The 129193-nt window shown below is 41.8% G+C and overlaps 10 protein-coding genes and 1 long non-coding RNA gene across 15 annotated transcripts; 3 read left to right on the top strand and 8 right to left on the bottom strand.

Annotated features, from left to right (window-relative positions):
- Positions 1-788: 788 nt before the first annotated feature.
- Positions 789-14856, bottom strand: adar (adenosine deaminase RNA specific). Of its 2 annotated transcripts, XM_069656682.1 has the most exons (17): positions 14784-14856; positions 10626-11478; positions 9736-10223; positions 9320-9636; positions 7923-8118; positions 7444-7640; positions 6923-7058; positions 6551-6789; positions 6248-6404; positions 5666-5834; positions 5389-5482; positions 5157-5273; positions 4862-4989; positions 4554-4736; positions 4319-4431; positions 3721-3848; positions 789-3409 (listed from the first exon to the last, which is right to left on the bottom strand). In XM_069656682.1, exons 2-17 carry the CDS (start codon positions 11347-11349, stop codon positions 3085-3087), a joined length of 3711 nt encoding a protein of 1236 aa, XP_069512783.1. In that variant the 5' UTR covers positions 11350-11478; positions 14784-14856; the 3' UTR covers positions 789-3084. The 2 variants fall into 2 exon arrangements, with proteins under 2 accessions (XP_069512783.1, XP_069512782.1); XM_069656681.1 differs by having other exon boundaries at positions 9736-11478.
- Positions 14857-16526: 1670 nt separating this feature from the next.
- On the top strand, positions 16527-24665 carry LOC138583811 (neuronal acetylcholine receptor subunit alpha-7-like). Its single transcript, XM_069655814.1, has 10 exons — positions 16527-16589; positions 17818-17957; positions 18757-18801; positions 19559-19668; positions 19759-19838; positions 20090-20257; positions 20559-20753; positions 21215-21301; positions 21430-21539; positions 23393-24665. Exons 1-10 carry the CDS (start codon positions 16538-16540, stop codon positions 24257-24259), a joined length of 1854 nt encoding a protein of 617 aa, XP_069511915.1. The 5' UTR covers positions 16527-16537; the 3' UTR covers positions 24260-24665.
- Positions 24666-28322: 3657 nt separating this feature from the next.
- On the bottom strand, positions 28323-41446 carry snx27b (sorting nexin 27b). 2 transcript variants are annotated; one of them, XM_069657060.1, is made up of 13 exons: positions 41023-41446; positions 36916-37147; positions 36534-36726; positions 36393-36457; positions 36200-36304; positions 36015-36093; positions 33869-34032; positions 33687-33776; positions 33043-33192; positions 32171-32299; positions 31233-31292; positions 31086-31148; positions 28323-30971 (listed from the first exon to the last, which is right to left on the bottom strand). In XM_069657060.1, the coding sequence occupies exons 1-13, from the start codon at positions 41352-41354 to the stop codon at positions 30927-30929; spliced, it is 1707 nt and encodes a 568-aa protein (XP_069513161.1). In that variant the 5' UTR covers positions 41355-41446; the 3' UTR covers positions 28323-30926. The 2 variants fall into 2 exon arrangements, with proteins under 2 accessions (XP_069513161.1, XP_069513160.1); XM_069657059.1 differs by having other exon boundaries at positions 31100-31148.
- A 31193-nt stretch (positions 41447-72639) lies between these two features.
- On the top strand, positions 72640-73657 carry LOC138584592 (uncharacterized). The gene is made up of 3 exons (XR_011305449.1): positions 72640-72763; positions 73079-73218; positions 73345-73657. It is a non-coding gene; the product is annotated as an uncharacterized lncRNA (long non-coding RNA).
- Positions 73658-77576: 3919 nt separating this feature from the next.
- On the bottom strand, positions 77577-77987 carry s100w (S100 calcium binding protein W). Its single transcript, XM_069656353.1, has 2 exons — positions 77847-77987; positions 77577-77765 (listed from the first exon to the last, which is right to left on the bottom strand). Exons 1-2 carry the CDS (start codon positions 77985-77987, stop codon positions 77577-77579), a joined length of 330 nt encoding a protein of 109 aa, XP_069512454.1.
- Positions 77988-82801: 4814 nt separating this feature from the next.
- s100a10b (S100 calcium binding protein A10b) lies at positions 82802-84646 on the bottom strand. Its single transcript, XM_069656091.1, has 3 exons — positions 84544-84646; positions 83173-83327; positions 82802-83062 (listed from the first exon to the last, which is right to left on the bottom strand). The coding sequence occupies exons 2-3, from the start codon at positions 83308-83310 to the stop codon at positions 82901-82903; spliced, it is 300 nt and encodes a 99-aa protein (XP_069512192.1). The 5' UTR covers positions 83311-83327; positions 84544-84646; the 3' UTR covers positions 82802-82900.
- A 1093-nt stretch (positions 84647-85739) lies between these two features.
- krtcap2 (keratinocyte associated protein 2) lies at positions 85740-88042 on the bottom strand. 2 transcript variants are annotated; one of them, XR_011305447.1, is made up of 6 exons: positions 87932-88042; positions 86982-87136; positions 86686-86749; positions 86409-86475; positions 86127-86297; positions 85740-85934 (listed from the first exon to the last, which is right to left on the bottom strand). XR_011305447.1 is itself a non-coding variant. In XM_069656859.1 (5 exons), exons 1-5 carry the CDS (start codon positions 87933-87935, stop codon positions 86177-86179), a joined length of 411 nt encoding a protein of 136 aa, XP_069512960.1. In that variant the 5' UTR covers positions 87936-88042; the 3' UTR covers positions 85740-86176. The 2 variants fall into 2 exon arrangements, 1 of the variants encoding a protein (XP_069512960.1); XM_069656859.1 differs by having other exon boundaries at positions 85740-86297.
- A 340-nt stretch (positions 88043-88382) lies between these two features.
- On the bottom strand, positions 88383-90292 carry tmem107l (transmembrane protein 107 like). 2 transcript variants are annotated; one of them, XM_069656921.1, is made up of 5 exons: positions 90160-90292; positions 89968-90035; positions 89786-89886; positions 89149-89245; positions 88383-88834 (listed from the first exon to the last, which is right to left on the bottom strand). In XM_069656921.1, the coding sequence occupies exons 1-5, from the start codon at positions 90244-90246 to the stop codon at positions 88765-88767; spliced, it is 423 nt and encodes a 140-aa protein (XP_069513022.1). In that variant the 5' UTR covers positions 90247-90292; the 3' UTR covers positions 88383-88764. The 2 variants fall into 2 exon arrangements, with proteins under 2 accessions (XP_069513022.1, XP_069513023.1); XM_069656922.1 differs by lacking the exon at positions 89149-89245 and adding an exon at positions 88974-89070.
- An 870-nt stretch (positions 90293-91162) lies between these two features.
- Positions 91163-101877, top strand: trim46a (tripartite motif containing 46a). Its single transcript, XM_069655849.1, has 12 exons — positions 91163-91222; positions 92150-92408; positions 92912-93062; positions 93902-94100; positions 94178-94324; positions 94406-94501; positions 95919-96172; positions 96336-96457; positions 96548-96877; positions 97533-97762; positions 97907-97974; positions 99326-101877. Exons 1-12 carry the CDS (start codon positions 91163-91165, stop codon positions 99759-99761), a joined length of 2352 nt encoding a protein of 783 aa, XP_069511950.1. The 3' UTR covers positions 99762-101877.
- Positions 101878-109925: 8048 nt separating this feature from the next.
- On the bottom strand, positions 109926-114737 carry slc50a1 (solute carrier family 50 member 1). Its single transcript, XM_069655841.1, has 6 exons — positions 114549-114737; positions 114233-114310; positions 114029-114152; positions 113779-113940; positions 110562-110681; positions 109926-110437 (listed from the first exon to the last, which is right to left on the bottom strand). The coding sequence occupies exons 1-6, from the start codon at positions 114614-114616 to the stop codon at positions 110330-110332; spliced, it is 660 nt and encodes a 219-aa protein (XP_069511942.1). The 5' UTR covers positions 114617-114737; the 3' UTR covers positions 109926-110329.
- A 2792-nt stretch (positions 114738-117529) lies between these two features.
- Positions 117530-127878, bottom strand: efna1b (ephrin-A1b). Its single transcript, XM_069655840.1, has 4 exons — positions 127613-127878; positions 119600-119895; positions 119318-119506; positions 117530-119177 (listed from the first exon to the last, which is right to left on the bottom strand). Exons 1-4 carry the CDS (start codon positions 127708-127710, stop codon positions 119056-119058), a joined length of 705 nt encoding a protein of 234 aa, XP_069511941.1. The 5' UTR covers positions 127711-127878; the 3' UTR covers positions 117530-119055.
- Between the last annotated feature and the right edge of the window lie 1315 nt (positions 127879-129193).

Here is a 129193-nt window from a genome sequence, read left to right as displayed (position 1 = left end):
GGTATTTACTGTCTGCAATGGCAATAAAATTGATTAAAATTTAGACTTTACTACACTGATATTAATTTGGACCATAAACCAAAACATGTCCTCAACTTAAATGAGTCTATTGAAGACTTTAGACTTAATTAGACAGACTAAAATGTGTCCAAATTAGGCCTGAAAATGCCTGAAAATGAAGAAAATAGAACAGAATATCTTTAAACTTGTAGAATCATATAAAGTTTAAATGGTTTTTATAAGAGCCTGGATCTGAGGCTGTCCTGTAGCCGCTCTCCACATGCACTCACATTCGCACAGCCTCCAGACCCAAAGGCGAGGACATGTTTCCATCTGCTGATCCTTTGGAGCATTGCAATAGTTCTCTGCAGGTGGTTGGAGAAAATGAAGGAGACAATTCATTGCACAAAGGAGCCCCTGCTGTTAAAATTAGCATCTCAAACTCATTCAAAGCTCCAGCCTAGAGAGTCTGTTTGCTTCTGCGTGAGAGCAAGCAAAGCTTTGTAACATATTTGGAGTCAGAAGTTGAGGCAACGCAGCTCTGATACGATGAAACATTTATATTTTCACTAGTTTTTTTTGCATTTCTCTAATTTGTTGTGTATTTTTGGAGCGATCTGGCTCTATAATTTCCTTCAGGATAATTCTATCTTATCTTAAACATCCCTCCCCCGGCCCCAAAATATCAAAGCTCCTGAATCCATCACACCTGAACCTGCAAGAGGCTGCAGAAGTAAGTAAACAATAAACAGATTAGCAGATATCAGCAGACACGTGTCTCTTCACGGAACATTGCTACTTGTTTAATTTTTTTTTCTCGCTCCAAACGTCATTGGTATAAAACAGCATATTCATTTTGCATTTAATTAAAACAACGTTAGAAAAGCAATTGTAGATGATTTACAAAGTATATACATTAAACTTATACATATACATACACACACAGACGTATATACAGCATTAGAGTCAAACACCCATTTTTGCATACAGCGGGGTCCAAAGGTCTGAGTCCGATACCAAGAGCTGCATGTTTTTGTGACTAAAAACTGCAACCCTAATACGCACACGCATTCTTCTTTTGATGCTCAGTGAGAAACATACGGAGCACACGTTCATAACAATAAGAAATCTCTAAATAAAAGCAACAACTAAAATCTGTTTTGCTTTATCAGCATGTTTTTTATGTGTAATTTAACTTGCAGCTGATGCTGTTAACCCGATAACATATTTGTAAGTCTTTATTAAGGGGCAAACAATAGTGTTCATCACTGCTGAAGGCATTTTAAAGTCCTCAAATAAAACTTGAACTTGAAGAGCTGCAGTAAAAGAGCGAACCAGGCATTGATTTCTACGGAGGAATGAAACCGATTTTCCAGCAGAACAATGGCTCTGTGTGCGCATCAAAGCTCCACCAAACCGTTTGAAGGAGTGCTCACCTATTTGGCTTTTTACTGAAGGTACAAACACAGTGAACACCTGTGAGAGGTAACATTACAGCACATCTGTGACGTGCCTAAAGGAGTGTTTGGATTCCTTTCAAGTTCTAGGACAATCTTGACTGTCTTTCACTCGCTGTATTAAACTAAACAAAAATAAAACAACCTCTATGGAATATTTTTCAGAATGAATTACTCGACTAACCATTTCTGGAAGTGGACTCAGGCTTTTGGACCCCGCTTTGCAACTGTGTGTTCATGTATATGTATATACCCGATGTATATATTGCACCATCCATCTCAATGTAATCAAATCAAAAGCAGCGTACTCGCTCTCCTTGGAAAAACACAACTGCCCTCCCTTAGCAGTCCCCAGGAGCTGGCCATGCGAGAGACCCTAAAAATGCCAATTTCTTATCAAGATGTAAAAAAAAACAGTGTGCAGGCAGGCTGCAGGCAGGACAGTTGAGACTTCCCAGGACTTTCTCGCATGGCCGGCTGCTGATGAACTCATCGACAGAAGTGGGAAAAAAAAAAAGGACACAAATTGAACAACACTCAAGAAGACAACATATTAAAGAAATATTGTGACTCTTAGAGGCCATGACATCAGTAATTGTATACAAAAGCACAAAGCACAGCGAGTTTATGGGACTGATCAAAGGAGCTGCTGACCTGTTCTATGCTAATGGAAACCATGGCAACATGTGGATGAAGGATGTCTGAGGGCGTACAGGAAGTTTAAATCTGACTCAGACAGAGGCCTGACTGAAGGTTTAAGCGTGTACAGGAGCAAAAGCCTTGAACTTGAAAGAATGGATGTTTGGTTGGTCTCTTGTTAAAGTCAGTTTGCATAAATGTTCTTCTTATGTACAGTGAAAGCCTCTTCTGTTGTAATGTAGGCTGGGACTGTGCTACGTCTCGTTTCAAAGTGACATTAACCGAGGGCGAGCAAGCCTCCTGCAGGGCGCGTCCCTCTGCGTCTGCTCGCTGTCCCAACAGCAGCTGCTTGGATTTCCATGCAGGAGAAAATAGAGCAGAAAAAAAACCAAAAAGCACTTGAAGGCAGAGGACTTAAAGTCTAAATGAACCATAAATCACAAATACAAACACTGCTACGAGGTTGAAAGCCAATTAGCAGCACTTGTCAGCTACTCGGGCTCTCGTTGCTAAATTAGACAGCAAACAGTGGTCTGAAGAGGCCGAATCAAATGGGTCCAGAAATGAGTTCACATATGAAGTGGAAGAGGGAGAAAACAATGGCAGCATACGCCGAAAAAACAACACGACATTTTGAAACCAACCCAGTTATAAACAGGATGAAGGAAGCTGACACACACAGTAACTGATTTGCAGCACGTTGATTTACTAATTCCTTTGTCATGTAGTGTTTCATCTTATTCTGTACATCCCCGACAGCTCTCTGTGACCGCGCTTCATCCTTCAGGCTTCGCCCCCGCTTCTGTCCTTTTCCACTCGTGATCTGCAGCCTCTAACCACGTTCCATCAGAGGTCACAGTTCCTGCCACTGACTACACTTTGTTTGATTGTCCTTTTTCCATCAGATCCACACTTTCAATCTGTCCCTGCTTGTGCTTTTTCCCACTGCATATTTTTAGTATTTGTTAATAAAGCATCCCGCAGCGTTCTACGCCTCCTCTTGCTTGTACTCCATTGCGCCTCCGTTTCTACTGCTGCCGTACCCGACAGATAAACTCCCTCCATTGTTCCCAGTTCCCTCTCCCGCCTCGAAGCTCTTCTCCTCCAGCGGCTTGCCGATCCAGGCGCCGTAACCGTGAACGCTGAGAGCTCGGAAGAACTGCTGCTTGGCTAGCTGGAAGGACATGGCCGACATCTTTGCGTGGGAGTACGACGGCAGGGTGAGGAGGTCGGTGCGGCCGCACCGCTGGCACAGAGAGCGGAAGAGGGTGAACAGGTTGGACTTGGACACTCTGGAGACGCTCAGTTTGTTCCTGGAGGGAAGAAATGATTGGGATACACAATGATACAGTGTTCGATCGATGTCACAGTGATCCATAACTCAAACAGAAGAAATATTAAAATCACATTTCAAACTGAGCTGCTGGGTAAATCAATTAAAGTCTCTGCTGAGGCAAAGAACTGTTGTGAGTCTGTGATTGAATTCTACAAAGAGTTTGTTAGCCGCTAGAGAAAGACAAAACTCTGTGACCCCCCTTAAATAATAAGCAGGTAAACAGACAATAACAGAAGATACTAATAAACACTGTGCTGCTATCAGGAGTAAAAGGGTTTAGTTACACACCCGTCCAGTTTGCCTTTGGTCCCGTCCAGCACCTCCACACTGTGCTGGTCTGGAAAGCTCCAGTTCACGCTGGACTCCTTGGTCTTGCCAGTGTGACGGGTGGAGTCGTACACACTCACCCGGCCCACCTGTGGTCCAGCCAGGTGGTGAGGGAGGAGGGGAGGGGAGGAAAAACAGAGCATATTTTGTTCAATCAGGCTAATTTAGCCCCTCGGCGTGAGTCAGCGATTCCGAGCCGAGCGTGCAAAATGAGTTCTGTAATGCTTGTGTCAGTGTGACGTGTCGATTAGGGACGGCAGATAAAACCAATTCCACTGATGTGTAAGTGAAATCAGAGAAAGAGTTAAAACGGCTAAAACAAAAGAACAAGCTGGATTTTGTTTCACTGCCAGCCGTTTCCTTCGCCAAGCGGCGCGACAGTGACCTTACCTGCTTTTTGGTAATTGATGGATGAGCCGAATTAAAGGACGAGCAGTGAAGAAACAGTTGTTCAGGCACTAATAGGAGTGTTGGCAGCTTAATTTATTAATTTAGTGAGATGACCTCAATACTCCTGATTAATGTCTTGATGTCACACTGCCTAAACGTGTGTGGTTACCTCTGGGTGGTTCAGCATGAAGGGAGGAGGGAGACTTTGGGTGAACGCCTCACCGTCTCTGGCCAGCCGACAGCAGACGGCTCGCGTCAGGTGCCCGTGGCTGTACAGATAGCCTGCCGGATCACGACAGCACAGACAGGACGGAGAAAAACTCATTAAAGCAACCGGAAAAATGGGAATTCTTCTAAATTCGCTGATGACTGATTATCTGTTCTGAAGAAGGGGAAAGTTTTACCAAGTGTGATGGACTTCAGGTAGATGGGATGTAGGAAATGGGTGAGCAGCGCCCCCTGCAGACCCAACACGTTCCAGCGCAGGATTTTGTCACTGCAGCTCATGGTTCGCAGCCTCTCCCCGTGCTGGATGCCGTCCCATGTGGGCACAATGGCACTCGACTCCACTGGGATGGTGCCCTCGCCTGGTACAAGCAGCAACACGCAGACAGAGTTCACAAGTCTTTCACACTTGTGCAGGAGGTTCAGTAATTTGCTTTCAAGTGCTGCATATTTACAAAGAGGTGTGTGTGTCAGTGTCGTCTCTCACCGTTTTCCACCTTGGTGCGGAGCTTGCCCTGTTTGTTATTCTCAAACAGAGGCTGGTGGCCCTCGATGTCGTCCCCTGACTCACTGCACGACTTGTCAAACAGAGCACCATCCCCGCAAGGTGCCGTGCTATTGACGCGAGAGAAAGGAGAGACGTGAGGTATTGATATGACCCGCACCTCAATGACAGTTCAGAGGAGAAAGCATCGTATTGATCCAAACATGAAGCATTGATGTATCTGAGTAATGGACAGGAAGAGGAGGACAAGAAGAAAGACAACAGCTGACGCTCTCACCTGATGTAGAGGTGAAAGGTTATGTCAGATTTGATTTGCAGTTTGTTTTTCTCCGCTGGCTCAAATATACTATCTTCTGTGCCGTCGAAGTGCTTGAGCAGCTCGCTGTACAGAAACCTGAGAGGAAATGAAATGATGACTTTTAAATAAAGTCCAGCAGACTGGGTCTGAGAGACGAGGTATTTTTAGAACTGGGAGAGAAACATTGATAAAGTGCGGGATCTATTTCTACCGAACAAATCCTCGTCTGGAGATGATTTCAGCATGGCAATCGTTAACAGTGTCCCCTTTAAGGCTCAGCTCCTCCCCTTTAACACAGCGGTTTCCTGACAGAGAGAAAAAACAAGACAAACACATTCAATGTCAAACATCAAAACAATGCAACGCCTCTCGGTCCTGCAGTGACCTACTTCTGTTCCTCACATCGTGCAGAAATGCAGCAACACACTCCTGTGTTATAACCAGCACGCTTTACTTCAAAGGTTTCATGCTTAAAGTCATTTATATACCAGTTCCCAGGCTGACAACAGTCCCCAGGCCTTCTCCCCTCCGCATGATGATGGTGGCCAGAATCTTGCGTCCCAGAAGGCTGTGCTGGATACGTGTGGTCAGGGCGTTGAAGCGCTGGTGACTCAACATGGCTATCTGGTCGTGCAAAGTGCTGCCACTCACTGGAAGCTAGAGAGAGGGACGTATGGACGACAGGGCAGGCAAAATAGAATTATTGAATATTCAGTGGGATCTGAAATTCTGTGCAAACACAGAAAACTAGCTTAGCAAGGATGTCTCGTAGCCTGAGACTGTGAAATGTTTGCCACCATTTCTTCTAACTGCTACAAAGCTAAATATTCCCAGAGAAAAGAGACAGCTGAATCAGTAAGCTCACCTAAAGTGGTTAGTTACAACACAAAGGCGTTTACTTAAACAGAGCTAATGCTAAATCTTTTAACACAGCTAATGAGGTAAGCAAAATCTCTTGCTATGTCACTGCTGTTTCTCTAATCCCGTTACACACGGCCTTATCCCCATGTTGTGTCAGAGAAAGCTCGTTTGCTGTCGGTGCATGTTCAGGTTTTCAGGAAAGTCAGTACCTCAGCTGGGATAAGCTCCCCGGTGCGCGCGGCCCTCTCAGCCTCTCCAATCAGAACCCGGAGAGCGGCATCTGCTGCTTCCTGTTTTCCCTGCTTCTTGTTTGACGCACAGACTGGAGGGAACCAGCGCCCGCCCAGCTTAGCTTGGTAAGTGAACCTGAGAGAGGCAAGAGAGAGAAAGGTAAAGTCGACAAACAAATGGGAGCATTTTCTGGGCGTGCCAAGTGTTAATAGTAACACATTTATTTAACCAGTGCCTACTTAATATTGTGTGTTTTGCGAATGATTGCACTACCAACATACTTAGGCTCATGTGGTGGCCCAGATTGGCCCACCAGTCGGATCTCAGCAGCAAAGCCGCGGGCTCGAGCATACTCCAGAAGCCCCGACACTGCATTGTTGTTCAGGTGGTTGATGAGGTCCCCGACCCCTGCCTCATGTGCTGCTCGCAACTCGTCTGCGGTTAGAGGGGGCAAAGAGGGGCATGCGGTTCCAGAACCACTGCCGTCGCTATCGCTGGAAGAGCCCAGGGGCAGCTGAGGCTGGAAAAGAGAGAAACAGAGATGTGAATGGCACCGAGCAAACAGAACAGAGGGTATAAAATCCTTTCTTTGTGTCAGAGTGGCCTGTTGTTTCTCTGAAGTGCAAACCTCTTCACCGATTCTCACTCCTCACCTTGTTGAGCTGCAGTCTCCCGTCTGCCATTAATTCTTTTACAGCCTCCTCTGCTGCCAGCTGGCGGGCTGCCTTCTTGCTTGGAGCGGAGGCCTCTGGAAACAAGCTCTCTCCGACCTTCACCCTGTACATGAACCTGAACAGGAAGGGGTTGGAAAGGAGAGTTAGGACGAGAGAGTGTTGCAACTGAGATCAATGGCGAGAACAAACTTTGTCAAGTTAACCTTCAGCGTCCTGGTGAGCCAGACAGATGCTAGCTGCGTTTTCTAAACAAAAATATGTATTGTATGTCCCAGTCTGAGGCCTAAAGGGACTTCAAACAGAAAGAGGGGCACAGAGTGGATGGACAGAGATGGTATTGTATCTCTGTCAGCTGACTTCAGCTCTGGGGATAGATTAACCAGAAATAGCTGATTAACTGCTTTCCTGGGGAGAAAATATACGACCACAAAGAAAGTTGCAGCGTGGGGGAGAACAAAATCCAAAAGGACAGATTCAGAGGGAGGTGAAGCAGCCAGTACCTTGGGTCATGTGGTGGGCCTGCCTGCCCAGTGATGATAAATTCGATGGGGTTCCCGCTGCGCTGGCTGTACTCCATCAGGACAGACACCGGATTCTTCCCACCAGGCAGAGAGCGCGACAGCGGCTGGCGAGGTCCCTCAGTCATCCCCTCCACACTGCCACTCCCACAGATCTCCCCCGTGCCTTCAGCTGGCCCCTGGTAGAGTGGAGGAGACACATTTATTTTTGGTGACAGCATGTTTGAATAAAATAGTTCTTATTTATTCTCAATCTTCACCAATATGTTGGCCTCTCCCACTTAACTTGACTGATTTATATTGACACTTTGCTGTTTACACTCTCTGCTCTGGTGCATTAAATGTAGTGCTTTCTTCTCACGTAAAGAGCAGGAGCAATCTCAGGTGTCTAAAGCAAGACTTAAATCAAATCTTCAGTTGGCTAATTGGGGCTCAGTTCTGCACGTTTAACACAAACTTACACTGGTATCTGGGAGTAGATCCATTACTTGGTCCATACTGGCAGTACTTCCCACGTCCCCCGTGCTCGTCCCTCCTTGCATCTCCCCGATTAGAATGCGCAGAGTGGCTGCAGCAGCATCCTTTTTTGCAACCTTCTTACTGGAAGCTTCTGCGACAGGAAACAGCCTCCCGTTGAGCATCACCTGCATACGAAATCTAACAGAGAGAGAGAAAACATATAGATGAGACAGCGATCTGCCAATACATGAAACATTGAGCAGCTACAATTTTCCCAGACTACTGTGTTGCGTAACAAGCCAAATAAATTAATTCTAAATCAGGAGCATCATAGGTCTTCATTTAGGCAGATCTAGATCTGTAGATCCGCAGGGTGACAAACATGCTTGTGGAACAACCAAGAAAAAATGATGCACATCACATAATGAAATTAGAAGGGCACCCTGACGGCGCAAACTTTAGCAAAGGCTAATCGTCCAGTCTAGCAGAACCACAGTATTCATCTGGATGCATTTCAAACACTGTACATTTTACTTTTTCAATACTATTGTGTCTTCATGAGTTAGATCAGGATATGCTCCAGAATTTAATGGGTTCCTCCTTGGACCATGTTTTACCCTTCCACCAAGTTACATGAAAATGTGCCCAGTTAGGATCAGCTTTACCTGCCATTGGCGGTATTTTTAAATTTACCGGCCATAAAAATGCTGTAAGATATAAAGTGAGAAACATGTACTTCAGTACTGAACTTACAGTAGCACTAGTATAATTTTGAGTAATATACTTTGATTGTGTACTTATTCTAACAGCTGCTCTGTGTAACCTGGTAAATGTCAGGCGTGTATTTCAAGTGTAACGCACGAGAGCCCTGCGCGAGCTACATAACGGAAGCGTGAGCACGGCGATGGTGCTCAGCAAGGGTCAATTAAAGGGTTGCGATACAATTGATCCCCGTCACACACCAGCAGCGTGCAGAGTCGTTGCGAAACGAAACTTTGTCAACAATTTAGACTGTGTTTTGTAGTGATGGGAGCAGCCGCCCCTGGCGTCCGACCTCACTTATTTTAGTCGCCAAATTAGATTTGAACCCGAATTTGGGGAGCGGCGGGTGCTAATTTTGGACCCTGTGTTCAGTATATTACTACAGTCAAAACCTTAAATCTACGTTGAACTGATCTGATTAATTTTTAATAAAAGCAAGTAAACTGATAAACTAAGTTTAACTTAATTAATGTGTTAAAATTATATTGACTAAATGCTGTTTTTAATGTGGATAGTAAAGTTAGTGTTGGCCGTGTTTTTCCAGCATGAATACAAAGACAGACATGACTCATTATTTTCTTTCCCCCCTTGTATCCATTAAAACGTTACATTCAAAAAAATATAACCTGTGACTAACCTCGGGTCGTGAGAGGGTCCTGACTGGTCGAGGAGCAGAAACTCGCAGTTCTGGCCCAGATACTGGGCGTACTCCATGAGGCCGCTGACGGGGTTCTTCAGCCTCACCTCCTGTAATTTGGCCCACAGGTTTTGTGGAGGCGGAGCAGCCAGTGACACGGCTACGGTTCCCACGGCGTTGGCCTGCTCTGCTGCCAGTTTCTCAGCGTCTGTCTCTCTGCGAATGGCGTTGAGGAACTCTGGGATGTCGTCGGTCGCCCACTGACCCTCGCTGGTTTCTTCTTCTTGACATGAGGTAGGTGGCCGGGAGGGTCGTGACTGAAAGGTGAACAGCGGAGATAAAAAGGGTTAATGGCATCAGGGTAGAAGTCCAAGGCTGGTGACCTTAGCTGAAATACAAAGCATAAGTTTACCTACCGCTTCACTATTACTCTGCTCAGGCATCCAGCCCTCTGGAAGCGGCAGTGGCTCCAGGCCTGGTATTGTCTGTGGTGGTGATGATGACAAGATGGACCCTCCTCCCTTCTCATTATCTACTACCATCTGAAGCGCCTCGGCTGGGTTGGTCTGTGCAGCTTTCAGGCTCCTCTCCATCCTCTCTCTTCGGTGATTAGAGAGCTCCCAGGTGGGAGGGTTGACTTCTCTGTTCTTAACGACTTCACCTTGCTTCTCCAGGGCGTAGAGGGTGGGATTGACCTTATTAGCGCTCCTAAGTCCCAGATTCTTGGCTATGACGAGAGCAGTTGCCTTCCTTGAAAGCAGGAGGTGCCGCAGAACCAGCTCCTTCTGGTCCGCCATGATGGGAAGATTCAGATCCTGATCCGGGGAGCTGGCAGTGCCGGGATGCCGTTTCTCCTGGTGCTGACCTTTAGCTCTTGATTGTGATTCTTCAGAGTCGGATGAATCTACAGAGGAGAAGTTAGAACAACTGGATTCTTTGTCAGAGTTGTCTTCTTTGGCTTGTTCCCTATTTTCCGCTGCGTCTGATTTAGGCTCGACCTCGGCTTCAGGTTTTAGACGTTGTTCTGAGCTTACATGCAGATGGGAAGGTGGACTCTGTGCTTTAGAGTTTGAGTGATCTTCCTCACCTCTGAGAGGTTCTCTGTAAAGAGTCCACTCAGGGGGGAGAAGTCCTTGCTTAGAGGCTTTATGTGAGCGCTCCAAAGAGTAGAGACCCTTGTTGACTACCGATTTGGGCAGATGCAGCTTTTTGGCTAAAGATTTTGCAGAAATATTCTCACTTGGATGCAAAGCAGCCAAAGCCCTGTGTACCTGGTCCTGGATGTCAGGAGTGAGAGTGATGTTACCTTTAGTAGAGCTCAGACTCCCCGAGCTGCTGGATGAAGAATGTCTGTCAAACCGTTCTCCTGCTCTGTTGGACCTCTCTCGCTGAAGGGACAAACCCTGGAAATCGTCACAAAGAGAGTCTGTTTGGACGTACCGCTGTCTGTTGGAGTACTTGTTTGGATTTTGGTATCCAGGACCTGGGAAGCCTCGCGGGACTCTTCCACTGGGTGGGTATACAAAACTCTGGTTTGGAATATACCCCCCTCTACCTCTAGGGCTGCTGTTGGGGTTTGGATATCGACTGTAGGTTGATTGGGGCTGGTATGAGAAACCAGGAGCCCTCCCGGGTACCCCTCCACCTCCACGTGGACTAGCTCTGAACTGTGGCGCCTCAGAGCTGTGTCCTCTCAAGAATTCAACCTGTTGGTCCTTAAAGGAATTGGGACCAGGACTGGGACTGTAGTTCGGATTATGCGAGCTGTTGAAAGGCACTGTTACAGGGGCCCCTTTATTGTGGCCTGGTATGGGTGGAGCAGAGGGGATGAGTGAAGGAGCTGGGGGCTGTATGGGACCTATGGGACGCCCAGGGCTGTGATAATAACTCGGATATGGGCTCTGCTGTGGGCCAGGTCTAGGGTAGAGGGAGGCCAGGCCAGGCCTGTTATAATTGTCCTTGGCCTGGAGGTTGGGCGGAGGCTGCCTGTGGTAGTGGTCTTTGGAAGGCCCTCCTCTACCTCTGCTCATAGCGCAGGGGTTGAGCGCTAAGGGGGCCGGTGCAGCTGATTGTGCAGCTCAGTGTGAGTGTACGTCGTCCAGCACAAACCGCAGACCCTGACGGAGGGTCAGGGCAGGTCAATTGCACATTGAGAGCACCTGAAATACAAACAAAAATTAACGTCAGGAAAACTTTAAAAACTGAAATAAATAAGAAGAAGATAACCGAATGGAGGAAACATAAGCGGCAACCAGGAGGGCCAGAGAAACGCTTGTTCTAGCCAATAACACAAGTTCAGCTCCTCTGGCAAGCCTCCAAATTGCTCAAGTGTCCTTGGATAAGTCTTTCTATGTCAGCTACAAGGACACCATTTTTAACTTGATCCCTGCCTTCCTAAAATGCAGGATAATAAATATAGTAGACAATAAATTACCCGACAATGAAAAAATGAAGATGTGTGAAGGATAGGCTCAAACACGCCAACACCGTAAACTTTTCTGTGAATATCTTCAGATTATAACCTGCAAGGATACCGCAGGGTGACATATTGTCCCTCCCAGTCACACTGAAACTTAATCCCGGGGTAAAAGGATGGTGATTAATAATTCAGATCTTCTTGTGACTATTCTGTTTTATTTCTGGCCTTACAAATTATTGCTGGATCTGGATCCATAGCGGAGAGGGAAAGTGAGACACTGGTGCAGACAAAAAGGACAGTTCCAAGGACACGAGAACATTGAAGGGCTGTCCGTCAGTGATGAGCTGGGGACGGACAAGCATGCAAATGCTAGCTGACAGTTCTGACTTTAATGAGAAGGATTTGCAGAGCTGGGTTTATTTCTTTCTATAAAAACAAAACGCATAGAAACATTTAAGAGTCGGAATATAGATCCCAAGCTGCATAGTCCAGAATCCCAATATCCTTCTTTTGTACAACAAACATTGATTCTGCGTCAAGTGTCATATGTGACAACACTCAACAATGTCTATATCAGTGGGACTGAAAACAAGAAGACACCCTATACTGAGTCAGGTTTCAGCCCCTCTGGTCCAGTCAGCATCACTGGTCTGTCACATAGAGCTGAGCAGGCTTTAATGCCGACACGTTAATAGAGAACACCACAGTGTTGGTTCATCATGGTAATGGGGGCGGACAAGGCCGACATCCCAGGGGCCAGACGGGGCCGGAGCTGACTCATCTTGACCCTCATGCAAGGCAACAGTTGACAGCCGAAATGACGTCACTGTGTGTTTTAGAATCTACCGTCATTATGCTGCCGGAACCTGTTCAGACATGCTTATGAAAGACAACCCATCTGACAACTGATGACTAAACTGTTTCCTAACACGTCAAGACACAGCTAAATACTGAAAATGCACAGTTTGATGTTCAAAGTGACTCCTTGTCCAGAAATTAAACCTTGTATATGTTCCAAACTCATGGCACATAAATCCAAACGCAACACACCACGTGTACTTGTAGCACAGGGCACAAAGGACTCACAGAGGGTTTTAGATCTCACCTAGAGTTGCTGAAATGAGAGTGGCAGAGGTGAAATAGATTTGATGGTAAAATGTTGGTGCTCCTGTAGCTTTCATAGACGATTAAAACCGAGACACAAGAAAATTCAAAGTACAAACTTTGAAGACACGAGTCGTACAGTAACCAATTAAAGTAAGCGCGGAGTAGATTGGGGAACTATCCTGCTGTTTAGACTGTGAAACGGCTAAAATGCTTTCCTACGCGCAGGGTCTTCCTCTTTGGATGAGTTAGGTCCTTTTGGCAGCTTCCACAAAAACACCTGAGATGTCGCTCGCTTATAAATGTTGCATGCAGTGCTGTAAACACGCGTCACATAGATGATACACCACAAAAGGTAAGGACAAATTCACAGTATGAGCTGTGGAAGAAAAGGGAAACAGGGTGCAAAAGAGACGGAGTAAGTTTCGTTTTCTATTCTAAAACAAAGTTAGGTTTCCATTATTGGTCACGTGACTCAGAGCACAGCGGCGCAGCGAGGGTAGACTGACTGATGCACTGACATAAATATAGGTCGTGTCTACAAAGTATAAAAAGTAATGAAAAGCTTTTCCACTGCTGCTGTCTTTTGATGTCCATGCTTACCAAGGTCTCTCTGTGACCCTTGCTCAAACCTTCAACGTGCCCGTGTTACTGTGGAGCGACAAGGACATCCTCTCGTGCTGTGTACAGTACACCGCGGCAGAGGAGACGTGCTCAGATCGGATTCTCACATTAAAAATAAAACGGAATGAAGTAGACTGATAGTAATGTAATACATTTTGGGAGATACAAATATCACAGCAAAACGTTAGGATCTTGTATCAGGATCGTGACTCGGTGGGGGGAAAAATAACGTAAGAGTACTATAAGTTAAAGGTCACTATTATATACACGAGTAGCACAGAAACATGATGTCCCTGAAAGAATAGTATCTCCTCCTTTCACACGCGGATCCAACAATAGTGCTGTATTTACTTATTGAAATGTAAAGATACGGCTACATCAAAGTCTAACTTTACATCAGAGTGATTTCTTACCATAAATGTTTCAATCATGGCAAACATTTATGTAGAATGACCGGAATGATAAATTATGTATTTGTTATTTTAATTAAATCAAATTTGAGTTAAATTTCATTCAATCCGTTTAATTCAATTAAAAGTCGATTATATTATCTCTGTGACACACATGTACAAAGATGATTTACAAAATATTGGTTGCATAGCAATAGGATATATAAACAGTCAAATAGTTTTATATTCTGTATCATTGATAAATTCATCTGGACTAAGACTCAAATTCACAATGTGGTAAAAGTTTGACAGGATGTCTGAGCGCCTTAACCAAAATAAAACCGATTATTCCCTCTGAAGTCACCCTTCCTCTTGCAAGTAACATACAGGTGATTTGATGCTTTGAATAAATCTATCTTTGAGTTAAAAAAGATGGATAGACTCTATTACAAATGTCGAAACAAGTAAGATTATTTTAGGAGATTTTGTCACTTGTAGGACAACAGATGAAAGTCCTCGCTGTTTCCCTTTTTTGTTTCGCTTGACGCAGAGTTTGAAAGAGCACAAGAAGCCAACGATTATTCTTTGAAGGTACATCAAGCTATAACTTTAACAGCTACAGGTAAGACGTAATGTTGAATTTCATTAAAACCACTACGACACTGTTTTTTAACTGTCTGGGTGTGTTACAATAATGCCACATTAAAGGGCGAAGTGTGCAGCACACAGCAACCAACTGAACATCGTCCCTCCTTCGGCTAACGGCAGTTAGCCTGCTAGCTCCTCACTGGCAGCAGTACCACCGCACTGGCACTGCACCATTTCCAACTACCGCCTGCAGCACAGCCAATTCCCTGTCTGCCCTCATACTACATTTCATCTAAGCCATAAAAATGATGATGAAAAAATAATAGCTTTCATTGGTTACCTGTACTCGCAGCGCTTCACCTCGGCGAGCTCTTGTTGCTGTGCAATATTTTAATGCAGTGATACAAACAATCAAAGAACTGGTGCGGGAAGAAGTGACGCGATTTGTCTGCGACCAACACAAACAAGCTACACGTCGCATGTTGATGACGCTGATTTATCGGCAAGGTTCAAATATTTTTCTGATGTGCTCTTCGCACGTTGTAGCCTAGCATTATAGGTGAAAGAGCTTTACGGTGCGGCCTTCATTCTGTTAAATTTCACCGTTTTACTGCGATGTGCTTTAACCAAAGTTATACATTTGTGTTGTTGGAAAGAGTTTTTTTTATACCCTAAACAGGTTGTGGGCCATTTAGCGTATTATTATTATTTTTTACCCAAGTACAGATTAAATTAGTTTGTTATATTTTTTACTCTAACAGCAATATTCAATGACAAAAGTTTTACAATCTACAAAACCAACTTTGAAAGGGTAAGTGTTTCTCTGAAGTGTAAATATGTTAATATCCCAAAACAGAAAACAGTAGCCTAACAGAGACCAAGGCCAAGAAGAACGGTGCGTCCCATTATTATTTTAAAGCTAATATGTCTCAAAATAGTTATGTTATCTTGAGAGAACAAGATGTTTCAGGATAACAGGGTAATTCATGACAAGAAACCAACTATTCCTTTCTATCATTTTAGGTGAATTGTACTTGGAAATGGATATTTCAATTTGGAGACCTACATGTTCGGAAAACAACAATATAATTACATTAAATATGAGATTAACGGCTATTTGCATATATAAATTCCCCACTAAACCTTCCATCCCCCTAAAAGATGACCCCCCCCCCCCCCCCCAAAAAATTCAGTTATATATAATATTTCAAATGTATAATAGAACAACATATTATTTTTCTTTTTTTTTTACAATATTTTACAATAGTTAAGAACAAAATGATCCTGAAAGTTGTTGAGCATCACACGATGGGTTCTGCATTTATATTATGAGGGAGGTTTTGCAATTTACCAACATATCCAGTGGGTGTCACCATTTGTCTTTAAATGTACTGAAGCCAGACTCACCAAGCTGAAAGCAAAGCAGCTTCAAACATTACAGGCTGGTGTAAATTAGAGAGCGGCCGACTAATATAAAACTCATGAATGCTGTCGTATGTGTTCAGCTGGTTAAGAAGAGTTACATGTTTCCTTGTAGGTCACTGTTTTTTTCCAGAGGACATTGATTTTTTGCTCTCTATAATTCCTCTTGAATCTTTGAGTTTATTAGACCATGATTACTGCTACTATATTACTCCATAAATTAGATCCATAGATGTCCCCAAATGTCCCTCTATTGATCATCACCAACCAAGAAGGGAGGCAATAACCTGCAACAGTGAGTACGTCCACCGTTCAATGACAGAGGCTGACTGATGTGGTGACAGATAAGTGCATATCAGAAAGTAAGCGGGAACGATCATTGAGCAGAGAAGCATGAAGGGTGACTCCAACACGCAGCGTCTCCCTCTTCAGAGGAGTATTCATTTCACTGCATCTCTCACCCACTCTGTCTCTCCTGCTCTCCCTCTGCCTCCCCTCCTCCTTTTTTCCGTCTCTGCCACTGCTGGTATCACACTCTCTCCACTTGTTTTCTCTTTTCCTCTTCTGAGCCCGATCGCCACCTCTCCCTCCTTTTTTAAAAAATCCTCCCCCTTCTTCTCTCCTTATTTCTCCATCTTCCTCACTTTCACTGTCAGTACAGAGGAATGCAGTATGTGGCAGGCTGTGGCTCTTTGGCTGTTGATACTTTCGACTCTGCTACAGGGTGAGTGACTTTCATTGGTATCAGTGCTCGAACAAGTGTGTGTGTTTTCTGCATGTGCTGAATATACTATGTGTGCTCTTGCATGCTTGTGCAGCTGAGAACTCTGCTCCGAATAACTGTGCACATATTCGCTTAGCGAGGCACAGGGAGCGTCTGTTTCTGTGCAGCCAGATTGAACATTTATTTGAATAATAGGCGACCAAAATATAAAATATATCATATTAACTACAGATAGATGGATAGATGGATATGTACATAGATACATAGATGGATGGACGCGCTGATAGAAAGAGAAAGGTGATTATGAGGCTGCTGGGTAATTTACTATGACTGGACATTAAACTAGGGGCAATTAATCTGAGTTATACCATCTGTAGAGCCATATTGATGATAATTAAGCTCCAGTTAGTGAATATAGATTTGACACTGAGCACTAAGTGCATTAATCATGGACCTTTCTTTCCCTGCATATGATTTATGAAGTTGTTTACACTGTAAAAAGCTGTTTGGCTACAGAGCAGGCTTTCTGCAGCTATTTAAAGTGCACAGTAGTTTTTAAACTCATCCTGTGCGCCTCTTCTACCCACCAATGATAGCTCCCTCCACATCAAAGTGCTTGCCTTGTGCAGAATGAACCAAGAGTGAATCAAAGAAGGAGTTCTCGGGCAAAGAGAGACAGTTGCCCGCTCTCATTGTCGTGAGTGCTGTGTGTGTCTGTCTAGGGTGTTTCAGTGTTTAATGGCCGCACTATTTCCTGCATAGAATGGAACTGACGTCTTTACGGCTGTGGAAGGAGTCCGACTGTCTGCTGGTGATCAATCAGAGACATAATTGATTAGGAGGAGTTGGATCCGCTGCTCTACCCTCTCTCTTCTGTCCTCTTATTGCTCTGTGTTCCCTTTTCTTGTCCTGTGCCATCCCCTCTGCTATATGTGTCTGTGCTCCTCAAAGAGTAACTCCATCTTTAAAACATGACCTTTTCAGATTCCCCTAAAAGCCCACTTTTTGTTTTACCTCCAATGGAGCGTGTCCACTCTCCCTCCATTTCTTTTTCCTTCTCTTGTATTCACCTTGCCTTCAATCTCACACTATCCCTCTGTCTTTGTAATAACACAGTTCTTCTGTTCAGTGCTTTCTCCCTGACACATCTTTGTGTTTGTCACTTCTCCCTTTGATCTTCTGTGATTTGACTTTCCCATGTTGTCATCCCTTCCCCATTCCTCTTCAGTGTCAGTGCAGGGTCCTCACCAGCGCTTTCTGCTCAGGGAGCTGCTGAGAGACTACAACCCCATGGAGAGGCCGGTGGCCAACGACTCCCAGGCTCTCACTGTTCAGTTCTCCTTTACTCTGATGCAGGTCATGGATGTGGTACGCATGGCAGACATGGCTCGTATACATACAATAAAGATGTTAACAGACTGTAGATTTTCTCTGTCATCACCTAAGGTGTTAGTAAGGGATCTTTTTGTCATTCAATTCAAAAAACTTTATTGGCAAGCAAGTTATAATTAGATTTTTGCCAAAGCTAAATATCATATTATTGATTATTTACCTTTCACATAAAGGAACTAAAGAGAAAATCACAAGAAACTGGGCCCCTCCTCCTGGGCTCTTCGTCACCACTCTCTCGTGCGAGAACGTGCCCACCCACAGCATCACGGTTATCTTTGCGCTAGCATGCTTTCCGCCGGTTAGCTTGTCCTACCCTGTTTGAGGCACCTGCCTGTCCAACAGAAAGAAGGCCTTCTCTGCATCGCTCTTCCGCCATGTTCGCCGGTCTGAATGGGGCCCAGTTGCTAATTTGAACCACTCCCACACTCACCTATACGCTGTGATTGGCTCAGGGAACCACAACAGCGCCCCTCCTGAAAACGTCCCGTGTAAAGCAAAACAACAGAATAGATGCAGAGGGAAGGGTCTCACAAGGGTCTGCACACACACTCACCAACACACACGTACAGAGGTCCAAAAGTGATGATTTATATTATATTTTATTTATAAAAGTTTTATTTGATTTTTCTATGAAAATCCTACTTATTATAGCTTTAAACCAGAGAGTAAGCTCATCATTACACAACCAATACCTCTATTGATATGATTATTTCATTATTTTAAATCATTCAATCACCTTCTTCCTCTTCTTCTTCTCTGTTTTGTGTTCTGCCAGGATGAAAAGAACCAGATCATCACCACTAATGCCTGGCTGCAGATGGTGAGTACAGCGATTAACTTTAATAAAGTCATATTGATCTTTGTAGAGCAAAATCTTTTTTTTATGCGGCACATCTTTTGCAAGATCAGCTAAACCGAACCGTCCCAGATGATGAATTTCAGCGTCATGATTATGGACACCTCAGCAGGCTGATATTTGGAGACATTTGGACATCAGTGCAGACTCATTTATCCTTCTGCCAAAACTATGACCTTATTATGAATTTGATAAGAATCTGTGAGGATATGTTTCTCCGTCCAGTTAATCTTATTACAGTATGTGGCTCAAATGTTCAATTTGACCTTAAAGGCTTTACAAGCAGGCTTAGAGATAGGGTAAGGAGCTCAGACATCCTGAGTAAAGCTGCTACTCTTTCGTATCCATCTGATTATGATACCTCCTGGGCGACTCTCTGTGGAGGTTTTCCAGGCGCTGGTTATGGATTATATATCCCACCTGGCCTGGGAATGCCTCTGGATCCCCCAGGAAGAGCTGGAAAATGTTAATAGGGAGATGGACATCTGGGCTAACCTGCTGCCACTGTGACCTGACCCCAGATAAGCAGGGAAAAAATAGATGGATGGATGTCTTTACAACCTTTAGCAATTTGAGACAGACAAAAGATGTAGTTTGTATGGGAAAAAACAATTGTAAAAGTACAAAATAGAAATGAGAATGACAATGTTAGTCATGTGTCTATTAGTGTCTTTATGTTTTTGTACATTTCTAAAACCATGGTTGTTCTTGTGTTTCCCAGCAGTGGTACGACCACTACCTCCAGTGGAACCAGTCCGAGTATCCTGGAGTTAAAAACCTGCGTTTCACTCCCGATCAGGTCTGGACGCCTGACATTTTGCTTTACAACAGGTATGCAGCATAGAAACAAACACACATACACCCAGTGCTGCAGCCGCTGAGCGCTAAACTCTCTCATGTCACTGTGTTACTCTCCTTCAGCGCTCATGATAAGTTCGACGCCACCTTTAAGACCAATGTGCTGGTAAACTCCAGTGGCTTCTGTGAGTATCTGCCTCCAGGTAGGTTTTTAAAAATCAGCATCACGTCCTCCGAGTAAAAACTACCTCTTCAGTCATTCTGCAGACACACAGTTTTACTAATGCTGCAGCAAATTAATCTAAGAATGTTTTCTGCAATCAAATATATTCCTCATCACTTACTTCCAGATGGCTGCGCAAAACAACATCTTTAATCAAATTCCCATTACATCTCGGGATGACTTCACTCCACTTTGATATTCTCTGTTTTTTTTGCCCCTCTGGTTTTCTAGGAATATTCATCAGCACATGTAACGTGGATGTGCGGTGGTTTCCCTTTGACATCCAGCGCTGTGAGCTGAAGTTCGGCTCCTGGACGTTTGACGGCTGGCTGCTGGACATCCAGATGAAGGAGGCAGACTTGTCAGGGTACATGTCCAACGGAGAGTGGGATCTGCTGGGTAAGACGGGTTGTCGAGACCCTGGATGACAGACAGTGTTTGCTTAACAGTGCAGCCAAGCTGTTCTGAATTTGACCAGAGAAGATATATTACATTTTTATAAAGATGTGCAGTAAGTTGGAGTGTGCTTTATAAATGGATGAAACTGAATCTACAGCAGCAATACACTCTAAGCATGGATTTTATACTTCATGCACTCACAGTATAGTTCATGTTGCTACCAAAATATATTTGTAATATACCGTATATTATTGTTTTCTGCGTTATAATGACCCAGTGTCTCTCTCCCCCGTCCCCTCAGAGGTCCCTGGAGGTCGCCATGAAGTTTTCTACGACTGCTGTGCAGAGCCGTACCCCGACATTACCTTTGTGGTGACTTTAAGAAGGAGGACATTATTTTACGCTCTCAATCTCCTCATCCCCTGTGTGCTTCTCTCCTCCATGACCCTGCTGGTCTTCCTGCTCCCTGCCAACTCGGGGGAGAAGATCAGCCTGGGTGAGGAATATTAAGAGGAGAGGAAGAGGGCTGAGGGATGGTGTTACATATCGAAAGGGAGAATATGAGAAAATGGAAAACAGGAGCCGTACGATAAAAGATATTTCTTGCTGCACATTCCTCATGTTTTCCTTCCCGTGTTTCTCTTACAATCTCTCTGTAAATATTACTGGAAAAGTTACAATCAGCAATGCAGTGTTTTTGTCAGGAGGGCGGAGATGGCAGTATGAAGAGACATGAAGAGGACAAAAACAGAACAAGCGAAAGAAAAGATGAGGAAGGCTAAAAAAATCGAACGAGTTTTCCTCTGGGTGTCACAAAGACAAACGATCGAGGCGAGAAGTCAAGTGCGACATACCAAATAATATAACACTCCTCAAAATGTACTTTCTTCTCTTACGGATTCTCTCTTCTGTTCCTCTGCTACCATCCTCTCCCTGGTGTCTTGTGTCTGCCTGCAGGCATCACCGTTCTGCTTTCTCTGACTGTCTTCATGCTGATGGTTGCAGAGATTATGCCGGCCACTTCAGATTCTGTCCCCCTGATAGGTCAGTTTCTTTTACTCTATGCAGATGTGGCTCTACATGAGGTTTTTGATGGTTTTGGGCATTGTTTATGGCATACACACTGTACAAACCCTTATGACTGAAGTGTTTTCCCCTCCTGTCTGTCTCAGGTCAGTACTTCGCCAGCACAATGGTGATCGTCGGGATGTCCGTGGTAGCCACAGTCATCGTCCTCCAGTTCCATCACCACAATCCCAACAGTGGACACATGCCACGCTGGGTGAGTTTTCAATTATAACATAACCATATTGTGCCAACCTCAATCACAATTTTGAATAGTGCTTCCTGAGGCTGTGGGGGTTGTGCAACAGCTATATTGTGTTCTTATCTCTTTCACTTATTGTTGTGTGTTATGAGGAGCATGTGCAATATTTGTCATTTGTGGTTTCCATTTTGATTTTGTTTGTATTGTCATTCATTGTCATCGTATCGTATCGCATCGTACAGTATCGTACCGTATCGTACCGTATCGTACCGTATCGTACCGTATAGTATCGTATCGTATCATATCGTATCGTACCTTACCATACCGTACTGTATCGTAGCGTATCTTATCTTATCATCTTATCGTATCGTATCGTATCGTATCGTATCGCATCGTTCCGTATCGCATCGTTCCGTATCGTATTGTATCGTATCGTATCGTATCGTACCATACCTTACCTTACCTTACCTTACCGTATCATACCGTATAGTATCGTATAGTATCGTATCGTACCTTACCTTACCTTACCGTATCGTACCGTATAGTATCGTATCGTACCATATAGTATCGTATCGTACCTTACCTTGCCGTATCGTATTGTATCATATCGTATCGTACCTTACCTTACCTTACCTTACCGTACCGTACCTTATCGTACCGTATAGTATCGTATCGTACCTTACCTTACCTTACTGTATCGTACCGTATAGTATGGTATCGTACCTTACCTTGCCGTATCGTATTGTATCGTATCGTACCTTATCTTACCTTACCGTATTGTACCGTAACGTAACGTATCGTATCGTATCATGTCGTATCGTACCTTACCTTACCTTACCGTACCGTACCGTATCGTATCGTATCGTATCATATAATATCGTATCGTATCGTATCGTATAATATTGTATCGTATCGTATCGTATCATATAATATCGTACTGTATCGTATCGTACCTTACCGTATCTTATCTTAGCAATTTAAAAGAGGTCACATATTCAGCTAAGTGGATTTTTAAGGCAGGCTCTCATCAAGGTTCTTAACAGAACAACCTTGATGGCCCCGGTCTTTATACTAGACTCTGTGGCCAAAAGGTCACTGCTCCAGGGTCTCAGATTATGTGAAAGCCCATAAGGATTTAATAGGTCAGTTATACAGCGTAGTGCTGCTCATGCAGTGCTTTTAAAGTAACAAGTAAAATGTGTTCATTAACTCTAAAATGAACAGAGAGACAGCCGGTGTAAAGAAGCTGAAACAGAAGCAATATTGTTCAATCTTCTAGGTCCATTAAAAAGCCTTGGGGCTGAGTTGTGCAGCTTGTCGAAGGAGTTTTAATCACAGATGAAGAGTGAATTGCAATAATGTGAAGATTTGACGAAAACCGGCTTGTATAAGATTTCCCCTGACTTTATCCAAGGTCAAGTTTCTTAAGAGAGATAAAATCAAAGAACAAGCTTAGTGGGTAAAAAGCCGTACCAAGATTTAAAGCTGGAGGTTTAATGTAATACAAGATGTGTAATACAACTGCTTGATCTTTTTGTGTCAAACTAACCGACAGATGAAAAGTTCTCGCCACACTCAGTTTCTTTACATACTGACTTGAGATTACAGGAGCTGAGGTCAGAAGAACAGAGGAGTTATCCATCTGTGACAGTCCTGTGACAGCCTCTCGTTGCATGTTCACTCTTGTGTATAAAGAAGAAACACAGCAGACAGTATTTGCTCTTCACTGTGAGACCACAGGTCTGCTGAATCTGGAAATGTCATCCTCTAATTTGAAAGTCATTATTGATCAAATTGCCACCACAGTATGAAAATGTACATCTGTGTTCTTTCATTTTCTCATCAGTGTGTGTGTCCATGTGTGTCAGGTGCACTTGGTTCTGCTGCAGTGGGTCCCTTGGTTCCTGCGGATGAAGCGTCCGGGAGAGGGAGCCGAGCCGACTCTTTCCAACAGCCAGACGGATTACCAGAGCAAAACCCTGTCCTCTCCTACCACCACCACAACCACCACCACCATCCACACACCGCTGCCCTCCGTCCTCCCCCAGAGCCTAAACTCCCTGCAGGCCAGCCTGGCTCAGCTTAACCACCCGCAACCCCACCGACCTGGCTCTCAGGCTGTCGTACTCCCTAACCCTATCTCCAACCCACATCCACAGCCCAACGGTCACCTCCTTTACATGGGCTTCCAGAGCTTCCAGGCCTCTGCAGAGCTGGATCCAGTTCAGAGGAGCAGAACCACGAGTCACGGGAGGGTTAACAGCGGACTAGGTGGAGGAGAAGGAGAAGGAGCAGCAGGAGGAGGAGGAGGAGGAGGAGCAGCTGGAGATACACCTATTCATCACCATCTCCCATGTCGAAAGTTTGGGAGCCCCCCACAGGAAACTCCAGTGTCCCCAGACCCCGACCCGTCCACCATGTCCTCCGGCCCCTGCGGCCTGGATGCTGCGGCTGCATCAGGGAGATCAGCTGCTGCACACGCCCACAGCGGCATGATCCGATCCATTGCTGTGGACAACCAGCTGCAGGCTCTTCTCTCAGAGGTGCAGTTTTTGGTGGAACGTGTCAGAGAGCAGGACCGGCAGCTCAGTCTGGCGGAGCAGTGGCAGTTTGCTGCGGCCGTCATCGACCGCCTGTTCCTGGTGGGGTTCAGCGTTTTCAACATCATCTGCACCATCGCCATTCTCATGGCTGCACCCAACTTCGGAGAAGCACTGTCGAAAGATTTCCTCTGACGGACAGAAAACAAAGAGAGTCGGAGATGTGAAGGGATAATACGGATGAGGGTTTGTTGGAAGCACAATTGCTGTTAAATACACTGGGATATGCAACAGCAAATAGTTCCTGTTCAGAAGGCTGGAGTGGTGATGATTCAGAAACTTTACGCTGTAGTTTTTTCTCTTGACTTGAAAAGATTTATGAGAGAGAAAAACTGATCATGTACTGTTCACTCTTTTTGCAGTTTGATGTGTGTTTATTCATCCCTGAAGCCGAGACACGAAAAAGTGAAAGAATCATCTCATTAATTCATTATTTTGTTGAATTCATATCAACCGAAACCTTCATCAGAGCATCAAATGTTTGTTGGAATAGAGAGGATTGTTTGTGAATTAAAATCATCAGGATTTTTTTAAACAGTGACACGAGAAATGAAGAGTTTCTGTGAATGAGAATCCTAAAGGGAAAGCATGAGTTTATTGAAATTTGTTATAAAGTGTTTGTACTGCTGCCTTGGGGTGCAGCGTCATCATGATCTTTGAAAAACTCCACCAATGTGCCGCATGTAAGATGATCCTTGGAAGTCATGCAGGATTCACATCACAGTTTACTCTTTCAGACTTACATCAAGCTTCAAACATCAAGACTTTTCTGTTCACTGTCACTGTCCTCCGTTGATCATCAGAGGAAACTCATACGTGGTTTACAGACAATATAAACCACAGTCTCCTGAATATAATGAATACACTTCATTACCACTAAGGGGTTGATCTCCAAGAGTTTATTTTACATTCATTTGTTTTCCCAAAATGTTGTCAGAATGTTTTCAGTACTTTCTCTCTTCTAAAAACTAATTTCAGGGATAAAAACGCAGAAAAAGAAGAATCTTCATCACAATAAAACAGCCTGAACATTCATATAAAGGAGTGAGTGCATTGGTGATTCATTTATGCAGCACCTTTAACACTCATTTTCGCTTCGTGTTAAATTGCACTGATAACTGTTAGGCAGTAAAATCATAGCCACATACCATTCTTTTTTACCTTCATCATTCCCTTCTTTATAACATTGATATTCGCAATGACATCACAGCTCTGCCGCGACGTTTGGATAATGCTTGTTTCTGAGTACTGTGTGAAAGAGAGATAAGAGAAATCAGAGGTCATTTCACAAGGCTTTCACACACCACAGCATCCTTCACTCGACTGCACACTCACACAGGGCAAAACACTAAAAAAATATCTATAACCCTGGCTTTGAATTCATGCGAAACATTTCTCAGATGTGTTGGACACTCGAACACCAATAGGTTGTGACAGACTGAGCTGTTAACATTGACGAATAAACGGTCTCATCTTTTGTACTCTGTGGACATTCATCAAGAGTTCTATTCTCCGACCTGCCTTCCTGCAATCGAAGTTCATGAAGGACGCAGAGACAAAGGACGGAAGGAATCAAGGAGACAGCATAAGAGAAGAGAGGAAAGGGGAGACGGGGGTGTAATGAAGCACAGCAATAAAGAGGGGATAAGAGATGGAAGGAGGGGCTATGCAGAGGAGCAGAGACGGAGAGGAAGCGGATCGAAAGAGAGCACAAGGTGGTTGCATGGTTGAGAGGAACAGAGGAGGGAGGGGAAAATGTGCTGAGACGGCAAATAGGAGTCGATAAAGTTTTTAACTGATTGGTCATTAATGAGAGAGGAAGAAGGGGAGGCGGAGAGGAGAGGAGAAGAGCAGTGAAACCCCCTCCTCCCCCTCCCCCGGGCCGCTGCAGCTGCTAAACTGTACTTAGAGCAGCATTTAGGGGTGACTGGACATATATTCTGATTTGGCAATGGGTGTCCTTAACAGAATTTATGTGAAGGATGTTGGCAAACCTTCCCTTTTGAAATGATTGACTATGAAATAATGCTAACGCTTTATGACAGTTGAATTTGGCTAATTGGTGTCTTGGCACGGATGTAATCAAACCTCAAAACCCAAAGCTATTAATCTGGCTTTAAACCTGTTCACTCTACAGTATGTCCAGGCAGGGCAGTTCACAATGCTTTTCAATGGCCCACTGAGCTATTTTTCTTCGTGTGAGTGCCGGGGCTGCTGCCTAACACAGCTGAGCGAGGCAATTCAGCACAGGTAATAAATCTAAGATACTCTCCTCCTCCTGCGGTGACTCAGTCGTCCACCTGCTCGGTTTCGACAGCTCATGCAGAGCCGTTTGCTCAGAGGAGAAGCAAACTGAAGTCATACAAAACAGCAAATGTGTAGGATGCAGTTTTGTTATCAAAGGGCCACTGCAATGTGTGCCTGCAGTTGTCGCACCCACATCACGACACACGAACAGCAAACCCACTTACACATCAAGTGGTAAAGTGAGGATCCTTCTGCAGACCTAATGCAGTAACCACTTAAAGTCCCTAAGCTCCCTGTTTCTATGTGTCTCCACTTCTCACACATACACTTGTAGTGTCCACTTACTGTACGCTACTGCTCGTGTAGAGCTGTCACATCTGTACTGTGCTTGCTCATGTGTAAGAAAAAAACAACAGAGGGAGAGAATATAAAAGAAGGAATTGTAGTTGGTATAATGAGCTGTATTTTAATAGATTTTAATTGACCGGACAATGTCAAAGATCAATTTCAATGAAAGAAGGAACTGACTATACAATATTCTCTTTGTTCACCCACGTATCAGCTTTTTTTGGTCAGCTTTTTCCACTTTGATAGTGAAGAGGAGGAACGAGAACGACAGCCTAACATTTCATAGTAAATACATTTTAAGAAAGTGCTTGTTGAAAGTTCTACTTCTAAGATTACATTACATTAGCAAACATTACATTAGCTAGTAAATACTTTAACTAGAAAGTGCTTGAATTCAAGCATTTCAGAGACTACATGACGATAGCTAACTTTACATGAGCTAGTAAGCACTTAAACTACTAAGTGCTGAATTAAAGCATTTCAGAGACTACATGACGTTAGCTAACTTTACATGAGCTAGTAAGCACTTAAACTACTAAGTGCTGAATTAAAGCATTTCAGAGACTAGATGACGTTAGCTAACTTTACATTAGCTAGAAACTACTGTAACTACACAGTGCTCGAATTCAAGCATTTCAGATATAACATTACATTAGCTAGTAAGTAATTTAACTAGAAAGTGCTTGAATTTAAGCATTTCAGAGATTACATTAGGTTAGCTAACATTACATTAGCCAGGAAGTACTTTAACTACGCAGTGCTTGAATTCAAGCATTTCAGATATTACGTTACATTAGCTAGTAAGTACGTACTTGTTATTAGTTCCTAACTAACTACAATTGTGAACTATTAGTTATAACTAAAATTATGTTTGCTTGCATTTCCTATGGTATTGTGTTAAACTATCAAGCAGTAATATTACATTTCAGCCATTTCCTAGCAGTATTATTGTCTACTAGGTGGCTGGATGCTAACGTTAGCTGTTGTCTGACCATCCAATATGTTGTTTTATCTTGAAATATGACCCCTCCTGATTTTCTTTCCTTCTTACATTTGTTATAGAGAAACATTTTGGAAAGCTCAATTTAAGCAACAATATCTGCTTGTTCAGTTTCATATTATTCTTTCACTTCCCGAATATGTGATCATGGTGTGGTTTGATCAACACCAAAGTCAGACTATGTGCAAGACATCTCTCAGGACAAGGTCTCTGGCACAGATGTTGGCTTTTCAAAATTCAGATGTTCCCACATAATATCTCTCAGCACCAACAGTCAATAGCCATTAATTACTGGGTGCAGACACTCCATGCAGGTCGATATGGAACGGCTGTTTCACTGCCTGTGGGGTAATTGTCTCCCAGATCTCATTAAAAGATGTTGCAGTTGGGAAGAGATGAAGAGGCCCACGCAGGAGAGAAGAAGAAAGGAAACAGATGTGGGTACACAAAGAGAGAATGAGTGTGAAATCATCTTTATAGAAATACACTCACTCCACTCATGGAGAAGCTTCAGGATTTGGCAGTCCTTGACTCATAACTCCCACCTACACACACACACACACACACACACACACAAATAAACAAATGACTAACTTTGCATCAATAAATTGGTTTATTTAAAAGAATATGTTACAATTTATTACAGTAAGCAACGTAACCAAACACTTTGTCTTAAATTTTACATTTCAACATGTCAAAGAATCTGCAGCTTGTCTATGTCCTTCTTCTTCTTAGCGTGTCACTTTGAAAGCCAAAATCAAGTGATAACCTTAACAACAGACTGAATTTAACATTGTATCTTACTAAAATAAATAATGTTAGTGACACTTTAGTCAGGATGAGAGAGATAAAGTGAGAGAGGAGGAGGCAGGGGGGAGGAGGCGCACTTAGAGGAGGGCAGATCAGACAATCGACCTCATCAGACATGGTCCAATAAACAGACAAGAATCCTGGGAAATCCGTTCTGCCTTTAGGACTACACACACCCAATCTCTCAATTCAAGGCCCAAACACATTCAATTAAACCTCATTTACACACCCACGACGTCTGCTGAGGCTCATTAATCAGGTAAAACGGCTTCTGTGAACAGCGGCATCATTATAACAAGCACTCTTAGTAAGAACCACTGATGTAGATCTACTCTTTGCTTGCTCGTACATAAGCAAAAAAACTGTCAATATTGCCATTATGAGCTTGAGTAATGGCTCGGCAATAATTGATTATTGGCATCATATCGGGATCACATGACCTGTTTTTTTTTGCTTTGAGCATCAAAGAGATGATCTAACATGTGATTTTGCATAATTAAGCAATGTTATAATAGATTGATTTTGATATATATTCTTATTACTACCGTGATAATGAAGCATACTAAACTGAAACAATAGGAGAGCTGATTTTGTAGAAACTACTTTTGCTTTTGGATAAACTAAAAACTTAGAAATGTCAGAAAAAACGTCCTTCTATATGCGATAATAATGCTATTTATATTTGATGAATACAGCACGGACATAAAAACATTGCACTGAGCAATTATAAATATTTAATGTCAGTATTAAAAAGTTTTATGATGTAATAACCTGTAATTACATTTTCTGTCTATTTGTCAGTCTGAAGTACTGCATCATGAGATAATTATGTTATAACTTATATAACATAACATTATTATTATTATGACATTATTCTAGGAATGAGAACATTAACTGGGCTCATTTAGAGGGACATTAAATTACACTGTTTATTACATCACACTGCAGTTGCTCCACAGCCTGTAGTGAATGTGCACACTTCATATCTATCATGTTGATGAAGGGTGCAAGCTGCCGTTTTTGCAAAGAAATCTTCTTCCCACTTAACCTGAATCTGGAGTGCACGAGTAGTTTAACAGAATAGCAACCAGCAACAAAGATAAATAGTGCTGCAGTTTGAATTACAGGCGGGTTATAAATCCTGTGGGGGCTCTCTCATATAAAGTAATCACAAGCTGGGGGAGAGCAGACAGGACGAGATGGACCCCTGCTGTCTTGTAGGGGTAATGCACATAAAACATACTGTACTACACTGCCCCTTCTCTAATCAATGGCCCACAGCTCTGCTGTGGAAAAAAAGGAGTGTTCAGGTAATACTATAAATACATAGAAGTTTAATGCATGGCTCTGCACGCTGCACATAGCAATTAATGATACAGTACATTATCATACTGTAGTCAGTCAGTCAGAAAATTAATGTAAACAAAGCACAGGCTAGTTCTAGTATTATTCCCACTTCCTGCTTCTTCGTGTACATTTCCCAAAGTTGGAGGTTGTTAATACTGTTGGATAAAGTGCAACACTTAGGTCTAAGTTATAACATGTTCCCGCTCATGTTTCCAATCAGGAAAAATGTGTCCAACAACCCTGCATAATGTTCCCTTTCTCTCCCCCTTCTCTCATATCGCCACATTACAAAGTTAATAGTTTTCATTTATAAATGCAAACATAGCGGCAAACAAATGAGAATGTATGTATGTGACATAATTCAGGCGTGACTTACATTCTGTGGGCCTTGCTCTAGTTGGCGCGGGGCCCCCCTCTGCACACTTTATTCCCATGCACAGACGGACTTTGCACGCTAACAACTGGCCAACAAAACAAAGACACTGCTGCTCTGATCCAAAAATTGAGAAGCTTAGTGTCTCCCTGTGGTCAAACTCTCAGTATCCCTCTTTAGTGTTTTCTGTGTTCCCTTTTCAAAGCACTAAAAGCTTTCACTTTCCCTTGTTTGTCCAACAATATTATCTTATTCACTTCAGCTTTTTCTCCCCGGTAGGACAACATCAGAGGTGGCTCAAAACCCCCTCATGAACACGTCACATTCCACTTTAAGTCCCAATAAGAAGAAGGCTTGCATGAATCCATAAGTCTATAGATGCCTCATTTCTTTTGACAGAGCTCTACTTAATGCTTGATTATGATGTGCTGGATTCAAGAGTTCTGGTTCATGTGTCTATAGCTTTTTTATGCTTCTGTTTATTCGATTTGTTCATTTGCAGATGCTTGTTGGTTTGCGTGTATCGGGAGGGTTCTCAGGTCGTAGCTGATGGGAGTGTAAATGATGACCATGTAGCTAATAGCTGAGTGTTGCTTGGTCTGGGAGGCTAGATGAGGGCCGCACTGAGCGGAGTCGTGTGACGACGGTGGCTAGTTAAGAGGTAACGATCTCCCTTCCTAGGTGCCTCCATCCCTTCTGTGCCTCAGCAGCTGGAAAATATTCTGCAACAGAAACGGCAATGAAGACGAAGACAGACAAACTCAGAGACAGAAGACAGAGAAATGCACTGAGGCTATTGCTGATTATCAAACGGACAGAGGCAGGCAAAGCCTTACCTTGCCACACATACCATCTTTACTGCAGTTCTTATTGTCCTTGTCTGTGGCCTCCTCTTCCACCTGTAGAGACACATGTGTATGAGTCAAGGATACAAATAAATGGCTTACATTACAGTAGTTATTCTGATCGATGTTTCTCCTCACCTCCTTCCTCCACTTCAGCTCACAGAAGACTCTCTCGAAGCACTCGTGCATGTAGTTGAACTGAGCAGAGAATGCAAAGAGAAAAACATGCATTTAGATTTTGATACATGAATAAGATTGTTGTTGATGAAGCTTTTAAAGGAAAAGTATGACATTTTTAACGCTTATATGCTTTCTGACAGTTAGATAACTAGAGGCATACTAATCTCATGACTGTACTGTAAATATAGTTCGATAGCCAGCAGCTGGTTAGCATAACTTAGCATAAAGACTGGAAACAGAGGCAAAAAGCTAGCCTTGCCCTTTCAAACAGTAACTAAATACAGCCAGAATTAGCATATTATACCGCTTTTGTTTAATTCATACATTCATAAGTGTAAAATTAAATAATCAGTTAAAGGGGGAGTTATGTGTCTGACTATTTCTTGGCAGGAACATTAAACTTCCTGGAGGCCCCACTGGTTGGATGGCAACTGCTTATAGTCGACAAATAATATAGAATTAGTGTCACTGAAGTGTAAATTATTTGTACACTGCAATTTTTTTTTTAATATAGCAAGTAGAAATGATGTGTTAAGATGGCTTTAGATGTGATGTTTGGCAGCTTTTTTGTCCGGTCTTTATGTCAAGCTAAGCTAACCGGCTGCAGTAAGCACATACAAATATTTCCCAAAACTATTGATCAAAATTACAGCAGTAACTCTACTGATCTTTAGCTTCAGCTTTTTTACTTTACAATGAAAAGATGTTCTGAATGTTTTTGATGAGTATCAATATCAGACGTCAAACTGAACAAATAACAGATGGAACCGTGAGATCGCCTTCATTGAAAATACATTTTCTTCACATCCTCAGTACTAGAGGACTCAGGACTAAAAGAGCTGCTCTTTCCCTGTACTACTACAGCACCTGTGTTATAATATGTAAGTGAAACTCACATAGGGTGTAAATATCTTGACCCAGCGTGGTTTCTTCTCTCCTCGTGCGTACTCGAAACAGAAGGCCATGCCCTCTTCATCCGTGTCCCACCTCTGCATCTCTCCCCAGTCGAATGCAATCACCTGGTTCTGAGACAACACTGAGGCTTAAGTACACACGCTCCAGTATAGTGTATATATATTTATGTTTATACCATACACTGTATTAAAAGATGGAGGACATGACAGCTCCCGAAAAGTGAAGCCAAAACATTGCCCCCTGACTGGCTGCAGTATAGGTCATAAAGCCCGCCTCCTCCATGTAAACAGATGGGACATGAGTCAAACTATAAAATCAAAATACACGCCAAATAAATGTTTCTCAAACATGGTTTCTGTCACTATAGTTAGTTCTTATCATGCTGATTTACATCCAAGACTTCATTTTTCTGACAAGTTTAGTTTTAATTAGTTATTTGATGCGGTAAAAAGGATGATTGACAGCTCTGTTGACAAATACGGCTCCTCCTAGCAGAGTAGAGGAGGATCAGCGAGAGGAGACGTAACTAAAACAATCACTACAGTCATTGAAGTTTCCATATCTGTGAACGTCCGCTTCAGACCGACACAAGAAGCTGTTCTGCTGTTAAATACGCCATTTTTTTTCAGCAAGTTAAGTGTGTGTTTTGGTTAGCAGAAATGGCTCCACCTGCCAATCTCTACTGCGCAGCTCTGGCTCCAAATTAAGTCATCACGCGCTAGATGGCAGCACCTGTCACGGGGGGTATTTTGGCTTCAATTTTGTACAATGACAGCAGATGGACGCGTCGTCCACCCATATACACAGTCATTGGTTTATACAAAAACGCACACAAACAAACAGTTGCCCTTACCTCGAGGGTCCCTTCTTCGGTGCAGGCGTGCAGCTTGAAGTGGTGAATGCTGATGGCTGTGATGACATGGCCTTTACGTCTGGAGTCGCAGGAGCAGTGGGGGAACATGATCTCGTTGTAGCCCTCGCAACTCCGCAACAAACTCAGATACTGAGAGAGACAGAGGCAGAGGACAGAGGAGACAAGGTAGTGTTTTTTTAATGCAATATGTACTTCTAATGCAGGATGCACCTCCTGATATTAGATCACTAGATTAATAGCCATACAGCAGTAAGACTCTAGTGATTTGAACTGATCTAAAAACAAGGTCAGAGAGTTTGATATCTCTAAAATGAGCTTAGTTCAATTTACAGACAAAATAGATCTATGCACCATCAATGCACATTTCCATTTCAAAGAGTTGTATCTCTGACGCTCTACTCAAACCCACACTCTCACTGTTAGACAACCTCCACCCCCAGAAGACTCTGCACCTGTTTGTTATATCACACACAGTGCAGGGAGACCGAACAGGTGGGAGAGAGGGGATGACATAAGACACACTGAACTAAAATGAGTAACACTCGCCGTCTCTTTCTTTGTACATGACTCGGAAACAGTAGTAGAGTAGCTGTGTGGTGTGGGTCAGTGTGTGAGAGACTTACCATGGACATCTTCTTCTGCTCGGCCAGCTTCTGCAGCTGGTAGGACTTCTGCTCTGCTTTGATGAAGCCTTTCTTCACATCATCCACAGCCTGCAAAGATCGGGCCAAATAGAGGACACTGTTATAAACTGAACAAAAACACATGTATAAATACCACAGAGAAAACAGACACGTGCACAAACCTGGTGAAAGAAGTAGTTGACAGCGAGCTGGTTATCATTGAGCAGGATCTCCTCTTCTGTAGTGAAGAGCCACTTACGCAGGGTGAGGCAGGTTCCAGGGATGGCTGAGGTATAGTTCTGTACATAGAGTTTGTGGGGGAACTCGTTGGGAGCGAGCTTACGTACTGAGGAAGAAAGACACAGGAAATAAGGAGAGAGGGAAGGAAGGAGAGAGTGATATGCCATCCTTATATGGCGAGGAAAAAAAGTGTTCTTTACACATGAATTCGTTTGAATCTTTTTAACTTATTATCTTTTTGCTTTCGCTTCTGATACATCAATTAAAAAGTGTGTCAGGTTGTCGCTTTCCTTTTTAGACTGTTTGCCTTCATCTGAGCGTCCAATTTGTTTCTTCCTTTTTGGATTTTCACTTATTTTTGAAGTTGTATCTGTAGTCATCGACCTTTTCTTTGTTTGTTCAGCCATAGTAGATTACTGTTTACTCGCAACACTTGCAGAGACCAGAAAAGCAGCCGCTTAGCTCCGCCTACCCTCTCTGGTAGACCAACCACTGCTGGCTGATGGAAAACGCGTCACTAACTGGGCGCTGCTTGTGTTTCTTTCCGCGAATTTTGCAACACACACCCAGTCCATAATAATACTACATACTGCAAATGCAAAGGCTTTCATCAGTGGGCCATAGGCTCAATCACCATTGTGTTACCTCGTTCGGTGATAGATAGTGACTTAACAGACATTAATTATAATTAAAATTATTACGAGATTTTTACTTTTTTACAAATAAACATTTACAAATATAATATAATATAAATCCCCACTTATGGCCCCTATACATGCATGTTGGTGAGTGTGTGTGCAGACTCTTGTGAGACCCTTCCTTCTGCATCTATTCTGTTGTTTTGCTTTGCACAGGCGGTTTTCAGGAGGGGCGCTGTTGTGGTTCCCTGAGCCAATCACAGCGTATAGGTGAGTGTGGGAGTGGTTCAAATTAGCAACTGGGCCCCATTCAGACCGGCGAACATGGCGGAAGAGCGATGCAGAGTAGGTCTTCTTTCTGTTGGACAGGTCGGTGCCTCAAACTGAGTAGGACAAGCTAACTTGCGGTTAGCATGCTAACACAAAGGTAACCAGCGGTTAGCACGCTAGCGCAAAGGTAACCGTGATGCTGTAGGTGTTAGCTCGGCGGGATGGGCGTGTGCCCGCACAAGAGAGTGAGAGTAAGCATCTGGTGATGAAGAGCCCAGGAGGAGGGGCCCAGTTTGAATGTGTTGCTGACAAAATGCAAGGAAAAATCCTACTTATTATACCTTTAAGGGTAATTACTACAAACTAACAGAGTGAAAAAGAAAAAGATGAACCACAAAACAAACATAAGAGCACGGGGTGTTACAGAAGTGGGAACAGAGGTGCTATAATGAGAGCAAAACTAAGGATCAATTTCAAGAAGTAATGACGAATGAAAGAGTCGAGTCGAAGTTTCTTTGGCAGGGAAGCTTTGGCAAAGACTAAGGGCTAATTTATCTCCACTTTAAAGCAGCCAACAATGGGTTAAAAGGTTTAAGTCTTCAGTTATACTTCATAATACATAAAAGGTAAAGAAAATATCCTCAAGCCAACCATGAAACTAAAAAGGAAACCAGTGTGAAAGGGCTACAAGAAAATTGTCTTTCCTCCAAGAGGAATTGAAGCCGTTGTCTTTCCTCCAGTTCTGAAATAAGAGAGACATCTGAGATTGTACGGCATGCAAATATTCATGATCCTCCTATTTACATCAGATGAAAACATGGACGACTTTCTCCACCTCACTGAGGGATAAAAGAAGTTTACCTTCAAAAAGAAACTATTTTGAACTGCTGTGACCTGCACGGAAAACAGAGCGCACAGTTCATGGAGATGCTGTGTGGGTTCAATCTACTTCTGATATAGTTTCATTCAGTTGTTTTCTTTTTATATCTGTCACATCCTTGTACAGCGCCAGCCTTGAAAAAGCGAGGACCAGTTGAAGTGACAAATAAGACCATTCATGTACAATGGCCTTTGGGTATTTCTTAGGATATTGAGAAGGATGGCTGTTGAAGAATCAAAGAAAAGTGTAGAAAATAACCATATGCACAAATTCAAAGCTCCATAATTAGTTTTTACTAACCGAAGGTGTGGTTGATGACCTCAAACAGAGCAAAGTAGCTTGCTGTTACACTGTCCATCCCCAGCTTCATAACCACAGCCTGAAAGAAAGAGACAGAATAAGAGAGGGTTTAAAAAGGAGTGTAAACATTTGCAACCTGTCTGTGATAACATCATGGCTAGACACAGGCCTGTGTTTGTGTTTACCTGGTAGACTTGGTCTGTCGTAGAGTTTTTGCGAACTCTGACAGTGAGCGTGGTTTTATCAGGCATGGCTATTCTCAACTCCACATCCGACACGCCGTTATAGTTCTGGGTCATGAGAAGGAGAGACAAACTGTACGGTGAGTCACAAGCAGAGGGAAGCAAAAAGACACACATGTAGGTTGTTCTTTGTTACCTCATCTGATTCAGACAGGAACTCCTGCATGATGTCACTTTCTCCAATTACCCGCACAGAGCACACTGCGTATGAGAAACAAATTACATTAGGTCATTACATTTACATTCTGACTCTACTAAGGTTTTATAGCAACCTGACCTTTCTCCAGGTATTCTTCCAGGCCTCTGCGTCGTGCGTCCAGCTGCTGCTCCGACAGAGAAAAAGGCCATTTCCCGGGCAGCTTTGGGAACGTAAAGTTTGCAAACTCCCTCTTCAGGTTTTGGTGTAGGATCACAAACTCACGGTACCGCTTAGAGCACAGCTGCCTGCCTGCCATGTACACATTATATACCTGGAAGAGAGAGAGAGAGAGTACAGAGAGAGAGTAAGGCAAAACAAATGTCCTCAAGCAATGACTGGGAAATATCTCAGTTAAAATATCTACTTCCACAGCTAAATCCATACGGAGATATTATTATTCATATTCTCATCCACTACCTCCGCCTCCTCTGAATTAGCCATCACCCACAAGTGCACCCACCACAAACTTTTCCTGGTTGAGCTCAGTGTGTTTGTAGCTCGGCACAGAGATGGGGACAGCCTGCTTGTCCGAGTAGTCGTAGCAGGACTGGGCCGAAACGTCGTCTCCGGGATCCAGGCAGTCGGCCTCCTGCGGCGGGACCGACAGCACGGCCAGCACAAGCTCCCTCTCTCCAGCCCGGATCAGGTCCACCACCTGCTTGTGGGTCGCTCCCTCTACATTCACACCATTACTGTTGAAAATATGAGGGAAGAGATGTAGATGTTGGGGCGGTAAGAATATTAACTGCTTACTTTTATAACTATTATCTGGTATACTTTCTATTCATGCAGGGTATTTTTCATATAGTGCGATCAACAGTATCTTGTTAAAGCTGGGGTACGCGACTTTGGAGAAACCAGAAAATCACTTCCGCTTAACACATAAACACGTACTACCTCTGTGATGCAGGAATACTCCACAAGGGAGCACTGGTGAGAGGAGCTCAGTGCATCATTGTTATTGCTAATTGTATCTAACTACCTTTCTCTGCCTTCCTTGTGCAACCAGCAGGAGCAATTCGCCCCTGGAAAAAGCCACTGTCAGTCAAAGCTGGTGTTCTCTGTAATCGATAGAAGCAATAATATTTGAAATTGGCGCCATAGTTGTGGAGAAAGTTGTACATTCAGCTTGTGGTTTCGCCCATTCTAGATTACTACAACACCCAGCATGCATTGCGCCCCTCCCCCTGAAAGGAACAGCCCGGCGAAATATGACGAAAACACACAGGTGGATAGTCAAAAATCTTCAGGTCTGCAGTCTACATTTCACATCTGAAGATTTTGAACGAGAGTCCTAGATTGAGGAAGTGTAGTTTAGAAAGCTCCCTGGCTTCAGCCAGATTGCGCATTTTACGTAGTCTGGCGGAGGTTTTCCAGGGCCCACTGGAGAAGCGGATAGCGTCCTCCAAAGGCACAGAGCGACATTGCATTTTTTTTCCTGCCATAATGGCATTAGCTCCCCATAATAGCATGATAGGACTGAGGTTGTTAAACCTTTTAACACTCAGATCATAAGCAAATTGTGCACAAGCAGAAGTGTGAAGGTAGAACGGTATGCAAGTCATCAAATCATTAATGAAATGATTCGTAGAATACATGAAAGCCTATAATTGCCAAAACTACTGAATTTGTCCTGCCAGAGTATCAAGGGAAAAGAGCAACCATTTAAACATGACAGTCCTGACTAGTCCATCAATTCTGACTGAAATGGCGAAGAATGTGACGGCTTTGTAATATAGTGAACCAACCCAGAGTGAGCGAGTAAGAGTTTGTCCTAAAATCACTCTGGGTTCACATCTTCCCTCCTCTGGAATGAGACCTTTGGTTTATGTCATTAGCAGGGCTGAACATGAGCAACACGGGGCGTGTGCCCTCTGGCAGGCATGTGTCAGAGGCATGGCAGCGCTGCTGATGACAGGACTGTAGTGACCTGACCTATAGTTAACTTATCTCAAAACAGCAGCAACAGCATCTCTTTGAAAGGCTCTCAGCATCAGCTCTGACTGATCCTAATGTTGTGTGAAGGCTGGCAAATACATATTCAAACCACGCCAGGATGAGATACAGTTATTTGTATTATTCTGCGCTTTATGTTTTGTGCTAATAAAATGGCTTTTGCAATTCAAACAAAAGCTCGGAAATATGAGCACGAATGCATCAGTTGGCACAACTTTGACTTGAACATTTTCCAAATACTTAAGAAGCCAGAGCTGCCTCAAATGTTCTCATTTTGCACAACTTGAATGCAACCCAGTCAATTAATAACTGTGTGGCATAAAGTTGCCACACAAATATTTGGCTCTGGTTTTCTAATACAACGGCTTCTGGGTTGAACTTTAAGACTCCATACTCAAGTCTACTGCCCCTACCATACAAGCCCTGTTGCCAATGTCCACTCTACCTGACCATTACCAACAATTGCAACCATTCTTAAAGTCTTTAGGGATACAGTATGCAAAGGTTTTGTTTATGCTTACTCTCGCTTTTAATACGATCTTCAGAGCTTTCACATACTGTATAAAAATGTGCCAAACTCATATCCAGATAGGCCCACAACTGTTTTGTCTTTTATAACTGATCCAGTAAATGTGCGATGAACACAACTTCCAGTGTTCACAGCTGGAAAACCTTATGTGTCAAATCTAGCTCCTTCCTCCCCAGAAAAAAAAGGAAAAGAGGAAAGAATTGTAATCAAAAAAATTCAAGAATACCTTATCACGCTGATGGAAAAGTACTGTAAACCCTGTACTGCTTTTAAGTAGTCTTGCTTGCTGATTTGCACAATGTTTATGTACGTTAGAAACTGTGACTGACGGCTGATCTTCTATGTCAATGCAAGCGATTAAAGTGAGATGTTGCACACATAGCAATGCAAACAGCAATGTGTTGGTGAGATAATGTAAGTAGAAATAAGCACAGTGTGATAGGAGAGGAATGAAAAGAACCATCTTGCAGGTGTAGTGTGAGAGAGAAAAATTGTCCCCGCCAACACAAAATACAGACTAAGCATTTTGGCAGCTCTTTCACTCCAGCAGCTTTATGACTATATAATAAGCACCTGATGTAGTGGCCTTTGCACTTGCCATATCAGCACTTCTGAGCATGAAAAATAGTTTTTAAGAGACATATCCCCCGTGTGGCATGTCTTTAGATCCTTAGCCTTTATAATTTAAAGTAATCATGAATGTTTTTTATTTTGTTCACATCATAGAGTGATTATTTTTGGAATTTATAAATCTATGCAAGCACACATGGCAAAGATACATACATGATACACTAAAATCAGGTATATTGATTTATATTGCACAGTTAAAAGTGGTTGCAGTGGGCATGCTCAGAAGCAGAAGTTAAACAGAAGTTCACTAATACTGCAGCTAGTATGCAGGCACTCCACTAGGTGTAGGCCTATGTTTACAAATGGTGTGCATACCATGCCTTGATAGGAGGGCAAAAAAGCATCATGCACCAAAGTCAAATCTTCAACTAAATGACTATGACAAACTAAACAACAATGAATAAGATGTTAAACATGTGTTGTCCTCTGCAAAGGTGATAAAGTAGATGAGACAGCCCCACATGAGTCTCGTGAAGCACTGTCAGTTGGCTCTAACATAAAATGGTGCACATTTGTTTCAATGAATAAAGCCAATATTCAAATGATGATACAGACAGAGATGACTTTCGTTGGAATTATCCAAATGGTCAGACGCATATACATGCATTCACATGTCTGCATATAGAAATAATGGGGTCAACAAACTGCCAGGTTACTGCAGGCCATTCAGTAGCAATGCAGTGTGCAAAAGCTAGCCAATGAGATGCTGAATTTAAGAGAGGGAAGCCAATCAGAATTGAACTGAAAGCATCCCTCCCTTTCTGCATCACCTTATTCAACACAAACAGACACACTGAAGGACCAGTTCCGATGCTGAGTTGTGTGCTGCGTCTTCCTCTCCATAGCAACAGAGCCTAACATCAGCAAGCCATCTCCATGCATACCAACGTGCCATTGAGAACAACCACATCTGTCTGACATGCAGCACGCACGCGCTCACACACACACTAGTAGGAACATCAAAGCCATGTGTGGTAAATTTACAAAATTCAGTGTTCTGGTGATAATGACTTTCCTTGTTTATACCTCGAATTAATGTAGGCAATGTAAACTTAATCAGATGCAGTTAGTAATGTAGTAATATTACACCCTGTATCTGCTAACAGGTATATGAATATCTATAAGGACTGACTTCAGGATATTTGGCATGCTGTGAAGGAGAGGAATAGGTTTCAGTATGACGAGAATCTCTAATGATCCCAGGATGTTTCCTCTCTGATACACACAGACACTCCTTTCATTAGGATGAACGGCTATTCTGCCCTGCAAGACCAGTATGATAGTGCATGCACACACAGGCTCTATGGTGGACGACACTGGTCCCAGTAAAGAGACGGTGAATGATGCTCATAGGTCTTGCTAGCCTCGATTTACATTCATTTTGAGATGTTATAGTGATTGGTACATTAGTTATGATATGCTTTTGGTTGAGCTAAGATAGCAGCCACTTACACCTCAAGAATTCTGTCCCCCTTCGAAATACCGGCTCTGTCGGCGGCACCTCCCGGTAGGACAGCACTAACATGCTGCAGAGGAGCGTACAGTTCTCCGTTAATGCTCCGTAACTGCCCACCTTCACTAACTTGTCCCCGAACATTGAAACCATAGCCCGAGTCAGACTTCACTATTCGAACTAGCCGTGGGCCTGAAGTAACGGTGGTTGCCGTCTGGCAACTGTCGCCGGTGCCCGGTGTAACGTTACCGCTACCGGAGCCATTACGAGAGGAAGGGTGAGGCAACTGAGGGACCGGTGAACATATTCCTTGTCCCTCGACGTCCGCCATCTTTTCTACTGTATTTGTATCATCCACTCCAATTCAGCGAGCAATAAATATCCTACAAACATTAGCTGGTAGTAGCAGGCTAATCAGCTTGGCTAGCTAACCGACCGAGATCACCGGAAAAAGCCGAGAGAGGCCGATGATTCACGAGACCGCCCCGGATGCGTTCCATGTGGGTCACTTGAGACTCCTTCTGAGGAGGGCATCGCTGAGGCCACAAATCTGTATGCATGCAAGTGAGAGTAATTTTCAGACTACATATGCAGTGTCATATACGCCTGACTGAAACTCACTGGTTACCAACCTGTGGATACATTTTTATTCAAGGGGTGCTCACAAACTATTAATAATAGAAAATAAATATGTAGCCTATTAGCCTATTGTTTTATTTTTTCTGACTTTTCTCTATTTTGGTTTTAAATTATATTTTAAACTATCTTAAAGTCAATTTAATTAAGCTATTCAAGATGGAAAAATCTTTGTTCTTCGAACTCATTTGCTACAGCTGAGACACAAGGGGGAGGCATTGCAGAGGATTCATGAAGCATCTTTGGTGGATAACATGATGTGAAAAAGAAAAACAACTAACTGAATATTGGTAACAAATATAAGTCAGTTTGTCTCTACCTCAGTGTTATGTCCTATTCAACAGGACAACTAAAAAACAGTGACATAAAAGGTCACGTATGCTAAAAGACATTTTAATTAAAGTAATAAGCTCAAAGATTTTCTTTTAAATACATTTCCGTTCAGTCACTTTCTATCGCCGAATGAGGGAACACAATGGTGATTGAGCCTATGGCCCACTGATGAAAGCCAATGCATTTGCAGTATATAGTATTATTATGGACTGGGTGTCTGTGGCGACATTCGCAGAAAAAATCACAAGCAGCGCCCAATTAGTGACACGTTTTCCATCACCCAGCAGTGTTTGGTCTGCCAGGGAGGGTAGGCGGAGCTAAGCAGCTGCTTTTCTGGTTTCTGGTTTCTGGTTTTTTATTGATTTTGAAGTAATTTCTGCAGTGGATTTGCAGTAGAGGGAATAAGGCACAGTAGTTTTTACAATAACAGTATTTCATTAAAGCATACACACAAATCCTTAAACAAGACCACATTTATTTTTATGTTTTTTAAGTCCATTAAGCCATCTAGGATTCATCTGAGTGTGTTTAACCAAAGTTTTCTCTCAAAGCAAACACTAATGACATTCACTGTAACTGTAGTACTGGCGTAAGTTCGAGCACTCTTTTTTTATATAGTACTTGGTGTGAGCTACGCTAATGTTCAACTTATTGTCTAACATCCAAAATATGTAAAAGACGTCATTACAGCCTCATGTAACTATAGTGCTCAACCTTTTCCTCTCACTTCTGTCACATGAAACTCAGCCATGTGCAGTTCAGCAAGTTCAGCAAGACTTGTTGAAGGCAGCCCCTGGGGGATGCTGTGGTCATAAAAAGGCTGGATGAACACTGTGTTCAGATCAGGTATGTTATTGCACAACACACCTTCAGTAAGTCTAATGAACAGTATAGATTATTTCAACAGATAAAGTGCGTGCTAGATGTCTAGACTAGCCTATCCCAGTTGGGCGAGACGCGGGGTTTCACCCTGGACTGATCGGCAGTCAATCAGAGAGCTGACACACAGAGACAGACAACCTTTCAACTCACATTCACAACTACGGGCAATTTACAGTCAACAGTGAACCTAACGTGCATGTCTTTGGACTGTGAGAGGAGGTTGGAGTACTAGGCGGGAACCCACACATGCATGGGGAGAACCTGGCACTATATTACAATATTAAAATTATAATTTCAACATTATTATAATCTGAATTGCCACGTTTATATTCAGATACAGTACTCCAATTAATACCCAACTATTAGATGCTCATGCTACTAACTATTTCAACACATTAAACAGCTTTAAAGGGGAGCATTAAGATGCATTTCCTCTTTCTAAAATTGTCTGAAAACTTGAGAGGGTGTAGGGGAGGAGTTCAAGAAGACTTATTTACATATCGTATGATAATTCTTTTTCCTTTTTATCTTCGCTTCAGGAGAATTTACAAATTGTCTGCATAACCGTGCTCTTTTTCATACCAGTAATACCAGGATGCTCCAGGTCCTGCGTGCACATACAGAGGCAGAGTCATTTGACTAGTTGTGACAGTGATCATCATCTCCATGTCACTTCCCCCTATCGACAGGTACATTCTGTAGCTGTTACCGGTTAAGGGTATTGCTTTTTTCTCTCCCTTCTCCCTACTTATTTTTCAGTCTTTTTATTCATTATGAGGAATAATATTATGTTTTTCTTGTTTTGTTTGTGTGTGTGTTTTTTTTCTCTGATTCTCATTCACAACTTTTTTTATTATTTTTTAAAAATGGATTATTTCACTCCTTAATATACAGGCAACTTCTACTTAAGCATTTTTTAAAATTACATATCTATTATTATATTATTAACCTTTTTCATTCTCTTTGTCGGTCTCTTCTTTGTCATTGTTGCTGTTGTCTGTACACATTACCAGTCATGTTTATGTATCATTCTTGTCAAGCACTTCTCTTGCATAATCAAATAAAAATGCAATATATTGTAAACTATAACTGTAATACAGGTGTAAGTTTGAGAAAGCAGTTTTTTTATTTAGTACAAAGTAAATAAGGCAAGAAAGTCGTAAGTCAGTGTGGCCAAAGTTTTTATTTCTAAGCCAACCAATAATGGGCTCTTGCTAGAAAGGAGACAAATTCCTGGAAATCAACAAGTCCATCCCCGTCGCTATCCAGCTCGCTGAAGAGCTCTTCCAGTCCAGCTCGGCTCTCAACCTGCAGAAACAAAAAAGATGTGTTGTTGTGTGGAGGTGTTTTTACAATCGAAATGATCTGAGGTATTTACATCCTTATGTGGAAACATTGCTACGTCTTTCCTACTTACATCAACGTCAGTGATCTCTTCATGGAGCATGTCAGAGAATTCTCTCTTGGTCAGAGTCTTTGGGTCTCCGTTAGCGTACTCGTCAAAGACGTCTTTGAGGAGATTTATTCCCTGTATGATTCTTGACATGGTGGCTGGAACAAGAAAATATTGTTGTAGTCAAAAAGGTCTTGCTTGTTTTTCTCCTTATGTTCTTTTCTCTGTCCCGCAGATGGACATACTACATTTCTTTTGACCATTGGTTTTAAGCAACATACATGATGAAGTGCTGGTGATACAACAGAGAAGCAGGTTTGAGAGGTAACTCAAACACTACATCTAGACGCTGCTTTCCAATTGTCCACTTTACTGGTTATTTCTCCTTAAAGGCTAAAAGGAACAGCACGCTCTTTTCTGATACATTTTCAGTTCCTGTCCCTTCCAGTCCTATACATCTTTTTAATCCACTGTTCCTTCTGTAGCCTGAATTGACTTAATCCAAACCAACATCACAATTTCATAGTTTGATTATTAATCATACGCAATAATAAGTTGATAGATTGACATTGCTAAACTATTCAGACGCAGAATTCTACACTTAACTCAAACCAAACCCCAAAGCTCTTAATGCAATTTAGTATTTGCACTGTACATATCAGGCATGAACTATTTAGCTAAATTCACTGCAAAATGGGTTGTACATAATTCCACTTACCAAAGTTGTATGAAAACCTGCAGGTTGAGAGCGATCTGTGTAGAGAACATGGACACAAGCCTTTTTATAGGCTGAGACGCCATACATCCAAGGACCCCTCCCATTCATTTTGCCCTTATCTTCTTTGCATACCAGTAACACCAGTTAGCTGGTTACACCCCCCTGGCCTTATTTCTATTTACTTTCTTGCTACTTTGTCTTTTTGCTGTTGAAACACCTGAATTTCACCTCTGGGGATCAATAAATAATTGTCTTATGTAATAGCAAAATGGAGCCTGAGGGGCAGAAAGTCTTGTCTCACCTGTTATTCTGCTAATTACAAGGGTACTTACTTAAGAATTTAACATAAAATATTAATTTGAAAATGATTTTAGTGATTTAGAAATTATCTTATTTCTTACAGTAAAAAGATTCTACACAGATTCTACACTTAGAGCTGCGTCTAACTCTTTAGCCTCTTGAAAACCAGTCTACACATACCCCTTTCCCACCTGAATTTAGCGTGTTGACGTGGGTTTTTCGGACACGGTAAGACCCACTTTTACATGCAGATTGTCTCTTTTCCCATTGCCAGTGGAGTAGACTTCTGTCGACCTCTTTTCTGCTGCGTCAACGTCTGACGTCACAAATGCACCAGAAACAGGGTTAGTAAACAGTGAAGGTGTTACGGTGGTTAGGTCTTTATTGTCTCTATTACTCTCTCAGTCTGTGTATCAAACTCGGCACTAAAAATTTGGAACAATGCTCGAGGGCTTCTCGGACCGAGAAGGGCGGAATTTGTAGCTGAGATGACAAGGAGTTGCAGAAGTTACCGACGGAGCATAGCATCGCGCCGGAAAGGGGGTGGAGATTAGTGTCTTGACACTTGTTTTGTGTTCCCATCAATGCCGATCGGAGCCAAGGCGATAATTACCCGGGTCTGCTGCAGAGTCATTTGACCCGGGTTTGAATACCGTTTGGAACCTTTCCCATTAAGCAAAAAAGCCGGGTGTTAGCGGGTGTTAGCGGGTTTTTTGACCAGTGGGAAAGCGGCTTTAGATATTATAACTCACATTAAACTGACATTTTCTTTTCTCTTTCCATTCACCAATCCTTAACCAGTCACCAATATAGGACATGCTATATTCATGCTATATTCTTCATGTGCCTTTTGTCAGTGTCTGTGTCGTAGCCTACATCTTTTTGTGTCTTGTAACCTCTTTAGTTTTTTCTTTTTTCGTCACTTCCCTTTTTCCCCCACAGCACACAGATTGTCGTCAAATTTAGCGTCAAATTCTTTCTGCAGATTGATATTCCACGAGAGTCTGATGAGAGCTGCGTCCCTATAGCAACAGCCTGTTCTTTATAGCAGCGGTCTGCTAGAGAACAATAGCAGACCTGGGAATGTGGTAATTAACCAATCAAATTGATGTCTCGTCATGATTTCTCTGTCCCTCAGAGGGAAATACTACATTTCAAAGGGTATGAGGTTTTAGACAAACCACACGATCAAGCCCTCATGATACAACGGAGACACAAACAGGTAAAGCGGTGTGACAGGTAGGTCTGCATTTTCTAAAACAATCTGCAGCATTGCAAAGCTTATCTGCTTGTTTCTTCTCACACACTCATTTTCAGTTTTTCTCGGGCCTCCAGATAATTGCATGTCATCTTAATTCTCAGATTCTGCATTAAAATGCACTCTGGTATGCTTTTACTTTGAAAGGCATACTGCAGAAGGTAACGTACTTTAGAGAAAGACATTAATATAGCTCATACAATGTTAATAATACTCTCCACATATCTTTTCCCAGTGTTTTTTGGCTGAGAACCGAGCGGCTCGTGTTAAAACTAGACGAGCCTCTCTCCTGTTCTCTAGATTTTCGGCGCTGCAGCAGCGCAGGCAGGATGAAGGCCCTAACATGTTCACATGTCACGCTCTGCTCAGGCAAGCAGTCTTTACACATCGTATCTCAACCCCGAGTCGATAACTGCTTCTCAAGTTGTTAGTCTGACTGTAAACCATGCAGCACACAAAAAATGAAGTCCTTTATCGCTAACTGCTGGCTACACCGGAATGCTGAAAAGTTGGCCGTCACTCCCATCAGCTGTATCGTTGTCAGGTGATGGCCGATGGGTTCCCAGATTGTTAAATTAGTAATAGCAGTAATATAATCTCAACCTTCACACCTGATGCATCCATTACCAATGCATGTATAATTCGTTCTAGGTGATACAAATAGGACAAATTCCATCCATCATCTATACCGCTTATCCTGTTCTGGGTTGCGGGGGGGGCTGGAGCCCATCTCAGCTGTCATTGGGCGAGAGGCGGGGTACAAAACACAAACCTTTATTTGTTTATGGCATCCGATTAATAAACAAATAATGAAAAATAATGAATTGTTTTTTGATTTGGGATTTTCAGTTGAAGATTAAAAGAACGAATGAAACACGGATTATATCACCAGTTACATTTCTTTTATTCTAAACCTGTAAGAAATACCTGTTTACTTACCTTTACCTACTACAGGGCACTTTTAGAATGTTTTCTTCACAGCTGGCCTTTCAGGTTGGATCCCAGGTCTGTGACAAATGCTGCAATAACCCTGACAGGCATTTCTTACATAATGACACATGATGACAGTATGTTACAAAAACTCTGTCAGACTTGTTCTTGGTAAACAAAAGTTTATTGTCATAAGAGCTGGAAAGATAGACGCGATAGCTTTCACTTTCTGAACCTGATTTACTATATATTTCACTTTACTGTTTTTGATGGGAATAAGCCTACACCTCTGTGATCTCACAGAAGTTTTTTAGCAGGTATCATTTCTCTTCCGAACAAACAATGGACCCAAAAGAAGTTATTTATTTATTAAACTACAGAATATACATGAGCTGCATAAACCACCACCTCAGCAGCAGCACCTGTAACACCACATATATTTTATGCTCTTAATTTTTCTCCATGAATGACAGAGACAACGTTTTTAAAGATGATTATAAAGCCACTCCTGCCTGGTGGAGGTGCATAGAGAGAAGCAGTTGCATGAGTTTGCACACTTGTAGTTCATTGATAAAATACACATGTTACCAAAATCCTTGTTACAAAAATGAAGCCAAAATACCCCCCCCGGGCGGGTGCTGCTATCTTGTGTATTTGGAGCCAGTGTCTGCACAGTACAGATCGACTGGTGGAACGAAAAAACCCCAGCAAAGATTGCTCTTGTTGGCACAGTGAGCAGCAGAGCAGCTTCTTGTGTCGGTCTGAAGCAGATACTCACTGATATGCAAAGTTTAACGACTGAAGTTTTTGTTTGTAGTTCCGTCTCCTCTCGCCGCTCCTCCTGTACTCTGCTACTTGGGAACAGGTCGGCTGTAGGAGCCGTATTTGTCTACAGAGCTGTCAATCATGACGTTAGACCCTTTTTATAGCATCAATAAACTAATTAAAACTAAACTTCTAAAAAGAAATCAACTGTTGGACATAAACCAGCATGATAAAAACTAGCTATCAAAAAATATTTGATGGGAATTTTGATTTTATAATTTGACTCATGTCCTGTATCTGTTAACATCAGCCATCTGTTAACATTAGCCAGTCAGCAGGGGGCGTTGGAGATGTTTTGGCTTTACTTAAAGTCATGTCGTCCATCTTTTAAAACCGTCTGAGGAAGTGGAAAAGAGGGATTGGGCAGAGAACATGGACACACCCTTTATCTAAGTTCCCCTCCTATTCTGTGTTTTTCCTTTTTCCTTTCTCTCTTCTCTACAACTTATCAGATGTCAAAGTGATAATATCAGACTGTGTTCTTTCTTGTTTTTGTTTCACACACAGTGGGGCATAGCCACAAATCATTTTCACATATAAGGCTGCTAACGGTGGTTCCTTAACTGCTTTTCAGTCTCTATGTTTTGGGAATATCACTCTTGTATGGACACTTTTTCATGATGTATATGATAGTGAACATTTAACTATGGAGTGGGCCCCTGATTGGTGAGCTAAGAGAGGCAGGTTTAGCTTGTGATTATGCTTTCAAAGGCATACAGGCCTTGTTCATTTGCAGCGGAGATACACATAAAACACAATGGACCAATGGACAATATGTGACCATTTTTATTTCTTCAGTCAAAGGATGATGAGATAGAAAGACATGGGTCGCTTCTGACATTTAAAATCTGATGTAGAAATGATAGACACTCTAAACACACCGACATTATGACCCCTCTGCGTGTGTCTAAACAAGTAGTCCTACATCGTTTCTACTTACTTTTCTGTTAAAGAATTCAATCCTGAGCAGCCCAGCGAGTTCGGCCTTTGTCAAAGTGCTACTGTCTCCTTCTTTCCCAGCATAGCTCTCAAAGACATCCCTGAGGGTGAGCATTGCCGGAACGAGTCGTGCCATGGTGGCTGAAACAGGAAAACATTGTTAACTGTGTATTTATTTATGTATTTTACAAAAGTATTGCACTGATTAGAGACATCTAATGAAAACACCAGAAGGAGCTGGATGATTTTTGTTTAAGTGTCTTCTTTTCCTTTAAGTCTGGCTTGCTTGTTGCCTTTTCATGCTTTTCTGTGACTCAGGAGTTACATTCTACATTCTCAGTTTAAACAAGACACACGATCGAGTACTGGTGACACAGCAGAGAAGCAAACTGTTAGGAGTCTTACAGTTAAGTCTGTGTATTTGAAAACAGGAAAGGGAACCACACCCTAAAGCTTGTTCATGCGTCTCATGCCACACAACGTACAAATAAGGCTCTTGAATAAGTTCACTGCAAATTGGTTACTGCTGTATCTAAAGAATCATTTTAAAGACATAAGTTCACTTACCAAGTTGTATGAGAACTTGTGAAGCCTGAGAGGTTGGAAGAAGGATTTGAGTGGAGAACATGGACACAAAGATTTTCATATAAAGTTGACACACCTTTAATCCAGTGCAACTCCCATTCTATCTTTTCTTTTTTCCTGTCTTTCTTCTCTAGAACGTAGCAGTAGCGAAATGATCATGTTGGACTGAGTTCTTTCTTGTTTTTGTTTAGTTCAGGCCACGCTAACATCCTCCAAACATTTTCAGAATGTTGCAGTAAGCATATTCTACCTTTGTTTTTATGTAACATTGAGCAAATGTTTTATTCTTTTATTTATTTATTCATTCATTCATTCATTTTGGTCTCATGATTGAGCTGACGAATGCAATTTTCTTTTTTGGGGGGGGATTTTCACCTTTCTTTGATAGGACAGCTGAAGTGAGACAGGAAGTGTGAGGAGGAGAGAGTGACATGCACCAAATGATCAGCAGACTGGAAGTCGAACCTGCAGTCAGTGCGACGAGGACTGCAGCCATGGGGCGCCTGCCATACATCGTAATTTATATTTAATAATTAATTGTAACTTATTCTTAAAACAAGGAAAACAATCTTGTTCCTCTAATGGGAGATTATGCATACCATTGTTGTGGCTTGTTACTAATCTCACTCAATATGAGCTGGAATATCTTATTAAGACAAAGTAAGATACATTTTCTAATGCAGAACATGCTTGACACGATAATTTGTCTTTTTAGAAAAAAATAAGACTCATTTATCAGAAACAAGGTTGTTTTTTACTTTCCTGAAATTCCTTTTTTGCCGTGAGGTTGCTTAACTAACGGAGGTTGTTTAACCTCTTTTCAGTCTGCATGTTTTCAGAATATCAAATTTCTTAGATACACATCCACACATCTTTTATTTGAAAATACTTGATGTTTGACACTCTAGTATGACTCTTTTTTATGGACTACATACCGATGTATATGATAGTGAACATTTAACTATGGAGTGGGCCCCTGATTGGTGAGCTAAGAGAGGCAGGTTTAGCTTTTGATTATGCTTTCAAAGGCATACAGGCCTTGTTCATTTGCAGCGGAGATACACATAAAACACAATGGACCAATGGACAATATGTGACCATTTTTATTTCTTCAGTCAAAGGATGATGAGATAGAAAGAAATGGGTCGCTTCTGACATTTAAAATCTGATGTAGAAATGATATTCACTCTAACTAAGCACATTTGAAGTCCCTCGCACCGACATTATGACCCCTCTGTGTGTGTGTTTGAACAAATGTTCCTTCTCAGGAAAAATGATAATCACATGCATCTTAATACAAATGAAATGAAGTAAGACAGTTCTGAGGAAATGTGGCCCAAGTATTTTATTTTGCCATCAGATCGCTAAGGGTTATCACAAAAATGCCGTACTCCACAAAGCTAACATCCCCAGTCTTGTCGAGATCCAGGTTAGAGAATAGCTTTTGCACATCCTCGTCAGTTGGGACCTAAGATAAAGGAAGAGATACAGTCGGAGTTAGAAGTATATTTTTAAAACTTCAGAATATGTCAAAGAGGCATTGACAGCTCTCTGTTGCAGTAGTCCTACATCTTTTCTACTTACATTTCCTCCAAAGAATTCAGCCGTGAGCAGATCAGAGACTTCTTTCTTTGACAAAGTGCTACTGTCTCCTTCTTTTTTAGCGTACTTGTCAAAGACAGTCCTGAAGATCACCATTGCATCCAGAAGAGACATGTTGGCTGAAACAGGAAAATATAGTTAACTGTGTAGTACAGTGTGTCTTATTTTACAATGGTATTGTAATGCATGGATTTTACTGATTAGAGACATCTGATTAAAAGACTGGAGGGAGCTGGATGAACAGCAGATCAAGTTTAGAAAGATTGCTGCCCGACACACCTTTACATTTGTCTCATGAACAGAAGTGATTTTTTTAAAAACAGATTCCATCAATGACTTTTTCTTATTTTCCTTTAAGTCTGGCTTGTTGCCTTTTCGTGTTTCTCTGTCCCATACATTTACATTACATTCTTTGTTTAAACAAAACACTCGTGTCCACACAATACAGGAACCACACCCTAAAGCTTGTTCATGCGTCTCATGCCACACAATGTTACCGTACAAATAAGGCTCTTGAATAAGTTCACTGCAAATTGGTTACTGCTGTATCTAAAGAATCATTTTAAAGACATAAGTTCACTTACCAGGTTGTATGAAAACTTGTGAAGCTTGAGAGGTTGGCAGAAGGATTTGAGTGGAAAACTTGGACACAAAGATTTTTATGCAGAGGTTGACACACCTTTATCCAAGTTCCCCTCCCATTCTGGCCCTAACTCACTCCCCCGAAACGCCGTGACTCACCAGGAGAGAATGTTTGTGGACACCGAATGTGCCTCAAACAATCCTTCTGGTGTACACAATACTGTTACTGTATTTCCCCATACACACACACACACACCAACATGTACTGAATATCTACCTGCTATATTGTATGCCATATTGTTTTATATCTGTAATACATGGTTTAAAATCCAGTGTGATTTGTTGTTGATGTATTATGTAACAGTTTGGCATGTCTTCCATTAAAGGAGAAGGACCTCACATCTGTTGCTCATCCTGTTTTTTCATTTTTTTTCCGCGTTCAAAGTGTTTGTAAGAGGCTGTTTTCCCTTTTCCAAATCGAGGGTTCTGTAGAGATTTCAATCCCCCTAAAACAAAGTGTGACTTTGTGCTATACTGCATAAATGACTGTACGTGACTTGGTGCAGAGCTGCTTGTTCTGCCGCCCTTGTTGATAATCCAGTTAATAGTAGGGTGTGTCTCAAGGATTTTCTAAACGTACATTTTCCCACTAACTCTCAGCCTAACAGTGTCTGAAGTGCACTACTACAGTCAGTTCAGTTTTTAATAGCTGAGATCTCTGACACACAACAACTAAAAGTTTCCAGAAGTTTTCCAGAAATGCAAGTTTCATCTTCTTTGCCATATGAAGTAAAGCTGGGTTTTTACATCATTTGTCCGTCTCACTGATCTGAAGAAGATTTGATGTTTTTTGGCCACACAGATTTATGTCTGCCAGTTTGATCCTCCACTTTAGACCAGACTGAAATCAACAACAGAAACAACTACAGTATGGATCGCTGTGAAATGTGGTTCACATGTCCAACATGGTTTTTGCTCTTTACGTTGGTGTTAGCCAAGCCTTTTTACTATTTTATTGTCCTGTTGTCTTTTAATTGGTCTTTGTGTTTTAATGTGTTGATTTTATGGCTCTTATGTTTGGTTGTACAGCACTTTGGTCAACTTTTGTTGTTTTTAAACGTGCTTTATAAATTAATACGGATTGGATTGGAACATTTTTATTATCAAGTGACATATTTCCTCATTTAGCCTTGGATATGGATATGGATCAACAGTTTGTACAGATATTATTCATGAATTATGGATTTATGAAATACATTGCATTGAAATTTCACCTCAGAATGAATTCAACAATCGACCTGATTCTGCTATGATTGTTTTAAAAATTGTCAGCACTGTACGGCAAAATAGCATACAAGCATCAAATGTCTTTCCCTTTAGCCTCAGCTGTACTTTGTGTTTAATGCTTCTCAACAAATGCATGCTAACATGCTAAATTAAGATGTTAACAATGACAGCAACTCTTTCTGTCTTAGTTTTGTTGTTTAATGTAAGGTTTTTGAATATGAAAGTATACTCAAAATTTATTAAAATAGTTCTTTTTGTTTGTGTTGTTTTTTGCGAGTAGATGAAGCTCTTCGTGTGGTGTATTATGTTTTTCACGGGTGGAGACAGGGGTAGTTTGGGGTGGCGCAGAATCTAATTGGCCACTCCAAGTGCCACCCCAGCCAGAGTTAGAATGTGATTGGTCTTTGAGCTTGTCATTATTAATTGTAAAAGTAGAAGTTTTGTTAACCAAAACACATTTTCGCTTGCTTTGTTTCATTTGCATTTATTTAAATGTATTCGACCAGAGTCATCTGCATTCATTCCTCTGCTCGTTGTGTCAGCGGAGCACCTTACTGCACTAGGCAGGAACCATTGTACCTGTGACGTGTTGACATCGGAACAAACAAACGAGCGCACCTTATGCTTGTAGGACGGTGGATGGAGATGAGACGCGTTCAGCCCAACTTACTTTAGCGACTTTGTCCGTGCAGGAAAGGAGAAGAAAGTCATCGGTAAGTAAGCTAAAGTTTGGTAGTTGTAGTGGTTATGTAATGGGACGTTAGGTTGAGAGAAAGAGAAAAGGTAGACGGTCCTCCTGGGAAGCTGGCCCCAGCAGCTCAGCTAACAGGTGGCATGTTAGTAGAAGCAAGTCAGGTAAGCTAATTGAGAGAGTATGTTCTAAAGAAGAATTACATGGCAAACACACCATGCCATACAGTATGCAAGTAAAAAAAATATTCTGTGTACTTTAAAGATTAAACGTTAATTATTTTAGATGCGTTACATGAACTGTATATCATATAATCATTTACAATAACCCAGGACAAAGTTGTTTGTCAAGTATGATGTCGAGTATGGTGCTACATGTCTGTTTTATTTAGATATTGTAGACAGATGTATACTGTTAATGTACGATGTTCACTACAGCCAGAATAATATGTATGCTTAGGTAATCAGTATATAGCCAAGTTTAAGCTCTGTAAGACATGATTATTTTATGAGTAACTGGAAATAATGCATTTTATTTCTTAAAGGGCAGACACGAGACAAAAGAACAACATAAGGACCATAAAAAAGTCAAAATATTCAGAATTTCTATGTGAAGAAAAACATACAAAAAGTATAGCTAGAGAAGAAGCAGAAAGTCATGTGAGGAATCAGATGAATGTTACACTGTTAAAATGTAATTTAGCACACACTTTTGTCCAAAACGACGTACATCTGAGAGTTAATACAGCACAAGCAAGGATCAAGACAGGAGGGAGTCAGTAAGTGTCAACAAACTTCAAGTGCGATCGGACACTGGTTCCGACAGGCAGTGCACAGGGCATAATCATCATCATCATCATCATCATCAACAACATCAACAAGGCTAATATAGTCATCATTATCATGAATATCCTAATCAACATCAATAACACCCTCAATGTCATCATCGATCAATAGCATCAATATCATTAAGTGCAGAGGTGTTCATGCAAGAGCTGGGTCTTTAGCTTCCTTGTAAGGGACTCTGCGGACCGAATGGAGTTTGGTGACTCATTCCACCACCGGGGGACTACTGAGAATGAGCAACAGTCATCACTGTCCTGATGAGTTTCCTGATGAATCACATGAGGGGAATTGTGCTAATCACAAAACCACAATAGCAGCCACCCTCTACTGAAGTATCAAGGAATACAGACCTTTTTTTTTTCACTTGGTAATTATTATTGGTATATCTTTGTGTTATTACTTAATTATGAACATTGAACAGTCTGTAAACTGTGTGCTGTAACAATTTGGAAAAGACAATTAAAACAAAAATACAAAAAGGATAATTTAACTGTCTTAACTTTTTGATGCAATAACGAAATATTCCATTGTGTGACACTTAACCTGCCAGTCTTATCAAAAGGATGTGGACCCGGAGGAGTCAGTTTGTTGTGACCAAAGTTGAAGTGGCAGTAAAACAGAGGAGCCATCACATTCTTCCCATCCCACTCTGTCTCAACCACACAGTATTTAACCTCTAATCTTATGTTCAGACTTGTAAGGAAAGCCTCAACAAACATAAGTGATGATCGTGTTTATTACCTAAAGATGCAACCCAGCTGTAGTTTACATTTTTACAAACATTTTTCACTCAAAGTTGTAAAACTGAATCCTCCCCCTTCCACCCAGACGTATCGCAGTCTCCAGCAGATGGGCCAGAACAGCCACATTTGAAGGTATTTCCTTAACACCGCAGGGTGACAGAAGGAGGGCCTTCAACAAGAGATTCTACACACAGCACAAATAGTTCTTGTAACTCCTTGATCTCAGTGGTGTGAAATGTAAGTGCTATTCATTTAAAACTTGAAAATTGTTCTAGGCATTGATATAAGACAGGTTTGAATGTTTTTCTTGGTCATATTTTTTGACACACCCAAATACTGTGCTTGCCTTACTGTACATGTGTAAAAGATGAGACACAAAATCTGAAAAGCTTCCTGCAAGTCAATAAAAAAGCATTTCAATGATCAATGTTTCTCACATCTGACTTTTTAAATCAGCAGCTTTAAAAGCACCTGCTGTAATGAAGTAAAAACAAAAAAATATATGTATAAACAAATGTATGGGCATTATAATGTGTTATTGGTATAACAGTTTAAAACCCAGATCCTATTAGCAAAAACTCATCTTATGGACGAAGATGAACTTTATGAAGGGTTATTACTGCGGTGGCCACTCTTCGTCTGCTGCTGCCTGCTGACTGTGACGGCAGCAAAGTTAGTTGAATTAAAGATGTTAGACAGCGTCCTCTCGTTACTAATGAAGGAACCTTAATCAGGCGACCTTAACATTATTTAGATTTTACATATTAGACATTGGTTACAACAGCAGCCTGATTACACGACAGAGAAATGGAGAAAAACTTGACCATCCGCCACTTATTTTTGAAGTGCTGCGTAATATAACGTAATTCTACTGGCCAGTTAACTTAATTATTAATAGCTGCATTTAATCATCACAAACTAGTTGCAAATACGTTTTTAATAGATATTCATTCAGCACGTATTTTAAATGTTTCTGCTAATGCAGCCGGACTGTAATGATTACATGCAGCTCTTACTTGATTATGCTAACTAGCTAGTAGAGGAACGTTATGCGATCATTTTAATAATCAACTGGCGACCAACAACAAATTGCGTCCACAGGTCAGTCAGAGCCAAAATTACTGTAATAATAATCAAATAATTATAATATTCTCAATTCACTTCTGAAGAATATCTTAGTCCTCTGTGCGGCCAGTGAATCTATGGAGAGCGTCCGGTCTCATACAGAGGGACTGTTCAGGACGTTAATGCTTGTGTATTGTGTATTTCTTTTCCAAAATTAAAGTTTGTCACAACAGCATAACAGCCGATGACTCCACAGGTTCTTACCCAAAGTTACACAGAAAGTAGCGGTAAATGTAGAAAATTGTTCACTTCTGAGGAATTGTTGATTTATCCCATGCACAGCTATGCATGGTGGAAAACTGTCTTGCTTAATACTTAACGTTATTATTAGGGGTGTAAGAAAATATCGGTACACTTAAATATCCCGATATTATGTTTTGGGATACTGTATTGAAAACGCTGTATCGATTTTTAAGTGGTTGATTTTGTGTTGTGGTGTTTAAATCCCCAACCACTAGATGGCAGTTCAGCCATTTGACCCTAAAGCCCCTTTACCACTGGTAAAAAAAACAACAACACACGGCTTATTGGGAAAGTCTACAATCAGCATTCAGACCCAGGTCAAATGACTCTGCAGTAGACCCGGGTAATTATCCCTCGGCTCCGATTGGCATTGATGGGAACAAAGAACCTGGGTCGACACGCTAATCTCCTACCCCTTTCTGGCGCAATGCTATGACTATCCTTGTCATCTCAGCTACAAATTCTGCCGGTCTCTGTCAGAGCAGCGTTCGAACATCTGTCCAAATTTGTCGGCGAGTTTGATAAACAACAAAAACCTAACCACCGTAACATCTCCACTGGCCTCCATGTTGCTTAACAAAGAGTATAATTTAAGTTCTTTGTCCATGCTATTGTTTACTAAACCTATGTCCGGCGCGTTTGTGACGTCAAACGGTGACACAAAAGAAAATAGACCGAATGGCCACTGGCAATGGGAAAAGAGACAGTCGGAATTTATTAGCGGGTCTTCCTGGGTCTGAAAAACCTGCGTCAACACGATAGTTTTGGTGGGAAAGGGGTATTACACTCAAAAGTAACAACAACGTCAAGTGAGACAGGAAAAAGTTTAGCCCACATCCCTAGTGTAATGCTAGCATTAGCAAACATAACCATCATAACATGATAGATTAAGATGGTGTACGCAGTTAACATTATAATTGCTAAACATGAAAGCTTTTTTAAAACATGTTAGCAGACAAATGTTACATTGTAAAAACAATTAGTCATGGTAACTTATGATTCATTGTCATTTTAACTAGAAGTTCGAGTAAATGTTACGATAAATGGATATGGCTGCATGATGGTGCAGTGGTTAGCACTGTCACTTCACAGCTCAGGTCCCAGTTTGCATCCCAGTCTGACAAAGTATGAAACTGAAAGACTGGGTTGACTTAAAAAGAATTCTATGGTAAATTAGTAAATACAATTAAAAGTAAACTAAAGGATTTAAGTACAACTCAATTAATATCAAGTTAATTTGACTTTGACTGATTATTTGTTTAGGATCAATACAAATGTATCTGATCTAATTTTAGCAAATTCAGTCAACTTTTAAGCTTTTTTTCTGTTTCAAACAACTTTTTTTTGTTTGTTTTTTACAGTGTAGCATTTAACTGAAAGCACCACTGTGAAACCTCAAGAGAGTAGCTCATGTGGCTGCAGAATTGTAGTCTCATTAACACACCTGTGTAAACACACAACTGAGTGACACAACATCAGCAACATGTGCAGATGACTATTAAGTAAGAGTAAGTTTCAGTGTTTCACTATTAACTTTTTTATAACTCGCATGTTGTCAAGTTGTAACTATTTGTGTAATATACCGGTAGACAAAAATTCTATATTGTATATATGAATATATGAAAATGATTAAAACTAGGACCGCAACTCTGTCAGTCTTAGTTTTGTTGTTTAATGTAAAGTTTTTTGAATGGGAAAGTATACTAAAAATGAACTGAAATTGCTTTTTTGTGAGCAGATGAAGCTTTTTGTGTGATGCACTGCTTAAATTGTAACAGCATTCATATTAATTTGAATATTGTATAGGCTGTACGGGTGTGTTGTGTTCCCTCCACCTCTTTCATGGTAACGACAGCCAAAAGAAAAAACTTTCCACTACAACCCTGTGGTTGATTGCGTGTGTGTATTCGTGCCAAAGTATTTGTGTTTGTTTACCACTTTAGCAGAGGATTTTACAGAGGAAGGAGCTAAATTACAGTTTAAAGCACAAATTAAAGGAAGATGAGAAAGAAGGAATTCTCTCTCTGCCCTGTTCCGTCATCTTTTGATAAAAGTGTCTCTGTTTGGAGCTCTTTTGCTGAAACATGCAAATAAAAAAAGTTGTTTGATTCACACATGATGTGGACAAATCATTCAGTTCCTGCTTTCCGCAAATCAAAAAACATCATATGAAATCAATTAAAGAGGTTTGATTAAAAAAAAAGAAAGGAGAAAAAAAAGCCTGTAAAGCAGCTCTACTTGCGCAAGAGTTCATTTGAGTTTATTATAGTTTATGAGCTATGGTTTGGCTGAGTTTATCACTGGAAAGGAATGACAGATCAACATTGGAACTTAGTTCTCTTTGCAGTTCTTTTTGTTTTAGTAAAAATAATGCTGCTGCTGCCACCGCAAAGCAGCTGGGCGTACAATGAGTTACCATTGGACACCAGGAAATATGAGACCCACACAGAGCAGCACAAAGGAATCCAAGTTTGTTCAGTGTATGACTCGCTCCATTTCTTTCTTTCTTCCTTTGTGCATTTGGTGGCTCTGGTTTCCATTGTTTCTATCATATGTTAGCTTTTTTATGGCTGCTCATGCTGAAGCTGTTTTTGACTATATCTTGTAAAACAAACTGTTAGTAACTGATTTTTTTTTAAGTTAGAAAATTGATGTATGTGTGCTCTGTGCGCACATTTTGGTGTTTTCCTTTGGAGGATGTTGCAAAGGCATCCTGCTGTACGTGTGTGGTGAGCGTGTTGCCTGTTTCTGACCCTGCTTCATGCTAAATGTTCTAGTTTATAGGGGAAACATCAGGTTTCTAAGTTTGTGATTAGAATATATATTATTGCCCTTTACATTATGACCTAAATGAAATTCATCTCCTGAGAATTAAATGATCACTAATTCAGGACAGTCACCGGCAGTAAGTGATGTGATTTTTAAACAACTGTCTATTACGTCCTTTCCTCTCATTTTTTCCTCCCCCCCCCCCCATTTTATGTCAGTTTAGTTCAGTTAAAACACAGAACAAGCAGAGTGGTAAACAAACTGAAGAACAAAGGAGCCACCTGCTGCAGATCAAACATGGGTGTGTTAGGGAGTTTTCTTTTTCTGTCCCAGGTGCAGTCTGGTGATCCCTCTGGTGGACACTTTTGACTGCATTAAACACAAGGACTCTAAACCAATTCTCTGAGAGGGGTTGTTTTTAAAACCAGTGTTACTTGTTTTGACCCTCTCCCTTCAGATCAAAGCACCCACCAACATACTTCTGAACAGTTTTTACCTTAAAGCCATCACCTTACTGAACACTGCACTAAAGAACTCTGCACTAAAGGCACCATAGACAAACTATTGTACCCAGCACAGCACAGAAACAGCTCTTGTCAAGGCTTCAATTGACCTACTGCTCGCCGCTGACTCTGGGGCTTGTTCAATTTAAATTTTAATTTGCGTTCTGCATTCGATACGGTCCACCACGATATACTTCTTAATCGCCTGGAAAACTGTGTCGGCATAGAGGACACTGCCCTTGCTTGGTTTCGCTCCTACATCTCTGACAGATCTTTCTCGGTTGTTATTGGAGAGTTTTCAGCCCCCCTTTCATGTGGTGTCCCCCAGGGGTCAATTCTTGGCCCTATACTATTTTCTATTTATATGCTTCCTCTAGGTCAGATCATCCACAGCATCCACAATATTTCCACAGCTATATGCGGACAACACGCAACTATATTTTCCGCTCAATGGTAGTGATAAAATTGGCCACATTATGGCATGTCTCTCTGACATCAAATGCTGGATGTCACAAAACTTCCTTAGGCTAAATGAGTCAAAAACGGAGGTCCTTTTATTCGGTCCCCCTAAACTGAGTGGTGACCTACAGCCCGCCTCTTTACAAAAATTAACTGGCCGTTTTCCGTTAGAGCCCTACAGCTGTGGAACTCCCTACCTGAGGAACTGCGGCTGGCAAACTCAGTGCTTTCTTTTAAGTCACTTCTTTAAACTTACTTTTACAGAAAGGCTTATAGTGAATCTGTTTTTCTCTTCATCTTCCATCACTTTTATTTCATGTTTTATTATACATGTTGTTTTCAAGTCTTATATCCTGTTTTTATTATGTTTTATTGTTTTTATCCTGATTGTATGTACTATTTTGTCCTGTTATGTAAAGCACTTGGTAACTTTGTTTTGAAAAGTGCTATACAAAAAAATGCATTTTTATTATTACTATGAATTTATTTATATATATATATATTATATATATATTTTTTTTTATTACAAAAGTACAATATTCGTATTTTATTTTCTTATTTATTATACAAGAAATATTCCTGTATCTGCTATGTCTGTTAGGTACTGCGTATGCATGCAAGTATGCATGTTTTGAACTTGTGTGTGCGCATGTGTGATTTTAATTTGATTTTAAAAGTTTATCTTATTTTATTTCGTTGTATACACCTATACAATGACAATAAACATATTCTATAAGTGATCAATATCATATCAGACATATCACCATTGCATTATCTAGTAAGGAGAGGGAAGTTTACAAATGACAAAGAAGTTCATTTTACTCAAATATCAATAAATTAATTTACATGTGTGTCTCTCAGGCTACAAGAATCATTATAAGTCTGTTTGGATTTGAATGGCATTTCATATAATAAATGTGCACACACACACTTTTGTTAATATTTAGCTTCTGCCATCAGTATTTTTGGTCCCTTGCAGTCCACTTATTAATTTAATTTGTTGTCGTTGATAAACTACTTGTATCTGGTAGTTTAATTTTATAAAGTTTTCATACAGAGTTCACTTCACCTGTTTCCGTGAGTATCACATGCTTCAGGCCAGGTGCACTCTGTTTATTCAGCTTGAGCTGGCTGATGGATTCTTTCAAATGGTGTTTTCAAACAAACTAATGCAAATAGTCAAAGAGTGGTTTCACACAAACAGAAGGGGAGAAAGTGAGGAAGAGACAGGAGCTTTGATGACACTTACTGTTGAGCGTCCACCCACAATAATGACATTCAAATCTATTATAAATAAAGCCAATGCCATAAACAGATGAAGCACAAATGGATTCATGCTCTGTAGTTTCTTTATTCTCAATTTATGTGGTCAATGCAGACAGTGTCACGTGCCATTTTGTTATACATTGTGATGTTAATTCTTCAAAGGCTTTACAATCGTCTTCTGTTCATGCTCCTCACTTTTTGACTGTCTCCACACGGTATAGGCATCTGATCAGGAAAGCCACACCATGAGTAAACTCTCTGATGTTGATCTTTCCATCGTTGTTCCTATCCAGCTTCCCAAGGGCCTTATCCAACTCTTCGTCAGTGACTTCAGCCTGGAGATTATCACAGTTAAAAGCATGAAACAGAAATAGCGAATGTTATATGTATGGAATTGCATGTGTATTGTTATCCTGTAATGTAAAGTGAGAGTTTCTTACTTTAACATCAGGGTTTTGAATTTCTTTGTCCAACATAGCCTTGAAGTCTTCCATGGTTATATTGCCGTCACTGTCAGCGTACTCCAGAAACATCTCCACCAGGGCTCCAACGGCCTTCTCCAGACGAGCCATAGTTATAGCTGGATTAAAAAGATTGAGAATGAAAAATACAAAAACAGTTGTTAGCATCCTTCAAACAAAAAGAATGAATAGAAATGTTGTTGCCAACATTTTCTTGTTTAGTCTTATAAAATCTCTTGATATTGGTCAAATACATGCACATTCAGTAAGACTAATATTTACATGCAAGAGCGTAAAATGTAAAAGTCAGAAGGTCAAACTCAACACATGGAGGGTAACAAATTCAAAGGGCTACTTGTGCTCCAAATAAGACTTTAGTAAATGTAAGGATTTGCTCTTAAGTTTTAGAGTAGTAACATTGTAATTTTAATGCCTTTTATTTGAATGTTACAGCCATATTCCTTCCGTTCACAAAACATCGTCCCTCCACATCTTCCCTTCCTACTGGACTCACCTTCAAGTTTACGTTGACCGGGTGAATAGAGAGCACGTCTGTTTCACCAGCTTGGTCCCAAGACGAAACTGATGTAAGACCAAGAGGAAAGTCTGCTTATATATGGAGTGGACATATGATGATGATGTATGTACTGAAAACCTGTCCCACTCCTCACAAACCTGCTGCACCTGTCTTTTTGTGCTGTCCTACATAGATGGAGCATTTACTTTTGCCCAGAGGGATGTTTGCGTTACCTATAGAGAACATGTATGCGTCTGTTGTCATTGCATACATACATACATGTGTATGTGTGTGTTTGTGTGCAATTTAGTGTTTTATGAACAGATGAAGTAAACCAGTGGTCCTCAACTGGTCTAGCCTCAGGACCCACCACCACCTCCTTAATGAAAAATCGTGACCCAAATTTATGAAAAAACACTCAAATTTATTTATTGAAAAATCGTGCAGTTTGGACCTGAGATGAACGAAACATCGCAGTATGTCACCTGTTGAAAACCAATGAAGAACACAATGCCAGTCAAGGGAATCCTCCTTTTCGTTGAGGATCTGCAAGGTGGAGGCTATTGTGAGAAAATGTGTGTAAATTGAAAGCTATCCAGTAAGTAGCTTTCATTCATTCAAATGGGTGAGTTTAAAGCCCCTTCCAGATAAGAAAACTAAAGTATTTTTGTACATTTTTACAAATCAACAGTGGTGGTGGTCTAAGAGAAACCCAAAATCACTGGCAACAGAAGCAATGCTACACTAAACATTTGTTTTGGGTTTTTTTTAGCATAATTCTAAGTAAATTAGGTGTATGCAAAGCATGCGACCCTTAAACGCTACACATTCTCCAGTGTTTTGGCCCCCTTGCCCACATGTTAAACCAAACTCTGAATTTTGGCATTAAATCAAACCCTCTGTTGAAGTTGGAGCACTATGTTGATGCTTCAATTTCTTCTTTTTTTAATCAAAACATTACATTATCCCATGTGATTTACGATGTTTCTTAACTTCTTTAATACCATTTCAAGTTGCCTTAGTCAAACTGCCCAGCCATGCTTTTGGCCTTTTCAATGCAGTAGCTGCTCCAAAGAAGGTCTGGCTGCTTTTTTTGTCTTTATTAGTGGGTCTCATATTTCCTGCTGTCCAATGGTAACTCATTTCATCTTAAAATCAAAGCCTGATCAATCCATTCAGTGGCCATTTATGTAGAGATGGGATTTCCATCTCTTTTCAGGGAGCCAGATCATTTTCGCTTTTCGCTCTGTGTATCCCTCCGCCTCAGCCAGGTGTTTATGCATGTCTACATTGATCAAGCTGGTACCTCTGAATCACACAGCAGACTCTTATTTCACTGGTCGGTGATAAATTAAAACATACAGATAAATGTACATGATGAAAATAATATGATCTGTGGTAACCTGTAGACACAGAGTGCAGGAGAATGTATGTGTTGCTTGGCAACAGTTTCAGTTAAGTTGTGGAACTAGTTGAGCTGGGGGAACACAAAATAATCTGTTGTTGATTGTTCGTGGTGGTCGTGATGTTGTTCTGAACATCATCACGGCTGTGATTTGGTCGTAGGCATGAGGCCGCTTAATTGTACAACTTTGTAGCTTGGAAAGGGGTCTGGAGAAATGGTGGGTTGTTGTTCAACATACAAAATCCCCTCAATGCTCAGCTCTTACTGTTACCACTTACACCTATAGACTTTGTCATAATCTCCCCCGCCCTTAAGATTATTTTAGTTGATAAAACTGATTGATGTTCTCTTGGTGACTAGTCTGAGTCTGTGTGATGAGTAAAAGACAATAACTGGTGCATATAAATCAGAGACCTGAGAGGCAGACACATTCCATTTCGTTTGAAGAAGCTTTGTTATGTCATGATTGGTGTGTCCAAAAATGTAACAGTTCATGTTTTTCTTATTCAGCCAGTGTTCGAAGGCCTGGTGGATCCACTATATATTATAATGTTAAATGACTGTTTAACTGCAAAGGGGAACATGATTGATGGATTGGTTCAGGGTTCTCTAAAGTGTTACATCATTTTAATACCAAGTTAAAACCAACAGATGCACAGGAGCACATTCAAGCTATGCACAGAAAGGCCCCAGACAGCATTGCAACCAGAATCTTCTGTCCACGAGGTAATGCTGCTCACCATACCCCCTGCCGCCCTGCAGCATTCAACCTTATACGTATATCTCTTTCCCATCATGTTATGATATCTTAACGCAGCCCCAGCCGGGGAATGAACGCACCTTCTGGCTACAAGGCAGCAGTGCTAACCACCAAATCACCTTACCGCCTTGCAACATTACGTTTTTTCAGTACATCTATTAACCATTTCATCAACCATTACAGTTTAAAGAAAGTAGTAACAATCCACTTAAAGAGTAGTTACCAATTAGCATACCTGGTAGATCAACCACATTGTTCATCAATGCTTACATCTTCAGCCCTGGTTTAGGGTTAGGTTTAACCCTTCCCTGGGTTTCCCCATTCCAGTTCAAGCAATTACAACCTCTCAACCTCTTAATGGGATTACTAGTAATGAGAGTACTCCGTACTTCATGCCAACCCCTGATAAGTCGCCCCAGTCCTAAACAGTATGGACATGCCACTGTTTTGAGGCATCACAATATAAAGTTGCTTTACTAAGTTTGGAACAAAGATATTTGTATTCATTTTAACATTATAGCATGAAGCACATAACACAAGAATGTAACTGAGCCAGAAAAAAAAAGGTTACAAAGCAAAAACACGTGAGTAAACTAAGCCAAGGTAAAAAAAAAAAGGTATGGTAGGAACTTTGTGCTGAAGTCATGCAGGCAAACTGAACGACAGACCAGTCTGAAATACTTCCTGGTGGAACAGGGCTGATTCCTGCAATTCCTTCCTGCAGGCCTCACAAGATGTTGCAAAATTTGTTTAAAAAAACTCTGTTCGCTGTAAAACAACGACAAAACTAGTTGTTTGAACTAAAAAAAAATTTGTTTCCAGGCTGCCTTCAAATTTTAAGTTGAATGAATTTGAGAGTAGTGATTCAAAACAAATAAACTAGTTAAATTAACACTAAGTAATTTATACCTACATTTATTAGTTTACGTATCTCTTCATTACATTTTAGTTACCATAGAAAACTCTTGGTTCTGCAACACAGTCTTTCAATATCAATCATGGCCATACTGGAATTAAAACCAGTAGCTTTCTTGCATTGAGTTGACAGCACTTAAGCAATATAAGGGAGTGATGTTGTACTGAATATCACCACGGCTGTGATTCGGTCGTAGGCACGAGGCTGCAGGCCAGTTATACAAGCAGTTATCTAAGGGTCAAATAGAAGTAAACAGTAACAATCAACAACAGATTACTTTTCGTTCCACCAACTAGTTCCACAACTTAACTAAAACTGCACTGTTGTTGCCAGGCAACACAAACATTCTTCTGCACACCATGTTAACGTTAATTAACAGTATTCAGAACACCGGGGCTGAGGCAGAGTGATACACAGAGTGAAAAGTCCCAGTGATGTTATCTATATCTCCACTCATGGAATGCCTCTTGTCCAATCAGATTACTGGGTTGGAAGTAACTGTTGTATAATAACCACTGCACCACACTAAGCTACCTATTGAATCTAGTCAATAAAATGAGTTAACAATTTGCACTTTATTGGAAAGAGGAACTCTTACCCTATGTTTTGAGTGAGAGTAGCTCAAATTAACAACTATGATACTCTAAAATAGGTCAGGTAAATTTTACTTAACATTTGTCATTAGAATACACAACTAATTACTTAATAGAAATGAGTGTCATAATTCTTGACACATAGGGACAACTTTTAGATTCACCAGTGAATCTGATGAGCATGTCTTTGGACTGTGGCAGGAAGCCAGAGTACCCGGAGACAACCCACGCATGCACAAGAGAACATGCTAACTCCACACAGAAAGGCCCCCTATGTCCACGACCAGGATTCCAACCAGGAACCTTCTAGTTGTGAGGCGACAGCGCTAACCACTGCACCACCTCCTTTAGACTCACATTTCTAAGTTCTAAACTTGTTTTTGTAAGTTGGAAAAATGTCTCATTAGTTGAGATGACAGAAACACAAAATCTCAAAATATTGAGTTATCTTAACTTTTAACCTAACTTCTAGTTTAACTGACAATGAATTGTAAATGTTTTACAATGATAGACTACATGTTTCTATGATGGGTTAAACCTCCCCAAACAAGAAAAAAGCACAAAACTTGAAACCTGTTGCACATCATTTCACACAGTTTCAATGAAACACGTTCCACCCTGAAGCCACAGCAGACTGGTGCGCATTGTTTTCAAATTGAAATGTACTCCACGTTGTAGGCAGCTCCCAAGTCTCAGCTTTCAGTCTGGGAGGCAGGCGGGGACCTCTAGTGGATCTGAAAGAAAGCACAGGAATTAAAACTGCCAGCACGGGAAAAACTGTCCACCAGAGTGACAAACAACAACAGCTTATCATTTTATAGATATTTCAGCCACAAATCTCTCCTCCAAGTTTCCCTTAGTGCCAAAATTTGTGAGCACAAAGAAAATCTGAGTCCCTATAAATAAGAGTCCCTTTATGGTTTCTGACTGAAATAGAGAGGTAGGCTTTGTTGAATACCTTTGTTGGCTGGTAATAGCTCAAACACACCATGTACATTCTGCTTATTCAGTTTGTACTGGCTGCTGGATTCATTCAAATGGTGCTTTCAAACAAAGTGATGCAAATAGGCAAAGATGAGCGGCTTCAAAGACACGGAAAGAGAAAACGTGAGAGTGAGACAGGGAGTTGTGGTGGCGCTTAAAAAAAGAAAAAAAGATGGAATGGAGATCAAAGGCTTTGGCTCAGATCAGATGATTAGACACTACCCAACATCTTTTTTTGGAGCAGGGCTATGTTCAGGGTGTGGCCCTGAAATCTGATTGGCCGCCCCAGGTGTCACACCATTTTATTGAACAGTGGTTGCTTAGACAGAAGCTGGACTGTTGTTTGAATCAACTGTAAAAGTGAAATACACCTACCACTATGATAAATATAATTTGTGTTGTGACTGGCAGAGGTGGAAAGAGTACTAAAATATTCTACTCAAATTACTTTGATGAAATTTGACTTAAGTAAAATTACCAGTCTAAAATGTACTCAAGTAAATGTAAAAAGTAGCTCATTTAAAATTTACTCAAAGTAAAAGTTACTTTTTTAACAATGTTAGGGGGTCTCTCCTGTGCAGTGCAAAAAGGACAAGGGGATATAAATATCAAACTACTTGTTTTTAATTTAAAAAATTGCAATAACAAATAAAACATGTCAACACACGACATTTAAAACCCTTATAATGTGTCATCTTAGTTCAGACCATCCCATAAAACATTCTCAAACAATACAACCATTGACAGTGGCATAAATTGTGGATTCTGTGGACCATCCTTCTTCTTCTTCTTCACCAACAAACACCAACAACAGTCACACTGCAAATCTATGAATCAAAATGGGTCAAGGTCACAAGTGTTGTGACTTTCCCTAAATGAACCAAAGAAGACCAAAAGTATCTCAGTATCAGCTGGCTCTGCACCACTGCTGTCTGACTTGTCCGTCTCCATCTTCCTTGTGATTTAGCGCCTGTTTGTTCTCCTGCCCATCATTCACTGCAGATGTTTACGGGGCGTGATTGTTTTTTAGTTAGGCACACATTCTTTTTTACTCAGTAACGGATGTGATTTCAAATGTAGTGAAGTACAATACTTCAAACGAAACCTACTGAAGTAAAAGTAAAATAACAGATTTTTAAAAAACTACCAAATTACAGTTACACGAATAATGTCATTAGTTACTTTCCACCTCTGGTGACTGGTATATTAAACAAGGACTGTAAGAACATTTGACATAGCCTGATATGAGTAGATATGTGTTAAGAGATGGTCAATCATTGTGTTTCTGTGCAGGGCCTTCAAGCCAAACCAAAACAGTCTGGACATGCCACTACTTCGGAGTATGAGGTGACAGTAAATTGTGGTTGTAGAAAGTCTTGAACTGTTTTTCATTTATGTTAGTATGGCTACACAGGAAGCATTAAATCGAACAATACCATAAGCATCTCCTCACAGCTTTACTTTGGACAGTGGTGGTCTGGAACCAAGAATAAAGCAAACACACTGTGAGGCAATGTCATGACAGACAAGGGAACAAGAGACCGGTGTCAAATGTTGCAAAACTTGTTTTTAAAAGAAAAGGGTGGTGCATTGAACACCCTGTTGTATATGTTATGTGCTGTATACAGCACATATATATATATGTGTGTGTGTGCATAAGCTACACATTGCTAGTGTCCAGACTTTCTTGTATGAGCTCGCCCACTGCCTGAGGCAGGGCTGTTATGACATATGTGTGCACATAAACAATAGACTATATTTACTATTTCAGTCTCCGCTGATCATATCTACTTTAACCACTCACATGTAAGGTATCAGACATGTGTCATTCCTATGTAAAGGTTTTTAATGAATAATAATAAATAAATAAATACAGTGAGATTTCAGAATCTTACTTCCTGTTGAAGGTCTAACCTCTGACACTGATAAAACAAGAAAAAACAAATCTGAAAACTGGTTGCACAATATTTCAAACTGTTTCAGTGAAACACGTTCAGTCCTGAAGCCAGAGCAGAGCGATGCACGTCGCTTTCAGAAGGAAACCCTTGGTTGTAAGCAGATGCCAGGCAGGTAACATCACTGCAGACCCCTTACACCCCGGTCACAAACTGTTTGAACGTCTCCCCTCTGGCAGGCGTTACAGAGCTCTGTACGCCAAAACATCCTGACACAGGAACAGTTTCTTTCCCCAGGCTGTCGCTCCGATGAGCAGCTAACTCAGCCAGAGTGTCAGGGACAATAAATGTGTACATGTGAGTTATATAAACATCCACTGTGCAACCCGATTCATAACCATATTTATCTCTGCACGTTTGCACCTTTGCACTATTGTATATTGTCTCCTGTCTGAGTCTGTACATAGTAGTTTTAGATTTAGTTTTTAGTGTGTGTGTTTTAACTTGTCTAACCTGTCCTTGTTTTTAAGTGTAGTGTGCGTGTCTGTACATTGAGAGCACAGAAAACCCAGAGTCAAATTCCTTGTATGTGCCCTCATACTTGGCCAATAAAGCTGATTTTCTGATTTTGATGCACTTGCTCCACCTGGCAGACGGTTAGGAGAATGCAGTTATGCTGGGCTGGAAGTGGTGAGGACGTGGATTGGACATGATTTAATGGTAACATCTACGATAGACCACTGTCCACCAGTGTGACACAAAACTATCATTTAGGTCACTATTAGTTATGAGCGAGACAAGCAATGTTTTTGAGGTGGAAAAAGGCCGTCCTGGTGATTTCATTGGCGTGTTGTTCAAAACTGAGGTTGCTGTCAAAAATGACTCCAAGGTCACGGATGTGCGGTGATGGAGACAGAGTGGAATTGTCAATTGTCATCAGCTTGATCTTTATTGAAATATCAACTCAAATGATCAGGTCGTGGTTGGGCTCATCTCAGGAGGGGATGAGACGGCCGACAGAAAGGAGGTCCAGCGACTGACAGTGTGGTGTTTGGCCAACAACCTGCGGCTCAAACACCTTAAAAAACAAAGAAATAATCATTGACTTCCGGAAAATCAGTGTGGAACCATGCCCTCTCCACATCAATGGGGACTGTGTGGAGAGGGGTGTCATCTTACAAATTCCTAGGAGTCCACATCTCTGACGAGCTCTCCTGGTCCACAAACACACCATGGCTGTGATGAAGAAGGCTCAGCGGCGTCTGCACTTTCCGAGAACTCTCAGAAAAAAAACAAATTAGAACAGAAACACAGCCCAGAGGATTATTGGCTGCCCTCAGCCCTCCTTGGAAGAGATCTACAGCCTCAGAAGGTCCAGATCCATTCTCACAGACTCCTCTCACCCAGCCCATCACCTGTTTGACCTGCTGCCCTCGAGTAGGCACTACAGGTCAAACAGGAAAGCCCGCACCTCCAGACTCATAGTTTCTTTCCCTGGGCGATAAGAACACTTAACACTAAACAATAATTCAGTGCAATCTCCCACTGTGCAATACTCTGGACTGTCTCTGTATAGATTTATCTTATTTGTAATTACCTCAGGTTACTATCAGGTTTTAATCTAAAGCACGAACTAGAGTGGCACTTGTAATCTCACTGTATTTAATTCAGTGACAATAAAGCTTTCTATTCTACATATTTGAGATCCTTTGGCTATATTGTTGTTTTCATGTTGCAAGCCAGGAAGCAAATCTGACTGAATGAGTTATAGTTCATTCGGCAAGAAGGCTGCAACATAAAACATTTGATTTTTAACTCTGAAGAGAAGTTAGAAACAAAAATGTATAACTTTATGATACATTAAAAGTCAGCGCACAGCTTCAGTCATTAGTGTTGAAAATCTGGGTGTAGTCATGAACTCAGACCTGAATTTTCAAAGCCACATTAAAACAATTACAAAGTCAGCCTACTACCACCTCAAGAATATATCCAGGATTAAAGGACTTGTGTCTCAGCAGGATCTAGAAAAACTGATCCATGCATTTATCTTCAGTCGACTCGATTACTGTAACAGTGTCTTTACAGGTCTCCCTAAAAAATCAATCAGACAGCTGATTCAGAACGCTGCTGCTCGAGTCCTCACTAAGACCAAGAAAGTAGATCACATCACTCCAGCTCTGAGGTCTTTACACTGGCTCCCTGTCTGTCAGAGAATAGATTTCAAAGTACTACTGCTGGTTTACAAAGCACTGAACGGTCAAGGGCCAAAATATATTTGTGATCTCCTGACACAGTATGAACCATCCAGACCCCTCAGGTCGTCAGGGACAGGTCTGCTTTCTGTCCCCAGAGTCAGAGCCAAACATGGAGAAGCAGCATTCAGTTTTTATGCTCCGTATATCTGGAACAAACTCCCAGAAACATGCAGGTCTGCTGAGACACTTTCTTCTTTTAAATCAAGCCTGAAGACTCACCTGTTCACAGCTGCCTTTTATTAAACTATTCTAATACTTTTATTTTAATAACTATTCGAATTATTTACATCTGCACTGTAGCTTTTACACTTATTTTTTATTTTATTTTATTTTAATATTTTCGCTTCTATTTTAGCTGTTTTTATTTTATCTTCACTTTTTAATGTCCTGTTTTATGATGTGTTTCTTTGCTGTTGTTCTGTTAAAAGCACTTTGAATTGTCTTGTTGCTGAAATGTGCTATATAAATAAACTTGCCTTGCCTTGCCTTAAATAGGCTACAGGTGAAAGTCATGCATTGTCCTCTTACCTGGGTGAACTGGGCGAGGCTCCCGCCTACTCGGACTCTGCTCAAGATCTCAGATCTGGCTTTGATTGATGGAAGCAAATAAAAAAAATAACACAATGCAAATATGTGGTGCACACAGACCCACACACACACAGCCATTAACTTCACACAACATTCGGGCTGGGATTTAAACTGCTTACTCATCGTGACCTTTTTGCACATATTTTCTCTGTCTGCTTTTCTTTGCAGCACCTGAATAAAAAAAATGTCCACGCCTTACATCTACTCCAGCAGTTGCAAATCCTTTATCTATATCGGAGGACCTGTGAAGCTGGTTTTTGAGGAGTGTGCCAGATTTCCAGTGCATGACTCACGGATGTCTCTTTGTCCAGTATGTACTGATGTGTGTCAGACTTTGTTTGTCCCCTCTAATAAAAAGGAGACGCTGCACTCCATCTGACATCAGTCTCATCTGGTACCAAGCTGCTGACAAGGACGTGATCTCTCTTCACCTGGAGAACTCAAACTCAAAGGTGAGTCCTGATGGAAGGGAAGATGTGCAGGGGAGGTTTGAGGAAGGGAAGAAAGTATCGTCTGTAAGGTGGCAGCGTTGTTATTATTAGACTGAAACTTGATTAATTTTTTTTACATTTTCTAAACTTGACATGTCTTCCTTCTTTCATTAAAATCTTCAGCGTTCGCCTCATCTAGCAGTATAAAGAGATTTTCCGAGGCTGGACGATACAGTGCCAAAATCTTTGCAACAACTGTTCTGTTGATTCTCCGTGTTTCTCAAGCATCAGCTTTTCTTTCATTGATTTAACACCAATGTAACTGTTTCTGTCCAGCTGCAGCCATGACATCTCTGTGCGATGAAGTTAAAAAACTTGTGGAGTTGTATTCCAACAACACGGACGGTTCCAAGTTAACAGACGGGGATCTGAAGAAAGAGCTCGACAACATGAAAGAGACCTGCCCTAAGTTTGCAGTAAGAAACTCATCATTTCAGTTTTAATGACACAATTACAATGAACATCTACACACATTCCGTTAGTATCCTGCTTCTTATTCATCATTCAGAAGATTAATTTCACTCTAATAATCTTTCCCCCAGGGTAAAATGGAGGCCTGTAAGCGCAAGATGGGGCAGAGGAAGTGCGATGAGGACTTCAACATCAAAAAATTTTCTCGGCTTGTGGCGATGATGATCAGATGCCACTACAACGAGACCACAGGCCAGCCTGATGATGAGGATGACGACGATTGTCAGTGACTTCACAGAAGATGAGCCATAAACTCCTTGAAACATCGCCATCAAAATGTGTAAAAATTGCACACTTGGCCTTTTGCATCCACTCAAAGCTGTTTATATGAGTTAGAAATGTCCACTGGATACATCTGACAGAAAATAAAAATTAAGAAGTTTACTTTGATATTTTTGTCTTTTTATGCACACATTACACATCTTGGAATAAAAAGAAACGGCAAGGGACAAGCTAAGTGATTCCACCTTCAGTGGGTATTGTGCTTCCTGCAGTGGAGTTGTTCCCTGCCTCACACCAGGTGCCGTCGTGTCACTCAAACAATTTTGTTCGCTATCTATTTATGATGTTTGTGCTTTAGCTTAGCACAAAGACTGGTAGCACCTGGAAGACGGCCAATAGAAACATTTCTAAGACTCTCATTTGAAGTCATGGTGAAAAAAAAAATAAATGTTGAAATCTAGTCACGCACACACTCACGCAATCACGTTTGAATATAAATAGCCTCTTATATATACATAGGAGCAATTTATAAACCATAGGAGGGTTAAAGTGTCGGTATAGATGAAACAACTTTTGCTTTTTATCTCATTATGTTAATTTGCTTTCTCCTTTTATCCTGTAGTTTGGCCTTTTTCTTTCACAATTGTTACTTTTTTTTCCTTTTAAGTTGATGAGCATTTTCTAGGACAAATTTTTCATATTTTTTTTTTAAAGCAGAAATCGTCTTCCATTGAGAATACTTCTAAGTTTAACACGAGCCATATCGTGCACTTTAAAATACACTCTGCACATGTCTTCATTTATTGGTGCCTGAAGCTTTGCACAAGACAAAGCGTCCACAGGGAAATTATGTGACGTGTTCAGAAAGCAGGTACAGTTATAGAAAACCGACAGTGTGCTGCAGGTGTTCACCTCCTTTGAACCACACAGTATTTTGATGCAGTAGCTCCACCTGGCAGACAGTTTGGAGAATGCAGTTTTGCATGTTTATATCTGCCAACAGTATATTCTTGACAGTGTGCACATACACAGCCTCAGAGTGGTATAACTACAACATTTGTCATAGCCACATTAGTGAATTAGATGTCAGACATATTATGACACTTGGAGTAACTTTTGCCACAGTTACATAAATAAGAACTTAAAACCTAAAAGTAAAACAGGAAATGAATGAGCATGCAACCATTCTTTTGCTTTTTTTTCAGCTGTGAAGCCATTCATTCTTTTTGTGGCGGTCCAAGTGTTCATGTGTCTGAGAAGTTTAATTTGAATTAGTTTATTAGATGCTGTAAAAAGGGTCTCACATCATGATTTACAGCTCTGTTGACAAATACGGCTCCTGCAGCTGATCTGTTCCCGATTAGTAGAGTAGAGGAGGAACGATGAGAGGAAACATAGCTAATGTAACAGGGTCGTAATGTACCTGTATGTCTCACTGTTCTTTGTTTGAATAACACAAAATACCTGGTGGTTGTGTGTGTGAACGGGAGGACCTCAGTGCTTCATTTGGTGTTGTTGTTTACGGCCTCTTCTTCCTCTTCTTCTTCTTCTGTGTTTCTTCTTCTTTGGTTTTTGTTTTATATTCCTTTCGCCCCCTTCCCCTCTCCCCGTTTGTAAGAGTGTCTATTGTTTAGCTTAAGTTATTGTCTTATCCATTCTATTATGTATGGGATTCTTTGTGTATATTGTTATTTCCTACAATGTTATAGTGTCTATTGTTACTTGTCGTTGTGTTCATTTAATTTGAATATTCCGTAATTGTTATATTTAGTGTCAGAGAGCTAGCTTGTGTGGCTAATTTGCTTGCCGCCATTTTAAGCTAACGTGTGATTCAAGCAATATAACATGAGACAGCGAGGACACAAGGCCACAGAATATCACAGCCAATCAATGATATTCAGTACAGCATCACAACCTCAAGTGTGATATTGCTTTTACACAACAGTTAGACAAGCATCCATCTTAATATACACAGCAAAAAGTCAAGTGTTGAATTAACTCCCTCAGAGTTGATTTCAACACTTTTTCAGGGTTTATATAGCTTCACACTCTCTAGAGTTAAATTAACACTTTCAAAATAGTTAAATATTTAACACTGTGAGAAAGTTCCCTTTTCAACTCGCTGAACAGAGTTAAAATGACACTAAGGGAGTAGACAAGTAACTCTACTAAGACACATTTTTTAACAACCTGGCTAGTGTTAGTTTCACTCCCTAAAGTGTCAGGCTATACTAGAAAGTGTTCAAATTAATTGTATGTGTATTAAATTGTATTAACTGAATGATTTCAAATAAACAAAGTAATTTTAAAGCAATTACATTTATTTTGGACTTCTGGTGGCACTGTGGAGCGATAGGACGCACGTTCAAGTGGCTCTGCATTTTTCTAAACGAATTACGCCAAAAAGAGAACAAATTTATTTCCACCAACACCCAAACATTAATAGAAAGACCCAGATACCAACAATATAAACTCTAACAGCCAAAACTAAACCCAGAAAAGATGACGACGAGGGCCGTGCTGATGCCCCGACCCCGTCGGAAAATAAGCCCCAAGAGGAGGCTGCAAGCCAGGCACTAATTCTACAAGCTCTAGAAATCATTCGCCATTCGGAGCTCACGTAAAAATATCTTTAACATGATACTGATCTTTTTTATTTATTTTGGCGTGACAGCAATATGCTTCCGAACTAACTAACACTGATGTGATCAACACTGTCTAATAACTGATCACCATTTAACTCAGAATGAGTGAAAATTACACTTTGGGAGTTGAAATCAACTCTGAAATGTTTAACCCTGACATTTTAAAACTCCAATTTTTGCTGTGTACGGTCATTGATTTGTTTCTAAACAGCCTGGAATTAGAGTGGATCAAAGTCTGCTTGAAAGGATTAAAACAAGCTATACTGATACTAAAAGATGTTCACACACATTCCCATTGTTTGAAGTGTTCATGAGGAGAGCAAAAGTGCTCATTAAACTTCTAACAGGACTATCTAAGCAACATCACATGAGAGGGAGTGCAGCCTCGTAGCTACGACCACAACACAACAGTTATACAAGCAGCAAATAGAAGTAAAAAGTATAAATAAACAACAGATTATTAATTTCGCTCCACCAACTCAACTAGTTAACTGAAACTGGACTTTTGTTGCCAAGCAACCCAAACATTCTCCTGCACTGTGTGTCTACAGGTTACCACAAATCAGATGTGTTTTTATCACGTACGTGTATCTGTATGTTTTCATTTATCATCATCCAGTGAAATAAGAGTCTGCTGTGTGAGTCTGAGGTACCAGCTTGATTAATGTAGACATACACGCTCTGCTGTAATGGGAATTAACAGTATTCAGAACACCTGGCTGAGGCGGAGTGATACACAGAGTGAAAAGTCCCAGTGATGTTCACTCATGGGATGCCTTGGTCTAAACTAACTCTTCTGTCAAAGAGTGATTTGTTTAATGTATGGAGACCTGCGCTTTGTTTCAGTGACAGATAATTCCACTTGGATTGAAAGGTTGAGAATTGTATCATTTTTGAAATGAGATATAATTTACAAAATAAAAAACACCCAGAGAAAGAAAGATAGAGAAGGCAGAGATATAAGATGTCAAAGATCCGTTATCAGTCACATTTCAGCCCTGTGTGGGACTTCAGTCAGTAGTGTTGGACACAGTAGCGCAGACATTTCCATTGTTGAGGTGGTGACAGTGATGTATCAGCTGGAGAACATAGCAGGTAATGTCTGTTGAATGTTTAATGAGCCCATTCAACAGCAACGACACCAGATACCCAGCTATTACCACGCACTGATTGCCACACACAGACGAGGAGGCCCACAACAGCATTTACTTTATAGTTTTAATTTATTTCAGGAAAATTTAACAGTAAAGTTGCTTGGAAAAGGTTTACAGAGCTACACACACAGTGATTATTGCAGTTTGCATGCAAATGTAAAACAAAAGTAACAGTCTTAAACCAGTACCACGTCTTTAAGGGGTCAGCAGTGTAACATATATACCATGTGTGTGATATATTTTAAGTACATTACTGTGCTATATTTTAAGGGTTAATCTGCTTCAGTGTTCTTCTTCACCTTCCTGCTCTTTGCTCTTAGCTTTCTTGCAACCCTTCCCTTTCTGCTTGTCGAAGTAGCACTTGGCCAAGACACACACGCAGCGGCAAAACTCTCGGAAGTTGACCTCGCCGTCATGGTTTTTATCCAGCATCGCCATGGCTTCCTCAATGTCAGCGCAGTTAAGTTTTTCCTGGAGAATTTCATCGTTAAATACCAACATTAAACACACAGCAGCACACCTGAATGGTTCAGTGTGTTTTGAGCTACTTACTTTTAGCTCCGGGCTTTGTATTTCTTTCTCCAGCACCAACTTGAGCTCCTCTTTGCTTAGCTGCCGTTTCCTGCCTTCATCATCAGCATACTCCATAAATACCTCCACTATGTTTGTGATGACCTGATCCAGACGAGCCATTGCTGTGGCTGCAGGAAAAGACTGTTATTCATTGTGTGTTTGACAGAGAGGCAGCATGAGATACCTTTAAAACAAACTGGCGTGGAGTTGCAAAAACTAATAAATAAATCTTTAATATAAGCAACAAAATTCCTCTTAATTTTCAATGAATGATAAACATATTTTAAAGACATCAATGTGGCATTTCCATAGCATCCTTCATGCTCACTATCTCAATTAAAATGCTGCTATTTTCTTACTTCCTACCAAACGTCTTCCTTCCCTGACCTCCTTTTTCTCTCATACTCACCTTGTTGTTGACGTTCACGAGGTAAAGAGAGAGAGCACGTCTGTATTCCCAGCTGTCCCCAGTGAGACTGTTGTTAGATTGTGGGAAAGCCTCCTTTTATAGGGTAGAGACCCTGTCTGACACACACACACACACACACACACACACACACACACACACCCTCTGGATGGGTACAACCACACTAGCCGTGATTCATGCAGTTGAAATGTTCCCCACTCCGCCCAGCAGCCCCGACCGTCCGTCTGACAGTTGTACCTTAAAGACAATATAACCTTATGTGTTTTTGATGTACAGAAAAATGGCTGCACTTGTTGGCACTGTGTTTGTGTGTGCGTGTTTGTGTGTGTAAACTTGTGAGTTCATGTAAGGCGTGGCACTCCTCTTCATTCAGGAGCTGCTCAGTGTTGCCTTCTGGAAAAAATATGTCACAGTAACTGGAAAGTTACAGTCAGTGGGTTTCATTCGGGCATAAAATGATGCGTTCAAGTCCCAGCCTGTATGTTTGTTCAGTTGTATTTTGTCACTAGACTTACAAAAGTGTTAAAGCAAAGAGTGGCAGTTTTTATCTATTTCTTTTTCTTCAGTTGAAGATGCTGAATAGTTTCATTTACTTTCAAAAAACCCTGTAAACTTTATTTGCTTTTCTTTAGTTCAAGTGTGTCTGAGAATGTTGTACTTTAGTTCAGCTCAAGTAAATAAAAGCAGCAGCATTGATAAGTCTGCTGGATACGAGTCTCTTTCATTCAACTGTTATATAACTCGTCTCAGGCAGCAGTTTCTCCCTCCCTCCCCCCTCTGCCTTGTCCCTTTCATAAGTCAGTCCGAACTGTCCAGCAGCAGCATCTCCCCACTTGAGTTATATTACTTTCACTAATCGAACGCTATCAAATTCTCCTTGCAGGGGAGGGAAAGAAAAGAGAGACGGAGGATCATGTTACATTAATTACAAAAAAAGTTGATCTTTCCAAACTCTGCTGGAGGGGGTGTGAGTTACAGTTTCTCTGCTGGAGAGGTTCTGCACCTCCGCAGTAAGTCTGCAGAGTGGACATTAAAACTGTATGAGAAAGAGGTACTTATTGAACAGCAATAGCTTTGAACTCTCTTCTTGATATTTGTTTTACCGTTCTGTTTCAGACGCAAATGTTTTAAAAGTAGATGACACAGAATTTCATGTTATCTCACAGATGCATTCACCATCGTAGCAACAAGGTAAATAAAGTTGTCTGGGTGTGAAAAAGAACGGCAAAAAAAGAGATAAAAACACTAAAAAGCAACGAGTCACTCGCAGCCATGCAGGGAATTTGACATAATGACAGTATGTCCAAATGTTCCTAAAACGTGTGGGGGTGGGCTACAGGTTCCTCTACATTTTGCTCTGCCCAAACAATAGAAGATAGGGGTAAAGGTAGGCTGGGTATTGCTACAGTCAAGTATAATTTGCAAGCATGACTGTTACGAGGGAGTAGGCCAACTTGTCAGATCTTGTAAAATGCAACTGGCTGGTCAGTTTCACAACAGTAACAGTTCCCTCATGGCTCCTTCATTTTTATCATGCTTTCATCACACTGTGTCTGAGCAGCACTATTTCATCTACGCCTCCAATCAGCTGATGTTCGTGAGGGGCATAATAAACAGTGCTCATGTTGTGTTTGTATGTAAAAGCTGGCCTAAGACAAACATCTCTATTACTAGTAATGGACATAGGCAGAAGTGGGTGGCAGCATGCTGGTGAACCGCTACACTGTGTAAACGGGCTTTAAGACTTTGGTGACATCTAGTGGTTGCTAGGTGACAATACATGACCGCTTACTGAAAAAGACTAAATCACCATATTTCAGTGTATTTCAGTGACAGTGTATTTGAGGTACATAAACGATATTGAAAGTGTCAGTGTCTTGAGCAGTTGGTTATTGTGGCAATTGAAATATCTCTTATTCCCAAAATTCCAGAGAAATGACCTGCTGAATATGTGTAAATTGAGTGAGAAAAGGGGCCCTGATAAATTACAGTGACTTTTGTTTAGAGGTATAAAAGTAGGATTTTTCCTTGAATTTTGTCAACAACATATTCGAACTGGGCCCCTCTCCCTGGGCTCTTTGTCACGAGAAGCTCACTGACTCTCTCGTGCGAGAACACGCCCACCCCGCCCAGTTAACACCGACAGCATCACGGTTACCGTTGCGCTAGCGTGCTAACCGCCGGTTCCATTTACGCTATCATGCTAACCGCAAGTTAGCTTGTCCTATCTGTCCAACAGAAAAAAGGCCAACTCTGCCGGTCTGAATCGGGCCCAGTTGCTAATTTGAACCACTCCCACACTCACCTATACGCTGTGATTGGCTCAGGGAACCACAACAGCGCCCCTCCAGAAAACTTCCCTTGCAAAGTAAAACAAAAGAATAGATGCAAAAATACTTATTATACCTTTAAGACCGAGCGCCAAACTGCTATTCAACAGTTCAAAATAATGTTTATATACTTATGTAAGAGAATGCTCGTATACATTCTGTTAATGCGTCTTGTGCAACATTTGACGCAGTTTTCTTCTGAAGCTCTGTAGCTCTTTACCTGGAATTTTCGTTAGTGAATTGCCCCCTTTTCCCCCCCAGAGGTACAGCTCTTTCTCATCATCAGCTGACACATGGCTGCCACAGGGCTCCTTTTCTAGTCCAAGAGCCAAATCAGGGGCCTCTGTATATATATTAAAAATAGTATAATATACTTTATATGCAGTCATTGGCCTCTGCGCAATTATTTAAGTGTAATTTTTGTATCAACTGTGGGTGTCGCTCTGCTGCTACAGTTCACTGTCTAGGTCACATGTTTGATCCCGGAAGGCCAAACTGTTTTGACCACATTAGCGCGAAGTCTTGCAGTCACTGTAAGTTATGTCTCTTGGTTTGATGTTCACTGGATTTGACTAATTTCAAATGGATTAAAGTCTACCTGCCGATTCATAACCGGCAACAGCACCCGTTATCTCTGACAGCAAACTACGTCAGGAACCTTATGTCCTCAGACTGAGCTCCTTTAACATCTATTGTCCTGCATTAATTCCTTCCTGTCTTTAGGTTTTTCGTCATGGTTTTGGGAATTTGTGTTTTGAGGTGTCGGTGCATATTTACGCCACCAGTGGGTGCTATTTGTGGTGGGTCTGCACCATATATAGTCATTGGTCTGCACACGGCATCTCCTGTCTCTGCTTTTCTTGTGTTTAAACGGAACACATCATCTGCTCACAGGTAACTCATGTGTGAGGCATGTAACACAACCACATATTCTGCACTGTGTGTCTGACGGCAATACTGGACAGCAGGTGTAAATGGTTGACAACGTATGGCTGAATTCCATTAAGCTCCTTCTGTTTTATATTGTTCCCTCTCTCTTGCCAAACTGTAACGGCTTATTATGACACTTGAATAGAATATAACTGTCATAAATGTTATTAGTAACACCTCAACCTGAGTTTCGGAGTACTTCTTTTACAGCTGCATGCCAACCACAAGAAGTAACGTGAAAGGATGGCCTATCATCATTCCCAAAGGTTTTGGAATAATCTTTCATTAAACAAGTAACTATGGATAACTCCAGTACCTATCAATCCATTATCTATACCGATTATCCTGTTCAGGGTCCCGAGGGGGCTGGAGCCTATCCCACCTGTCATTGGGTGAGAGGGGGGGTACGTCCTTGACTGATCGCCAGTCAATCACAGGGCTGAAACATAGAACAGACAACCACTCACACCCACACCTATGGGCAATTTAGAGTCACCAATGTACTTACCAAGCATGTCTTTGGACTGTGAGAGGGAACCCACGCTTACACGGGGAGAACATGAAAACTCCACTTAGAAAGGCCCACTTTGTCCCAACCAGGATTCGAACCAGGAACCTTCTAACTGTGAGGTGACCTTAAGAGCCCCCAACTCTAGTATATTACTCTTAACAAATATAGGATGCTTATAAAAATGTACTTATAGATTTATTATCATCTTCACCTGAGGCTCTGCAGCTTCCCTCTATCTGCTCTTTAACGTGACTTTTGAATATGGAAACATTTGTGGAATTCAGTGCTGGTTGGTGCATGTTGTTCAATCCCTTTGTTGATGTTCATACTTAAAATAATAAGCCAGCGTCACATATGTGTGATAACAGAAGAATGTAAACATAGGAGAGCCTGAAGAGCAGCACCACACTTCCCGTAACCCACAGACCTTTAAACCCCTCCTTATGAGCACTGTAACGCATGCTTACTTGGCATAAATCTAACCCCTAACTCATGATGTCATGACATACATGCATGTGTGCTGCACACATTGTAAAGCCACATATGATTCTAGCACATTCCAATACTGAACCACTTAAACACTGTATAAAACCATCTGCCTGCACTGAACATTGAGGGAGTGGTTTTTAGGGGTGAAATAGTGTGTTTTAGATCTGGACTCATGAATCTTTCCCGGCAAGAAATACATAAAACTAAACACATACTATACAAGCAATTAGTCAAACAGAAGGCGAAATTTTGTCAAAGGTACTTTTTACTTGTTAATAAGGCACATGATGTGCTACAAAATTCTCTCACTCCAAAAAATTCGGAATCATTTTTCTCAAATGTTTTCTCAGCACTTTTTGCGCATCTGCGTATGGAGGTTGTAACACTTCTCACAAGCCAACGAGAGGCCAGAGACGAGAGGAAGAAACTCTTCAAAGTCCAGCTTATCGTCTTTGTTCAGGTCCAAATCTTTCATGATGCTGTCCACAAGTTTGGGGTTGTTCTGGGCCTGAGAGCATTAGCAAGAAAGACAAGGGTGCAAAGTCAATTTGAGAGCATTCAGTTATGTATGAACATTTTTACTGAGGGCGGAGATTGAATATTATGAAAGAGTCTTACTTTTAGGAAGCCCGGTAACTCTGTTTCAATTAGTTTTTTCAGCTCCTTTTTACTTAAGGTCTTTTTATCGCCATCTTGTTCGGCATAGCGATGGAAAGTGACAATGAGCAACTCCATGGCTTTTTCCAACTCAGTCATGGCTGCAGAGGCCGGGGCTGAAAGAAGGAAGAGTTTGGACACATAATTACTTTTTTCACTTTACCTGTGTTAAACATACTTTAATGGACGATTCCTATCAGATCATCATCAGATCATGCAATGGATTAAGCAGTAGTCAATTTAGTGGTGAAAAGTAACAAGTATATATATATATATATATATATATATATATATATATACTATATTTTGTATTCTGTATTTTTTCCCTGTTGTATGCTCTGTTTTTAACTGTGTAAAGCACTTTGAATTGCTCTATGTATGAATGGTGCTTTATAAATAAACTTGCCTTGCCTAATGTGCCTTGCCTATTTACTCAAGTACTGAACTTCTGAAAAAATAGGAGGTACTCGTACTTGAGTATTTTTATGCAACCACAACTCCACTACAATTCTAGTACAGAAATCTTGTTTGTTTTTTTCTCCACTGCATTTATTTTATATCTTTTACTAGTTACTGCATATTCTGATTATTAATATAAAGTATATTCAACATAATAACTACTTGTTCAAACTACTAAGTAGTATGACCAAAAAAATGTCGTGTGTGAAATATAATTCTGCATAAAGTATTTTACTTTTTGTACTCATTTTGTTTCATACTTGTTAAAAAAAGTATTTCTACACTGTTGTGCCTCCTAAGGATCTGTACAGTTCTTCCACCGTGAGGCTACTTCATCCAACAATAACATACTGTCAGATGAGGCTGTGGGTGTTGGCTCTTTACTGGCATTCACAGCAGGATTCTTTGGCTATCACACATCATTTTTTTTGGCACATAAACTGAAATCCTTATCTCAAGGCTCCCACTCCCACTCTCTGACTTTCCCTCTCCTTCCAGTTACCATTTTCTGGTAAGCTCCCCATAAAACATGGTACGCTAAAATGTAAGGCATGAGGGGTAAAATAGCCTTACTCAAGAGGAACGATAACAGAGGACCAGTCGCTACATGCCACAAGTGGAAAGTCCTGCGTAATGCGTCAACGACGCACAAGTTCACCCCAAAAAAAAAACCAACTTCTGAATACAGACAAAACCGAAACTTTTTTTCACATGGAGTTTTCGCGTTTAAAGCTGCATAAAACTCAACAGCCGTTCTGTTTAAACTTTGTTTAAATGATCACTTTTCTGCTCAAACTCGCGTGATTTAGAAAAAAACGCGAGACATCAGTGCAAACAGAGACATAAGTGTTAAAATACTATACATGCACTTACCAGATACAGAGGGGCAGAAACTGGAGTGTGAGATTCAGTGAAGAGTGCAGGGCTCACTGAAAGTTTATTCTAGCCTTTATAGTCATCTAGGCAACGCCCTGTAACGTGATGGGAGGGACAGGGAGGGATGTGGGACTCAAAGAGGAGAGGGAGAGCAAATGACATGGAGTGCAAACATACCAATACTGCCCATGTTTTCCTACTGTAAGAGATAAGACGGATTAACCCACAACTCGTTTTTAAATGATGTCATCTCCAGACAGAAATGGACAGTTTTAACCTCCATGTCTAGAAAACTTAAATGTGTTCAAATATGAATCATGATCAGGCGATAGAGTAACAGCACATTAAATGACTCAAAGCAGTATAATCATACTTATAGGTTGTTGGGAAATTCGGCACGCGGGCATGTCTGAGCCCATTAGATTTCCTGGGAACTATCAGAAACAAAGAGGTCTTTTCACTTCACCTGGCCCGTCCACATCTGTTTCCTCTGAATGTATTTCACTCAACGCCACTTTTTTGTCTTAAATATTTCAAAATTATACAATACACTCATTTCATTTATGAATACATATTTTTCCAGACCCATGAGGACCCAAATATATCCCTATAGTTAAAACAATGTAGGCAGGTATGCCAAAATAAACATCTTTGTTTCAGCCCTTATTTATCTGAGGAAGTTTTGCTGTCTTTTTCCAGAACACCCCTTTCACACTGGCACAAGCTGTCCAGTCCAACGGGTCTGATCACTGAGGCGCTCCACTCAAACTGCTGGATGATGAGCCTTGCTAAAGTGCACCTCAGTGATTTCCCAGGGTTCACGGGGTCTGACATCCTGCCAACAAGGCCCTTTATCTAACCCTCTGGCTACCGTTGCCGAATGAAAAAATAGGACTAAACAACTATGGAGCATTTGTGAACATTTTAAATGAAAAGCCAAGGCATACTGGTTCTATCAAACTATCAAACACCTGTTTGTTCTTGAACCCTCACCCGATCACCATATCATCTTTAAACATCTGGAAACTTTCCCTTGGCAACAAACTATGGTTTCTTTTCCTCTCCTGCAGAATCCTGAACTGCTGTAAGCTCACAATAGTAGGATACAACCACACCCACCTGAACAAATATGCTGAGATCATCAAACTGGAAAAGAAAAGTGTGGTTTCACAGAACACACACACACCTTCAGAGTCTTTTACAGAGTTTAATTACAAAATGAATTAAACAAAAAAGCAACCGGATGTACTGATGAATACACAATTTACATAAAGGGATGTATGACTCTCTTTGAAACCAGTAGGTTAAAACAGTGCAGAGGAGGAGGTTATCATTGGAATGTAGTTATGGCCTTATTTATACCAGGGGCATTTCTCCATGATTCAAATCTGTAAAAACACCACAAAAAAACAACTATGTTGTCATTATAGTTACATTGTAGACACAGAACTGATCAACTTTCCAAGGAATATTCAGAACCAATTTCTGTTTATGAAAAAGCCTGCAAGAATACACCAAGGGGTAAGGTATTTAAGAAATTACAAAATAGGCAGAGGCTGTGTTGCAGTGGCCATCAGCACCTTGGTGATATTGACTGATAAACTGGATGCAAGTGAACTGAACACTTTCATCAATTCTTCCTTTTGCCCTTGCTGGCAGCCTTAGCTGGTGTTACCGCTGGAACAGCTGCCTGGTAGAGAGCGGCAGATACTTTGTTCATGTAGTACAGGGCGAAGAGAGAAAATATCAGGCTGGGACAGAAACAAAGACAAAGCAAATTAAAATATATTCAGAGACATTCTTTAACTGTGTTTATGATGTCGAAGTTGGTATTTGTAAAGTGCAGAGATACTGTCTCATACCACGTGGTGACACAGACACGGTGTACCAGACCAGAGGCAAACAGCGACAGGCACAGGCACAACAGGACTGGAAGTATAGAGAATGAATAAGAAAAGAAAGGATCAGAACCTGAATAGTAAAATAAAGCTTTTATATTGTTGGTGAATCCCAGATAAAGTAGAATGAAACTTCTATTAATAATTAAGACAGCTAATGTTTTTTGTTTAAGCTGAGTTGAGCCTTGACTTAGCAACTCACAGAAAAGTACTAGACAATAAAAAAAAGAAAGCAACTTACTCTCAGGGAATATCTTGGCTTGGAATCCCTTCCCAAAAATCAGGTTTTCCAGATTATTAAATGCCTGGAAATAAAGTTAAGGTAGAACAAACCTCAAAGATATCTGTAAATGCAACCAAGTTATCCAGGCAGAAAATGGGATGCGACATTTTGCAGGAGAATTTGTACACAAATTAGAACAGCATCATTACCAAAAAGTTATTCTCAACATGCCTGAAATGCATAATAATCTTGTCATTTAATGATTAGCAACACTAATTAAAGCACTTTAATCCATGCTGTCGCAAATAGGATACAGTGAGGGAGCAGATGAAGAGGATCGAGCCCAGGAAACCTCCCAGGATGGTGAGCCACTCAGTAGAACCCAGCTGCTTACTGAACATCTGCATCCCAGCAAACACCAGCACTGACAGCAGACTGGACAGAACCAGAGACGTCCCCGTGTTCACCGCTAAAGGGTAAAGTAGGTCAGTATTACTGTATAAAGCCTTTCAAACACAGTCCTCCACATAGGCCAGACATCTCATTAATAGTCGAAAATAAGGCTAGTCTTCGTATGAGCGATAGAGTAGTAATATGTAGTTTTAAATCTCAATACACCAGTTTTCAGCAAGGGAAGTTGGCATTTCAGTTTCACGTAAACTTATAAGAGTTTCATATGCTTCACCTCAACAGAAATACAGATATTGCACCACGTATTATAGGTGCGACACAGGATGTAAACTTCAGAAATATTCAAACATTAACTGTTAAGCTAACAAGTTTCAGCTAACAAGGGTCGAGTTTTGCTCAACAAGGTTTGTCTGAAGATTGTAAAGACTTTCCGCTGCATAATTCGATCACTACGGTTACAAAATATTAAATTTGGGATTATAAAAGCATATAAAGTCCGGTTAAAACATCCTGCTCATTTTAACGTAACGCCACGTCAGTGTTCATTCATAAACGCTTCCGACAAGTTGCTGTTAGCTTCAAGCTAAACAACTCATGTTAGCAGCAATGTAACGCTCTTTGTACGAGGTATAAATAATCAGAAATGTGCGCACTTGTTCCTTTGTAGCAGCGAATACAGTAAAAAATGACCACTGAACTGCTTAACGTCACCAACAGTAATTTATATCTAAACGTTAGCTTTATCCAGCTAGCTCGGCTATAGAAATGGACGCTACTATCACTCAGTATCTATGCAACTACAGGCTCGCGTGGTAAGATTATTTAAATGAAACATTAATCGTGCAATACATACCCATAATTCAGTGTTATATGAGAGTCCTTTTCACGACCAATAGGTAAATTAGGTGTATTTCGTTGAGCCAGCTAAAAGTCCAGGCTCTAGGAACTAAACCTCACCACCCGGTCAATATGACAGGTAGCACCAGGGGGCGGAGTCGAGATTGTCGGAGGGGAGGGCCTTTGTTCTTAAATGGGAATTTTGTTGTATATAATTTAGTCAGATTAACATCATTTAATGTTCTCTTATGTTGTCTTGTGTCTTTTTAATGTTTTAATAATTCTACATCTTAATGTAATGTCTATACTGTTTTGCCAATTTATTTGGCCTTGTCTAATCTGAAAGAAGAAGGTGGTAATTGTCGACAGCACGCACTGTGAAAAAAAGATGTTTCTGGGAGGCAGAAAAGCCTTACAGAGTTAAGAAAAGGGTTCAGAGCAAAAAGAACAGTGACTGCAATTTAAGAAAGAGTTGGTACAAAATGTATTTGGGATGACAATAGTATTCTACACTTTAAATAAAAAAAATGACATACAGACTAGAAACCAAAACAATGTTTAGTTACGCCTTATCTAAACCAAACTATGAAAAATGTATACTTTTCCTGCATCTATGTCATTGAAAATGTACAAAAACCTTGGAAAATCTTCAGGATGAGAGCAATTTGTATCGTCCTTTGATATTTGTTGTTGCAGTGTATGAACATCAGTCAGTTAAATGTCTTTTCAGTTCATTCCTCAGTGATAATTAATGAATCACATTCAGTAGCTGCATTATGTGTTGATACATTGAGACAGATGTCCACATTCACTCTTCTAATTTGCAGCATTTCACTCCAGGCCTGTGTTTCATAACGGCTTCTTCTTCAGTCCAAAAACAGCTATAAATAGAAGAATCTCCACAAAGGCAGGTAACACACTAGAGGGAGAGACAGACAGAAAAAGATGTATGTAGTGACAAACGTTAAGGACAGAGCCACAGTCCTTACATGCATGCAATACGATACTACTTTGATCCCTAAAAGCTAATACATGCATGCACACCAACACACACCAACCTGCACATGGCAAAAATAACCCAGTACGTCCAGCATTCCCACTTCTCAAACACATAGAAAGACAATGACACGGATGCGCTGCAGTGGACAGCCAGTGCTGGATGAAATCTCAGTCAGGGAAAAAAAACATTTGGGAAAAACAGTCACACAATATCAATTATATATTTAAACTAACCTGCAAATGGCAAGGATCCACAAGTAGATGTCACACTCCCACTGCTCAAATAGAAAGAAAAGCAGAGCCACTGATGCACTGGCATGGACTCCTGTTGCTATTGTAGGCACGGAAGTAAATATAAAGAAGTTCGAGGTCATGGAATTTTAACAGAAGACTAGAATGGCTTTTTAAAATCTCTCTCGTATTATATTTTCAAATATATTGGAAGGCTTCAAATGAGATATTTCATTTTTATCAATTTCCTAGATTGTATTGAGGCTATCATCAAATTAGAGCCAAAATGAATCTCCCATTCTTTTTTAGAGTCCCATATCAGCATCTCAGTTTTAACTGCACAGATTATGATTTTAATGTATATATATATATATATTTGGTATGTTTTCCCTTATAAGACAGTACACACTCAGTGAAAAGTCACAAAAAGTAAGAGATGTGTACAAAAAGCAACAATGGTCACTGGATGGAATTTAACCTCTGACCTTGCAGTTTTGCTTGTGTGACCACTTGGCTATGAGGGCACTCACTTACTGTTGAACCCTTATGTTAATGGGCATTTCTGTCTGCTCACCTGTATTATATCAATAACATCATCATTATATCAAACATTATCAATGAGCATCAGTGTAAAGGATACACAGGAGACCTTGGCTGCAGTTAAACATGGACACTCCTGAGAAGAACCCAGCCAGCTCTATAGCAAACAGACCGAGGGTGACTGCCAATGCCACCACCAACCTGAGACAAAGACAGGCATTTTAGAGGGTGACTGTGCATGTGGGTAAAGACATTTCTAACTGCTAGTCCGTAATTTCTTACTTTCTGTCTTCATCGTCATACTGCTCTTGCGTAAAATCCAAAGGCAGGCAAGCCTTCACGTTGTTCTCCTGTGAAACAAACATCGCAAACAGTGCAGCATGAAAAACACTTGAGAACGGGTGGTGAATTTGAAAGGTATATCGCAACAATACATTAATACAATGTATGAAAAATAATCTCTCTCTTACGTACCCTCGACCAGAAGATGGTGATAACGATGACAAGGTGAGCTATGATAGTCAAAAAGCGCGCAGGGACAAGGCTGCTAACAGCCGACATGATGAGCAACTATGTTGATACAGCACGATGCACAATCAGCGCTGCCCAGGTGAATTTTATTTACAACAATTTTTTGCCAAACAGCTATACCAATACAGTGTTCGGTTAGCGTGTTTTGTTCTCTTAGCACTTAGCTTAGCTGCTAATAATTATGCTAACTTTATCCAAAACGAACATCAACAACTTAAAGTCGACCGTTACAATATGGGTTTAAAGAACATTTCGCGCTTAAATTAATATTTACTATTACTTTGAAGACAACCGACTACAATGTAACTCTCACGTTGTTGCGTCTGAGGACGGTTGCTACAACAACCGAAAACACCAACTGAAGCTGGTGCGTTCCTAATAACAGGCCGGTTTGACCAACACACAGCATTCAAAGGTTCCGGACACGGACAACAATTCAGAGAGGACCTACGTGTGTTCGTAACGCAACACTGCCATCTAACGACATCAAGGAAACTAGGACACAATCAATTTGACATGGGGAAATTAGCTATGCAGACTCGAACCTCCGAAAATAACACCCTGTTGGTTTGTTATTTGAAACTGAAATGCTAAAAATCTAGGCTGTTTGAGAAACTAGCTATTGCTCTATCATTATACTGCAAAGTCTACCAATGTTTATCGGTCCTTGGGAAATGCGCATGTGATAGCCAAACCAGACCCTTCCAAACCCCCCCTCCCATCTCATTTCTACAACGGCTCGACTCGGTGCTTCGAGGCAGACAGTATATAATCGGCGTGTGCGCACGAGCTCACACCAAGCGAGGAAAACAGTAAATCTGTTGGTTCACTAGTCAAGGTCCCGGGTTGTTTTCCCTCGGTAAGACCTGCACAACCTGCCCCTGACTTTCCCCAGAAAAAGGGGTTTAATTGTGGCATTGCGTGGAGAGCCTGGTATCGTGGGGGCATGGCCGAAGCTGAGTTACAAACCTTTACCTCTATCATGGACGCGTTGGTTCGCATCAGTGTAAGTATGACGCTCATTTTTCATTATTTCAATCACGTGAGCTTATTATAAACGATTCTTGCTTATTTTTCTTTCACCTTCACATTTGACATATTTGCCGCATTTCTTCTCGACCCACCTGAAAGCACAGGTTGCGCATGTGATGAAGAAATGTGAGAAATTTCAATTTGTAGAGCATTTTTTTGGCAAGAAGAAGATGAGTCAAGAAGATTTTGGTAGAGCTTTAGCACTGTGGGTGGAACATAAAAGCGAGGCCACAAATAGCATTTATTCCAAACGTTGTACCAGTTAAAGCAGTGGGTGTTTGAGGGTCGCATTCATTAAAATATGTCGGCTAACAGTAGCTTCAAAGCCTGCGTTAGCTTCAAAATGCTTTACGGGCCAGACAGGATGAGAAGGCAGAGATGGTGAGCGTTGTCATAGAAACGGGATGCTGCGTTTTGTAGTTGAACACTGGAACAGGGCCTCTACAACCACTAACACTTTAGTAAAACCGAGTCCCGCAGGCTGAAATGACTGGAAAGAGAACAATGAGAGCTATATTTATTCTTATTGATTTCAAAATGCTCCCTCCCACTTGGATGGAGGTTTTATACCTGCTTAGCAAACCATGGTATCTTATGCCAGAGCTTACTACGCTAATTCTGCATCTGTATTTTTCCACCAAGAGGACTCCATTTATATTAAGGGAAAGCTATTTCTCCTCCACATTTGCCCTCCTTGTGTTCTCTATAACCAACATCTGCCTACATAACCAGTGTTAGCACCACTGCTGGCTCCTGACTCCTACACATCTCATATACATTTTATTCAGGTCACAGGAGGTGCAGAATAAAAACAGCTGTGTATTCTTTGTTTACACAAGTGACTCAGCCTTTATCCAATCTGACTCCTTCCTCACTCAGTTCTCTTCTTGAACCCCTCTAGTCCAACATGAAGAGTATGGAAAAGGAGCTGCATTGCCCGGTGTGTGATGAGATGGTGAAGCAGCCCGTCCTCCTGCCTTGCCAGCACAGCGTGTGTCTGCTGTGTGCGGCTGAGGTGTTGGTACAAAGAGGTTATCCTCCTCCAGACCTTCCTCCAGAGCCAAACTCACCGGCCTCCACACCCAACACCCGCTCTCCAAGACAGGGACGAAGACCTGCACCCAGGACCCCTGACCGCCTGGAACGGGTGCTCAGAACAGGTAGAGGAATAATGTGGAGATTATATATGTGTTAGATTGGCAATAAGCTTTGTTCATGTAGGACAGAAAAGCTGAATGATCTCAGCATTGAGTCACCTAAAAGTGACATCGTTATTTATATATGAAAAGATGATGGCATGATACGATTGTCTAGTTAGAGTATGAGTGTCACAGAGGATAGCTGACACATATAGCTGACACATCAGTGTCCTTCCATACATCAAAGGCTTTGTGCATTTATGGCATGACTTATTTATGTGCATGTAGAGCAAGAGCCACGGGGGCAGAGAGTCAAGGATGTAAGCATCCGTCATGCAGGTGTTTTCAGAGTGTGTGTAAGCAAAAAGTGTTTCACCACAGTAAATTAACCTTTCTTTTTGCTCTTTAACTGAGAGTTCTGTTTTTTCCTCCAGCCTACAAACACTCACATTTCCTCCCCCACAACTTTATCAATGTCTCTGTTTCCTTCATCTCCTCTCTTCTACACCTGTGTCCTCTCCCAGTGTGCGGTACGTACCCGGGACGGAGGAGGAAGGATGCGGCCCATCCCCCCATGTTGTTCCCATGTCCTTCCTGTCAGCAGGACGTGGAGCTCGGAGAGAAAGGCCTGACGGACTGCCATCGCAACCTCACACTGGAGCGGATTGTGGAGAGGTATGTGAATGAACACACACCGTGGATACACTGTAACACAGAGAATCACAGGCGAAACTGCCGTCTCAAACATGACTCATTAACAAAAACAGCTCATAAACAGAAACAATAAAGAAAGTGATCATGGTTTTAGGAGAAAAATCCCTTTTAGCGAGCATGCAGTGATTGAAGAAAGGCAGTGAATGAAGGGCCTAGTCAATACTCCTTTATATATGAGACAGAAAATCATTTGCTGGAGTGAGTTTCAATAATGAATCTTTCCTTTACTCCTGATCCAAGGCTAAACCTTGCAGACTGCAGGGACAGCTCAAAATCTGCAGTGTACACTTCCAAAAAAACTGTATCACTTTCACCAAACTTTTGTTGAGGAACTTTGGAGTAAAATACTTCTCGTCCCTCTTTAATGTTAATCAGCCCCTGCTCTTATCAGTTCAAATAGTGAAGATCAAAGCGAGAAGGGCTGCTTTTGAAAAAAAAGGGGGGTACTGAGATGGGGAGGGAGAGTTATGGGGAGAGGCAGTTTCCCAGTTTCACACGCAGCAGTTTGATGAGTGCAGCTGCTCCCTCCCCAGGCAGTGGTTGTGTTGGTCAGGAAAGTGTGACGGTGCATGTTTTACTGCGCAGGATGCACTAACAAGGCAGCTGCTGGTGATGTATCCAGGTCAGGCAGTTAAAAAATTTGGCCTCCTAACAACTAAAAAGAAAGCAGGGCAAGCTGGGATGAGCTCAATCTTCCCTTTTCCTAAGTTTTAAGCACTCTTTCTTTTTCTTTTTTTTTCCTGTTGCAGAATATCCTTTAACCCTTCGCATATATTCCTGTCCCCCTGTCTGGCCTTTAGGTACAGGCACACAGTCAGTCTGGGCAGTGTAGCCGTCATGTGTGGTTTCTGTAAGCCTCCTCAGTCTCTGGAGGCCACAAAGGGCTGCGCTGACTGCAAGTCCAACTTCTGCAATGAGTGTTTCAAACTCTACCACCCCTGGGGAACCCCTCGAGCTCAGCACGAACACATTCTACCCACCAACAACTTTCGGCCAAAGGTTTGTGTGTTTTCTGCGTTATATACGGTAGCTTCTCTTCGATTGTTGCTTTGCCCTAATCCTTTTTTGTGCTGTAGGTCCTAACATGCACAGAGCATGAGCAGGAGAGGATGCAGTGGTACTGCCGTAACTGCCAGAGGTTACTGTGCCCACTTTGTAAACTCCGACGTGTTCACCATGGACACAAAGTGTTGCCTATAGCACAGGCCTACCAGGCCCTCAAGGTGAGTTTGTGTTTAGTCTGTTTGTCATGTGTCAAGATCCTGATGTTAGCAGCCTTGAAATGTCAACTTTTTTGTCTGCAGGATAAGGTCACCAAGGAAATGAACTTCATCCTGGCCAACCAGGAGACAATACAAAGTCAGATCACTCAGCTGGAAGCTGCCACCAAACAGATGGAGGTGAAGCATCTTTTCTCTTTTTTTGAGCTTTGTCTGCTTTGTCGAAGTGTGTTTGTACAGCTGCAACAATTATAAGAGGCTTAGATATTGTATTTGTTAGGCTCAATGGACCGCTACATACCATATGGTTTGCAGGAGTGCTTTGTTTGAGATATCGGCACTTTGCTGTGATCAACACAACCAACCCTTTTTCTCCTGTTAGACAGGTCGGAAGATGCATGTTGCTTTGGAGTTGAATCGATAGCTGCTTGCTGAAGGCAACGCTTTTGACTAGAGCCTGACAGATTTGACTGACACGGATACCAATTTTAGAGAGGAAAAATTCAAGGATACTGGTATGGCGATGGATTTCAATCAAAATATCACTTTACAATTTTCTAGGGATAGACCGATTATCGACCGGGCCGATTATCGGCGCCAATATTCGGCATTTTGACGCATATCGGCATCAGCCTTTTTTTTTTTTTAATTTTAATCCGACAGCCGATAAGAGATCAATTTAAAACTGGGTTATTTTGGCTCTGAAGTTGCCTCTCTTTCTGCAGTCACTACTCTGTCTCCAGCATTGTCCCACCCACAGCACTGATTGGTTACACGCAGAGCCATGGCACGGGTAACAGCCAATCAGCAGTGAAAGCTGTGCATGCAGAGCGCTCACACACACGGCGGAGAGGAGAAAAAGTTCATTTCTTTGCAAATTTTATTTAACTTTGTTTTATTTACTTTATAAAAGTTCAGGAAGTGATTTATTTATTTATTTAAATTTTCAGTTAACTTTATAAGAGATGCTGCTGACCCTGGGAACTCCCTGCCTTTTTTGTTTGTTTGTATAATAAACATATGCTTAAAGGCATTTAAACAAAGTTAAGTGTTGGAGTTTGTATTATTCAAAATTTTGACGCCAATATTTTCACTTTTACTGCAAATGAATATCGGCTCCAAATATCGGTAATCGGCCTCCTTGACTACTAATAATCGGTATCGGCCCTGAAAAAACCATATCGGTCTATCTCTACAATTTTCACTAATATGACTGTAAACATGAACTCAGAAGGCTGCCTCCTTAAAAAATAGCCTTATTAAAGAATATCTAACATTATTACACTTTTTTAAACATTATAGTGCGGACCATCTACAGTGATATAGGCCTATATGTCAGCCTTAACTTTTCATCTACATCTACAACATAGTGTCACTTGTACTTTTGAGGAATCCTTCCCCAGCCGACTGACTTTTAATTACAGCTTTAACTAAAGGGAGAGTTAGTTCTGTGGGACCTCTTGAGGCCTTTAGCTCCACTGCAGTGGCACACTTACTGGTGATGTGTGTTATTATTATTTTAGTCAGCATCAACAGTGTTTGCTCTCTTACTCCAATTCTGCTCGCTCTTTGGATTCCCCTCTCCGTGTCTCTCCAGGCTAACAGCACGGTGGCTCTGCATCAGCTGACACACTGTATCCGAGAGCTGGGAGCAGCTGTAGCGGAGCGTCAGGGGGCGCTGGCTCTGGCTCTGGAGGGATCCCGCAACAGGAAGGAGGAGGCCCTGTCTTCCCAGGTCTCAGAGAGGCGAGGCCTGCTGGAGCATGCGGGCCTGATGGCTTACACACAGGAGCTGCTGAAGGAGACTGATGCACCCTGCTTTGTTCAGGCTGCCAGAGTCACTCACAACAGGTAACACACTCTTCCTCAGCTGCGCTAAACTTAGGAGGAATTATTGATTAGATTTGTTTTTCTGTATCTCTTCTTTACTTCTTTTTAAAATGTCACTTTGACCTTTTTTCTGTTTACACTTTATTCATCTCCTCTTTTTTATCTGTGCACTCTCCTCCTCCAGGCTGGTGAAGGCCATAGAACACTTGCAGTGTTTCTCTCTCTCTGCTGATCCATCCTTCAGACATTTTCACCTTGATGCTTCCAAAGAGGTCAAGCTCATCCAGGGTTTGGAGTTCATACGTGGTAGGCTGCTTTATTTCTGCGTTATTAACCGCGCAAAAGAGAAATTATACTTAATTAATGTAAATAAACCTCTATCTTTCTCCTTCGCAGCCCCAGTGGCTCCAGTCATTGACACGCAGAAGACACTTGCCTATGACGAGCTCTTTCTGTGCTGGCGCCTCCCTCAGGACTCCGCCCCAGCTTGGCACTTCTCTGTCGAGTACCAGCGGCGCGCGGGAGGACCTGCCGCAACATGGGGTGGCATCAGATCGCCTAACGCTGCGACAGCATGGCTGCGCCTGGATGAAGTGAGAGGGACCAGCGCTGTGGTTGATCGACTGCAGATGGACAGCGTGTACGTGCTCAGAGTGAGAGGCTGCAACAAGGCTGGATTTGGAGAGTACAGTGAAGAAGTTTACCTCCACACTCCGCCAGCACCTGGTGAGATATACAGATGTGTTATAACATATAGTTTCTTTATTTTTTACATTTCATTCACATCCAAATAGAGAATTTTAAGTTGGATATTTTTTCCAACATCGTCATTTTTCAATTAATTAACTAATCTTATTTCTTTTCTCTCCATTCCTTCACTTCTTCCATTCCCACTATATCTTTTAATTTTTCTCTGCACAAAACCCTTTTTTTGTTCTGCATTTCAGTTTCATCCAAGTCAGACTCTTTCAACATGTTTCCTTCTTGCTACAGGTTTGTCTTGCACTTAAAAACATGCTTTATTCTTCCTTTATTGTCATTTTTATTCTACATAATCATTCCTTCACAGAAAAGCTTTGCATAAGAATTGTATACATGTAGGTAAAGTGGATGTAACTTTTATTTTCCTCCTCCTACATTTCCTCTTGAATACACTTCTCTCTTGATCTGCCTCTTATTATGTGACCTCCCTGCATTTTTCTTCAGCTCTTTTTTCATAACATGTTCAGACTCGCCATAGCCTGGCTTTTACCAGCTTCAGGATCTAACCCGTCCTCCCTCCTGACTCCTTTCCGTTACCTTCTTCACCATCTCTCCCTCTTTTAACCCCCTCCGCCCCCGCCCCTCTCTCTTGATGCGCCTCCTTTACCTGTCCTCTCAGTGTTGAGTTTCTCCTTGGACTCACGCTGGGGGTTGCATGCTGACAGGCTGGCATTGGGTAAAGGCCAAACCTATGCCCGTAGTGTGCCAGGCCTCTCCCTCCTGCAGGCTGCCGACCGCACACTCACCTCTTGTCACCTGACTTCTGACCTGCTGGTGGCCGACCTGGCTGTCACTCAAGGCAGACACTACTGGGCCTGCTCTGTGGAGCCTGGGTCCTACCTGGTAAAGGTGAGAGGGATGCTTGTTGGTCAGTTTGTTTTGTATTGCTTGATATTATGCTTGTGCATATTGAATTAGCTTTATGTAACATGCAGACTTGGAATTGATGCATGTGACCAAAGCTTTCTGTCTCTCTGCCTCTCCGTCCTGCAGGTGGGAGTTGGGCAGGAGATTAAGCTACAAGAGTGGTTTCATCTCCCCCAGGACATGACAAGCCCTCGGTAACTTAATCTTACTTTAGACTTAGACTTACTGTTATCCATACATTTCACAGACACTTTTTTTGTTTTCTTAAGACTAAAAATTAGATATGACTCTGCATATGTACAGACAAGGTTGTTTTCTACTAATAACTCATTCACTGATATTTAACATTATTATACATTGCCAGCCAATTGTAGTGCAGACCACCGTCTACCCAGCTGTGTTGCTCTGCTACATGTAATGAAGGCAGTGTTAAGAGTACTATGAATTCATAGTGTACCCTGCCAGAGAAACTACGTGGTGACACCATTTCTAATTCAACATATCAATATATCAGTGTTAGGCCAATATCGGCCGTCCGATACCTATATACCGATGAAAGGCCAGATCAATATCGGCCGACCAATATATCGCTGTAAAGCCAATATCGGCCGACCAATATATCGCTGTAAAGCCAATATCGGCCGACCAATATATCGCTGTTAAGCCAATATCGGCTGACCAATATATCGGTGATACGTCAATATTGACCGACCAATATATCGGTGATGGGTCAAAATCGGCCGACCAATATATCGCTGTTAAGCCAATATCGGCTGACCAATATATCGGTGATACGTCAATATTGACCGACCAATATATTGGTGATACGTCAATATTGACTGAACCAATATATCGGTGATACGTCAATATTGACCGACCAATATATCGGTGATGGGTCAATATCGGCTGACCAATATATAGGTTATAGAGAATTAATGACTGACCGACATATCGGTGATAGGCCAATATCAACCGATCGATATATAGGTGATAGACCAATATCAGCCGACTGATATATCAGTGATAGTCCAATCAATATGTTGATCTCTACACAATCTCTACTATGTAAGAATATTCGCTGACACAGCCTTTCACAGAGGTTTAGGAGCCGTGCCACTATTATTACTTTCTAGCCATTGATTATTAGATAATTAATAGTAATTTTTGGCCACTTAGGGCAGTGGAACAACCTGTAAAAACCATTAAATCACCTGCTGCTGCTTTAAACAGGGTTAATGAGACTAAACCAAAAGAGATAAATTGCAAAAAATATTTTAAAGAAAGCAGATATTACCCTATGGATTCATCATTAAAAGCACCTCTCACAAATTACTTAATTTGATCAATTGTGGATTTAAATTATTAATTAAAGAAGCTTTAAAGTCTGTAGAACTTGTAAAGTGGACATTCATTTACATCATTGAGTTGGGAAGCTTGTAGGAGTATTTTTACTTTTTCAGATTTGACTGTACTCAGACTTTTTTTTGTAACATTACATTAATTTAGTTAGTGCTAATTTTTGTCTTCCTCTCTGCCTCCCCTCAGCTGCGACCCAGACAGCGGCCATGACAGTGGGGCAGAGGACGGCCAGGACTTTCCTCCCTTCTGCTTCCTCACAATTGGCATGGGCAAGATCCTGCTTCCTCAGGGACACAGTCACAATCAGAGCCAGTCAGAGGGAGCACTGCACTCCCATAGTAGCAGCCACAGTAACCTTCCTCACCATTATACCGCTCCTCTTCCACCTCGACTAGGCGTGTGTCTGGACTGTGATAAAGGACGTGTCACTTTCTATGACGCCCACTCGTTGAGGATCCTCTGGGAGGGACACCTGGATTGTTCAGCCCCCGTATGTCCGGCCTTCTGCTTCATCGGCGGGGGCGCCCTGCAGCTGCAGGACCTTGTGGCTAATCGGAACGTCGAGGAGCCGCCCCCACGGAGGGTAACTATCCAAACACGTGCAACAAATCTCAGCAAATAAACTTGGTTGAGCAAGCAGTTTATGGGGACAGTTCACTCGATCTTTTTCTCTAGTCTCTTTGAGTTAAAGGTTTTTATTCACCACTTAATCTGAATTGATAATGAATTGCCTTGATCCTGTCAGACTTCGATACTTGATTGAACTGTCACGGCTAAAAATGGTTACCTTCTTTCCTTTGAATGTGATTTCGGAAATCTGACTATAAATATCTGACATTCTTTTGCGTTTGCACTTAGCCTGGAAATATCAAAACTCTCTTTTTGGCTTTATTTATTTGATATTTATTCCTGCTTTCCTATGGACATAGTGGCTGAAGTGATTTTAGACTATGCAGAATTCTGTTCACAGGTTATGTCAAGCACCTTTATAACAGCTTAAAAATCAGTTTGCAATGTACACTTGTCTTAATTTGTCCCAGAATGACGGGACAACAAGCGTTGCATGCAGGTGTACCTCAGATTCATAACTTACATACTCCATATTCAGAAAACTGGCACGTTGTAAAAGCACCTCAGATGTACTTTATGTCAAATTTTATATCTTCATTTTTGTATGTAGCCTCAAAAGTGTTAACAATGTGTATACAATTCAGAACGAGAGAATGTGAATACACTCTGGGTGTTGGATTGTAAAGTTCTGTTGGCTTGTGTCAGGCTCACGTGTCTCAGTGTCTAAACAGTCCCAGTTGGTATTTTATATAGTCGCTGTTTTGCATTTCAAAAAGGACTTGTGTGGCACACATCAATGTGTTTTGACGATAGGAGAAATCAAAGGGGAAAAAGGTTCAGAGGAATAATGTTCTCATTATGCTGTTTGACTAAATAACATGTGAATACATTTCAGCGTTTTACATTTTGACTAAAGTTAAAATGTTGATGGCCTATTTTCCGGTATTAAACTGTGGTGTTTGAGTGATTTGCACATAATAAGATGTGAAGTTAAAGAGGGGGTATTGTGCTGTTTCACGTTTTAATGTTACAATGTTGGATGTCCAGACTAAACCTGGGTGAAGTTTAAAATCTGTAGGTAAAAGTATGTTGGAGTAATCCCCTGCTAAAAATGCCTCAGTCTGCAGGCAGCTGGGAACGCTCGCTGTCAGACAGACTTCTCCAGACGCTTCACTTTGTGATGTCACAAAGTGGAGGAACTCTAAATTTAGGCATCGGCCCGAGACAGAGCAGAACTTCCTGCCCCTGACACAGTTCAAGGACACGTCGCCCGCCCAGCAGCTCAGTCTGCCCACTCCACCACTCAGCTCAACGGCTCTGCTCGTCAAGTTGGTTAAGAATGGGTTGGAGAAAGTGTTTCTTTGGCTGTGAGGGAAAGACATCAGTGTTGACTTTTCCAAAGGACCAGAGCAGCAGACATTCATTTCAAAACGAAAAAGTGACGTTTTTCTGAGTTTTGCCCTTCGGCAGGCTTCGAGCTGCCAATCAGAAAAAAGCGTGCTTGTAGGGGCGGGGTTTCTTAAAGAGACAGAGCTGACTGAGTCGTTTCAAGCAGAGGCTTTATGAGGGCCTGTACAGAGCACCAGTGTGAGAAAAATGAGTTTTTTTAACTGTAAATTATGCTAAGCTACTCCACAGGTATCACAGAGGGAAATATGAAGCTTAAAGGTAGCATAATACCCCCCTTTAAGGATGTGAATGGATGACAAGGTGACTAGCTGAAGAAGGTTCTGGGGAAAAGGTCTATTTTATGAACTTTGACTGACTTTAAATTTGACTTTTTTTTCTTTAGCTTGTTTGAAGAATGTAAGAGCCCAGTGTTTGTTCTTAATTTTAATGTAAAAGAAGAAGTTTATGTTGTAATATTTTCAAATGGACTGGCTCTGTATGCATTTTGATATTTAATATGGTTTTCTGGTGTGTGTGTGTGTGTGTGTGTGTGTGTGTGTGTGTGTGCGTGTGTGTACGTGTGTGTGCGTGTGTGTACGTGTGTATATGACCTGTCTTGATTGACACGTCATACCTCCTCTGTTTGGAATACAGCACAGCACTTGAATGAGTTTAGACTGTAGCATCCCAGAAATCATAATCTCTTAATTTAGACTTAGCCTTGCTGGCAGAATGTTTTAATCATGTCATGAAAAAAAACCCCAATAAATGACTGATAACATTAACATGGAGTCACTTTTTGTCCAAAAATGAAAACACTGAACACTTTTATGGCTTTTTCCTGCTGCCTAAAACATAGAAAAATTCTTAAATGAATAATGTTATTCATAAACTCCTGCTCTCTCTTTTATTTTCATCATCACCTGTTATTTCCCGACCCTACAGCCAAAATGATCAACATGTTTTTCTTAAAACCTCCCCTGTCAGTTCAATCAAGGCGTGCTATAAATTTGTCACATGTTAATTGACTGTAAACAGCAGGAACAATACTCTCTGAGTGTGATTATGAAAACAGACTCTCCTTGTTTAAATGTCATGGAAAAACATGTCTCAATGAGTGTTGCCCGTCTGCATGTAAGGGCAAGCGTGCCCTTAATCACGCGAGTGTGCCAGACCTGCATGATCATACAAATAGGATCTATTATGCCAAAGGGCTTAAATATAATGAACCTATTTTGTACAGAGCCAGGACACACCTGATAGTATTCCTCATACAGAACGACAGCTCAGACACAAGTTCAGTGGGTGAGCCAGTTGGACTGGTAGTGAGAACATTGTTTTAACAAGCTTTTATCAGCCAGACAGACAGAGTGACAAACAGGTATGTTGTTCCACAAAGGTGAAAGAGTTAAGTAAAGATGTTGTGTAACTCCTGAACGGTCATGCGTTTGTCATTGTTTATGTCCATCAACAGGAAGCGGTTACAACCAAAAACCAGATCTGTAAGAGCGACCTTTCTGCTGCACTACTAGAGTCTCGCCATCAGGGGGCGACATTGTATGTGCTTTGTTGGTTTTACTCTGTCTTCTGTTAAAAAGGTTAGTCAGCAGCAGGTGCGCAGCGTGTCATCACTGACTTGTCTGGTCACAGACCTGTGATGACAGGTCACATATTGCAGGTTAAGTCCTCCCAGCTTCTGTTTGAGTGAGTCTCTGTGTTGTTCACTGTGTCACACCTTGAAGGATATTTCTCTCCTCCTGCGTCGTCTGTCTTTTTCCCACGTTTTCTTCCTACAATGGATAAAACAACATTAACTAAAATGTGTGCGTGCGAAAGTGATACAAGATATGCTAATTGTCACCTGCAGTCACTTGATTGAATGCATCTTCAAACTTTTGCAGAGTTACAATTACAGTTATGTTGCATTCACACACCACATACAAATAGGAAAGAAAATCTTGCCAGACACAGTGTAATTAAACTGCAAAAGTGTAAATACCACATATCCCAATATTACCCGAAACATAATCAAACTGCCCAGGAAAAACATAATTACACCTCCACAGGGCTCTGGACCCAGTGCGGTTGCATCATCGCTTAGTTACAGCTCATGTTTACCCCCACAGAGCTCCTCCCCGCTGAAGTTAAGCCATGTCCTGTCTGCGTGTTTGCACGCAAGCTCGTTGATTTTTCCGACTGAATTTTGTTGTGAAACTTTGTTGTTCTTGTATCATCATTTGAAAGATGATGAGTTATTCATTTGCCATTCAGGAAAGATGAGATGAATAAGAAGCTTTGTACTAATAACAGGGAGAACCTAGAAATGTGAGGTGCAGGTACAGTTGACAGTGGGATTAAAAGATATTTCAAGTTGGCTGTGAAAAAATGTCAGATAATTAAAGATCTCAAGACGGATTTTCAGATGTGAATTTTCTGAAAGTTCCACTGTACCTGGCTGCAATTGTCTCTTCTCATTACCTGGAATTTAATTACTGCAATTAAATAACTGACGAAGCTCGCTTTGATGTGTTTGACTGGACTGAGGTGAAAATGCTGAGTTTCATGCAGAATAAGTTCCACACGCTATGAGATGAAGCAAACTTTCAAATGTGCATACCGTGCAGGAAGCTGCAGAAATGTTTGCTAATGCAAGCACAGACTCCCAAGTTCCCCCGAACAGCTGTGTCTCCGGTCTATCCTCAGCACCTCTGCACATCACAGCGGACACATATGTCCTGCGCACACACACACACACTTCTCCAAAATCATTTCAGCTCTACAAGTTCCAACTATGGTCTACTGTTGTTCAAAATAAAACTGTCTGTAAAGCTGTCAAACTAAACAGCTGAACCTCCCTAAAAAACATTTTTGTGTGTCACTGACTGCACCCAAATCCACTTTACATGGTTGCCAATCAAAATAACATCCAAAATCCACACTTTTACGCCAACACACACACAAATCTGCCACATGTGTGTATTCTGGATGGATGCCAAAGTGAGAAAGCATGCTAAGACAGGACCAAAGCTCCTCGGGCTCTGTTGAGTATTTATGGGTGTGTCATTTTTCAAAAACATTAACTCTTCATAAAGTCCTTACCTGTACTGTACCACCTGTTCGGCTGGATGTTGGATTGTTTTCTTCACAACTATAAGTGGCTTTTTAAGCTGTATTCACTACACAGGAAATGGTTCGAGAAGAGGTGTGTGAGATCAACGTGAAATGAAACTTTATCGACAGGAGGGAAATTAAACTTCATGTTTGACACGTGTAAAGCTGTTGTGAGGTCCAGAAGTGTCACGCTCATTAACCTGATCTACACTAACTCCTGCTGGTGAATCAGAAGCATGCCTGACGTATGATTTATACCAGAGGTGAGATGTGAATGTTCATCCGTGCGGACACTGTTTTGGTCCATAGGTTGTCCTCTGACAGCTTAATGACTAGCTGTCCACATATCACTGTTCCCATTCTGGAGGGCTGCAGAAGCAGAGGGAGGAGAAACGGGAGGAAGGAGGACGGAGCAAAACAATGTTGGAGAGTGAGACAGGACCCGCTGAACAACACTATAACCCTGAGGACACACCGGAGGGGCCGCCTGTAAATCTATTTCCGTGGCGGAGGTGTGGAGCAAAGGTCTTTCAGCGCCAACTGGTTCCAGTGAAAGCGCTGGGGAGCCACATTTTTGCATGTGTGATTATGACAAAAAAAACAGGAAGGTGGTCTTTTTTGTTGCTCACAATGTATGCAAGTTCTCGTGTGAGCCCCTCAGCTGTGCAAGCAGCAGCCTCGGAGGACAAAAGCGCTGATTATGAATTGAAATGTGAAGAAGGTGGTAAAACTGGTAATAGAAAATGCACTTGCTGCTCCCTGCACATCACGGCAGTAAATACCTACAGCACCAACTGCATTTACAAACAAGGGTGTGCATGCAAATACATGTGCAGCGTTTAAAGGCTCGCACAGAAAGCTTCTGTGTAAATGTTAGTTGGGGACTTTTATGTGTTACATTCAAGTCGAAAATCTGCTGCATATCAAAAGAGCCAGAAGTGCTTATAAAGTCTGTATAAATCTTGGCTGACAGTTTGACGAGGCAGACCTGATTATCGCTGAGGATGATCAGAGTGTACGACACATGGCAGTTGAGTGTGTGTGAGGGTTTCATAAATGTAGGAGAAAGGACCACCAAGAGTTTGAGAGGACTGAAACAGAAATGTTGAGAGTGAGAGATATGATTGGGGGAAAGATAACAGAGAGAAAAATGTAGCTAACAATATTATTGAATTAAAGGATGTAGAAGAATGAAGTGTGTGTGAGAGGAGGAGGAAGAAAAGGATCATGGGAATAATGAGATAAACAAGTCAAAGGAGGCTGAAAGGGTTAGGGGCTGACAGGAAAACTGAGAGAAGCACATTCCTCCTCTCCCTCCTCTCCTCTTCAAAACAGCAGCTGGGACAGGTGTGCTTTTACTGATGGTAGAAAGTGCACCGGCTGCTGACTGCCCCCCAGTGTGCTGTGTGTCTGTTTATATGCTGAGTGTGCGCGCTTGTCTGGCTGCAGACTGCACGTAAGCAGAGACTTTGTTGTGTGTAATTACGAAGGGAAACAAAACCCATAGATCAGGATTCGCCCATAATGACAGAAATAGACATGTGAATGAACACATGGTGTTTGTTGGGGGGAGAAGACTGTGGGAGTGTCTGTGTGAGAGGAAAAACACACTGTGCCCACAATCTGTATATTCCTATGTTTAAAAGGATGTGTGCAAAAGTACAAGAGTCAGCTCATGTGTGTGTGTGTGTGTTGTTTAAGGAGACAGTCTCTACTACAGGAAACAGAGGGATCCTGTTTGTGAGTTGTACTCATTGTTCAGCTGATTACAACCCTCAACACCCCCTCTCCTCCACACACACACACACACACACTCATATACAAAACATAGGCCCCATGTTACTGTTTGGCTGTCGACCAAAGACGTGTAGACATCAGCATAAGAGACCGAGCTTTGATTTAACCTGTCTCTACACAATAAGGCCGCAGTTTGTAATGGAGGGTGTGTACAGCCAGGCTATCTGACTCCATGCATTGTCCCTCCAACCTTAATGATGTCCGTCTCTTTTTACTAGAAGAATAGACAACACCCAATACTCCCTTATCTTCTCCTGGACTCATCATTTACTCATTTTTCTTTCAGCCAATCCTCCCTCCACCTCCACCTCCCCTTTCCTCCTAAATAAGTCATTTCTATTCACAAGGCCACTTTATCGCTGTGCCTTTGTTTTTTATCAGAACACGCTCGTGTGTATTTCTGCTCAAGAGCAGACCTAATGGATCTGACTCACTGGTATTCACTGTCCTGCTGCTGCTTTATAACAAAGAATCCACCAGTCTGTCTGTAGCTAAAGCAAGAAGGCCCAAAATAAAGTGTCTCAACATCTATTGGAAGGATTATCCCATCTAGGGACGGGCATTGCAAATTAGCCAAGGCTATAAATGCTGTAGTGTGTGGCATCGGTTAACTTGCTTCATACTTGTCCCTTTACAAATAAACATTAAAGCTCCTGTGAGGAGTTTTTAACCGGTTATGAAACTAAGTGAAATTAATTCTGATTACTCTACATGACCTACAAAAGTAAACCAGACCATCAACGACAAGATTGATTATTTCTATAAAGTTATTTTTATGCCTGAAACTGCTGGCGGGGGGTAGGTGACAGACAAAGCAGTTAACTGCACGCTGCCTTTGTTTACATTTTCCAGGGCAAACATTTTAAGTGAATGATACATATGACTGTTAAAGAAAGCACTACTTAAGCATCTATAAGACAAAATCAGCAAAGATATAAGAAGTACGGCTTTGTCCACAGGGGGCGCCAAAATCAACACAACCCCAAAGTTCCTCACAGTAGCTTTAAATAAATAAATATATGAATAAATTACAGTTTGTGCGCATTCAGCTTCCCCAGAGATTGAATCCAACTGATTTGTGTCATTCCCAAATTATCCTGTTAAAAATGATGAAATTAACATCCATCCAGTAAAATATCCGGACATCTACCGGTTGGATTGGCAAAAAAAAAAGTCGTTCATGGATCCCCAGGTAATGTATTCTACTGACATCTCCAACTTTTCCTCTAGCATTACAAAGAGTTTAGAGGGAAAGGTCTCAACAGCTGTTGTTGTTGATTGCCATGAAATTTGGTTGAAGGGGCCATATCTTTTAAATGGATGTTCTCATATTTTAATGGGTTTCACATTTTTGGGTGTTTATTGTTCAGTGAAAAAGTGAAAACTGCATAATTCCGTGTTTTTCCAGAATTACATGTTTAAAAAGGTTGCCTCTGAAATGGGCCGCTCAGAACAGCTGCAGGTTTCTATGTAGAATCTTGCTTTCGCTTAAATCGACGAATCATCATTCACCATCATTCATCGTCATTTACCTCAAGCTGCCTTGTTGCACTCACTCGTAGTCAAGTCGTTGTCAAGATTTCAACTGACCATTCCGATACCTCCTGGCGATTCTGGCTCGTACATATAAGGCCGAATAACCGATCCTAGAGCAGCTGTGTTTTCTACAACTTTGTAGTGACAGTGCAGTGCGGCCGCTCCCCGACGTGGGATCGCACACGTGGGGGAGGGGCTACGCGGTCAGTCCAAATACTGTTAGCCAATCGTGGCTAAGGTCTGACCTTTGAATGACACAACAGCTTGTTGGTTTCAGGAGGAAGGAGAGGCTCTGAAAAATAATTAAATATGTGTACAATTTTTAAAACGAAACAAACTTTACATTATTCAAAAACTTAAATATGTATCTTTAAGATTCATGTCTCCCTCAGGATTTGGTGTTCCTCTGACATTTTATGATTGGACTAAATTTGTAATTTACTTTTTTTTGACCAAATACTTGTGAAGCTAAGTTAATTCCCATCAGCGTTAGCTTGGTTTTTCCTGGTGCTTGTTAGCATGCTTACATGCTAAATTAAGACTGTAAACATGATAAACAGCATGCTAGCATTGTCACTGGGACTACATTAGCATGCTGACTTTCACATTTAGCTTTGCACCTATACAGCTAACTGTTGGCATGCTGTAGACTCGTTTATTTAAACATTAGTCAAGTGACAGAGCTATAGAACAAACATACCTAAATTTAGCTTTTAACGTCTTCTGTATTGTGCTGGTTTTAACGTTTCCTACCTGTCTCATTAATAGACTCTTCCGCATCTTGTTCCCTCTTTCATCTGTAGCTCATTTATCTCCCACCTCCAGTCCACTCAGCTTAGCTTTTCTACATAACACCCAATTCCAGCACAATACAGTGTTGTGTCTGTGTGTTTTCTGTCAGGGGCAGGCTCTTTGAGCTCAGGAAGAGAGGCCAATGTAACACACACTGACACACACACAAGGGATGAGAACCTCTGGCGTGGCCTTTCCCACCACGGCCCTCTCTGTATCAACATACTCACACAAACAAGCTCATTCACACTGCTGCACCATCAAACAGGCTTTTGTCTCTTCTTGCACAATCACCCCAATCAAACACACACACACACACACACACACACACCAACTTATCTCCACACATCTGCATGTAAGCTCATTACTGTGTCCAAAACAAAACCTCCAAAATACGGCACAAATCGTATCACTTCAAAGGGTCAAGTGCAGGTTTCCTCCTTTGATGAGCTCCTTCAAGTTCAAAACTTAACAAGCAGAGAAAATAAAAACCATTGATAGTTAAAGTAAAAATTTATTTACATGGCACCTTTAAAGAGCTTACATCCTTATTCAGCTTACTTACACTCAGCTGTTGCATAAAATATGCCCTTATTTCATATAATAATGAGGAGACACCCAAAACTCTAGCACCATGACAACCAGCCACCAGAAAAATAAACATTATTCATTCTTGTAAACAAACCCTAAAGTGTTAATTTATTTTCTTATTGTATGTAATCTCTTATTCGGTACAAGAGCTTATAAAAATAGCATTAACAATATAAGTAGACAAACTCACATCTTGAAAATACACGATACACATTCTGTATCAAAAAGAAAATATGTCGAAAATAAAGTATACAGTAAACATTTATAATTTACTGCCACTGATATGACTCAATATTCTGTGATTCAGAGCCGTGAGTACCAACTACACAGATATGAAGTCATACTTGCCTCACCAGGATGAGGGGAAATATAAGAAACTCTATATGACACTACTCCACCAGTGATTACCAGGTACCATAGGAAATATATGTAATATCAAAATAGCAGCCACAAAATCTTTGGTTAGTATGAATTAAGAAAGATTCAATCCAATTCACTGGATTGTGAGACTATCGCAAGTCTGCTGACATGTTGGCCAATAATCTTTAATGGCACACATGATCTGACAGAAGGCACTTTAAGGACAAAGTTTGAGAAACAGAAAATATATATTGAACTTAAAGTAATAATCTCGAAGATTTTCATTTAAATAAATGTCTGTAGGACCGAATGAGGTAACACAATGGTGATTGAGCCTATGGCCCACTGATGAAAGCCTTTGCATTGGCACTATTACAGACTGGGTGTCTGTTGTGACGTTCACAGAAAAAAATCCCAAGCAGCGCCTATTTAGTGAAGCGCTTTCCATCACCGAGCAGTTGTTGGTCTGCCAGAGAGGGTAGGCGGAGCTAAGCAGCTGCTTCTCCGCTCTCTACAAGTGTTGCGAGTAAACAGTAATCTACTATGGCTGAACAAACAAAGAAAAGATCAATGACTACAGATACAACTTCAAAAATAAGTGAAAATCCAAAGAAAAAGACACAAATTCGACGCTCAGATGAAGCAAACAGTCTAAAAAGGAAAGTGACCGCCAGCAAGGAAAATCAAGAGTTACAACCGGAGCCAACCGTGGACGTCACACATGCGACACTGTCTGGATATCTGAAGTGTGCTCCCGCAATTACCGTTTGTCGCCTGAGGTGCCGCCAAAGCGAACGAAACTGAGATCTTCGAGATTACAACTTTAATTGAAGACTTCATATTTTGCTCCAAACTAAGTAACTGAAATAGCTTCCGGAAAGTACAAAGCCAACAAACACAAGCACAATATCTGCACTTCGTCAGTGGCGTCGTCCAGTGACAGTTTGTCTGTCTGCATGTAACCCCGGTCTCTCCGTCTGATTAAAAGATGGATTTCATTTCACTGCAGCCCTCTGTGAAGTCTGAAATCTCTCCCTTACATCCTCATATCTGCAGAGTCTTATAAGAAGGTGAGCTTTGATTGACAGAAGAAAATCTCCTAAACAGATAAAATCTGATGAGGCTGGTGAAGATTCCAGGCGTGTTTGGGACCTGGAATGAACACAGACAGGAAGAAGAAAAGGCATGAAGGCATTAAAGGGAAAAGCTTTCATTTTATTAAAGAAAACAATCATGGAATCTGTGTTTATTCAGGTGCATGGCTGCTGTGTCTCACCACAATAAAGTAGTCGTCCAGCTGGAGACCATAGAGGACCCAGGAGGTTGAAGTGAAGAAGGTGGCTACAGTCAGAGGAAAGGACAAGCGCTGCACGTCACCACTGCGCACGATCTCTACCTGACAGGGAGGAGACAGAGCAAGATGGGAACAATCAGTTCACAAATAGACTTTAAAGCTGCATTAATGAATGCTTTTAGATTTACATAGAAACTATCAGTTTATTAAAATGGAGCGCATAAAGAGCCAGATATGTTCCATGAAAGTTGGTGAAGGCCAATAGAGAGCTAACAGTAAATACTAGATACAGGTCAGGTGGCCAGGAACAGGACTCCAAATGATTGATGGAGTCACTTCGTGCCTGCTGTGTAAGTAGGCTTGTTTGCTCAAACGTTTGCCATTGTTATTTTTGTACAATATGTCATTGTTGCGTGTACAGCTTGTTGATCTGTCTCCACGTCTCCAAAATTCCGTAACATCCGTCAATTGGTTTAACAGGTTTTGATTTCAGGCCTCTGTCTTACAATTTCTGTAACTCTGGTTTCAAATGACAATCCATTCACTCACTTTACGCAAAAATATAGCCGGGAACCAGACGAATAGACAAGCCTATTCACGCAATAACCATACGATGATTGTACATAGGAGCACTGTTGGAGCGCTTGTAAAGAACCCAGCTGGCTGACAATGATGCAGGAGGTTACAGTAGTTACAGTACAGTAGTTAAAGTGAAGTTCAAAGGACATATGTTTGCTACCAAGTCATGTGATGTCAAACCTGTTTATTATGTTATTATTACACACCTGTGTTAAATTATTCATTCCGATTGGTTAAGTACGGCATTCCAAGGTCTGCTAAACAGACCGTTGCTATGAAGAACAGAGCGTTGCTAGGGAAGTGGCTCTAATCACACAATCCGGAGGACGAACTGTAATCATATCAATTCGTCGAAAGAAGTCCAGTAAATTTGACGTCGGTTTGTTTACAGAGTGAAAAAAGAGATGAAAACAGAGGAGAGAAAGCAATAAAGGTTAAAAGACACAAAAACTGACAGAGAGATCTGCAAAACTGAAGACAGCACGTGAAGCAAACAACAAACGGAACACAGTACGGGATACGGCGGTGTTCAAAGACAGTCGGAAAAGAAAATGTTAACCGACTCTGACAGTGACGAGACAGAAAACCTCTATCAGGTGATCTGCGGCCCTGTTCACCGCGTCTTACCTCACCATCGGTGGAAATGTTTCATTTAATGTGAGTAATCACAGCCAGGTTAGCTCATTCTAAGAAGGCTAGAGTTAACTGTTGCTATGGAGCTCTCACTGTGAGTGTAACAGAGCATTAAAAGGAAAACAGAAAGATTATCATTTTTAAATAAATACAATCATTTCCAAATCAATATTTTGTAACAAATAGAAGAAAAGCCGTGCAATAAGCGGGATAATGTTTAGAGAACTAACAACCGGTTTACTGTACATTATGCCTTACCTTAAACCCAAATTCATTTCCTTAACTAGCTACTTGCTACATCACTCATTCCGTTGCTCCGGCTGGTTGTAGGTCTATCCAATTGTGTGTCTAGAGGCAATTACAGCTACGCCCATTAATAACACCCTGTGGAAAATGAAAATTAACTGAGAGCTTCCAGACTCTTTTGCATTGCAAATTGGACTGGTGGTGTCAGGCAAGCAACGATTTGCCAGGTGTGCTGATCTGACTAAATACACTGGGTTTGAACTCACAAGCTCTTTTTTGTATTCCTTACACGACTATGTCACATCTACGTGCACAAACGATACAAATATAATAACCCCTCTTTTATAGTGTGGCTATTTGGAACAGCGATAAACATCTTTTTAATTACAGGGAACTTATTTTCTAGCATTGCTGAGTCCTTAGACCGACCAAAGTATTTGCTGAGATGTGGGAAAATAAAACTGAATGTAAACCAGCCTACAGACTTCGTAGTCCCCCGGTGCATAGGAAGACCAAAGGTATGGAGTGTCTGAGTAATCATTGGAGGACGGTTTGACATTTAGTGAATTGTTTGAATAATGGTGATAAGTGCCAACATAAAAATGACTGTAAGGAGAGAACAGAATGTAACCAAGGAGATGAGTCAGAGAATAACAGGAAGGCACAGATGAGAAAAAGAAAGGCAGGAAACTGAAGACTGGGGGTCATTCAGAGCTATGAAGCAGATGGAGGGAAGAGGACAAACAGGATAGCAGACAGGGCAACAAGATGACACAAAGAGACAAAAGGAAAGAGAGAGAACGGGGGGATTTATTCCTTCATTAGCAGATAGCTGCACGTGCAGTGCTGACATGAGGCACCGGAGATACTGAGCTGAGCAGATGCTGAGCAAAAGGTCAGAGAAGAAGACTGAATGTGCTGTTTACAGTCGTATAGTCTGATATATAGTGTTCACGTGAGTATTGTGAAGTCTTCTTAAACTGTGGCACGTGTAGAAAGCAGCTTTACATTTAGCAGGCGCTTTTTGTCCAAAGTGACGTACATCTGAGAGTTAATAAAAAAAGTAAAGTGATAAAAAAAATAAAGAGTGTAAGTGGCGTTTTACAGGTAAAATAATAAATCATTTATAAAGCTGTGGTCATATTTCCAAATGTAATCCTGAGTGCTCCTCAGCATGGACAGCACATTCCAGGAGTCCTGAGATAATGGACCTCACAGTGTTACGACGCACTTAGGAATGAGCCGTCATCGATTGTGTTTTCTTTGTGGGCGGAAGGACAGCTATGAATTACAGTTAGCAAATAACTCACCGACAACTCACTAGTGTCAATGCTCATCCTCTTTCAAAAGGATCCATCCATTATGTATACAGACAATCCTGTTCAGGGTCGTGGGGAGGCTGAAGCTGATCGCAGCTGTCATTGGGCGAGAGGCGGGTCTGATCTAAGGTGTTACCCTACCTGCAATTGATCATTAGTTTGACGTGTACTTTGGGTTGCAACTAATATGTTGATGTACAATTAACAGACTAACATTTTCCACAGATCTGGTTCATGTTTTGAGCTTGGAGGTACATCTTGTTTCATCACTTACTTATGTCATATTTATAAGGATAGCAGCAGATCTATTGTGAAGTCTAAGATAACTAACTAACAGAATACCTAAATTATTTATTGATCGAGTTTATTTGCCTCCGTACACACTGTCTGTATGTTGTGTCTGTGTTGCATGCAAGCTTTACCAGGTCTGTGAGCGGGGACATGTACATGCTGACGGTGACCACGCTGCAGGTCAGGCCCAGCTGGCTCAGCCGAGATTCCCCCTCAGGAAGAAACGTAGTGAAGTAGAACCAGCCACAGGTCAGCACCATGCCTGCTGCTAACGTCTGGGATATCATCAGCCTCTGAAACACACCACAACATGCTGAGTGACTGATGTGAAAACAACATATTCAAATGAAGTCAGTGCCAACCTGGGGGGCCTGAGCTGACCTTCTGTTTTGTGTAGTGGAGGTACACGATGATGTAGAGGATCTGCAGCAGAGCTCCAATAACGTTGACCGGGATGATGGTCTGATCTTGCTTCAGAACTCCATAATACAACCAGCCCAGGTTACTATGGAAACAAGACAAGCGTTAGATGTGCAAACCACAGCTCATAGTGACAGGATACAACCACACACACACTCAGCCTACTTAAGACACGTGGTGAGGAAAGGGAGAAACTGGATATTGTCAGCACTTTTGGTTTCCCGCATCTTCTTCAGGTCGGCCCTAGAAACACACAAAAAAACACCCAACAGAACAAGTTAATAACATATGTTATTGCATTCTTTGATAAGATAACATCACAACAGCTGTCAAGGGACCAGACAAGCAAGAAGAGCTATTAAAGAAAACCCTCCATCGTCTCCAAACTGTATCTCACTTCTTTCATGTTCACTACACACTTATTAAATTAACGGGACGAAATGAGGATGAATGCACGACATTAATGAGCAATTCAACTTACAGTCCAGTCGAGAACATCCCGACTGTGAACACGATGCAGGCCCATGACAGTAGATACAAGAAATCCATAGAACAGAAAGAAATATCTAAAACACTACCCGGTTGTGTTTAAGTACGTGCTGCGTGTGCTTTTAATCGCGGATGCTTAATTGTCATGGACTAAAAGACGGGTTATGAGTAAACTGTGACGCCTTCCTTCTCTCACTGTATTTCCGTGTTTGCAATCAGTGTGCTCAATGTTTCTGCACTCTGATTGGCTATGTGTTGAAAAGGTGGGGTAGATTTGCTCCAATTGGATGCTGAAACGATAGCGGACCTCGCGCTTTACGTCATCACGCTGAAAGCATTTGGAGCTGGCTGATGTGGGGCAAACAGAGGGACACTTTACTGAGATAGTTAATACAGTTAGAGCTAAAATGTTACGCTCTCGTTTTTATCTGTTTATAACTTAACGTGCTTTTTAAGTCTGGTGGTCATGCTGGAAAAAACACGTTTATTTTACTGTTAATAATTAATACTGCTCAGCCTGTGAAATCAATTGTTTTAATGTCTGTAGTTGGTCTGTAAGGTACAGCACTTTTAATAATATTTCAATTATTTATTTATTTATTCTCAGGGACAATGCACATTAGCCACCATCACTGTAAATGTGCCAGTGTTAGCCAAAAGGCTCATTTCCGACTGCTGTTCCTCTGCCTGATGTAAAGTTTGACCATTACAACAAATAAAACACACAACATATAAAAACCAGAACAGGAACAGGCAAAACATTGACAGCTAAACAGGCAAAACAAGCTTGGGAGAGTAAGGCAGCATCACAGTAGGACATATAAGCAACAATAAATACATCTTCTATATATTGTTTCCTTTAAAGTGTAGTTAGTAGGGGGGTTAAAACGTTTGAGAGAATATGTTGGCATTGGCTGCAGACTTTATAGACAACCTGAGTTACAAACTTGTTTGGAATGGGAAAGAAGTGGGTGTTTCAATTGAAAGACGTTTGATTTTGAGCATTTTACTTTAAGTCTGTGAGTATCCCAAGCCTATGGAAGTCCAACTGAGTACTACTCTGCTGTTGAACCCTTAAACAAAATCCATCCATCCATTATCTATACCGCTTATCCTGTTCAGGGTTGCAGGGAGGGCTGGAGCCTATCCCAGCTGTCGTTGGGCGAGAGTCGGGGTTCACCCTGGACTGATCGCCAGTCAATCAAAAGGCTGACACACAACTCTTCATGCTCATTCACACCAACGGGCACAGGGAGAACATGCAAACTCCACACAGAAAGACCCCCTACGTCCAGGAACCTTCTAGCTGTGAGGTGAATTGTATTTATTTTGTCTGGCTCTCTACACTACTATTCAAATGACTTAATATGAGAAGAAAAAACAGCCTTTGATTTAATAGGCCCCTTGTAACCAGTAGTGATTATCAACAACCAGACAGGGTTGCGTGTTCAGGGTGTGGTCAGCCAAAAAGGCAGAGGACCAGTGGTTTACATCATCACCACTCCTAGGAGGACGAGTGTGCTGTGTGTGCACAGCGTTTCCACCAGTAAATTATCAGCAACAAAATGAGATAAAAACTCTCCTTAATTCGTCATCCTACCAGTTTTTATCGACTTTTACTACTTAAGTTGTGAATTAAAACTTTTAACATCTGCTGCCTTCCCATTTAGCAAAGCCCTAGTGAATGTAACCTTTGCCTTAAGAGTCTACATGAACTTTCTCTTTTTCTTACCTCCCTCGCTCTCGTCACCGTGAAGCTCTCGGTACAGAAACACTTCACTCTGAAATCTCTCACACTTGACCTTTAATAGAAATCTTTGATGTATAATTTTCTCGCTGCTTCATTTTCTTTTAGCTCAAGCTTTGTGTTTGACATTTCATTTTCTTCACTTCGTTTTTTTATGTCTATATTTTTAAAGTCATTTCTATGAAGATGTTGAACAATTGGATATTCTGTTCAACCCCTTTGTGTAATTGTTTTTTTCTTTGTGTATACAATTGTCCATCTTTGTCCCTGTTGATGTTAAGATATTCTCCCTTTCAACTACGTTTGCATTTATTTCATTAGCAGGCACAGTGTCAGATTGAAAATGTCAGAGATTAAAATAATCCTTTTTTTTTACGTTCTTTCCACCAGTTGCAGAAAAATAACTGCCTTTTAGCCGTGCATCTGTGTGCACCATGAGTGTATTTAATGTTCGCACACAGCTGGATGACTTCATCTTGAACTGACACAGGCCCACATTGCAGTGCCATGTTTGGTGTGTATCGGGCACTACCCTACAGATACATGGGATGAGATCATCTGCAGTGAATTTAAACCGTGACGTGATCATGGAAAAACAAACATGTCGGCTTTATGTTCATGTTTTGAACGTATACGTTGTGTGCTTTTACAGGCCGTGGTGACTTTTGACAGTTTTCAGTCAGCTCGGAGGTTTGCACACTTGTACCCCTCTTCATTCCAACACTCACCCGTGCAGAGGGATGTTCTTCTTTGCCTACAAAGAGGATGTACTGAGCTGTAAAAGAAAGGGCAAGAAGGAGAAAAAAAAGGAGTAAAAGAGTGCGAGAGAGGAGGCGAGAGTGACACCTTCACACCCAGTTGTCAGTTTGCTTGTGGGCCTCTCCAGCCGCACTATCCCGCACTCACGCTCCTTCATCGTCCCCCTCTCGGCTCTCGTGTTTGGTTTTCAGGCTGTGAAATCTAAGCCAGGGCGAGTCGTGTCACCAGGGATGAAAGACGAAGAGGGCGGTGAAGAGGGGATGAGAAATAAAGGTTGGGAAAGACCCGGGGGTGGAAATGTGGAGGGTGCTGGAGACATTTCATCGGACGGGAGACGGATAGCTTTGCAAAAATATTGTCTCATCCATCAAAATCTGAGTGACGTCAGTGGGACTTCGGGATCCAGAGCAGCTCGGGGTAAAAATACATTTCACAAGAGGGAATAAAAACCAGACGTACTTTTTAAATGACATCACATTTTTTTTATTTCACATCTTCTTATAGTTTTCTCTATGTACAAATTTACATATAAACATTTACAAAATAATACAATGTGTTTAACAACAAACAAGTGTAAATGAATTGTGGGGAGAGTCTTCACTTTGAGGTTTGACAACATGCAAGTAGGATCACATCTGCACATCAGCCAGTGTACCATGATCGTGTCGAGACAGGAGAAGCGAGTGAATAACCATTAAAGACTGAAGAAGCTCAGCTCCCTAAATCACCTGTTAGTGTGAAGGTGTTTTGTTCTGTTGATCAGCGGCTCTGTGAGAACATTTAGAACACTGGCAAGAACTTAATGACACAAAGAATAAATACACATTTCTCGCATACAAATGAATTCTGCTGCATTTACTTTTTTCTTATGGAAAATATTAAATAAGTTAAAAAGAACAGATTTCTTTACTGTTTAAGCTGCATGAGTAGAGTTGGGCATCACGTTAAAGGGGGGGTATTATGCTACTTTCAAGCTTCTTTTCACTCTGTGATACCTGTGGACTAGCTTAGCATAATTTACAGTTAAAAAAAAACCTAATTTTTCTTTTCCCTGGTGCTCTGTGCAGGCCCTCATACAGCCTCCGTCTGAAACGGCTCAGTCAGCTCGGTCCCTTTAAGAAACCCCGCCCCTACAGCCCGCTTTCTTCTGATTGGCCAGCTCTTCGAAGACTGCTGAAGAAAAAACTGTGTGAAACCTGGCGTTCACAGCAGACTGCAGACTGAGCTGAGAAGCCTGGGGAATTACGCCAACATACTTTTACCTACAGATTTGAAACTTCCCCCACATTTAGTGTGGACATCCAACATTGAAACATTATATATATGTCTTAATATGTGAAACAGCATAATACCCCCTCTTTAAAGGCTTATGAGCCAAGAAAAAAAGAAGGTGGAGAACCACTGAACGGAGTTAAACTGTTTGATTTCTTGTAACTGAACTGAATAAAATGACAGTGTTGCTTTAACAGACTTGAGGAGAGATAACAGGGAGCTGAGTGCTACATAACAACAAGACAAATATCCTACACAATGTAAACCACTTTGGCAGTAGCGGACCACATTTCAAATACGCAGAATTATTAATGTCACGACATTAATAAGGATGAGAAATGACATCAACAGTTGGAGATAAGGAGAACAATGCACATCTGTACCACTGGAGTGAACATTGGAGAACACAGGATAACGAAGACAATGTAATCCTCTTTTCAATTTGATTTTGATCCGTGACGTGTTTTGATCAGTTTGCTCGCAGGTTTTGTTCATAATGACGAGAACTCCCATCCTTACTATGAAGAAATAAAAAACGTCTTTGAGGACCTCTTCTTTGGAGCGCTCCACGTCCCACAATCACGCACACGCAAACACACACTGACAGAACGGTCCATGCTCATATAAAAAAATCTGTATAAAAAAAATCTCTGAGTGTTCATGGACCCAATGACCAGCATCGGGTTAGCATTGTCTCTGCCGCAGCGTCTCTCCTGCAGCCTTATTGTAGCAGGAGCGCTAATAAGACTGGGATCATGGTGAAGAGGAGCGAAAAGGAGACCAGCTGCGCTCCTGAGCTGCCGATGCTCCTCTGCACGTTAGGCTCCATCACAGCAGGGTCATCTGAGGGAAGAACAAGAGAAGGACGGTCAGTGTTAAATTTCATCATTCCAGCTTTGTAAACACACACAGCTGTGCTCCTCTCAGACTGTGGCTGCTGGGACTGTTATGTATCTGTCTGGGATTTTATTTTGAGTCCTCACCTGCTGGGAGCCGGTTAGAAGGGTTGTGAACTCCTCCAGCAGCAGGAAACTTCCCTTTTCCTCCATCCATGCTTTTTCCTGTATCATCTGCCTTGGGTTTATCTACATGGGTCTTTCCTGAGCCTTTATGCCCGATGACATTCACTTTCAGCCGCAGGCAGTCCTCGCCATGGTGGTGCATTGGCTTTGCTGCGGAGAGGCAAAAAGGAGGGAGAAGTTTAATACCAGAGACTTTCATTGGATAAAAATAAGGCATAAAAATGTTGTTTTTGTGATACTTACAGATATAATAGTAGCTCTCTCCCTGTGCGAACTCCTTGCCCAGAGTGAAGGGAGTAAAACGCTGGAATTTCTCGGAGAACTTCTCAGGAACGTGGGCAGCGAACGGCCGCGAGCACTCCCAACGGAGCTGGTCGAAGGAGTGCGGTTTGCACACATCGTAGTCCTCCTTCTCCACCATGTAGAGCACATAGCGCTCAGCTGCGTGCTGTGACACCTCGCCCTGGGCGTAGTGGGGGCAGATGATGTCCAGATAGTCGTTGATACGCACTTCCACGGTGTACTCATCCCAGAGGAAGCTGCAGGGAGACAAGAAGAAGGAGGAGGTTACTGACATATGTCCTCAAAGCGGTTCATACAAGAAAATACAAAATATGTTTTTGTCCACGTGTTCGCCGCACACCCAGACAGCTTGGTTCACAAAAACATGCGTGTTAAGAACAACAATGAGGCTTAATCACACACACACACTTACTCACACACGTTACCACACAGGTTACTGCTACTTGGGCGCGTTCCAGGCACCAACGTGAGGCTGTTTGTGTTGATGTGTTTTTTACAGTGTACTTGTGCAAACACGTCACAGTGACAGAATTAGAAAGAGTCTGATCAGGCCCGACTCGTTCACTTTGTTTACGCACAAAAAAAAACACACCTAGAATCTCATAAAGCCCGAAACACCACCCCACTACCACGCCTTTTCCTGCTCCAACCCCAGTTTTGCCTTCAGCGGAGATTTACGCCTCGCCTGCTCGCACGAAGATGAGATTTTAAACGACAGCTTATCAACCAGTCAATCTATCTCTTCAGTCCACTTTCTGTCTGAACAACACGTCTTTTTAGACTGTTGGTTTCATCTGGGTGTTTGTTTATCAGTGTTGAGGCTCCTCACATTAATTGGCGGTCTCTATCTGTGTCTCTGTCTCTTAATTTCTCTCCAAATGCTTCAAAGACAGAGAGCAGAGACAGTCAGACTGTCGCTCTCTTTTCATCTTTACCCTTCATTTAGTTTTATGGCTCTTTTGAAACCTCCCTGTCTCCTCTTTGCTCACTTCCCATGCCTGTCCCCCGACCCTGTTTTATAACTACACCGTAACCACACATTTGTGGCAATGATACATTTCTACCTTTAACTTATTTACTTCTTTGCTCAGTGAGAAAGACGTTCGTAGCGCCACAGAGGAAACAAATAAGAGGTGTCTTCACTTTCAGTTTCAACTAACAACTATGCCTTTCCTCTAAAGTAAACATGTTACTGGTGTGCTAATCTGCGCCTGGCTAGCATGTCGCTACAGCTAATGAAGAAAACACCTTTACATCCTCAGGGGACATCAGGCTCTAATCCTCAAACCCAATCTCGCTCAAACCGTCTGACAGCCTGTTTTTTTCTGTCTTCTGACGAGTGAAAGTGACTCCTGTGCGCCTGCCATTGTTTACGTGTGCTGCACCAGCATCAAAGCTCGGGACGTGGTGGCCCCCCCCTCTTGTTGTTGTGGCTCCTGTTAGGACCCCCCTGGCCAAGTCACAGACACACTGGCTCCAAACGTGGGCCTCTAACCCCTCCTTCCTGCCTCTGTATGCGTGTGTGTGTGTATCAGTTAGCGCTAACCTACCTGTCAAAACACGCTTTGTTAGCGCAGCACAGCTCTATACTTGTTATCCAGGGCTAACAGGCTGATCACCACCCTCCACATGCAACCACCGCTTTCTCTCTCTTAGAAAAGGCTCTTTGTAAGTGTGTACTCTCCTGTGCAGGTGTGCGCGCCTTTGTTTGTGTTTTATTGAAAGGAGGAGAGAGCGAGCCTGTGGTCGCCTAATTGGCAAAATAATCTTTACTCTCATCTTGTTCCTTTCTGCTCTGTTTTCTTTGAGTCACACCGGTAATAAGAGAGAACAAGATGCTTAAAGATCTCGCTTCCTCTGAAGTAACCAAGAGTTGTACGGGGTCCACCCTTTTCCCCCTACGCTGTGTCCTTGGAAACACAGGCTCGTCAAAAGCCAACAAACACACACAGACTCTGTTGCTAATTTCATTCACGAGTCATGCTTTTAAGAAAACTCTCCTTTTATCCCCCTCCTCCCCCTCCTCCTCCCCCACATTGGTCTGGCTAATTAAAAGCTGTTAGGGGTCTGGGGCCAACGTGTTCTCTAGAAAAGGAGGGGAGGAGGAATGAATGGGGTGTAATTATACCCATTCCCTCCCCAAAGACAGAGCGCCAGAAGGCTACAGGGCCCCTTTAACCCCGTGCCCTGTCCCCTGCAGAGCTTTCACTGCTCTTACTGCTGCGGATGTGTGTTAAATGTGCGCTCGTATGACTGTGGGAGGATTTCTAGTTGCATTCGCCCGGACGGGTCGATGCTTGAGTGTTTGAGTTGCAGTGGATTGAGTTATCTTCGCGCCCGCGAGTCAAGGAATTGGGAAAAACTCCTCTCGCTCTCCACTTTCACTCATCACGGCCCTCCACTCCCGCAGACTCTCGTATCTCCCCGCGTCTCCTCTAACCTCCTCCAGCTGACAGTTCTCGGGAGGGTGAGAGTTGCATTAACGTGATAGCTGTGTGAGAGCGAGGGCCAGGTGTGTGAGTTGTTGCAGACCTACTTTTCACGCCGCTTCATCTTCCCGTCTGTGGGTTCGTCTCTGTCTGTGTGTGTGTGTGTGTGCGCGTGCATGTTTTCGAGAGAGAGGGATCCTCTGAAGACCCTTATTCAGGGCGTCTCATGCCGCGGGCTCATGAGCACATCTGTTTATCAAGGCCTGCTGAAGCCTCTTGTGTCTTCTCGTGTGTGCGCCGAGGTGTGTGTAAACAGCGAGGGGTTGAAGGTGGCTGTAGTCTTTCTTCCTCTGTGCCAGAAAAAGGTCATTTCTCACTCCGGAGCTACTCTAGCTTTTGCGTCAGCGGACAAGTCGTGTGTTGAAAGGGTATAAAAAGCAAAACAGTAGAAGAAGAAATAAGGTGACTTCCTCAACACTTGGCCTCCTCGTTGAAGCTTTGAAGTCTTTGCATTGTCCTTGCCCTCTTGTCTTCCTGCCATCCCTCTTTCCTCTCCCCCCTTCTTTCGCCCTTCCCGACAGCCCCGCCGTCCCTCCATTTGTCCCCCGAGCTCTCGCTGGTTTCACTCACAACAACTGACACTCTCTCTCCGGCCCTCTGGGGGAAGAGTTTCAAACTGGCAGCCGGGTCGAAGGGTTAGAGTTCAGGGTCGTGGCTTCTACCACTACACACACCAGCAAGCATCTGAGTCAGCAGTGAAGATATTTGTCTCACACACACACACACTGAGCGAGTCAGCACCCCTGAAACACTAAACAGACACCCCCTCCCTCATCTCCTTTCACCATTTGCTCTGCAGGTAATCAGTAGTAAGCGTGCACGCTGGAATGCCACATCGGGCGGGGGGGGGGGCTGCGCTTTGGACGGTTCGCTGTGCTCTCACTCATCAAATTTCCACTCGCTCTCTCACACACTTTTACTTTGAGGTGTACACTTAATACCCTATTAATTTGCTGTGGTATGGCACATTCACACCTCCTTTCACACAGGCCGTGGAGCTGTCAGTGGGTCTAATGGGTTTAGCGGCTCACTAGTGGGATTCTCCATTATCTAATATACAGTGAAAAGTCTCTCTGCATTAGCCTCCGATGTAATCTACCTTCATTCTTCCTCTGTCTCATTGTGCTGTAATAAGAAACCATGGGGGGGTTCTTCCTCTGCTGCAATCTCCCGTCTCTCCTTGGATTATAAATCCAGCTCTCCACTCTTTTTGTGCACATCTCCATGCGCTTATAAATGCATGCACGGCATAGTTCAACCTCTTTAAGAATACTCTTCTCACTTATTAAATCCCAAACTTCTCCCCTCCCTTCATCCATCACTGTCCACTCTCTCCTCCCTCCGTCTGCCTCTCCTTTTATTCCTTCCAATGCGGCCCATCCCCCTCCCGCGCCTCTATTTTCTCCTGTCTCTTAATGCTGACATAATATACCAGCGCTCTTCATCCAGGCTAATTTCTCAACACAAATCCCTTTCTCCAGCTCACCCTTCTCTCACCCTGCAACCCCGGCCTCTCCTCCTCCTCCTCCTCCTCTCTGCCCCCGGAATCCTTTCACCCGGCTCCCCTCTTTGTAGCCTCCTATTCTGTCTGCGATGAATAGAGGAAGGCCAAATGGTATCATGCTTGGTTTAATGTGTTTGGGGGTCAGGGAGAGTTAATCTAACCGTCTAGCTGAGAGAGAGAGAGCGAGGGGACAAGTTCAGAAACTTCCAAGAATGTATGAAGTATTAAATTACTTCTCTTACTTGAATAAACATTTCAAATGAGGCAAAATAAAACTAAGAGAAATGTGCTGCTCATTCTGCTCTTTAGGGGGCGATAGTGGGCTACGAGTGGACAGCAAAGCCAAAGTATGCCTGAAATGCTATGAATGAGCAGTGTACACACACACACGCATACTACGATAACGCCAGGCCAAAGCGAGCCTCTCTAATGTTAGCAGAGCCGCGGCTGAGAGGTGCTCTGTCCTCCTCCGGTGGAAAACTACTGGGGGCAAAAAACAGAGGAAGGTCTGTGAGGAAAAAAAAAAAGAGGGGGGAGACTGATGGAGGGAGGGGAGGAAGTCTGGACCACAGATAAGGAGGCGAGAGGAAGAGCAGGGAGAAAACAGAGAGGTACACGGACCTTCAACACTGATATTGTCGTGCGTGACTGTGTGTGCATTTATAAGCGCGTTAGGTAAGAGGGAATGTACACAATCCCTCTGATATGAAATGTCCAGGATTCATAGCCAAGTGGAGATGTTCCTGTGGCGCTCGGGATTGATTGTTCGCATTGAGAGAGAACATCTGGGAGATTACGGCTGGAATCATCCACTGTGACAAGTCCAGGTTTATTATTATGTGACTTACATACATTGTAACACTTACACAATAACCCACCTACCCAGATACACACACACACACAGACTATGGAGGATAATGAAACAGACAGACGTTACATCACAGGCTCACACAGGCACAAACATCTATAGATGCTTTCTGTCTGTGGGTCACATGTTCAGATTACAAGCAGTGTGTAATCTGTGTTAGTGTGTGTGTGCTCACATTCTGCTCAGATTAGAGACCCTAACCGGACGGGTCATGGGCCGGGGAGGGGTCGAGGAAGGGGGACAGAGAGAGAGGGAACAAAATGTATGAAATGTGCGAGTTAGAGGACAGAGGAGGAGGAGGAGGAGGAGGAGGAGGAGGGGGAGGAGGGGGAATGTTTTTTTGACATCAACCCAGTTCACCCCAAACTCATCCTGGAGGCCGCGTCGTACGAGTCGAGGCAGGCCCCGGCTGCCTCAGCGCCAGACGCAGACATGCGCAGATAAACAGAATATTACATTACACCAAACTCCAGATAAGGATATTTGCACAGATACAGGCAGCACAGGCTACTCTAGGTGGATGAAAGCTGCCAAATAACGCAGAGATAGCGGATATAAAAGGAGGCAGCGGAGCGCTGTAGTGTAGTGGCGTCCAAATCTGGGCAGAAAAAAAGAGATATTTATGTAGAGAGCAGAAGAAAGGAGGAGGAGGTACAGCTGTTGGAAAGAGGGGAAGGAGGAGACAGGTACAGTGAGAGACACACACACACACAGCTGACAGAGTTTAGTATAGTAACAGCAGGGTGGAATGCCGGCTGTAGCTAATATTAACATCCAAGTTGCCCCCCCGAGCAGTGTGTATAAGTGTGAGTCACACATTTCTGTCCCAGTGAGGCTTTCTACGGTAAGAGCCACTCCTTTTTCTTTTACTCCGAAGTTGCACTAATAAGTTTCTTGTCCTCTCAGTCCACAACAAAATCAGAATCACTTCCTGGAAAGGGCAGCACGGGTTCAATCTCTGTCTTACACACACACACTCGACACAGGCAGAGACACGTACTGTAAAAAAAAACAAGATTGGACCGGACTGAGACAAACATGCCTCCACACCTGTCACACACACAAACACACTCAGAGCACAAAATCCCCACGGGACCTGAAGTACAGGATTAAGCCGCAATCATTCAATCGCACTGACAAGTCGGGTGAAAAGCAAACACACACTTACATTCATTGTGTGGAAAGAAAAGACACACACACACACACGTAAGCTGCCTGCTGCCAGTGTGCCACACATCTCTATACACCCCCCTAAACATGAATGGAGTGACTGCTGCCATCTGGTCACTGTCCTCCTCCACCTAAGACAAATCACTGCTCACTATCACACAAGAATCAATTATCAACTGTCCCTTTGATGGATCCTCCAATCAGGTGACTGACTGATCGCTGGAGGCAGCAGGTGGGCTCTTAGTCAAAGCAGAAGACAAGAGAAGTGAGTGAGGGAGGGGGCGTCTGGGAATTGGGGATTACGGAGGAGCGATGGAGATTAGACAGCAGAACGTGGCGAAAAATATAATACTGGTGGCATGTGGAGGTCAGCCGATTATGGTTTCATTTCAGCTTTTAGCTGCTATTATCCTCTTCATACAAGTTTCTCTTTCACCCAGGCCGCACCTCTTGAGTTTTATTAGCTTATTGAACACGGAACAGAAAAACAAAAACCAGTCTTGGCTTAAAAGAAGTCAGACAGATACAAGAAGCTGCTTGTTTGTGATGCGGTGGTGTGAAGTTCCTCCTGTTTGAGGGTCTATGTTAAGCCATCCCGTAAAGGGGATTAGTGTTGTGTTATGATTTCTCTTTTGGTTATACAACTCCCATATGACTGCAGAAATAGAGTAGAGCCGGATTAGACTATTAGACCACCCCCGTTTTTTCTCCATCAGCTTTTATTTTTGTGAAAACTTGGAGCTTGTGTTTCATTTTTTTCCCTTTCTGTCTCACCTGAACCACAGCCCTCCCTCCCTCCCTCTCTGTCTGTGGTGACTCAGGTGTAAAACTCAGGTGGGCTGACTCACACATGGACTAACCCATGACACAAGCACTCCTCATGACGTTTGGACTTTTCCATCAGACCTCTCATCCAATTATCAAGACAATTGTTTTCCTTGTTGTGGGGGCTCTTTCTCTTTTCCATTGTCGTTCTTAAAGGCCAATTAGAGAGCCAGTGATGTAATCAAGACACGGCTAAAAGGCCGTAATGGCTTGTGCCCTTGTTGTGGATTTTTAATCGACCGATCTGTGGAAGCGTCCTTCTGCTTCAGCTCGGGTATAAAATAATAATACTGTCTTTCAAGCGTCGGGATCACTCGCTCCACGCTAAAAGCTCAATAAATCGCGCTGCGTTATTGCGCGTCTGTCAAGCTCCATCGATTCCTCTGAGTGGTGGGATTGCATTACATTTCTGACCTCAGAACTAAATAATCAGCAATATGTGCCTCTCTCCCTCTCTGACACACAAACACTATCTATATCTCCCCATGAAAATGCACTTTAGTCGGTATAAAACTGATAAAGTGATTACATTTACGCACTGATTCACTCATTAATTGTCTTTCCATGACACACACATACACAGGTGCAGACCCCGCAGACAGACAGCACAGGCCAAGTTCATACTTGTCAGTCTATTTTCTACCATTAGACCAGGCTGTGTGTATGTGTTGCGGTTAAATATAGTGGTGAATCTGTCCATCTGTCTGGGCATCCACTGCTGCGTTATAGTCTAGAGTGATCACAATCCTTTTAGGCGACTTAAAATGTAGAGTAAGAGCGACTTTAAACGTCACACGAACGTTTAATTGTCACAGGATTCAAAACAACAATCACAGTTGTTGCTGTTTAAGAGCACGAGCAGCCAGAGGGCTTCACGCGCCACACAGGAGGAGAAATGACTTTACATGTGTGTCAATTCAACAAAGTGCAAAATTACACTCGCCTTTACAGACATCAGGAAACACACACACACACACACAGAGCAGTGATTTCTCTTACTACTACTCACATTAGACAACTTCCTTGACCTCATGCACGCACACACATAAAGCACACACGCGCGCGGAATATGCACAAAAGCACAGATGAGTACTTACTGTGGGTTCGAGCTGTTCCAGTAGACGCTGTGTCTCTCCGCAGAGGCGAACCAAGCACCGGTGCTCAGAGCCAAACACACTAAACACACCAAATCCATAGCTCTTCTTCTCCGCGGGAAGATTACAAAGTTCAAGTAGTAAGCGACGATTTCAAAACGTCTCTGTTATTGAAGGTTTAAATGCACGCGAGGAAAACAAGCGTGGATTTTTACGCTCCTAGAGTTGCGTTCAAGAGTACTAAAAGAGGTACAGTTCACCAAACACTGTTAGAGGTCCTGACTGGTGCTCAGAGGCGCAACTTGTCTGTTTTGTCTGCGAGCGGCTCCGCCCCTCAAAGCCCGCCAACCAATAGGAGTGGAGCTAATCTGCATGCCCCGCCCACAGCTGCTCCCTCCGGCTGCTCGCACTTTAGACCAGAAAAACACAAAAACAACTTTACTACTACCAGGATTATATTGTAGAGGCGCAATAAACACATATAACATTATAAGGGTGATAAGAGCAGAAATATAAACTTAAAAAAAGTGTGATAATGTGTTTTTATTGGACCACGATATGATATGATAAATCAACGTGTTACCAGAACTTACCCAAGTAATTTAGAAATGTGTGTGTATTCCTGATTGATGATTTCTGTTGTAGGAATTTGTTTTATTTATGTTGTTGTGATGTAACATTGTAACATTGTAAGGTGTTGCATTGTTTTGTGACACACTGCATGATGCAATTCATTGTTTTGTGTTGGGTTGTTATTATGCGTTATAATGCAGCTAATATTTTTGGTATTCAGCACTTTTTTATGGCTAATTTATAACTGAGAGGCTAATTTCTTACATATTATTTTAATGTTGTTTACTAAGGAAATGTGGCTCTAGATGTGTCACATGTTGTGTTTTAATCAGCTGAGAACCCCATGCACGGAGGTGTGTATGTTCTTGCAGGCTCAGGTACTGATTACATCCAGTCAGATAGTGAAGAATTATTACCGTCCTATCAGCCAGTCTGATCTCGTGGTCTCCGCTTAGCAGCGTCCCCAGACAGGTAACTACAGAAAGCAGCCTCACAGATGGAGTGGATAAAGTCCAGACCGTAGGATGTCAGCGGGATTGCTGCCCCAGCAGGAGAGGTCTTCCCTCGGGCAGGGATGGAGCCCGGCCTGGGTTAGCTGGGTCAGAGCTCCATAGCTGCAGGGGAACAGGAGGGGGCATTATGTGTGTGTGTGTGTGTGTTTGTATGTGCAGACAGGCTGAGTGTCTGACTGTCCCTAGGCTTGGCTGGGCATGCACACACACGTCCTGGCACTCTGAGAGGATCACACACACACACAGACTGTAGATCCTGTAGGCAGTGGGGGGTTTAATCACTGCTGAGGGTGCTTTTCCATTCTATAACGTCTCCCCAAAAATGAGGGGAGAAGGAGGAGGGAGAAGGGTCAGGAAGTGAACTAATGCGTGATGAAGCATAATGGGTACAAGTGGTCCTTTATACACTTTCTGATGTTGTAATTAAAGTTCCAGTCCATGATAAACTCTCCTTGTGCTCCTTCTCTGGGCAATTTCACATATACAAGTGCGTTCATGT

The sequence above is a fragment of the Semicossyphus pulcher genome, unplaced genomic scaffold (genome assembly GCF_022749685.1).
Source record: "Semicossyphus pulcher isolate SPU_LCO1_2020_fin unplaced genomic scaffold, fSemPul1.0.p SCAF_9, whole genome shotgun sequence".
Taxonomy (NCBI): Eukaryota; Metazoa; Chordata; class Actinopteri; order Labriformes; family Labridae; genus Semicossyphus; species Semicossyphus pulcher.
This window is presented reverse-complemented; position numbering and strand designations above follow the sequence as displayed.

Excerpts from the sequence above, each read along its gene's own strand:
- tmem107l (XM_069656921.1), bottom strand. The coding sequence starts at position 90,246 with ATGTCGGCTGTTAGCAGCCTTGTCCCTGCGCGCTTTTTGACTATCATA. Across the intron at positions 90,036-90,159 it reads TCACCATCTTCTGGTCGAGG|GAGAACAACGTGAAGGCTTG; the intron begins GTACGTAAGAGA and ends TTTGTTTCACAG. Across the intron at positions 89,887-89,967 it reads TATGACGATGAAGACAGAAA|GTTGGTGGTGGCATTGGCAG; the intron begins GTAAGAAATTAC and ends TCTTTGTCTCAG.
- snx27b (XM_069657059.1), bottom strand. The coding sequence starts at position 41,354 with ATGGCGGACGTCGAGGGACAAGGAATATGTTCACCGGTCCCTCAGTTG. Across the intron at positions 36,458-36,533 it reads GGAAGAATACCTGGAGAAAG|TGTGCTCTGTGCGGGTAATT; the intron begins GTCAGGTTGCTA and ends TCTCATACGCAG. Across the intron at positions 34,033-36,014 it reads GGTCATCAACCACACCTTCG|TACGTAAGCTCGCTCCCAAC; the intron begins GTTAGTAAAAAC and ends TTTCTTCCTCAG.
- LOC138583811 (XM_069655814.1), top strand. The coding sequence starts at position 16,538 with ATGTGGCAGGCTGTGGCTCTTTGGCTGTTGATACTTTCGACTCTGCTA. Across the intron at positions 18,802-19,558 it reads CTAATGCCTGGCTGCAGATG|CAGTGGTACGACCACTACCT; the intron begins GTGAGTACAGCG and ends TGTGTTTCCCAG. Across the intron at positions 20,754-21,214 it reads GGGGGAGAAGATCAGCCTGG|GCATCACCGTTCTGCTTTCT; the intron begins GTGAGGAATATT and ends GTCTGCCTGCAG.
- efna1b (XM_069655840.1), bottom strand. The coding sequence starts at position 127,710 with ATGGATTTGGTGTGTTTAGTGTGTTTGGCTCTGAGCACCGGTGCTTGG. Across the intron at positions 119,507-119,599 it reads AGAGAGCTACTATTATATCT|CAAAGCCAATGCACCACCAT; the intron begins GTAAGTATCACA and ends GCCTCTCCGCAG. Across the intron at positions 119,178-119,317 it reads TTCTAACCGGCTCCCAGCAG|ATGACCCTGCTGTGATGGAG; the intron begins GTGAGGACTCAA and ends TTCTTCCCTCAG.
- slc50a1 (XM_069655841.1), bottom strand. The coding sequence starts at position 114,616 with ATGGATTTCTTGTATCTACTGTCATGGGCCTGCATCGTGTTCACAGTC. Across the intron at positions 114,311-114,548 it reads GGGATGTTCTCGACTGGACT|GGCCGACCTGAAGAAGATGC; the intron begins GTAAGTTGAATT and ends GTGTGTTTCTAG. Across the intron at positions 110,682-113,778 it reads TGTCCCCGCTCACAGACCTG|GTAGAGATCGTGCGCAGTGG; the intron begins GTAAAGCTTGCA and ends CCTCCCTGTCAG.
- s100w (XM_069656353.1), bottom strand. The coding sequence starts at position 77,987 with ATGGCTCGTCTGGATCAGGTCATCACAAACATAGTGGAGGTATTTATG. Across the intron at positions 77,766-77,846 it reads TACAAAGCCCGGAGCTAAAA|GAAAAACTTAACTGCGCTGA; the intron begins GTAAGTAGCTCA and ends GAAATTCTCCAG.
- krtcap2 (XM_069656859.1), bottom strand. Across the intron at positions 86,476-86,685 it reads AGCCAAGATATTCCCTGAGA|TCCTGTTGTGCCTGTGCCTG; the intron begins GTAAGTTGCTTT and ends CTATACTTCCAG. Across the intron at positions 86,298-86,408 it reads CGTGTCTGTGTCACCACGTG|CCTGATATTTTCTCTCTTCG; the intron begins GTATGAGACAGT and ends TTTCTGTCCCAG.
- trim46a (XM_069655849.1), top strand. The coding sequence starts at position 91,163 with ATGGCCGAAGCTGAGTTACAAACCTTTACCTCTATCATGGACGCGTTG. Across the intron at positions 94,101-94,177 it reads CCAACAACTTTCGGCCAAAG|GTCCTAACATGCACAGAGCA; the intron begins GTTTGTGTGTTT and ends TTTGTGCTGTAG. Across the intron at positions 97,763-97,906 it reads CTGGGTCCTACCTGGTAAAG|GTGGGAGTTGGGCAGGAGAT; the intron begins GTGAGAGGGATG and ends TCCGTCCTGCAG.
- s100a10b (XM_069656091.1), bottom strand. The coding sequence starts at position 83,310 with ATGACTGAGTTGGAAAAAGCCATGGAGTTGCTCATTGTCACTTTCCAT. Across the intron at positions 83,063-83,172 it reads AGTTACCGGGCTTCCTAAAA|GCCCAGAACAACCCCAAACT; the intron begins GTAAGACTCTTT and ends TAATGCTCTCAG.
- adar (XM_069656681.1), bottom strand. The coding sequence starts at position 11,349 with ATGAGCAGAGGTAGAGGAGGGCCTTCCAAAGACCACTACCACAGGCAG. Across the intron at positions 9,637-9,735 it reads AGCAGAGTAATAGTGAAGCG|TCACGACCCTCCCGGCCACC; the intron begins GTAGGTAAACTT and ends TTCACCTTTCAG. Across the intron at positions 4,990-5,156 it reads ACCTTTCACCTCTACATCAG|CACGGCACCTTGCGGGGATG; the intron begins GTGAGAGCGTCA and ends TCGCGTCAATAG.